Genomic DNA, 144179 nt, shown 5'->3' with positions numbered 1-144179 from the left:
TCTAGATTTTGTGGACGAGCATAGTAAAATACGTTAGGCCTTCACCATAAGTGTAGAAGAGATCTGATAGCTGCAAATCCTGCTATCTCAATTCTATTTACAAGTGCCAGATTTCAATTCTAGCCTTTGGGTCGAAGCCGGGGTGAGTTGCGTTTGGTAAGTGCCATTGGGACGACATGGATAATAAATTTCTAGGAGTCTACTGAGCCCGTGGTCCACGATGGACCACAAGCCCAGCGAGATCTGAGGTTTCCCCAAATTTAGATTTTTCTGACCTTCCTCAGCTATTGTACGACCCGTGCAGGCTGTTGCCAAGCATAAACAACTTATCTGGCTTGATGGCCCGCACACAGTCTGATTATAACCAGACTGGTCCACCTTAATGGGCTAATCCTAGGTTAATTTATTTGTGATACCCCACCTACGAGTAGTTTAAACGAACGATCCTGCGGTAAATCCTACGTGGACAATGTGTGGTCCATTGTTCTAGTTGGACAAGACGTTACACTCTGACAAGATTGTCCATCTCTAGCTAGGTCCTAGTGTGAGTATTACCCAATCTGAGGTACATTCAAGGTTTAAATGGACCACACCATAGGAAGTTGTGGTGGTGATGACACTCAGCCTTGAAACCCCCTTAGGGCCCACCATTACGTTTATTTGCCATCCAACCCATCAACAAGGTCACACAAACATGAAAAAAGAATAGACACAAATGTCAGCAAACTTACACAAACCTTAAAAAGTTTTTACCAGTAGGCATTCAATCTACAATGTGTGGTCCACTTGAGTCTTGGATCCACCTTATTTTTGGGCTCATACACTAAAATGATATGGAAAATGGATGACTGCGGTGGATAAAATCCATACATCATGGTGGCCCCACGGAGCCCTGACTGAACCGATTGGGTGGAGGGCTCACCCTAGACAGTTCGGCCCTTACTGGCCCACCTAATATATTTATTCTGTATCCATACCGTCCATCCGTTTTTTCATATCATTTTAAGGCAATATACAAAAAATGAAGTAGATCACAGTGTCACAGAAACCGTGTTGATTAACCATTAATGTACAACAAAAGTTTTGGATCAAACTCATATTTGTATTTTTCCTTCATCCAACATTATGTGTAGAGCGGGGCATCGGACCAAGTCGGATCTGATTGGGTCCAACTCGACTCGGTCTGAAATCTACATGGCATGACACGAACTCGATCCAATTCGGGATCGAGTCCGGGTCATCTGACTCGAACTGACCTGAACCACCGCTAGCCTGATCCGATCCGATTCCGACTCGGTTAGGAAAACTGAGTCGGATCGAATTTGGCAAGGTTCAGATTTATTTTTGGTGAAAATCATTATCCTCACTGCTATTTTCGGTGTGGTCCATTTGAGCTTTCGATATGATTCTTTTTTTTCTTTTTTCTTTTTTTTCAAATGCTCTAAAATGATCACAAAAAATGGATAAATGATATGGATATAATAAATACATCATTGTGAGGTCCATGTAATCTTGATCTCATTTGAGTCGTTCGTACAACTCGGAGCTCGAGGCGCATCTCCAATCGTCTTTACACAACACGTTACTCTGTTGACGTGCTATGCACGAAACTACATTGCGTGTGGGTGCGAATTAGATACTGACAAGGTCAGTACCAAATTGCTAATGTCACCAAGCTCTGTGAACCCCACCATGATGCATGTGTTGTATCCATACCGTCCAACCATTTGTAGAGTTTGTAGAGATGGTTTTATGGCATGAGAAAAAAAATGAGATAGATCTAAAGTTCAAGTGGACCCACTACAGAAAACCGTGGGATCAGTCACACCCACTGTTGAAACATTTATAGGGCCCACCATGATGTATTTTTTAGATCCAACTTATTCATAAGTTAACATAGAGATAGATGAAGTGAAAACAACAATAAAAGCTTGATCGGAAACTTTTGTGGCACCTAAGAAGTTTTGAACGGTGGATGTCATTGTCCCCACTGTTTTCTATGGTGGGCTCCACTTGAACTTGAGATCTATCCAATTATTTTTCTCATGCCATGAACGGTATGGATACAACACACGCATCATGGTGGGGTCCACAAAACTTGGTGACATCACTGCTGACTTTGTCAATATCTAATCCGCACGACACATACCTACAGGCTAAGGCTATAGGCTATAACGTCAATGGCAGTGAGGGAAATCATAGAAAGCAGGAAAAAAACTAATGAGATGCTTGATATTTATAGCTCAGATTAGACCCATGTTAGTTTTACACCATTAAGAAAACGGTGGTGATTATCTAGAGCTTAGCCAAGTGAACACGCTTGTGCAACAAAGCTCACCCCATATGTGCTAGCATAGCATGATAACTCCAAGATCTAACCATTCATTAGAAAGGTACTGCTATATGCACTGGTCTAAGAATCAGCTTGATCCAATCATCAAGTGGGCCATGGTACACGTGTGGCATCTAGCACATGCCTGTACACCTAGCAAAACTAGACTACCCACCTGTACACATGGCGCCGATGTGAGGTAATCTAGACCATCCAAATGAAACTGCCGTGGATGGAGCATAATTGAATATTTGAGATGAATGTAATGTCAACCATCAATTTGATAGATGTTAATTGGATGGTTAGGATAACTTGATCGGTGTGACTTCGTAAATATGATGAGACCCACAATTTAGACGATGGGGATAACTGTGTATCAGTGCCACATGATATGAGATGAGTTATCATTACTTTTTAAATAGTGCAAAACTAGCATCGGAGTATTTCAAAACTAGTAGAAGCATGCGAATTGTCTTTCACTAGTGTCCGACACTGATAGAATGGGATGAGACTGGGAGGACTCGGTGTTCGTCTTCGCATGACACGTACCTACAGGCTACAACAGCTATATTATATAGCTGGTGCGTGGTACACCAGCCAATTCATATGGAGTAAAATCTATTGGGGCCCACGTGAATGCATGTGGTTTATCCACGCCGTCCATTCGTTTTTCTTGATCATTTTAGTGGTTGAACTCAAAATCAATGCATATATAAAGCTCAAGTGGACCATACCACAAGAAAAAGTAGTACTAATAAAAATCACTTTGGATCAGATCGGTTCGGATCCATTCGAATCGGGTTTTCGGATCAGATCGGTCTGGATTGACCACGACCCGATCTCGATCTGAAAAACTGTTGGATCTAAATGATCCTACTTGATTCGCACCGATCTAGGCCGTCGGTTCGGTTAAGAACGGGTCAGATCAGGTCTGATCGGGTCAGACTCACCGGATCGGGTCAGACATGCCCAGCTCTAATTATGTGACTTTATCAAAAGATTGGACGTCAAATAACCACCACAGAAACATTAATGTTGCTCTAAAAAATTGTAATGGCAGGGCATTCAATCACCACTATAGGTATGGTAAACCTGATAATTGGATTACTTTGTTTTTAAGATACTGCCCTAAAATGATTTGGAAAAATGGATGCAGCATACATGCATTAAGGTGGGCCCCACTGTAAGGGCCGCACCGTCTTGGGTGAGACGGGGTCTCCCCATCCGTTTTGTGAGCATTTCAGGACATGGGGCTAAAAATGATCTCCATCCAGTACTCATGTGGGCCGAAAACGTGACGATTGAACGTCCACAGTTGAAATATTCGTGGGGCTACAGAAGTTTTGAATCAGGCTTGTATATGTGTTTTCAGTTCATCCAAGTAGTAATGACGTCATAGGCTGTATGGATGGCATGTAAAGATCACTGTCGACCTAGGGAGGTCTCAACGGTAAGAATTTTCCTACCCACCTTTTCCCTTAGTGCGGCCCACTTGAGTATTCGATTCTGCTCCCTTTTGATCTCAATTACTAAAATGAACTCACAAAACAGATGGACTGGGTGGATTTCTCACAAATATCACGGTGGGCCCAAACAGATGAACTGAGTGGATTTCTGACAAACATCACGGTGGGCCCACCTAAGTTTCCAGGGCCTTTCGCAGGAAATCCGCATCCGTTATTAATGCTCTTTATAGACCACAATTTACAACAATACTCAGTTTAATTATGAAATACCTGAACAAGTTGTTCCCCGAGTTTATAATACATACGTGGTATACTTGTTTGATGATCGGAACCGTTAATTCATCTTGAGGCTCAACAGATGGACCGTAATTCGAAAATCACAGTTTTTAAGGGTAAGGATTATCAGATATTGTGGTTTTGGTTTTAACACATGTCCATGGTTACTGCATGTACGGTCGGATCACTGTGCAAATACACCATATCTACAGTATAGAAGACACGTGGATTGCCTATGGCCCGGAGTTCTTCCGTCCATCCATTTTACCAGATCATTTTGCAGTAATTGACCCGTGTCCAAAGCTCAAGGGGGCCACACCACAGGAAATGGTGGGTATTCTTCATAGGCCCATGACCTTTTCAACGGTTGATGTCATTATCCCCACTGTTTCCTGTGGCGTGGCCCACCTGAGCTTTTGATATACTTCTATTTTGAGTTCATGACCTAAAATGAGCTGGTAAAACGGATGGACGGCGTGGATAAGACACACCACATATGCTAGCATGGCATACGTGTGAAATATCCAACCCATCCATCATGTGAAAATCACTGTGGACACTTTGCCGAAAGATAATGGTGGCCTCCTCAGTAGGTGTGCCATGATATTTAGAAATAAATGGACGGCTTAGAAACTTTGGCTAATTTCTTCGCAACCGTATTTTTTCATTTAATGTGGCCAACAACGAACCTGATTTTTTGGAACGTTAATCTACCCTTATAATGGATGGATTGGATATTGCACGTGTGTGTCTTGCTGGCACATGTGGTGGCATGTGCATTAGCTAACTTGTACACGCTTATAAGCTGAAATTGTCCATTAGGTCTACCCCACATGTGGTTGTATTGGGACACTTGGACAGTCCAATCAATCAATCAGAACTGTCCATTAGGTCTACCCCACATTTCAAAGGCTATCATGTAAATATCACACCCCATATAGCAATTCTAACCATCCAATCAATAGTCTAAATCAAAAGTCAATTTCATTTATACAAAACTACTAATCAACAATCCGATCCGTCTATTTGTTGAGGCCAACCATAGATTGCATATGGATCGAAAGAATCATGCTTATCAGGAAATCATAACCATCCCATCTGCAGTTTTTGAAGCAAAAGAAGGCCAACCTACAGACCAATCAGACCATCCGATCGGCATAAATTTTTTTAAAATTGTAGCCATGAACTATGTTCCGAACATGAAGGACAGTCCGGATCAATCAATGAAACTGTCCTAAGTCACAGAATGCAATTCGGAGCATGTAGCTTATAGTCATTTGAGAGCACCGGATAACTCCTCACGGAAATTATCCAATGGTCCAATTTGAATGCTACAGCTATATAGGCCAAATAAAGGAAATCCAAACCCTATATAAGTAGGAGTGTGTTGAAGGAAGTAGCATCGATAGCTATAGAGTCCCATATCAACCAAAAGTCCTTCCAAAATGAAGTTTTCTTCAATCCATGGAATCCTTTTCTTAGTGATGTTATTGGGTTCAAGTAATTTTCAATCTATATATTTTGTAATCTGTTGTTCTTTCTTATGTACTAGTGACTTTATTTTCGTAAGCACGTGCTTATGCGGTGCACACTTGCCGAATATCTGGACCATTGATCAGGTGGACCGGACTGACAGTGTGATCTCATCGGGTGGATCCCACTTGTATGAGAAAATTACTAATGGTCTGTATACAACATATACATGTGGGGGAGCAGATCAGGCGTACCCAGGTAACATTCTAATTAGTGTTTCGCTGACTGTGGGGCCCACCTTGATGTATTTGTTGTATATCCATGCCGTCCATCAGTTTTACCAGTTCATTTGACATTAAGGTCTCCAAATTTAACCAGATCCAACTCTCAAGTGGGCCACACCACAAGAAAGAGTGGCCACTAAATGCTCATCATTAAAAACTTCCTAGGGCTCACCATAATGTTTATTTACCATCCAACCCATTGAAAAGGTCACACATACCGTAATGTTTATTTACCATCCAACCCATTGAAAAGGTCACACATACCCTAATGTTTATTTACCATCCAACCCATTGAAAAGGTCACACATACATGAATGAAGAGCAGAAAAATACCAGCTTGATCCAAAACCTTTATGGCCCACGTTTTTAGTGGTCAATCACCACTCACTCCTATGGTGTGGTCCACTTTAGATTTGGGCCTGCTTTACTTTCTGTATCATGACCCTAAAATGAGCTGGAAAAACTGATGGACGACATGGATACACATGCATACATCAAGGTGGGCCCCACGGTTAGGGAAACACCTACTACCTGAAGATCAACATGGCCCGATTCTTCCCCTAGCTGGGTTTATGCTGGGCTGCACCTGTTACCTAGTGGCATATATGCACTCAGTGCTTGTGTTTTTGTAGCTTTCATGGTTTTAAGACTCGGACGAGTCTAATACGACTCGTCCGAGTCAACTCAGTCTTGGTTGAGTAGTCAGCAAAACTCCATCTTAAAATCTATATTTTTGAAAAATCAAAATAAATATAATTAGTTAAACATTAAAACTTCTTATTTTAAAAAATATAGGTAAAAAGACTCTTATTTTAGTGAGTCAATGTGTCAAGTAGCCGAGTCAACTATTTCCCTGCTCTTATGTGAATCCTGGTGAAGTTTCAGTGGCCTCAGGCACAATTGATACCGATTGCACAGTGGATTTGTGCACGTCCGAGATCTGCCAATCAAATTGTGAGACAGCCCTGCCGGCCCGCCTGATCGTGGGGACATGCCTTGAGAATATGGTATGTCAATGCCGTTACCCTTGTGCTTAGATGAACGGTCCTCATCATCGAATAAAATGTAATAAGCATGTGGGCCAGATGATGTTTTGCTTTGGCTTGTGGAGGTTGGTTTTTTATGAGATGTCTCATCTTTCAGTTTTGTATGGGAACAGCAGTTCAGATGAATAAAAAGATTGCCTTTTTTAGTAGAAGCTTAGATGGTCCTAGCCCATCTCAGATTGGGGTGACAATGGGCTGGTTTTAGCCGAGCTACGCTAGTCCTGGCCAAAAACTTAAGTTAGAAGGTCCGAAATGGACCAAGTCTGAGCATTAAAATTTTTGGCCTGGGCCTGACGTAAGTCCTCCAATGCATTCAATGTAAGAATTCTATAAGGTGGGCATTATTGATCAACGGTCTGATTGTCTTAAGGGTTGGATAATGTGATCGGGTATACCAGTGGGCCCCACTTAGTTGTGATACATTCAGAAATTCGCGTAAAGGATGGAGTGCTACATATGTGATGCGCACATAGTGTTTTAAAGAAACTAGGATTGTCAAATTCGTGCGGAGCTATAGGGAGAGGAGTTTTATGGATTTCAAACTCCTCTGCCCTCTCCATTATAAAACAGGGTTGGTCCCCAATCCAACACCACCGATGGAAGTTTTAGCTCCATTATAGCTTCTCTAAGGGTGTAAGGAGGGGAAGACTTCGACATCCTATCTACAGCAACGGCGTCCTAATAAGGTAAGCCATTAATCTCTTCCGATTTCCATATCCAATGCATAACATGGTTCTTGCAATTTCGCATAAAGTATTACATTCAAAGCAATAATTTGAAATAATAGAAAAATGCTATGATTCAAAACTCATTATCCAGTTGAAATCTTTCTAACAGTTGGAGAAATAGTCTTCACACGTGGTAATTTTTTGGCATGTGTGAGCAGCATAGAAAGGCCACACCATGACGTTTATGTGAAATTCATTTGGATTGTCAAATGTTTACCCCATGTTAGGCTCAGGGCTCAAAAATCAGGTCCATTCATGATTTAGGAGGACTATAAAATTGGAAATAATGTACAGGCACGGTGGACCCTCCAAAATGTTTATGTTGATGTGGTCCACCTCAACCATCGATGGGCCTGATTCTTGGGACGAAATTTAATTTTTTGCTTGCCATCTAATAGTCAGAGTGGATTTCATATAATCATCACGATGGGTGGTAAAAATTAAGGGTGGGCAAATCTCTTCCATTATTTCCTTTGGTATGTATCATCTCAAAACTGAGTGATTTCAAAACACACTAAAAAAGAACTTTTCACTTACCACCAATGCTCGCCAATTACGCACGGTGCCAAAGGCATTTAAAAATAAAATAAAATCATTTGCACCGACTTACCTCTAAATACACCCAATACAAAGTGCAAGACAATACCTTACAGAGTTTAACAGAAAGAAATGCAACGAAAAACAACTTTTTTACGTGCCGGAGTGTGACGGTTTACACGCATTCGCTAATAAAATGTACATGTGATGTACACGTACCTCATCTAATTGTGGGACCCATATCACATGGGGCATCATCTAAAAAAATTAAACTGAAATGGAACTAACTGCCTGATTGATGGACACCCCAACCTGATATGTGTACGGGACATATAAGCCGTCCATCATGCGACCCCACCATTTACACCTTGCAAGATCATCTCTGTTATGAAGATAACAGTCATTGGCACTTCCTGTGCTGCAAAGCCTCGTAAACAGTCGAGTATTTTGGTGAAGACACCGTTACTGCATGTTAAGGGTCACAGATTCGGTAATTACCCCTCCATACCGAGGTCAGTGTTGTAAAAGTTATGTGGGCCCCACCATGATGTATGTGTTTTATCCATGCCGTCTATCAAAATTTTCAGATCATTTTAGTGAAAGAGACCAAAAATTAGGTCGATCCAAATTTCAGGTGGACCACACCACAAAAAACAGTGGTGATTGAACATGCACCATTAAAAACTTTCCCAGGACTACTAAAGTTATGGATCAAGCTGATTTTTGTGTTGTCTATGTGAACTAATCAAACGGTTGGATGGAAAATAAACATTATATTAGGCTCTAAGAAGTTTGTATTGGTAGCCGTTGGATCACCACTACGTGTCGTCCACCTAAGATTTTGATCTGCCTCATTTTTGGGCTCATACCCTAAAGTAAGCTGGAAAATTGGATATATTGTCACATCCCGTGATTTAAATAGTACGCACCCTCATAATCGAGTTAACTTCCGTGACTCATCACCAAGTATACTTAAATAAATCATTTGTACAGCTTCCCAAGAGGTATAGCCTAATGCATTCTAATTTATTCTAAATTCTAACATCCACACGTATCCATTGATCATAATAATCACATTTGCCAATCACATTGTAAATCCAATACTCAACTTAGTCTATTCATTTGGAACTTTACTCAATCAAAATTATTAACAATCATCTTTAAAAAATGTCCATTAATAAGTGCCCTGATAATGTTCAATCATATGGGTAATGTAAAGAAAGTACTATACCTTCAAAATCAGCAATTCTTGTTAGACAATCCATTCAATCATTTTATCATAGCAAGTTCATTTCTAGACAAGTATGGCCACTAAGCTTGTGGGCCATTCACCATCTTGACCTCGTTCTCGGGCATTTGATTCAAATTTCTTATCTCGATCACTTTTATATGATTGTCATTCAATAACGTCGTCTACCTAGGCCCAATGAGTGAGCCCATTATGGTTCATGCACAACACAACTATGATAACTTATAACTAAAATTAAAGTACATAAATACAAGAATGAGTATAAATGCAGGAATGACATGAAATAAATGCATCAAGTGGGATGGTTGTCCACTCGCTTTATTATTATTTTATTTTTTTTTGTTAGCTTGTTAGTACAACCATTGTCAGTTCACACTTTATTGTTAGCTACCCCCAACTAGGGAATTAATACCAAGACCTCAGTGTTGAAATGAGGTTTCTTTCACTCAGTCTACCACTTGAGCTATGGATCAGGGTATCCACTTGCTTCAGTTGAATATCCTTCAACCCGCATGCATATGCACCAGCAAGCTTCCACAGCATTAGGTAGGCATTGCAAGGCACGCATCTACTCCTTGAGTAGGCTTTCGATAGTAGTGGGCATTTGGTAATGATTCTACTAAGAAACCATATAGGGAAAGCTCCCAGGAACAAAGGCACAAGGTGTGCATGCAAATCATTTAGAGTGGACCTCTATGAATCAGCACATGAGCGATATGCAATGCATCAAGTGGGATAATTGCCCAGTTACTTCAATTCGATATGCGTCAATCCGCATCTACAGCTAGAAAGCTTTTACCACATTAGGTATGCATAAACAAAGCACACATTTACTCTTTGAGTAGGCTTTTATTAGTAGTGAGCATCCAGTGACAATTCTATCAGGAAACCATACAAGGAGATCCTCCATGAACCCAAACACGAGGTGTGCATGCAAGTCTTTTAGAGTGGGCCTCTAGGAATCAACATAGGGGCGTTATACAATGCATTTGATGCATGATCAATGCTCGATACATCGACATACGCACATTGTCTTATACAACTCTTTAGATGAGAAGAAACACTGATTTCATAAATGTAATGATACGTAACTTTAAATATAAGCAATTCATAGTAATAGCCATTTTCCACTATCATTTGTATCTCAACCTTTCAACTTAATATACAATCATTCATTCATCAATAAATCAACTTAGCATCACAATACATAGTGAGACATGTTGGGATTCACTCACCTGTACTTGGTAGAGATAAATCCGTAAAACAGTCATACATGTTTGAATCTAAGATTCCTAATAAAAAATGTGAAGAAAATCATGAATTGATCTATTTATTCCATCCAATGGGGCTCACCTTTGATCAAATCAAGATGACCCATTATTCTTTATCAATTTGGTAATTAACACAAGGTAATATATACATATTATAGCTCAATCATCTAATTATCACATTTCAGAATTTGATAGATCAACATAAGGATCCATTGATAGAACCTGTCAATCGATTGAGCTAGATCGAAGGCCCTTGGTCGATTAAACATAGATAATAAAAAAAAAAATCTAAATTTGGTAGATTAAGTCTCCAGACACTTTTTGTATCTTTCGATCGATTGACAGTTGCTGATTTTCAAGTAATTAGATAATCCAATTTTGGAAAAAAAAAAAATTTAAAAATCAAGGTTTTTATTATTTTTAAGTTATTATAGATTTTCCACGCACATTATTTGAATCCAAACCATCCATTGATTTTCACAACACCACTTTTGAGGAAAGCCAAAGGATTGCTCAGATCTTCAATCATCATAAGACATGATTTATCATATCATCCTTGATCGTTGTTGACAATCCAATGGGCTGGTCTATCTAAAATTATGGGTAACAACCTAGATCTAACCCATAGTAGACATGAATAATACGTAGCTCGATATGAAATATCGTAAATCCATTGAATCAACAAATATGCAAAACAATGATTAAGGTTTGTTCTAATCGGTATGGCCCCTGGATCATTCTAGAATTTGGAGCCTTGATGTGTTTCGGCTTTAGGATTCACATGATCTAAACAGATCTAAGTTGACACCACTAGACGGTTACATGCCAATTTCTATGACAAGAGATCTCACTAAAAGCCTTTGTCTATTCTCCAAAACTTCCCATGGATTAAAGAGATGAACAATAGGCCGGTCTGCCCCATTTATGGAGTAGATCTTTGGATTTTAATCAAAAGTACAAGAAAAATAAATAAAAAGGATATGGAAACCTACCGGGGAAAACTTTCCTCCACAAGCCTCCCTCTCACTCTCTCTTTTCTCCTCAGAATTTTCCTCGGAGAATTCTCTAGGATTCATTCTTACAGTGAGTGAAGTCTAACCCTCCAGCCTCTCCTTTTTTCAAAAGTTTCAGAAAAGGCCCGGTCGACGACAGAAGTAATCCAGACCATCGAACCTTAAATCGGGCGTATCTTGAAATCCGGAATGAGTTATCCGACGTAAAATATATGATTTTGGGGTAGAACGAGCTACTGAAGCCAACCAACCTCGCTACGCCGGGTTGCGCAGCCCGGAATTGCAAAAAACCCCTGGATCGACGATCGTTTCCCTGTTTTAATTTCTTTTTTACTATAAATAATAAGTTTTAGTTTGATTATAACTCTTCATCTGTCAGGCTTTAGGAGTTGCGCCCAATGTGAAAAGAGCTTAGAATAATTAAGAAAACGATTTGGTGAAGCCAAATAGGACACTTACTATTTTTGGCCAAAAACCTTGCACACTAGTAGACATCACAACTGTCTATAAATAGTAAGTTTACTATTTATAGTAAGTCATGAATTCTAGGAGTTTTAGTTGTAGTTTAATTCTGATTTCTTTCCCATTGCTTGGTACCTCTATTTAAAGGGTTGTGAACTTGTTTTTATCGATTCATTAATCAATTTCGAATTTATTAAAATTTATTTCTATTTTCTGCTTTCTTTCCTCGTGGATTTGAAAAGTCTCTGGGAGGAGTCGAAAGAAGTTCCGTGGATTCGGAATAGTTATTCATTCTTACAGTGAGTGAAGTCTAACCCTCCAGCCTCTCCTTTTTTCAAAAGTTCTATCAACATATTAATTGATTTATTTGATTATTAAATACAAAATTTTAATTTTAATTTGATAAATTCAAAAGTTTATATGGCTCAAAATTCAGGGACATCCATGTTAAGTTACATGGACGATGTGGATAAAACACATAAACCATTGTGGGTCCCATAGAGCGCTGACCAACACCGACATGGGTACTGGCTGGGTCAGTACGCAATCTGCTTCCCATGTTAAGGCATTTTCTTGGACCCACTGCCTTGAAGGTATAACCTACCTTACCATGATAGATACATTGTCCAGAGTAAGCTCGATAGCTCGCGCGACTCAACTTGGATCGAAGTTGAGTTCGAACTGAGTCGAGCTGTTTTTTGGTGCTCGAAACGTATTCGAGCCGAGCTCGAGCTTGCCCCTGCTCGACTCGACTTGACTTGAACTCGACTCGAACTTGGCTCGACTCGATTTTGTGTGTGTGTGTGTACCCTTAAAAATAAAAAATAAAAATAAAAATAAACCTAATTTACTTTACCCCCTTCAAAAAAAATTACCCTACCCACACGCCGCACACCCCATTTCCCTTCCCCTTCAAAAAATACCCTAACCCTACCCCATTTCCCCATTTCCTTCCCTCTCTCTCAGTCCGGCGTTCCCTGCCCTGCCCGGTCGCCCTTTCCGTCTTCTTCCCTCTCTCTCTCAGTCCGGCGGACACCTCGCCCTGTCCGGCATGCCACATCGACTGTCCGGCGTGCCAAACTCGACTCGAATACTCTGCTCGAACTCGACTCGAAATCTGCTCGAACTTGGCTTGAACTCGGACGAGCCGAGCACGAGCTGCTGTTCTGAGCTCGAGAGACGAGCCGAACCAAGCACGAGCTGGGACTCGAGCAGTCCGAGTCGAGCACGAGCTGGGCAAAGCTCGGCTCGGCTCGACTCGTGTACACCTCTAATGGCAATAATGGCCATATTATAGGGTTCCCACCATCTACTTGGCTCGAAACTCCATACATGGCCTGAGGACCATGAATTAACCGTACACATCAAATTTCAACCGTTCGATCCCTGTAAAAGTGACCCAGTGGATAGATCAGCCTATAAACCACTGATTTTGGGCCCGCCTAATATCTGGATATGCTTCAATATTGGTATCAATAGTTTAAATGAGATGAGAAAGAGGATGTACGGATCAGATCTCTCAAAAGCAGCGTAGTGGATCCCACCTTGAGTGGAGTGTGCATAGTGCACATGTGCATTAGCTATGCGCTGCAACCCAAAGTCGGGTCAAACCGACTTTGACTTCTTCTACGTGAAACAGGGGCGCCATTTGAAAGTTGGTGGGCCACCATCATGGCCCACATAGATAATCCAATCCGTCCATCATGCAGATGAGCTCAAGCAGGTCAAACCCAAGTTGGCCATGTGCAACTATGCACACGCACACGCCCGCTACAGCAGTCACAAGAAGGCCATTCCGCCGCATTCAAAGCAGTACAGCAGATGTGATTATTTGGGCTACACCAATTTCGGATCAAAAACTGGGTTTTTCGAGCCAAGATTCCACGAGGCAACTAATGGACGGAGTGGATTTCTCTGTCAACATTAATCATGTGTTCACCACCCATCAGCGTAAGAGGAATTACGCAGACTGCGCACGTCCAAGGAAACCACCCGATCCGGTATGATGGGCCACTAAATAAGGGATTAAACTGATGATCCAGACCGTCCAAATTGAGAAGATGGCGATTTCGACCGTACCTGTGAGGTCGGAATTCACGGAATGAACGACCCTTCGTCCCGGATTCAGTTCAAACGCAAGATGTTTGTGTGTTCTTGCTGCGTAAAACAGAGATTGCACAGTTTATTTTTTGGCAAATTGCAATGCGTAAGAGAAGTCGGTTCTCTGACTCCAACAAACCTACGGTCATCAATCCTATAAAGAGGAGAAAAATGGAGGAGAAAAGCATCTTTGAAGCTGGGACGTGGAGCAGAGAGAGAGAGATCACATGTTTATTTTTATTTTTTATGAATATTTGGAGATTAGCCTAATCATGTCAGGCTAACCTCTTAGCTAGGGCTAAGAGGTGAAGCTTGTGGAGTGATGGAACTGATTCTAGGGTTTTGATTATTATTTTTTAATTGATTTTAATTATAGTTTGATTAAGGAATGCCTTTAGTTTTTAATGGTTTGTTGTAATTAAATTACGATAGATCTGTAATGGCTTTGAATATTTCCTTTTCTTTATTATGATTATGAAATTTGGAAGCCCTATTGTTCACTATCACCCCTTAAACATGGTTGGATGACAAAACTCTTCCTAACATTCATACATCACTCAGATTGGTTGTGAATTGGTTATTCTGTATTTCACCTTGTTGGCCTTTTTTAATAAATCCGTTCTAATTTACATCCTTCTTATCTCTTGAAAATTAGATCAAAAGAAGTTGATTTGATTTTCATGGTTATATCTTCCAACTGGATGAAGATGAGACTCAAGTCCAGTTGAGTTCTTGAATCAAGTATAGATCTCTCGATCTCTACAAGTGGATCCTTGGCACCATAGTTTTCCACATTTGATTTTATAAATTTTAATTAATTTAATTCATAATTATTCCATTATTTTCTTCTGATTGGATTACATCTTTACCTAGTTCTAGTTCGAGTTATGTTTGAGAATACGTACAGGTTTCAGTTCCTGTGGATTCAACCTCGATCTTACCCGATTTATTACTACATCACAACCCTATACTAGGAGAGTAAACACACTTGTGGTGGGATGCAACTCGCCAGTCTGAGTCCGACCGACGGTAAGCCGCATACTCGAAATCTACTCGAACTCGGCTCGAACTTGACTCGGCTCGGCCTGGGCATTCGAGCTCGAAGGCCGAGCCGAGTACGCCGAGCACGAGCCGGGACTCGAGCAGACCGAGTCGAGCACGAGCCGGGCAAAGCTTGGCTCGGCTCGGCTCGGCTCGTGTACACCTCTAGTAACGTGAAGTGTCAACTGACGGTGGGGGTGTACTAACAAGCTAACAAAAAACAAAGGAGTATAACCTACCTTACCATGATAGATACATTGTCATATGATAAATACCTCTATATGGATGGCCATATCCTCCAAACCTCCATCAGATGATCCTAACCGTCCAATTTATAGCATGCAAGCCCACATTCATTTAGCAAACGAGTAATAATTTTCTGATGAGGTGAGATCTCAAGTATGACCCATTCATGAAGGGAAGTACGTCCAGAGCTTTCCAATCCTTTCATATATGCGTGTGGGCACATCTATGCCAGAACAAACAGCAAGCTTATAAACTAAACAATGAGAAGTACTCCGGTGGTCTCATAGCACCATAAGTTATAATACTCATCCTTGCTGTAGGACGCTTGGTGCAATCAATTGATATAAACTCTTCACTAGGTCCAACACACATTTCGTAATCTACCATACGAAAATTACACAAATCTAACAAATATTAACATTTGACCAATGGATTCTAATTTCAACGGTCAAGATCATTTACACAACAGGTCCAATCACCATTTTGATCCATCTATTTTTTAGTCCTTACAATTCCAAGGGTCGGATCCATTTCTTGGAAAGGGGATGGCTATACAAAATAAGGTCAAATTAAAGATAGATTGGATCATCCTATTGATGCAATGCTTGCATGATAACCCATGGCATATGTTTTGAACTTGATGGAGGGTTCGGATTGATCAATTGGACTGTCCAAGTGAATTTATGCAACTGGGAGTATTTTAACTTATATGCTCTCTAAGTGTATTGGAGCATTTCTGGTAATCGAATATTCTTTGACTATTATTTTTTTAAAAAAAATAAGTTAAATACTTAATAAAAATAATACAAATACATAAAGTTAGAAAAACTTGCCAACTTTGACAAATGATAAAGCCCATTAATGACAATGGTAAGTAAATCAACCTTTTCATCCATATCAATGTCAGTCAACACTGTAGAATTTAATGTACCATACATTAATATTAAATATTTTAATTAAAAATATTATTACATGAGTCAATTATGAAAATGCCCTTAGATAATCAAATAAGTGGATACAAATATGGTAACATACATGCCCAACCCAAATAAAATAAATTTTAATCAGGTAATATTTTCCTTATCCAATCCAGATTTCTAGGATCAGACATATCCGGTAATCAGGTAAACAGATATCCACTGACAGCCCTAATTGTATGATAAATATGTAGTTTATTTTACAAGTTTGTATAAGTGTGGGCCCATGGTTCAGTCATTCATGCCCTTGGTCCCCCAGGCCTCGCCATGGATGACACATTTATATATAGAGGAATTATTGCTATCCTGGATTCAAGGACGTTGTTTGGGCGTAAGAAATCAATAAATGTACATCCAAACCGTTCATCATGTCCAGTTCACCCTTTGTCAAAGCATGGTCAGTTGCAAGCAATAGTGTGACACAGAATAGCCATTGGAATTCTTTTTTTCTTTTTCTTTTTTTTTTGAAATTTTCAGTTGTAATCAATGTCATTAATCTTTAGGAGTTTGCCACCCAATTCAGTTATCGATATGTTTATCAAATCCAAGTAATTCCGTTGTAAGTATATCTCTGACTATTGCTGGAATAGCCAATTAGGAAATGACAAGTGCCATTCCTCCGGAAAGAAATATCATGTGAAAGGTCTTTAGAGATATTTGGAACGTTTTTTTACAAAAGTCCAGCTGGCGCTGAGCTAGATGATACACGTCATCTAATGACAAGGCGCGACTGAGAAGTTCAAGAGGCGGAAAGCGATAGAGCGGAAAAACAGAGTTAGAAGACCACATAGATAGAAGGATCTGAAAGACGGCGTGGCAACGATTCAACTGGCATAACTGTTGAAATAAAAAATAAAAAATAAAATAGAGAAATGACTGAAAAGACACAGCAACAAGGATCTATAAATAACAATAAAAATATGAATTTTTCCTTTTCTAAGTCCATACTTATACGCTGGAATATATCCATCCTTAATACAAGTTCATCTTTAAGAAAGTCTTCTTATAGTTGCTCATTGCAACTGACTCTTAAGTACTTACTTTTTTGTTTGATTACACTGATATATTAAAATCCTTACATATAGAAGATAAGAAACAACCCATCATCAAAGGAAGAACCCCACCATCTGAATATTGCATGATCATCTTACTATTCTATCACGAGTGGTTAAATAGGCGATCGATCTTCTCAGATTCTCAGATCTTGGTCATAGACACTCACATTCAATGTATTTGTCTATCATAACACCTGGGGTCAAATTGTTTGGTTTGAATCGAGTCGCACCATTGATTATGACATGCCCACACACACCACACATGACTAAAACCAAATCGAGTGCCAACAAATTCAATTTTCAGCCACAAAACGGACATTACATAAAGGTATTGAAGTAATTTGAATATTTTTACATGAAGATACGAGGGAGAGTTGGGACAATGAGAGATGAGAGAAGATCGACAGATCTCTCTCTCTCTCAAATTTTAATTGAGATTTTTTTATTTTTTTTTTATAAAAAAAAAGGCTTTACAAATATGATTTGCCATGGATAATTTTATTCATAGAGCTAATCACGGGGTATTTGTGAACTTTGGATTTTAAAACATAAATGTATTGAAAGAATTTGAGTATTTTTACATCATTATCAACGTATAGTTTAAATTTTATCTATTATGTTTCTTAAATATTGTTGCTGTAAGACTATTTCTACCATTTTAGTTATATATATATATATATATATATATATATATATATATATATATATATATATATATATATATATCAGTGTGTGTGTGTGTGTGTATAAGACTTAGGCTTACCCTTTTCCTCATCTCTCTGTATAACAAGTACACACCCCATCTCTACTATGTAACTTGTACCTATCTTTCTGGTAGTGTAGGCGTCACTCATCCTTTTTGAGTGTAACTAACGCCTATAAGCCTAAGTTGCAGAACAATGGATTAACTTATGTATTAAATTATGAAGATTAAAAGAATTATTTACACATCTAAATGAGAAGACATCTTTATTGCTCGCTGATGAGAATGAATACTAATAAATGTTGATCTTCTGCACTTTATACGCCTTTTTAGACATATCGAATGGAAACAAAATTCTTTTTTTTTTCCTCTTTTATTTTAACATACAGGCAGGGATCAAGGCTTGTGTGTTTTCAAAATATTAAAGTTGTAGTAGTTTAAAGAATCAGAATCACTATATCTACTAGGAAATTGAAACCATCACCATCCTTAAATATTTGAAGTAATTACAACTGGATAAGGCCTGCCGATATACTTAAATCCACATAATCTAAATGCCAAACTAGTTTACTCAATGTAAGCCATTAATCATGTAACGCCCTATTAATAAAAATTTAACAATACCTTCTCATTATTCATTATATACTTAGGAGGTTTGCTAGAGCACATGGACCAATTACAAGGCCATTGAAACCACCCAAATAGCTGACACAACAGTGGATGGAACCTAATTTAAAATTTACACTTGGAATATATGATCATCTTTTCTTTTTCTTTTTTCTTTTTGATTCAAATTTGGGCCACTCACTATTTCACTTTTACCGGTTCATTTACTTAGCTTTTATTTGATGTGGGGAGGGTTAGCTATTATTGGATGCTAGACTGTACGTGGAGTGTGATTTTAAAGATATGCTCCATCCAAAAAGTCAAGGGCAATCGGAGTGGAAGTTGATTTTGTTCTGCCCCCGTCGAGACAGAAATTGGTCCAAATAAGAGCCTGTACCATGATTCATCCATTTTTCATAATTTAGGATATAAACTGAAAAATGAGGACTTGTATTGGGTACTACCCCACAAGGACTTGGGTAGAGACGGATGGTCCTATCAAGGGCCCTGTGGAGCTCACCATGATGTAAATGTTTAATCCACGTTGTCCATCCATTTTTACATATCATTTTAGAGCATGGCCCAAAAGGGAAGCAGATCGCAGTCTCAAATGGACCACACCACAAGAAGTAGTGAAGATTGAAAGCCTACTGTTGAAATTTACTTAGAGGCCCAAGAAGTTTTGAATCAAGCTAATATGTACATTTTCCCTTCATCCAGGTCTATATATGTCACCTTATGAACAGATTAGATGGCAAATAAACATCACGGTGGGCCCTAGGAAGTATTCAATGGTATGAGTTCAATCCCCCACTGCTTCATGTGGCGTGGTCCACTTGAGCCTTCGATATGCCTCCTTTTTAGACTCATGCCTTAAAATGATATGTCAAAATAGATGGACAGCATGGATAAAACATATACATCATAGTGGACCCCAAAGATCCCATGACAAGATCATCCATCTCTAGTTATGTTCCAGTGAGAGTAGTACCCAATCCGAGTCCCAAAACTGAGGCACATCCAAGACTTATCGACCACACCATAGGAATCCCTGGTGATGATGACAACCAGCCTTGAAAACTACTTAGGGCCCATCATTATGTTTATTTGCCATCCAACCTGTTGATAAGGTCACACAAGCCTCAAAAAACACAGATGTCAGCAAACTTACATAAACCTCAAAAAGTTTTTACCAGTAGGCATTCAATCTCCACTGTGTGGTCCACTTGAGCCTTGGGTTCACTTCATTTTTGGGCTCATACACTAAAATGATATGGAAAATGGATGAATGTGATGGATAAAACCCATACATCGTGGTGGGCACCCCCGAGCTCTCTGCCTGAACTGATTAGGTAGGGGCTCACCCTAGACAATGCGGCCCTTACTGGCCCACCTTAATGTATTTATTATGTATCCATATGGTCCATCCATTTTTTCAGATCATTTTTAGGCAATATACAAAAAATTGAAGTAGATCCAATTATCAGGTGTACCATACCATAGGAAACAGTGTTGATTGACCATTAATGTACCACAAAAGTTTTGGATCAAGCTGATAATTATTTTTTTACTTTATCCAAGCTAACGTGACCTTATCAATACACTGGATGTCAAATAACCGCTGTGGAAACATTAATGGTGCTCTAAGAATTTTTTGAATGGTAGGGTGTTCAATCGCCACTGTATACCATGGGTATGGTTCACCTGATGATTGGATCTACTTCATTTTTTGATAATTCCCTAAAATGATATGTTAAAATGGATGGAAGGTGTGGATGCAGCATACGTGGATCAAGGTGGGCCCATGATAAGCCAGAATGAGTTACTTGACGTAAAATATATGATTTTGGGGTAGAACGAGCTACTTTAGCCAACCAACTCTTCTATGCCGGGTTATGCAGCCCGGAATTGCGAAAAACCCCTGGATCGACGGTCATTTCCTGTTTTAATTTCGTTTTTACTATAAATAGTAAGTTTTAGTTTGATTATAACTCTTCATCAGTCGGGCTTTAGGAGTTGCGCCCGACGTGAAAAGAGCTTAGAATAATTAGGAGAACGGTTTGGTGAAGCCAAATAGGACACTTACTATTTTTGGCCGGAAACCTTGCGCACTAGTAGACATCATGACCGTCTATAAATAGTAAATTTACTATTTATAGTAAGTCGCGGATTCTAGCAGTTTTGAGTTGTAGTTTGATTCTGATTTCTTTCCCATTGCTTGGTACCCCTATTTAAATGGTTGTGAACTCTTTTTTATTCATCAATTAATCAATTTCGAATTTATTAGAATTTATTTCTATTTTCTGCTTTCTTTCCTCATGGATTCGAGAAGTCTCTGTGAGGAGTCCAGAGAAGGGTGTTCAATCGCCACTGTATACCATGGGTATGGTTCACCTGATGATTGGATCTACTTCATTTTTTGATAATTCCCTAAAATGATATGTTAAAATGGATGGAAGGTGTGGATGCAGCATACGTGGATCAAGGTGGGCCCATGATAAGGGCCGCACCAGATTAGGTAAGACTGGTTCTCAACCATCCATTTCATGAGCGCATTTTAGGACATTTGGCCAACAATGAGCCGATCTAATACTCAAGTGGGCCAAAAACGTTAAAATTGAACATCCACGGTTTGAATATTTGTTGGGCCACATAAGTTTTGAATCGGGCTAATATTTGTGTTTTCAGTTCATCCAAGTAGGAATGACGTACGAGGTTTCAACGGTAGGAATTTTTCTACCCACCTTGTCCTTAATCCCGCTCACTTTTGGTCTCAAGTACTAAAATGAGCTCACAAAACGGATGGAGTGGGTGGATTTCTCACAAAAGTCACAGTGGGCCCACCTAAGTTTCCAGCACATGAACTTCTTGCCCAAGGCTTTGCAGGAAATCCGCATCCATGATTAATGCTCTTTTGCTCTTTCTATAGCACAATTTACACAGATAGTGAGTTTAATTATGAACAGGGGTGTACATCGAGTCGAACCGAGCTAGTCAAGCTGGGCCTCAATTCTGCTCGACTCAGCCACTGGCTGACCTTAGCTCGAACTCGGCTTGGCTCAGTCATCGAGCCTGACTGGCCAGCTCGGGCTGAGTTCGAGCCAAGATCAAGCCGAGTTTGCCATTGAGGCATTTCTACAAACACCTGGACTGCACCTTCAAAATTCCTCTGTATGTGAAACAGAAGTAATAGTTTTATAGGTATTTTATTAAACACCTTCTAAGCAACATAAAAACTAAGAAAAACCAAGAGAAAAAAGGGTATTTATTTTATGTACATACCTTCCTTGCCACCAGCCACACTTCGTTGAGTCATTTTATCAAACACTTGGTGAGCAACATCGATGGCAAAGTAACCAATCACCGAACTAGTTCGATCCGAGTTCGATTCGAGTCGAGTCAAACTAGGGCCTGCTCGAACTCATTTTTGAGTTCAAAAAATCAGCTCGACTCGGCTCAAACTCAGCTTCAAACCGACTCGGTTAGAGCTTTTTTTGAGTCGAGTCGAGCGAGCTAACCGAGCTAGCTCGGTTCGTGTACACCCCTAATTATGAAATACTTGAACAAGTTGTTCCCCCATTTATAGTACACATGTGGTATCCAAGTTTGACGATCGGAACTGTTAATTCATCGTGAGGCGCAACAGATGGACCGTAATTCGAAAATCACAATTTTTAAGGGCGAGGATTATCAGAATTTGTGATTTTGGTTTTAACACATGTCCATGGTTGCCGGGTGACCGATCGGAGCACTGCGCAAATACACCATATGTACAGTATAGAAGACACGTGGATTGCCTATGGCCCGGAGTTCTTCCGTCCATCCATTTTACAAGTTCATTTTGCAGCATTAGCCCAAAATGCATGTCCAAAGCTCAAGGGTCCACACCACAGGAAATGGTGGGTATTCTTCTCAGGGCCCACAGATGACTGCATGACCCTTTGAAAAAGTTGGATGGCAAATAATCCTTTTTCTGCGTCCTAAAAATATTTCAATGGTGGGTGTCATTATCATACTGTTTCCTGTGGTGTGGCCCACCTGAGTTTTGCATATGATTCCATTTTGAGATCATGCATTAAAATGAGCTGGCAAAACGGATGGACGGCGTGGATAAGACACAGACATCACGGTGAACTCCCACAAAGTTTACTCAGTACGCAGTCTGCGTCCAAAATATACGGCGCATCCCCTTTTTAAATTCAAAGAGAGCCGTTTTGTGTAGCAACATACACGTGTACAAGCCAGCTAATGCACACGCTCACTACATATGCTAGCATGGCATACGTGTGAAATATCCAAGCCATCTATCATGTGAAAATCACTGTGTGGACACTTTGCCGAAAGATAATGGTGGCCTCCTCAGTAGGCGTGCCATGATCTTAGAAATAAATGGACGGCTTAGAAACTTCGGCTAATTTCTTCGCAACCGTATTTTTCATTTAATGTGGCCCACGACGCACCTGATTTTTTAGGATGCAAATCTACCCTTGTAATGGATGGATTGGATATTTCGCGGGTGTGTCTCGCTGGCAGGCATTTGCATTACCCAACTTGTACACGCGTGTAGGCTTAGCGAAGCTCGCGGAGAAATTATTTCCCCCACAGCAGTGTAAACTGTAATGTTAGGTACACCCTGGTCAATACCTCAGGTGGTAGACTGAGTGAAAGATACCTCGTTTCAACACTGAGGTCTTAGCATCAATCCCTAGTATGGGTGGCTAACAGTGAAGTGTGAACTGACAGTGTTGTGTGCTAACAAAGCTAACAGAAAAAAAAAAAAAAAAAACGATTTGTTGAGGCCAGCCATAGATTGCATATGGATCGAAAGAGTCATGCTTATCATGAAATCATAACCATCCCATCTTCAGTTTTCTAAACAAAAGAAGGCCAACCTAAAGACCAATCCGACCATCCAATCGGTGTGATTTTTTTCATGGTATCCATGAGCTATGTCTGAACACGATGGACAGTCCGGATCAATCAATGAAACTGTCCTAAGTCACGTAATGCAATTACGCGCATGTAGCTTATAATCATCTGAGAACACCGGATAACCCCCCACATAAAGTATCCAATGGTCCAATTTCAATGCTACAGCTAGATATGCCAAATAAAGTAAATCCAAACCCTATATAAGTAGGAATGTGTTGAAGGAAGTAGCATCGATAGCTATAGAGTACCGTATCAACCAAAAGTCTTTCCAAAATGAAGTTTTCTTCAATCCATGGAATCCTTTTCACAGTGATGTTAGTAGCTTCAAGTAATTTTCAATCCCTGTATTTTGTCATCTGTTGTTCTTTCTTACGTACTGGTGATTTGATTTTCGTAAGCACGTGCTGATGCCGTGCACACTTGCCAAATATCTGGACCATTGATCAGGTGGGCCGGACTGACAGTGTGTTCTCATCATGTGGATCACACTTGTAGGAGAAAATGACTAATGGTCTGTATACAACATATACATAGAGCTGGGCATCGAGTCGAGGTGGACCTAGTTAGGGCTGACTTGACTCGATCCTGTTTTGAAATAGGCCTGACCCAAACTTGATCCGACTCGATACCGAGTCCAGTATACCTGACTCGATTTGAGTCCGGTCTGGCTTGGATTGGTTCGGACCGAGTCTGATCCAGTTAGAAGTATAGAGTTGGGTCGTTAGCACCGAGTCAGATTGAGAGATGAGGGAGGGAGAGAGAGATTTTGGGATCAGGTCGGGGTAGGGTGTAGTGGGTAGAGTTAGAGAGTTGGGTCTAACCAGATCGAGTTTCAGGTCGAATCAGGTCTTCGAGTTCAGATTGGGCGAAGCCTACTCGGTTCGGACTGACTCACCCATTCGGTTCGCGTCAAGTTGGATCTGAACGAGTCAGACAAGTCAAGTTAGCCGGATCGAGTCATCCCGTGCCCACCTCTAGTGGGGAGCAGATCAAGTGCTAACCGGGTAACATTCTAGTTGGTGTTTCGCTAACTATGGGGCCCACCTTGATGTATGTGTTGTATATCCATGCCGTCTATCAATTTTTCCAGTTCATTTTACATTATGGTCACAAAAATGAACCAGATTCAAATCTAGAGTGGGCTATAGGAAACTATGGTCATTAAACCCCACTATTAAAAACTTCCTAGGGCTCACCATAATGTTTATTTACCATCCAACCCATTGAAAAGGTCACACATATATGGATGAAAAGAAAAGAAAATACCAGCTTGATCCAAAACCCTCATCGCCCACATGAAGTTTTTAGTGGTCAATCACCACTCATTCCTGTGGTGTGGTCCACTTTAGATTTGCATCTTCTTTACTTTCTGGATCGTGACCCTAAAATGAGCTGGAATATAACTGATGGACGACGTGGATATACATGCATACATCAAGGTGGGCCCCACGGTCAGGGTAACACGCAATCCGCTCCCATACATGTGGACCACCTGAAGAGCAGCATGGCCTGGTTCTTCCCCTAGCTGGGTTTACGGTGGCCTGCACCTGTTACCCGGTGTTATATATCCACTCGATCCTTGAGTTTTTGTAGCGTTCATGGTTTTAAGACTCGGAGGAGTCGTCCGATCCGACTCAGTCTTACTTGGGTAGTCATAAAAACTCCATCTTAAAATCTATATTTTTTGAAAAATAAAAATAAGTATGATTAGTTAAACATTAAAAACACCCTATTTTAAAAAATATAGGTAAAAAGACTCATATTTTTTTTAGCGAGTCAACTCAGCCGAACCAGTTGTGTCGAGTTGCCGAGTCATTTTAACTAACTATTTCCCTGCTCTTATGTGGATCCAGGTGAAGTTTCAGTGGCCTCAGGCATCATTAATGCCGATTGCACATTGGATTTGTGCACGACCGAGTTCTGCCAATTAAGTTGTGAGACAGCCCTGCCGGTCCGCCCGATCTCAGGGACATGCCTTCAGAATATGGCATGTCAATGCCGTTTCCCTTGTTATTAGATGAACGGTCCTCGGCATCTAATAAAATGTAATAAGCATGTGGGCTAGATGATGTTGTGCTTTGGTTTGTGGAGGTTGGTTTTTTATGAGATGTCTCATCCTTCAGTTTTGTATAGGAACAGCAGTTCAGATGAATAAAAAGATTGGTTTTGTGTGCAACATGTAAGGTGTTTTAGTAGAAGCTCAAATGGTCCTAGCCCATCCCAGATAAGGGTGGCAATGGGCTGGTTTTAGCTCAGCTAGGCTAGGCCTGGCCTAAAACTTAAGCCAGAAGGTCTGAAATGGCTCGAGTCCAAGCACTAAAGTATTTGGCCCGGGCCTGACCTAAGCCCTCCTAGCCCACTCGAAAATTGATAAAATCCCTATTTTTCCACTTAGATGTTCCTAATCCATCTGTTGTTTAAGCGGATCAAACATGCACAAAGAAATAGACATTTTAGAAAATGAAGCCAATAGTATATTAAAGATGGATGGGCTACTTATCCCAAATGACATATTTGTAGGATCTAATACATCCATGTATATTTGTAGGATCTAATTGAGGCTGGGCGAGGTTGGGTCAGGCTAAAATGACTTGAGCTCATGCCGGCCAAATGGCCAACGTCTATAAATGTAAGGATCACAAATGAGTGACTGGCCAACAATTTTTTTAACTGTCCATTTAGATTACTAACCTTCAGATAGTTTGGATTATTTTATTGGTTTGATTTTAGTGATGCAACTAATATGAGAATTGACTCTAGGTATTATCAGTGTGACATGTGTATGGTATAATAGTAGCCTTGTGTCACATTTGGTGATTGGTAGCTCGTATGACTCTCCCGCATTTAAAAAAGAGAGTTTTTAAATTTTTTTTAAAATTATTATTTTTTTAATAATAAATAAATAAACAAACATTTCACTCAATTACTATAATATATAACACTTTTGTTTGGCTACAAAATGGTCATGTAGCATATGCATTCCAATGCATTCCAACCACCTAAAAAGTGATAATTCGAAATAATAGAAAATTTCTATGATTCGGAACTCATTATCCACATACCAATCTTTCTAACTTGATGTCTTAAATCTAATCAAATTCTACGCTAATTTTTTCGCAAAACTACGAAATTGCGGGATTTGTTTCTGATTTCATTATAATTCTTTCCAAGGCTATATATATGGGTGTAAACGAGATTGGGATGCATTTCAAGGGTTTCTAAATAGTTCTAGGGGTGGAGCAAGGGGTGGAGCAAGGGTGAGATTTAAGGTTGTTCAAATTGGGTAAGTCTTCTCTCTTTGTACTTTTTTCTTTCATAGTAAATTTTTGTCACTTTGTGCCATGGTTTTTTCCTGAAATGATTTTCCACATTAAATCGTTGTGTTCTCTTTCCTTTTGCTTTGTGATTTTTGGATTGTTATCCTAGATTTATCCTTGTGTGATTCCATCGTTTCCCTAACAAGTGGTATCAGAGCAATCGTTGGGGCACAAGCCTAAATCTGAAGGATTAATATTAATGGGAAACACTAGGTATGACATTTAGAAGACTCAGATAAAAATAACTTTGAGTTATGGAAGATCAAGATAATCAGTTCCTTAACCAAGCAAAGTGATGATGGTGCTCTTAAAGAGCAAAAGCTGACTATGAGTGATAATGATTAGAATACTCTTGATAAAAAAGCCTTATCCTTGATCCGTTTGTGTTTCACGGATGAAGTTCTTTATAATATTTTGAGGGAGAAAACTGCAGCTGGTTTATGGGCGAAGTTAGAGGATATTTATGTGAAAAAATCTATTAAGAATCACCTACACTTGAAGCTATAGTTATTCACCTTTAAGATGGCAAAGGGTGAGATGTGGAGGCCCACATCAGTTATTTTAATAAATTGATTTGCAAGTTGTTAGATATGGAGGAATGGTCAAAGATGAAGATCAGGCATGCATGTTGTTGAATTCTCTTCCGACATTGTATGAGTCATTCAAGGAGTCATTGTGCACCGCAAATAAATCCCTTAGTGTGGATACCATTATCTCATCCCTTCAAGGGAAGGCCATGAGAAAGATAAACGGTGGCGTAGGGACATCTTCTGATGCACTATTTATGAGAGGCATGAATACTGATCGAGATATAGAATCTTCAAGACCTAAATCCAAATCCAATGGCATGGGCAAAGAAAAATTGAAGTGTTGGAACTGTGGGATGACTGGACACATGAAGAAGGATTGTACAAATCCTAAAGTAAAGAAAGAAAATTCTGAGGCTTCTTGCAGGGAAGCCAAGTTGTCACATCTGATGAAGAGATAAGTGGAGGTGATGTTCTGTCTGTGTCCATGATCTGACACTTGCATGAAAATATAGAGATAAGTGGATCATTGACACAGGAGCGTCATATCACATGACTCCTCATCGGAGTTGGTTCACCAGTTACAGAGAATGCGATGGTGGACAGGTCTTTATGGGCAATGACAATGCCTGTAATGTTGTGGCTATTGGTATGGTGAGCATCAAGATGTTTGATGGGATGGAGCATACCTTGACTGACATCAGGCACGTTCCTGATATAAAGAAGAATCTGATTTCTCTCGGTGCACTCGAGGCTATAGGATGCAAGTTCACTGGTCTTAATGGTGTCCTTAAAGTTTCAAAAAGGGCAATCATTGTTATGAGAGCGCAAAGGCATAAAAACCTTTGCAGGTTGATCGGGAGCACTTCAGTAGGTGGAGCGGCAACGGTTGTTGTAGATTTCACATCTGCACGTATATGGCATGAGCGAGTGGGGCATGAAAGTAATATCTGATTGTTGCTTGATTCCAACTTTTAAGAATTCTGATTTAAATATATGTGAGCATTGTATATATGGTAAACAATCTCGATTATCTTTTAAATCTGAAAAACATGTATATAAGGGAGTGCTTGATTATATGCACTCTGACGTATGGGGGCCATCGCCAGAGGTTTCCATTGGGGGTTATCATGGATTGTTTTATTTAATTATGATTACTCCCGGAAAGTTTGGGTTTACTTCATGAAACGTAAATCCAAAGTTTTTACCACATTCAAATAATGGAAGGTAATGGTGGAAAAATAATTAGGGTAAAAAATAAAGGTTTTAAGGACTGATAATTGTGGAGAATATACTTTCACTGAGTTTAATGAATATCGCAAGGATGAAGGGATCATTAAGCACAACACAGTGCGCCATACGCCGAAACAAAACGGCATAGCTGAGCAGATGAATCGAACTCTCTTGGAGAGGGCCCGATGCATGTGAAGTAATGTTGCGTTGGGCAAGGACATATAGACAAAAGCTGTCAACACGGCTTGTTATTTGGTGAACCAGTCTCCTTTTACGGTAATAGAATATAAAATCTCAGAGGAAGCATAGAGTTATCATAAGATAGACTACTTAAATTTACGAATATTTAGTTGTGAGGCTTACTCTCATGTACCGTCAGTTGAGAGAGATAAGCTAAACCATAGAACCAAAAAGTACATCTTTGTTGGATATGGTGTTAGTGTGAAAGATTACAGGTGATTCGACAAGGTCATACGTAAGGTCATCACTAGCCGTGACGTCAGATTTGATGAAAGCTCCCTATTCCACAAGAATGATCAAGAGGAGTAAAATGAACCAGAAAGGTTGATCGTAAACGTTTAGATTGACACAGATGATACTCAGGCAGAGGCAGATGCTTAAATAGAGGTACAGGAGCAGGTCGAGCAGCCATCTATGAGAAGAAACTCACCGCGTGATCACAGGTTACCGGCAAGATACAGGGATGACCTAATATTGTATATACCCTCATTACAGATGGGGGAGGGACCCGTCTACTATTCAGGAGGCTCTTAATGAGCCTGATGTAGAAAAGTGGAAGGCGTTTATGGATGATGAGATAGACTCGTTACACAAAAACAACACATGAGAGCTGGTGGAGCTTCTAATGGGCCGAAAAGTGATCGGATGCAAGTGGTTATTTAAAAGAAAACAGGACAGATACAAAGCGAGGCTGATAGCGAAGGGATATACTCAGATAGAAGGAATTGACTTCACAGAGATATTCGTGCCGGTGGTTAAGCAAATATCTAGTAGATCCGTGTTGACGTTGGTTGTCTAATACAATCTCAAGCTGGAACAGATGGATGTTAAGACTGCATTCCTATACGGGGAGTTAGAATAGCAGATTTATATGAAGTAACTAAAGGGCTACGAAGTTAAAAGGGCAAAGAAAAAATTTTGCAGGTTAATGAGGTTGTTGTACAGCCTGAAACAGTCGCCTAGGTAGTGGTATGAAAATTTTGATTATTTCATGATGAGTCAGAAATTTATTCGAAGTGAATATGATCACTATGTCTATTACAAGACATTAAGTGATGACAAATTCATTATCCTAATATTGTATGTAGATGATGTTTTGATCGTTAGTCATAATATGTCTGAAATCAACATACTAAAGACTCAATTATCATGGACATTCGAGATGAAAGATCTGGGGGCTGAAAAGAGGGTGCTCAGTATAGATATTCATAGAGACAAGAAAAAGAGCAGGCTTCAGTTATCACAGGCAGAATACCTTGAAAAGTTGCTGATCAAGTATGAGATGGACCAGGCAAAGTCGGTGAGCGTTCTTATTGAGATTCAAATATTGCATAATTTTCTCCATTTATATCTTGGTTTTATGAACACGAATTAGCTTAATGTTCTATTTTACTCATGTATGTATTGCAAGGTGAATTTAAAAGCTTGGATTGAAAACGGGTGCTAAAAGCATGGATTTGATGCTCAAGAATTACCAAGGCAAGGGATAGATCTTAGGAGACAAAGATTGAAGAATTCACATGCCAAAGATCCAAGAAAACCAAGTGAAGAATAAAGAGAATTGAAGATTTGAAGTGAAAAATCCTAAAATTATCCTGAAAAAGTGTATTCTGAAGCTCTGAAGTCTATTTTGAAAAATTGCACAGAGTGAAGTCTATTTTAACAAACTGTACAGTGAGAATTCTATTTTGAAAAACTGCATAAATTTGAGGTGGTTTCTAAAGTTTTCCAATTTTGTACGAAAATTGGAGTTCCCCACTTATAAATAGGGCTTCTCAGGGCATTTCTAAGCATCATTCAAAGCATTCAAGAGCAAGATTTAGGGTTTTTAGAGGGTTTTCAATTTTATTTAAGTTTTATGAGTTATTTTTTATTATTTTAGATCGTTTCTATTTGCATTTATTTCTTTCTTGTTGCTTTTTATTTCTGCAATTTAATTATGTTTTTTTAAGTTCCCTTTAACCGAAGCTAAAAGGGAAACACATGGGTTTAATAATTCTTTAAGTTATGATGACTGATGGTTTTAATGATGAGAAGAATGGTGTATGCATGTTATCTATTGTTTAAGTTTTGTTTTTGATCCTCTTGTGAAATCCATATGTTTCTATCATATGAGATCTACATTGATGGATAGGCTTACCCTAGATCAATCAGATTTCCTAAATAAGAGAGGTTCTCAACCTGCTATATTTCTTTGATACTCATTATCTCATTAATATTGAATTCTTAAAATCATTGGCGCTTAAGAATATATATCAATGGTGCAAATCCATATTTTTCTAATCTTTTAAATCATTTATTAAAATATTTAAACTGTTTTATTTTCCGATTAGGCTGACCATAGTGCTCAAATCCTAGTTGTGTTATCCAAGTCATTATAATTTTGGAACATTAACCTATGTGTGGAACTTTAAAGCTTGGGTGTTATTTTAATTCAGTTGAATTACATTCATTCAAAAATTCCAAAATCAAATCATTAATTTAGTTTTTATTACTTAGTTTATTTTGCATTTGATTTTCTCCTTTTCGCAATTCATCTCCCTATGGGATCGACCCTGTGTTTACAGGATACTACTTACGAACCTCTACACTTGGAGGCAAACAATCAAGTTTTTGGCGTTGTTGCCGGAGAGAGACTGAGATATATCAGATCTGTGCAAGATAGCTAAGGTAAGTTCTCTTCTAAACCCTCCAAATTTTTTATAGATTTTCTTCTTTTTTTTTCTTTGGAAGTAAATTCAGTTGGGTCTTTCAAGCACTAACTATGACATAAGGTTGCTCTGCTTTGGATTTTATCACCCAAGTGTTATGGTTGTCCTACAATTGTTGTTTGATCACAAAGATCATCCGCTGAATCTATTTTCTAGATTAGCATAGTTTAATTTCTGCATTAGTTTTACTTTTTTTAATTTATTTTTTATTTCTATTTTATAGTTTGAACCCTCATGGTCGGCCCTATCACCTGGCTTGTTGATTTATTTTGCTTTGTAGATTGAACCCTCATAGTAGGCCCTACAGCTTGAGTTGTTGATTTATTTTTGCTTTGTGGATTGAACTCTCATGGTCAGCCCTGCCGCCTGGGTTGTTGATTTATTTTGCTTTGTGGATTGAACCCTCATGGTCGGCCTTGCTGCCTGGGTTGTTGGTTAAGTTTTTATTTTTATTTTAAGTATCATACTTGCTATTTGAATTAGTGGCATTTGTTGTGTGGTGTGGATGGTTTATGTCCCGTTGGAGTAGGGATCAAAACAATCGACTCCTCTTCGAAGGCGGACTAGTTCTAGGCTTTGATCAGTCATTTAGAAGAGGCACTCAACATCACTTGGATTCCACGGCAGACCCAGTTGATAATTCAAATCCAAATTTGCCAGATCCAACTATAAATTAAAATAGAGAAAATCAACATAATCCTCCTCTTGAGGATGAAAATGAAGTTCATAAGTGTCATGCCCCAAACTCGGAAACCAGGCTCACAAAATTTCCGATCGCCGAATCCAGCGCCGACAGCCTCCGTAGAACCCCATTCTCGGCTCCCAGGGCCCATTCGCCAGGTTCCGATCCTAGGATGCTACAAGGAGGATTTTCAACATCAGTTTGATTCGTAATAAGCATAACCAAAGGCATAACCCACAAACAACAACCAAAAACTCCATCACATTTTCACTATGATCAAAAACTTTACAAGTACAATGAGCCTAAAGGAAAATACAATGATGATAGACCAAAAGCTCCAAAATGATCTGCTAAGTGCTCCTGCCTCAGCGCTACTGCGATCCAACGTCACCTGCACGCAACGGTCGTGCATAAGCTTATAGAAAGCTTAGAGGGTAGTGAAAGTGTATGCTCAAGGTGGAAATGCAATTATGCAGTATCAGAGTAATGCAGAACATGCTAATGAATGCCAAGAATGCCAAGGCCATGCGGTGCAAGGAATGATGTCGGCCATACCAAGGCCATACAATGCGAAATGCAACTCAAGCATACAAATCATCATCTAAGTCCACATATCGATACAGCTCAAAATCTGAAATATCACCGGGGTTTAATACACTCCAAGCCAGATTGCCGCCCCATCGCTCGCAATAAGGTGAGTGGAAAATACCTCACTATCCGCCTGCCAATATCGGGCTCGGCTCGTCAATAGCAGACCCATTCCTCGAGCTAGTCAGACTCAGCCTAGCATTGCTCCCTACTCTCCGGTGGGTAAGGTCGCACCCCCTTCCAACTGACCACGACACAGTGGAAAGCGCAACCGTCTGGTAATCGGCACTCGGCGCTCATACACCCACTCGGTCTAGACGTTGGAGCAACCTCTTGGTACCATAAGGGTTTAGGGACTTTCACCCAGGGATATCTATAGCACCCCATATAGAACAGTATTTTCGGTATCCAATCCTGCCAACCACGATACGTCTGTGGAGGCTACGGCCCTGATGTTGCTAGGGCGTATAGTAACCATATCACACAATGCGAATGCATAAATCACACTATCCAGTCATACAATAATCCTGCGCGTATCATGCGCTCATGTGGGGCAACACCCCCTGTACGGGAACCCTTAAACAATCTGCCCGAAGGCATATGCTATGATCAGTCATTTCTCATATCAAGCATACGTATGATGCATATGATCATGAATCATGGAACTAAACATGTTATATGGGATGGATGATGTTCATAACGAAGATGGGCCTAGACAGCCTACACATTACACGTACGAGCCTAACAATAGGCCCTAGGAAAAGTCATAATGCGGACATTTAACCAACATTATACTTGCAATGTAGACGTCAAACCACCATTGCTCCCAAGGCATAGCCCGACGTAAACATCATTACATAACCCATGTTGGGATCGTACATTGCAATAGACCTTAGGTACATCCCATTAGGCCTTAAATACATCAAATGGGCCATATCATATGGGCCTTATATTCATCAAGTGGGCCACATCATTGGGCCGCACCAATGGGCCTTATGTGCATTGCAATGGGCCATAACCCGTGGGCTTTAGAATGCATCAAATGGGCCTAATCTTTTGGGCCTTATGTGTATCAAATGGGCCTCGCCAATTGGGCCCCACATGTACATCAAATGGGCCTCAACCCATAGGCCTCAATACATTTTAATGGGCCTTATATGCATGCCAAGGTGGGGTCCACTTGGACTATGGATCTGGCCCATTCTCTAAGCCCATGCCATAAAATAACCCTTTTCAAAATGGATGGACAGATTGGATGCAACACCTGCCTCGGGGGGGGGGGGGGGTCCACATGAAGGCCCACCACCCAATATAATATATATTTTATATATAGTATATATAATATTATATATAATATAATATTTTCTACACACACACACACACACACACACACACACACACACATATATATATATATATATATATATATATATATATATATCTACACACACACATACGGCCACACACACACGCACACGAACATCACAGTGGGCTCCACCGTCCGCTTGGACGGTGGCAGCACAACACATAAAAGGCTGTGGGCTCCACGTGGGGCCCACCATAATGTTTACGCTCCATCCAACCCGTTGATAAGGCCACGTGGGCCTAGATGAAGGGTGAAAACAAATTCCCCCCTGATCCAAAACTTCTGTGGACCAAAAAAGGGTTTCAAAGGTAGAGGTTCAATCCCACTGTTTCCTACGGTGTGGGCCACCCGAGTGCCGTATAGAGCTGAAATTTTAAGGGGGCCCACTGCTGGGAGTGGCCCACCTCATGAACGGATTGGATGACAAATAAACATCAAGGTGGGGCCCACGGCTAGAGCCGTGGGTGGCTGCCTGTCCGCCCGTCCGCCCGGACGCTGGTGCGCAGGCAGCGCTGCTGCTTTTCTGACACAGCAGCAGTAGCTGCTGTTATGTATTTTTATTTTCTTTTTTGATTTTCAGTTTTTCTGTGGTTTTCGCAGGTAGGGTCCACATCTAGACAATCCACTCCGTCCAATGGCCCTCCATAGCTCCAGACAAGCAAAACAAGCCCAATATTGGGCATATTTCACCGTATAAAGCAATAGGGAAGGTTTTAATGGTGAAAACCACCATTTGCTACGGTATGGCCCGCCAGGACCTCGGGTTGACACCATTTTTTGGTTCAACACCTAAAATGAGGTTGAGAGGGGAATGGACGGCGTGGATTGAAGATATACATCAAGGTGGGGCCAAAATGAGTGGGCCTCCCCCATTGGCTTGGAACCAAGCCAATATTTGTTTTTCCTTCCAACAAACGTCCAGCGTCCCTGGACGCTGGACTTAGCATAAACATTAGAGGTGGGCCCTGCTTAGGTGGGCCACCAAGTGGGGTATGGTGTGGGTACAATACACACAAAGTGGGCCCCACTTGAACATGGTTTGGATAAAATACATGTCTCATGGTGGGGTCCATTCAAGTGGGCCACACAATCATATCAAGATTTAAAAAAAAGAAATGAAAAAGATAGGGAGAGAGAGAGAGATAGAGAGTGGGACACGCGTGATGGAGGGACCCCGGCACTATGGGCCCTCCCTTCAATGATCTACAACATAAATCAAGTGAGCCATTACATGTGGGCCCCTTTAAATCAAAATTCAACGGTGGAGATCCATTCTCCACTAAAATAGACGGTCTAGATGACCCTAAGTATGCAAGAAAAATAAACATCATGATGGGGTCCATGGAGAATGGCCCCATTATGGAATGATCATGATGATCCAAGTGGGTCATCGGCCACATCTTAGGGCCAAAGTGAGATCCAAACCATTGATCGGTTGGCCTCACTTGGTCCATCTTAAAAACATTAAAAACTACCCTATCAAAGCACCCACCGCTTGATCTTCTTTCTCCCTTAGCTTCCTTAGCTCCTTGTGCTTCTCTTTGATGGAGGAAGATGAGAAATGGATGGTTAGGATGGGAGATCTAGGGATGGAAAGGTGGGCCACACTTGTATTTTCTCACCATGGGAGGGCTTGGACGTGAGGCTCTCTTGCTTGGATTGGATTTTTTGAAAAAAATGAAAGAGAGAGAGAGTTGTAAAGGGAGAGAGAGAGAGAGAGGGAGTGATGGGTGATGGATGGGAGAGAGAGGGATGGGTGTAAGAGCTTCTTTTTTACTTTTGTAGCAAAAGTTGTAAGAAAGGTAAGGCTTGTGTAAGAACTTTTTGACTTTGGGGCTTGCTTAGGAAAGGGTGAAAGGTGATGTGTACTTGACATGATGGGATTGATGGGTTGATTGATTGATGTGACACCTTGTAGAGATTCTTTCGGAATTCGCATGTGCGGCATTTTCCTCGCACCGAACGTTGGCCCACATCTCCCGACCAGGGTATCGCCTCGGCGCCCGAGTCGCGGTATCGGAATTGCGGTGACGACGCGGTCGCTAAGGTATAAGTCCTGGGTTGAGTCGACTCGGGTTGACGACATGAGAATTAGGATCGCGCGCAAACACCGGTTAAGGGTCGAAGGTTGGTGAAATTCGACTGGGAAGACCGCAGAAGCCTGTGGAACGGTACGGTCTAGGATATGGGGCTTACAATAAGAATGTGTTATACCAACCACGGACTTTACGTGAACATTTATACCTTAAGAGATCAACTTTACCATCTTGCATAGTGTTCCCTGCTCACACAGGGAACATTGATTTTAAGCCAGGTGTGATTCAATTGATTCTTAAATTTCATGACTTAGATTCTGAAAGCCTCTGCTTGTACCTCAAGGACTTGGAGGAAGTAATTGCAACATTACAAGTAAATAATGGCAAAAGGGATACACTTAAGCTTAGGTTATTCTCATTTTCTCTAAAGGATCGGGCCAAAGCATGGCTCAACTCTCTAAGACCTAATATCATCACTACATGGCAAGCCTTAAGTAGAGAGTTTTTGAAAAAATTCTTTCTCGAGGACAAAACAAATGCACTTAAAAAGGAGATCATGTCGTTCTCCCAAAAGGGGAATGAACTGTTTTTCCAAGCTTGAGAGTGCTTCAAAGACCTTCTACTTACTTGTCCACATCATGGTTATGAACCATGGCACGTGATTGATGCGTTCCGAAAGGAGCTCACCATGGATACCCGTCAGTTCACAGAGATGATGTGTAGTGGAACTTTTCTTGACAAATATTATAATGAGGCTTAGGATTTTCTAGATATGTTAGCAAAGAATACACAAACATGGGATGTTTCTGGTAAACCAAACTAAACTAGACCCATTCCTAGAGAGAAAGCGGAAATGTATGTCCTAAGAGAGGAAGACGACCTTAGTGCAAAATTCGCTACATTGGCTAGAAAGGTCGAAGCCTTGAAAATTAGGAAGGTTGATATGGTTAAAGCAAACACTTCCTTAGGTAATTTTTGTAGCATTTGTGGTGGTACAAACCATGACACAAAGGATTATCCAATAATCTCAGTTGTACAAAATATCACGCATGAGCATGAGCAAGCAAATGCTATAAATAACTACCAAAGTTCAGTTATGCAACCAATGGGAAACACGTATAATCCAAATTGGCGTAACCATCCTAATCTTAGTTGGAGGATTGGATCACAAATTAATGCGCCCAATGCACCTCAAATGCCTCCATAAAACAACTTTTTTGGGGCATCTAACAATGCACCATATGTGCCCCCACCAAAGCGATCATCTGTGGAGGATGCATTAACCGCATTCATGAACTTTCAAGCTCAAATGAATTAGTCTCTAATCCAATCAAATTAAGAATTAAAGACGGCCATAGCTAGGATTGAGACTCAACTAAATACTAGAGAAAAAGACACTCTTCCTTCTCAACTTGTGTCAAACCCTAGAAACACACATTTCATTGGAGACTCAAATCCAAGTGAGCTACATCATGAATAAGCTAAGGTAATCATTACCTTGAGAAGTGGAAAAGAGATCGATAATAAGATAATGCAACAGGTAGAAATATCGGAGGATGAGCCACTATCTCAAGAGAATGATGAATCGGCTATGATTCAAGAGCCGCAACAACAAAAAGATAAAGAGACTAAGTCATATGAGCCTCCAGTTCTGTTCCCGTGTAGAGTTCGAAATCCGACTGTCCCCATGAAATATCAAAAGGTATTGGATGTGCTCCAAAAGGTTACTATCAATATTCTTCTGCTTGATGTCATTAGACAAATTCCATCATATGCTAAATATCTAAAGGACTTATGCACTGTAAAGAGGAAATTAAATGTGCACAAAAAATCATTCCTTACTGAGAAAGTGAGCGCTATCATTTAACAAAAGGCCGTACCCAAATACAAAAACCCAGGAAGTCCCACTATTCCTTGTATTATTGGAAATTTTCAAATTGAGCATTCTTTGCTAGATTCGAGTGCAAGTGTCAACTTAGTACCTTATTCAGTCTACAAATAAATGGGATTAGGCGAGCTTAAACCAACCATGATTATACTCCAACTCACTGACTACTCCATTAGAAAAAGTGCTTGCTAAAATTTGTGATAATAATGAGAGCACAACCACCCAGGATATTGGTATGTACCAATGGAGACCGCGCACTCAAATCCTTCTATCGAGGACTCCCGACCTCTGCCATCACCAACCAATGTTCTAAAGCTTAATTTAAAATCACTATCAAATGAGCTTAAATATGTATACTTAGGTGAAAATAAAACTTATCCTTTGGTGATCTCTTCATTTTTAGACAAAGATCAAAAGATTAAATTGTTGAATGCTCTAAGGGACAACAAAGGAGCCATGGGCTGGACCATTTCTGACATCAAGGGTATAAGCCCTTCCATATGCACCCATCGGATCCACCTCAATGAGGATGTCAAACCAATTAGACAATCTTAAAGGCGTCTCAATCCAAACATGATGGAAGTTGTAAAAAATGAGGTGATCAAATTGTTGGATGTGGGAATCATCTACCCAATATCCGATAGTGTTTGGGTGAGTCCAACTCAAGTAGTCGCAAAGAAATCTGGAATAACTATCGTGCAAAATTCTAATAATGAACTCATACCAACACGTGTCACCACAGGTTGGCGTGTTTGCATTGACTATAGAAAATTAAACCAGGTCACAAAGAATGATCATTTCCCTCTACCATTCATTGATCAAGTTTTAGAGAGAGTAGCAGGTCACTCCTTTTATAGTTTTCTTAATGGATATTTTGGATATAACCAAATAGAGATGGCCCTGAAAGACCAAGAGAAAACCACATTCACTTGTTCATTTGGCATATTTACTTTCAAATGGATGTCATTTGAATTGTGTAACGCCCCAACAACTTTCCAACGGTGCATGTTAAGTATTTTTTCAAATATGATTGGGAAGTTTTTTGAGGTTTTTATGGACGACTTCTCTGTATTTGGGAGTAGTTTTGAGGAATGCCTCAACAATTTATCTCTTGTCTTATCTAGGTGTGAAGAGAAGCACATTATCTTAAATTGGGAGAAATGTCATTTCATGGTTCAAAAGGGAATTGTTTTGGGCCATGTTATCTTTAAAAATAGAATCGAGGTAGATCACTCAAAACTGGACATTATAGCTAATTTACTTATCCCCCGAATTGTTAGAGATATTAGATCACTTCTAGAGCACGCTGGTTTCTATAGAAGATTCATCAAGGACTTTAGTGTCATTACTAGACCCTTAACTAATCTTCTTGAAAAGGATATTCCATTTAAGTGGACAGATACGTGTGCAAGTGCCTTTAATAAAATTAAATCATCCCTTACCACTGTACCCATCATGTGTCCACCAAATTGAACACTTCCTTTTGAACTAATGTACGATGCAAGTGATTATACCATATGGGTTGTTTTGGGTCAAAGGACAGATAAATGGCCCTACGTTATTCACTATACAAGTAGAACTCTAAACTCGGCTTAGGTGACTACTCAACAACTGAAAAAAAGTTACTTGGAGTAGTTTTTACTTTGGATAAGTTTAGGTCTTACTTGCTTGGATCCAAAGTGGTCATTTTCACGGACCACTCGGCTTTGAAATATTTGCTATTTAAGAAGGATGCAAAACTGAAACTTTTGAGATGGATCCTTATACTCCAAGAATTTGACTTATAGATAAAAAATAAGAAATGAGTAGAAAACATAGTAGCCGATCACCTTTCCAAATTGGTGTTAGATGATTCCACTAAAGAGATGCATATCCAGGACACTTTCCCTGATAAATGATTATTTATGATCTCCAAATTGCCTTGGTATGCGGATATAGTAAACTATCTTTTAACAAGAAAAATGTCATATCATTGAAAGTCACAAGATAGGAAGCGTTTTGAAACCGAGGTTAGAAACTTCTTCTGGGATGTATCCCAAAATGCATAAAATATGGGACCGATCAGATTTTTAGACTGATTTTGGGACTGATTAGATTTTTAGACGTTGTGTCCTAGAGGATGAAGTTCAAAGTGTTATTTCCTTTTACCATATGGAAGCGTGTGGTGGCCATTTTTCTACTAAGAAAACCACTGCAAAAATCCTTCAGTGTGGTTTTTACTGGCCCACCATGTTTAAAGACACCCATACTTTTTGTGTTGCTTATAATAAATGTCAAAGGTTGGGAAGAGTGTCGGCATAAATAAATAAGTTTTTGGCAATGGAACCACCCGTGAATACAAGGTCGATCCCACAAGGAGATGAATTGCGAGAAGGAGAAAATCAAATGCAAAACAAACTAAGTAATAAAAACTAAACTGATAATTTGATTTTGAAATTTTTGAATGGATGTAATTCAACTGAATTAAAATAACACCCAAGCTTTAAAGTTTCACACATAGGTTAATGTTCCAAAATCATGATGACTTAGATAACACAACTAGGATCTGAGCACTATGGTCAGCCTAATCAGAAAATAAAGCAGTTTAAATATTTTAATAAATAATATAAAAGATTAGAAAATCATGGATTTGCACCATTGATATATATTCTCAAGCGCTAGTGATTTTAAGAATTCAATATCAATGAGATAATGAGTATCAAAGAAATATAACAAGTTGAGAACCTCTCCTATCTAGGAAATCTGATTGATCTAGGGTAAGCCTATCCATCAATGTAGATCTCATATGATGGAAACATATGGATCTTACAAGAGGATAAAAAATAAAACTTAAATAATAGATAACATACATACACTATTCTTCTCATCATTAAAACAATCAATCATCATAACTTAAAGAATTATTAAACTTATGTGCTTCCCTTCTAACTTGGGGTAGAGGAAAATCAGAAAAACATAATTAAATTGCATAAATAAAAAGCAACAAGAAAGAAATAAATGCAAATAGAAAAAATCTAAAATAAAATTTTAAAAAAATAACTTATAAAACTTAAATAAAATTAAAAACCCTCTACAAACCCTAAATCGTGCTCTTGAATGCTTTCAATGATGCTTAGGAATACAATGGGAAGCCTTATTTATAAGTGGAGAACTCCAACTCTAGAAACTGCCTCAAATTTATGCAATTTATTAAAATAGACTTCTCGTTGCACAGTTTATTAAAACAAACTTCACTTTGCACAGTTTTTCAAAATAGACTTAGAGCTTCAGAATACACTTTTCAGGACGATTTCAGGATTCTTCACTTCAAATCTTCGATTCTTTTCATTCCTCACTTGGTTTTCTTGAATCTTTGGCATGTGAATTCTTCAATCTTGGTCTCCTAAGATCTATCCCTTGCTTTGGTAATTCTTGATCATCAAATCTATACTTTTAGCACCATTTTTCAATCCAAGCTCTTAAATTCACCCTGCAACACATACATGAGTAAAATAGAACATTAAGCTGATTCATGCTCATAAAACTAAGATATAAAAGTAAGAAATTATGCAATATTTGAGTCTCAACACACCATCTAACAAGTATTTTGCTAGTCCCGAGTAAAATAAGCGAAGAAAAATAAAAAAAAGAATAAAATTTAATTCTAGAAACAAAATTAAAACAAAAAACTCTAACTATACCACTTTCGCAGATAATCTCGATTGCATTTAGCATGTGCAATAAGCCTTTAAACTCCTAGGTTTCCCCTAGTGGGCAAGTTATAGTCTCGTAAGGGTTTTCAGAAATATTACCCAAAAACATTGAAAACATAAAAAATAGTTCAACACTCAGAAATTTATACAATTATGACTTCATTCATCATATGAATTCCAAAACAAAATAATACTAACCCTAAGTCTGAAGTTAGTTAGAATCTCAATTTTTTAATTCATTACATCCTTGAGTTCAAAGACGTAATCAAAATTTATAATAGTTATGATCCAATATACTTAGGTGCTCCATAACACTAGTCTAACTTTGAGAAATATACATATTCCCTATACTAACTCTTTTCAATCATCCCAAGAATATGAAATCTCTAGTTATCTCATTTTCTTCATGTCATTTCTTCTTTTATCATTATATCCTTATTATCATAGACCACCCTTAGATGAAGATTCTCCCCGGGTTTGCTTCATAACCTAAAGTATTGTACTTGTAATGGTAACAATAATGGATACTTAGGTATCCTTACTCCGGATTACTGACACAATTGTTATGGTCATTGCATTTATACTCTATAATAAATAAATAAATAAATAAATCCATCGCTTTTTTTTTTCTTCAATATTCTCTCTTTTAAGCATATATCAATGGTACTAGTTCATTCAACCTTGTTTGAATCAAAATTTGTTATTCTAGTTCATATATCACATTTCTCACTTAGTTAGCTAGGGTGTATTGTGAATTCAGTACATCAAATTACAACTCACTTTAAACTAGCGATTAGATAATTGAACTCAAGTTTATAATTTTCAATTATCAGAATTCTTATTACTATCAACCTAGACTAAGTATTAACTTTGCCTTTGAAATTCGTATAATATCATGTTCACATTCTTGTAAATAAAAATATTATTTTGAAAATATTGAAAAAGATTCCCCATAAACCTAAAAATAAATAAACTTAAACCTAACTAAAACTTAAAAAATAAATAAATAAATAAACTGAAACCTAAAAAAAAAAAAACTCACATGGATGACTATCCACACCCCCAACCTAAAATCTACATTGTCCCCAATGTAATGATAATGTAATGCAGAGAACAATAAAAATAAAAGAAATGGTGGATAGTACCTACCATGAAGAACTCACCTGCTAGGTGACACTAAAAAAATTGAATATGATACAAATCCTATACAAATGCTCCGTCAGACTAGGAGCATCAATTTGAATATTCTGTCTCATGAAGATGGACAAACTCCTCTTCCAAATAAAAGTTTTCCACATAAGGCTTCAATCTCTAACCATTGACCTTGTACACATTGTCATTATGTGGATTCTTAATTTCAACGGCCCCATGAGAATAAACATTCTTCACAATGAAGGGGTCTGTCTATCTTATTCTTAACTTTTCCGGAAAGAACTGTAGACGAGAATTGTACAATAGGACCATTTGCTGATATTCAAATTTTTTTCTCAAAATATTTTTCTCATGAAAAGCTTTGGTCCTCCCTTTAGAGATTTTAGAATTTTCATAGGAGTCTCTCATCAGCTCCTCTAATTCATTCAACTTTAATTTTCTTTATCTACTTGCTTGGTCTATATCAAAATTTAATTTCTTTATTGCCTAGTAGGCTCTTTGTTTCAATTCCACAGGCAAGTGACAAGTCTTCTCATACATCAATCTGTATGAGGACATTCCAATCGGGGTCTTATAAGCAGTCCTATAAGCCCATAAAGCGTCGGATAGTCTGAGAGACCAATCCTTCCTATCTGGCCTTATAATTTTCTCTAAAATGTGTTTTATTTCCCGATTAGAAATCTCAGCTTACCCAGTCGTTTGTGGGTGGTATGGGGTGCTCACTTTATGCTCGATGCCATATTTCTTCATCAAAGCCTCAAATGTCCTGTTACAAAAGTGAGACCCGCCATCACTAATGATGGCCTTTGGATTTTCAAATTAATATAAAAAAAATATTTTCCTTTAGGAATCATGTGATCATTTTGTTGTTATTGGTCCTACTTGAAACTGCCTCAATTCACTTGAAAACATAGTCTACATCAACCAATATATAAAGAAATCCAAAAGAAGATGGAAATGGGCCCATAAAATCAATACCTCAACAGTTCCCTACGCAACTCACTTCAAGCTTTCCTCATAACAATCTGCTAAATCAAATGAAGAAAAGAAGGTCATGTCTCATGTGCCTTATTTGAATACGATTGACAGTTTAATGTATATCATGGTCTGCACAAGACTAAACATTTCACAGGCAGTCGGTGTTATGAGTAGATACATGTCAAACCCCGACAAGCAACATTGGGAAGCGGTAAAATTGCTACTTTGATACATTCGATGTAAAAAAAACTACGTCTTAACTTTTGAGTAGAGATGGGTAAAGTTGGTAGGCTATGTGGATTCAGACTATGTAGGCAGTGTGGATTCCAGAAAGTCAACTTCAGGATACTCGTTTGTTCTAGCGGGTGGAGCAATTAATTGGATCTCGAAGCTTCAGTTTGTGGTGACTCTTCCCACGACGGAAGCAGAGTATATGGCAGTGATAAAAGCATTTAAGGAAGGTGTGTGGTTGAGAGGCATGATAAATCAATTGAGGCTTTAGCAGGAAGCCGTGCCAGTTAATTGTAACAGCGAAAGTACTAAAATTTTGGCTAAATTTTTTTTTTATCACTCTTGTACGAAATACATTGATGTTTGTCACCACTTTTCCAATAGGTGCTTGAAAAAGGAAGCGTAACTCTTGAGAAGATTCACACTAGCGTGAATCCGGCAGACATGCTCACCAATGTTGTTCCTACAGAGAAATTCAAGTTTTGTGCAACTTCTCTGGGCTTGGTGATGGCGTAAAAGGAAGACGGAGTGTGCACAAGAAGCATTGATGAAGCTATGATGTAAGGCAGAGATGAAAAAAGAGGACAAGGAGCTACACGTTTGAAGATTGAAGACATGTTGGATATTATTGTATTTGATATCTTAACTCTAATTAGATTCTGCGCAGATTCTTTCGCAAAACTATGAAATTATAGGATTTGTTTCTAATTTCGTTTAGGATTCTTTCCAAATCTATATAGATGGGTGTAAACGGAATTGGGATGCATTCCGAGGGTTTTTAAATAGTTCTAGGATTTCAAATGGGTAGAGCAAGGGTGAGATTAAAGGTTGTTCGAATCGGGTAAGCCTTCTCTCTTTATAATTTATGCTTTCATGGTGAATTTTTGTCGCTTTGTGCTGTAGTTTTTTTCCAAAAGAGTTTTCCACGTTAAATCGTTGTGTTCTCTTTCCTTTTGCTCGGTGTTTTTTGAATTGCTATCCTAGATTCATCACTGTGTGATTCCACCGTTCTCCCAACAGTAATTTATTGGCATGTGTGAGTAGCATAGAAAGGCTCCACCATGATGTTTATATGAAATTCATTATGTTAGGCTCAGGGCTCAAAAATCAGCTCCATTCATGATTTAGAAAGACCATACAAATGGAAATAGCGTACAGGCAATGTGGACTCTCCAAAATATTTTGGTCGATGTGGCCCACCTTAATCATTAATAGGCTTCTAATTTTTGCATGGCATCTAATGGTTGGAGTGGATTTCACATCATTATTACGATGGGCCGTAAAAATCAAGGGTGACCATTTCTCTTCCATTGTTTCCTTTGGTATGTCACACCTCAAAACATACAAAAAAAACAACCAATGCCATACGGTGCCAGAAGTGTTAAAAAATGCATTTGTAACCACTTACCACCAAATACACCATAGAAAGTGCACAGCAATACCTTACAGAGTTTAACAGAAAGAAATGCAAATGCAATGAAAGAGAACTTTTTACGTGCTGGAAGTGTGACGGTTTACATACATTCACTAAGAGAGTGTACGTGTGTGACGTATACGTACCTTAACTTAAACCGACGTAATTGTGGGACCCATATCACATGGGGCATCATCTAAAAAAAAAAACTGAAATGGAGCCTGATTGATGGACACCCCAACCTGATATGTGCATGGGACATATAAGCCATCCATCATGGGACCCCACCATTTACACCTTGCAATATCATCTCTGTTCTGAAAAAAACAGTAATTGGCACCTCCTGTGCTGTACAGGCTAGTAAACAGCGAGCTTTTAGGTGAAGACACCGTTACTGCATGTTAAGGGACTCGGATTCGGTAGTTACCCCTCCAGTACCGAGGTCAGTGCTGTAAAAGTTATGTGGGCATCCTCATGATGAATCTGTTTTGTCCACGCTGTTAATCAAAATTTTCATATTATTTTAGGGCGAGAGCCCAAAAATGAGGCTGATCCAAACATCAGGTGGATCACACCACAAGAAACTGTGGTGATTGAACAGTGCACCATTAAAAACTTACAAAAGTTATGGATCAAACTGATTTTTGTGTTGTCTGTGTAAACTAATGAACCGGTTGGATGGAAAATAAACTTTATATTAGGCCGTAGGAAGTTTGTAATGGTAGCAGTTGAACCACTACTATTTCTTGTAGTGCAGTACACTTGAGATTTTGATCATACCTTATTTTTGGGCTCATGCACTAAAGTAAGGAGGAAAATTAGATGAGCTGTCTCGCACCCTCGTACTAGAGTTAGGATCCAGACTCCTCACCAAGTGTACTATCCATTCATTCTATATTCTAGCATCCACACATACACACGTATCCATTAATCATGATCATCACATATGTCAATCACATCACAAATCCAATAATCAACTAAGTCTACCCATCTGAGACTTTATTCAATCGAAAATATCAACAATCATCCAGCGAAAAGGTCTATTAGCAGTTCTTGTTAAATAATCCATTCAATCAGTTTAGTAAGTTCATCTTTAGACAAGTATGGCCACTGATCCTGTGGGTCATCTGCCATCCTGGTCTCATTCTATGGCATTGATTTAGATTTCTTGTCTCGATCATTTTTGCACGATTGTCATTCATCAACGTCAGCTAGCCAGGCATAATGAGTAAACCTATCATGATTCATGCATGGCACAATTAAGATAGCATATAACCATAATTAAAGTACAAGAATGCAAGAATGGGTATGAATGCAGGAATGACATAAAATGAATGCATCAAGTGGGATAATCATCCACTTGCTTAGTTGAATATCCTTCAACCCGCATATGCACCTAGCAAGCTTTTACCACATTAGGTAGGCATGGGCAAAGCTAACATCTACCTTTGAGTAGGTTTTCACTAGTATTGGGTATTCGGTAACCATATGAGGGAAGCCCCTAGCAACCCATGCACGAAGTGTGCATGTAAATCATCTAGAGTGAGCCTCTATGAAACAACACAAGAGTGCTATGCAATACATCAAGTGAGATACTCGTCCACTTACTTCAGTTGTAAATCCATCAACCAGCATCTGCACTTGGCAAACTTTTACCACATTAGGTAGGCATGTACAAAGCCCGCATCTACTCCTTGAGTAGGATTTCACTAGAAGTGAGCATCCAGTAACAATTCTATCAGGAAACTATACAAAAAGTTCCCCAGGGAATGCAGACACGAGGTGTGCATGCAAATCATCTAAAGCGGGCCTTTAAGAATCAACACGGGAGCGTTATATATGCAATGCATGTAATGCATGCTCAATGCTCAATACATCAACATACATACATTATCTTATATGACTCTTTAGATGAGAGGAAACACTGATATCATAAATGTAATGATACATAACTTTAAATATAAGCAATTCTTAGTAGTATCCATTCTCCACTGTCATTCATATCTCAACCATTTAATTTAATATGCAATTTTTTATACATCAATATATCAACTTAGCATCATAATACAACGAACATAACAATCAAATCCATCTTAATCATACATAGACGAGATATGTTGGGATTCACTCATTTGTACTTGGTAGAGATAAATATGCAGAACAGTCATACATGTTTGAATCTAAGATCCCTAATAAATAATGTAAACAAAATCATGAATTGATCCAATTATTCCATCCAATAAGGCCCACCTTTGATCAAATCAAGATAACCCGTTATCCTTTATCAATTTGGTAATTAACCCAATGTAATATATGCATATTTCAGAATATGATAGATTAACACATGGATCTGTCAATTGAACTTGTCGATCTATCGAGCCAGATCAAAGGCCCTCGATCGATCCTTTCCATCGATCAAACATGAATAATAAAAAATCTAAATTTTGCGGATTAAGTCTCTGGACACTTTTTGCATCTTTCAATTGATCAAAACCAATCATTGATCGATCGAGATAAAACCCAAAAATTAACTTTTTGGTTGTTGGATGATTTTCGACTTTGTCGATTGATCTACAGTTGTTGATTTCTAGGCGATTGGATAATCCAATTTCACAAAAAAACTTAGGATTTTTATTATTTTTAAGTTATTATAGATTTTCCACATACATGGTTTGAGTCCAAACCATCCATTGATTTTCATAATATTAATTTTGAGGAAAGCCAAAGGATTGCTCATATCTACACCATCCAAGATCTTCAATCGTCATACGTCATGATTTATTATATCATCATGGATCATCATTGACAATCCAACGGTCAGATCCATCTAAAATTTTACGTAATATACTAGATCTAACCCACAGTAGACATGAATAGTGTAGATCGATCTAAATATCAAAAATCCATCAAATCAACAAATATGCAAAATAATGACCAAGGTTTATTCTGATCGGTATGGCTTGCCTCGGTCACTCCAGAATTTGGAAGCCTAATGTGTTTTGGCCTTAGGATTCACATGATCCAAATGGATCTAAGCCGACACCACTAGATGGTTCCAACCCGATTTCTACAACAGGAGATCTCACTCAAAGCCTTTGTCTATTCTCCAAAACTTCCCATGTATTAAAGCAATAAACAAGAGGTTGATATGCGCCATTCATGGCGCGGATCTTTGGGTTTTAATCGAAAGTGTAAAGAAAAATAGATAAAAAGGGTAAGGAAACCTACCGCCTAGAGCTTTCTTCCACATGCCTCCCCTCTGTCTCTTTCTCTCTTTTCTCTTTTCTTTAGAGTTTTCGTATGAGAATTCTCTATGGTTCATTTTCATAGACAGTGAAGTCAATCCTCCGACCTCTCCTTCATCCAAAAGTGCCACCAACATTCTAATTGATTTGTTTGGTTACTAAATACAAAATTTTAATTTTAATTCGATAAATTCAGAATTTTATATGGCTCAAAATACAGGAACATCCATGTTAAGTTACATGGACGATGTAGATAAAACACATAATTCATTGTGGGTCCCATAGAGTGCTGACCAGTACGAACCTGAGTACTGGCTGGTCAGTACGCAATCCGCTTCCCTTGTTAAGGCATTTCTCGGACCCACTACCTTGAAGGTAGGACCTGTCTTTCCATGATAGATACCTTATCATATGATAAATACTGCTATGGATGGTCATACCCCCAAAACCTCCATCTGATGATCCTAACCGTCCAATTTATAGCATGCAAGCCCACATTCATTTAGCAAACGAGTAATAATTTTCTGATGAGGTGAGATCTCAAGTATGACCCATTCATGAAGAGAAGTGTCCATAGCTTTCCAATCCTTTTAGATATGCGTGTGGGGACATCTATGCCAGAACAAACAGCATGCTTATAAACTAAATAATGAGAAGTGCTCTGGTGGTCTCATACCACCATAAGTTATAATACTCCTACTTGTTGTAGGACACTTAGTGCAAACAATTGATCTAAACTCTTCATAGGTCCAACACACATTTCGTCATCTACCATACGAAAAACACAATTCTAATAGTATTAACCATTTGAGCAATGGCTTCTAATTTCAACGGTCAAGATCATTTATACAACAAGTCCAATCACTAATCTGATCCATCTATTTATTACAACCCACATCGAATCCTTACAATTCCAAGGGTCGGATCCATTTCTTGGAAAGGGGATGTCTATATAAACGAAGGTCAAATTAAAGATAGATTGGATCATCCAAGTAATGCAATGCTTGCATGGGAGGGTTCGGATTGATCAATTGGACTGTCCAAGTGAATATATTCAACTGGGAGTACTATAACTTATACGCGCTCTAAGAGTATTGGAATATTCTCCTAATTATATATAGGGCTATGAGAAGAAGTTTGGATACAAGTCAGGTAGTCGGGTAATCGAATATTCTTCTACTATTAAAATTTTTTAAAATAAGTTAAATAAAATTAATAAAAATACATAAAATTAGAAAAACTTGCCAACTCTGACAAATGATAAAGCCCATTAATGCCCAAGAATAAGCCCATTAGGTAATTTTATGAAAATGTTCAAGAATAATTAGATAAGTGGATACAAATATGGTAACATACATGCCCAACCCAAATAAAATAAATTTTAATCGGCTAATATTTTCCTTATCCATATCCAGATTTCTAGGAAAAGATATATCTGGTAATCAGGGAAACAGATATCCACTGTCAGCCTAATCGGACGATAAATATGTAGTTTATTTTGCATGTTTAAATGATGGGCCCATGGTTCAGTTATCCAGGCCATTGGTCCCTCAAGCCTCGCCATGGATGGCTCATTTACAAACAGAGGAATTATAGCTATCCTGGATCCAAGGACGTTGTTTGGGCGTAAGAAATTAATAAATGTACATCCAAACCGTTCATCAGGTCCAGTTCACCCTTTGTCACATCATGGTCAGCTGCGAGCAATAGTGTGAGGCGGTAGACGGTTATAACCTCCTCAAGGACATGGGATTATACAAGCCGGGCCTATGATTGGCTTTGGTTCGGATTTTGAACTACTTAAGCGGGGCAACGGTTTATCATTCTCTACGAGTTTCAAAGTTGTAATCAATGCCATTAATATATAGGAGACTCCTGCCCAAATAAGTTATCCATATGTTTATGGAATCTGAGCAAGTAATTCTGTTGTAGTATATTTCTGACCGTTCCTGGAATAGCTAGTTAGGGAATGACGTGTGCTATTACACAGGAAAAAAATAGCATGAAAAGTCTTTAGAAATATTTGGGGCACTTTTTCAGGAGAGTATAATTGGTGATGAGTTGGATGATACTCATCATCTGACAACGAGGCATGGGCAAGAAGTTCAACGGGTGGAAAGCGGTCGAGCGGAAAAAGACAGAAGAATACGAAGCGACAGAAATATCTAGAAGACTGACATGCCAGCTATTCAGCTATTGTAACTGTTGAAATAAAAAAGAGAAACCCTTCAAAGGATACTGCAACAAGGATCTATAAATAATAATAAATTTGATAAAGCAACGTATCTCATACCAATCCAACAATCAAATCAAATTATCTTTCTTTATCATATCTTAGATCTATCCTAAGAGTAGCGTTAATTTTTAATCATAATTTAGTAATGACAGCAGTAATCTTTAGTCATAATCCAGTAGTGATAATCATTGGTTATAATTCAAGTCTACATTCATACACTAGATTATATCTATTCTCAATACAAGTTCATCTTTTAAAAAGGCTTTTTGCAATTGCTTCTTGTGGTCGATAATAATTACTTCAATTTTTTTTTTGATTGGACTGGTATATTAAAACCCTTTTATATGAAAAACAAGAAGCAACCCATCATCAGAAGAACTTCACCCTCTGAATATCATTTGATCATCTTACTATTCCATCATGAGTAGCTGAATAGGCAACCAATCTTCTCCTATCTTGGTTATATACGCTCACATTCAATGTATCTGCATATGCCGCTTGGGGTCAAGTTGTTCAATTTGAATCAAGCCACATAATTGATTCTAGCACACCTGCACACACCACACATGACCAAAACCAAACCAAGTGCTAACAAATTGAATCTTCGGTCACAGAGAACACGGAACAAAATGGGTTGTTGTGGTGTCTAAATTTCTTCTCTTTTCAAGAATGGTAGCCCTCATTCAACGGTCCAAAATGTACAGCTTGATTCTTATCGTGCATGCATTGTGTACATAGAGAGGAAATGAGGAAATGGCATGCAAGTCTTTATAGGTTTACCAAGCTCACACGAATGTACGGCGCCCCTCGTCTGCAGAGGGGCACACATGTCGATACAGCACGTTCTAGATCCAGTACTCAGAGAGATTTGGTCACATAGTTTAGATCATCGTGCCCGGAAAGTCAGACAGATACACACAAATTTTTTTCTTTTTTCCTTTTTTTAAAAAACAAAAAAATAAGGTAAATAATCATTGAAAGAGCGCTGAAAGCAAAAACAAGAAACAAGGGAGAGAAGAAATATTACAGCTTATTCAGCAACCTCTTACCTCCCACCCACTCATTCAACAACGTTATCCCAGATATGAGAGACTACCCCCTTGACACTTAGGGCATGTTAATAACTTTTTTAACTTAAGCTAATAAGTTGCTTTTTTTAAATAAGTTAGTTTGATTATTAAACTTAAAACAAATGGCTTTTTAGAAAAAGTGATTTATCTTTTAAAGTTATTTTTTATTGCTTTTCAACTTCTAAAAGTAACTTATTTTCTTCATTTATATTAGTGTCACTACCTTAGAAAATTATTTAAGTTCTTGAGATTGGAAAATCATCCAATGAATGTACGGATGATCTAGTGGGCCCCAAATCATGATGGCCCATATCGAGGTGGCCCCACATGATGGAGGATCCTCATCAAAGGTCCACCCCTAATGATGAATGGACACATCCAAGGTAACCCCGCATGATGGGCGATCCAAATCAAAGGTAAGCTCCACAAGATAAGCAATTAATAATGGTGGCCCCTGTCCAAGTCTGGTCCCACATGATTGATAGTCCACATCAAAGGTCAACCTAATGATGAGTGACCCCTATCCAAGGCAGGTCCCACATGATGGACAACCCACATCAGAGGTGGCCCACATGATGGACGGTCCACATCAAAGGTGGGCTCCACATGATGGGCAGTGGATATTGAAGATGTGCCCCATGTGACATATGACTAACATCAAAAGTGGGCCCTACTTAATGAACCGTGCAGATTAAAGGTCGGCACCTATTAATGAATGGTCTACAACCAAGGTGGCCCCTGAATGAAGATGGCCCACATCAATGGTGGGGCCATACAATGAACAATCCACATCAAAAGTTAGCAGCAAATGATGGACGGTGGATGCAAGGAACCAAAAAGACTCTCTGAATCATTACTTGTAATGTTGGAAACCAAATATGTCTTTCTACTTCTTGGATGATAAGTATCTTGTTTGCCAAATATGCTTATCTACTAGAAACCAAGATAAGCTACTTATGGCATAAGTAACTTATCTTGCTCTTGCTCCGGTGGTAGACTCTCAAGGAGTTTCAACACCCGGTCAAGGGTTGAGTGTCCATAGGTGGTGAAATCCCACTACAGCGTGAGTGAACTTATCTAAAGTAACTTATGATCCAAACGCCCCCTTAGGACACATTGAGAAAGCAACTACCTCAAGGGGTAAAGTAGGCAGGAGGGTACAAATCATGCGGACAGCCTAAATGATATCCTCACGCCCGTTCATTTTTTGTCGTGACCATGGTCCACCTTTTGAGTGATTGGACTGATTTTGGGCCAGATAATCAAATAAATACGATCAACATCATGGGAGGCTCAGATCTTGCAAACCCGCCATACCGGTGTCTTGGCATGTAGATGAGTGGGGATATGGAGTGTCTTTTACAAGAGAGGTTTGCTAGAACACATCCCAAATATCGCTATAGGATTCAATAGAAACTACAGCCATTGGATATGGGGTCATGTTCGGTGATTCAAACTGCTGATCGAAGGAGATAAACTGATGAAAGTGGTGCGTTCAAAATCTTCAAAATTGAAAGATCCTAAACTTTCAGTGGCACACAAAACAGCAGGTAAGGTGATAATAGTCCATACTCAAAAGGAAATGAGTTAAATTATCAAAGTGTTAAGATGTTTAAATATGAGAGTTTCAATATTGGGTGTAACCCATCCATGGTAACACCCATTATGTAAACAGCTTGGATCACAGAAAATGACCTCAGATTGCAATACATCAGGATATATTCTAGCGAACAACTTAGGCTTCACCTTGTAAATTTACCTAAATGCTCTTCATTTTGCTTTAGAACCCATCCCATGTCCTTTAATAATGCATGGTTTAGCATTTCGAGAAACTAACAGTGTGCGAATTTTTGCCCCTGGCTACTCTCGTATGTATGGTAGGGCATAATTTATAGACGTTGTAGCCCTTGGTGAGTTGAGCCATGTTTTGGCAAGTTTTTTGGTTCTACCATACCGGGTCAAGTCATCTGAGCATTCACCAAATCATGTTTTCTTGAGTAGACAAGGGATGAAGAGAATCAACATTTACTTTTTTTTCATTTTCCTTTGATTGGAAAGAGACTAAGAGAATTACAGGATAGACAAGAGGTAGAAAAACAAAAAACTCAAAAGCAGCTGAGATTAAAGTGCAACAAAATAAAGAAGACGAGCCCATAGCAGAACAAATCCTGAAATCTCAGGAAGCTGAACACTATCACAGCCTTCAGTTGTCGAAATCTCTTATTGTAGCCCAGAAGATAGTGCATCGTCCGAGTCCACCTTTAACTGTAAACAGGAGAGAACAAAGGAGGAAAAAAAAAAAACATGGAGATTTTACAGCTGCATCACATGCAATCAGATAACCAAGAAGCAGCCTTGAGAAATAATAACAATGAAAAAAACAAAAACAAAAAAAAACACCTACTTGTTTCAGGTGGTTCAGCAAAGCTCCATGTATCAGCTTCTTGAGTTTGTCACACTGATCGACCATGTGACCACAACTCCTCAACTCCTCAAGTTGGCACCATAGGCGCTCTATGGCTGTGTACGGGAACCAAACAGCAGACATCTTTTTCCGATTAATGATGTCAGCCGGTCTCTGTAATAGGAAGATAGAGGTAGGTTATATTGAGAGCAACACTATAACAGTAGTTCAAATAAGAAAGGAAAACAAGATAGAAAGAAAAACATATAAAAAGACATTATAATGGTAAAAATTAGTCATGCATTCCCATCTAAGGGGTTCAGAGTTCAGATCATGAAATCCAATTTCAAATTTCATTATTAAGTTTCTAATGTTGGACAGACAACTTCCAAAGATCTTAATTTTCATAAGATATAAGATGGGCCGCATGCCTGCGACATCAAGCATCATTTAGTGGGGAGAGAATAGAAACCCATGCAACACAGTGCTTCGGATGCTTTAATTGGCAAGGTGTGGCAACTAAAGGAAAGTTCCACCTCATTGATTGGAAGTGGGTAAGCCAGTTGGGGAGGGAGGAATGGGTATTAAACGCCTGGATGATTTTAATTCAGCTCTGTTGGGAAAATGGGTGTGGAGATTTGGAAGAGAAGATGATAGCCTGTGGAGTTGTATTATTGCCAGTAAATACGGAACGTCACCAATGGGCTGGTGGACCAAATCTTCTTCCCTTTATATGGCTTCGCATATTTGGAAAGGCATTGCCAATATCTCAAATAAAGTGTTTGAAGGGATAGGGTTTGCTGTCAGGAATGGCGGGCACACCAAATTTTGGGACGATATTTGGTTGGGAGATTCCCCGCTTAGAGTGGAATTCCCAAGTCTAGCTGTTATAGTGTCCATGACGAACCATACTGTTCAGCAATGCTTCTCCTGCGAGGGTCCAACCAGTGCTTGGATCCCACTGCGTAGACGCCACCAGGCCAACCATGAAGTGTCCAAGCTCCTTCACCTGCTCGACCATCTTCAAGGAGTGCAGGCAGATTCAGGGTCAAAGGATCATCTGATTTGGAGACAGCAAATCTGGTCTATTTACAGTGAAATCTTTCTTCGCTCTTATTCAGAATTCACCTCGGAATTTAAGCCAAGTGGTGATGGTTCCCATTTGGGCTTATGGAGCCCAGCCCCAGCTTACGCGTTTGGTTGGCTCATTGGTTGCAAGAAAGTTCTCACCGTCAATAATCTATGTAAGAGAGCAATGGTTCTCCCAAATGTCTGCATTCTTTGCAAGTCGGACACCAAATCAGTGGACCATATCTTCATTCACTGCCCTTTTGCGTGGTGCATCTGGTCTTCTATCCTGGAGACCTTTAAAATCCCGTGGGTAATGCCTGAATCTATTGAGGTTCTCTTTCCGATGTAGCACAAGGGTGAGCCTACTATTAGCAGCAAACCGAAATGACGCCTGGCCCTTCTAGCAACCCTTTAGGTCATTTGGGCAGGAGAGAGAACTGCATGTTTAGGAAAATTTCCAACTCTGGCCCTGTTGTAAGTAGCAGAGCTCTATTAGGGAGCGCGCCAGTTACTGTGAGCTTCTTGGGGAGGGTTTTTTTTTTCTGTTTTGTTTTTGTGGCTTCCCGCTTATATTCTTTGCCTTTAGGCTATCTTCTAATAAAATCATTATCTTTCAAAAAACAAAAATGAAAAAAATAAAATAAAATGCAAGAGTCTAATTTGGCAGAGGTGGGTCATCAAAACTTTAATTTATGAAAACTGAGATCTTCAAAAGTTTTAAATGCAAATATGGTCTATGATTTTCTATACATGGTTCTCTAGCTGACTAAAGGTTACAGCTTCTCCATCAGACTGCTTATATTGAAAGGAAATACAGTGTTCACAGGATAATTAATCCTAAAATGAAGAGGAGACATTGATTTCCAGGACAGAAAAAGACGTTTTCTACTGAAATCACCGTAAGGACAAAATATGGCAACAGCAACAAATATCTAATAAGATGCTTGATGCACGAAATGTGGATTTTGCGACCATAATGCTTAATGCATTGACCACGAAGAGAAAAGGATGACCAGTTACCAGAGATGCAAAGGATTCTATGTACTCAAGCAACAAATTTGTAGCTTCTGTATATCGACCATAATCTACATAAAGACGGAATAGAGCTGCAGCGTCCGGTTCTTGGCCAGTCATTCCCCAGGATGTTGCCCCCTTTCTTCCACCCTGTTACATCCATGCACATGTCAGTAAGAGGCAACAAAATACCCATGATACTTCTGTACATACAGTTCTCACTCTGAAAATTTTGTAAATCCAGCTTTATTTTTTAAAAATAGTGAATTTAGCGGGTCAGATGAGAAATTTCAAGTTTTTTTTTTCAGGGAAAACCACGAAGGGGCAGTGCCTAACTGCTGTGTCAGCATGGGACTGACCAAATTTGCATTTTTTTTAATTTTTTATTGGTCCAAATTGATGATTTTTTAAGAAAATAATTTTCAAAAAATTTGAGTCCAGCTGGCATGTAAATTGTTACCAAGTCAAAACACAGAGAGGAAAAAAAAAAAAAAAAAACGACAGACCACCTGAATCCAAAATCTCTAGGATGCAACTAAAATGCTAGTACCCATGAAAAAAGCTATGAAATTTTCCTATATGAAAGCTATATTCTTCGTTTCAAGGGATTTTATCCAATTTTCATATCAAAGAAAGCTCCCCTCATGTTTCTGGAAGTTGTTATTAAATTGCTAATCAATTCAAACAAGAGAAATTACCTTGAACATATGAACCAGCCAAAGAGGCAATTCAATCTGGGGATCAGTGTGCAGAAGAGTTTCAGCAACCGTTACTGGCAACCTCGGGTGCAACTTTCTATATTTCTCCTGTGATTAATCACCACATCAGGAAACATACATGGGTAAAGAAATGTAGAAATTGAGAGTGATAGGATTTCATAACATTCTTTTTGAGAAAATGAAATCTGGATCCATTTGATTACGGATTCTATACATAAATACATGCATGCACATTTTTTCATAATATAAATAGAAACCCTTTCCACTGTGCACATTACCAGGGGTGTGAATCAGGACAGTCCAACTACTGGATCCTACCACCTTGGTTTCAGAAACCAAAGCAACTGGACAATCCTAGCCATCACTTTTCCACACTTCTCCCAACTGAATGTAGATTGTTCACCAATTGTGTTTTCGTACAATCAATTTGAAGGCCACCAATCCAAAGCATCATCCAATTCACAAAGTGGTACCAATATGATTTTCATTTCATCCTTCAAGATTGAACAAGTATTTTTCCTCACCAATTGCACAATCGTAGAACAAGATGGCATCCATGGGAATAACAGTAAACCACATTTTAACACAATTTGTTCCCCTAGTTTAAAAAACAAGCTTTGTTCTGTCACTTTCAACTGATTTTCCCTTCTTTTTTACTCAAATGTCAATGACCGCATGGTGATTGAGTAGTGACGCCTGTACCTAGCACCACCTTTAGCTTCATCATTCCTACCCTCCAAACATCACTCTTTCAGTGCCTATAAAAGTATAAATGCATTCCTCTGAATGGTTGCCTTTCCTCTATGCATTTTCCACATACGATACATTCTTGAATGTTGGATCTGAGAGGAAATCATACCCGCAACCTAGATCCAATTAGTCAATATGCACTTAAACCACTGAGGGGGGAAAAGTAAGAGGAAAAATGATGTAAGTGAAAATAATTGAAAATGTAAAAACAAATGTATGGAACTTCGAGGAAAATACCAAGTTATTGGTGCTTGATTATTCAAAAAATGTGGCATATAATATCACAATCTTCCTCCAACTTCAGTTTGAATGTAAAACAAGTTTCCAGAATTAATTACTGAGAAGAGAAGAAATCCCCAGACTTCAAAAAAAATCCAACATCAACCATCTAGAAAAGTATCAACCAGTACAGATCCAATTTCATTTCATTCAGTTGATGATAGAGTAACCAAAATTTAACTCAGTTTCCATGTTTTAGCACAGCAATAGGCTCCCATACACATGCAGAAGAAAAACCCTATTGACTCAAAAGCAGTCATTGTTGCCTGTGTCATCTAGAAATCTATCTTCACAGGATCTCCATCATGTTCAGAAGGTTGGATTTATAGAATGGAACCTATGGCTTCTCGTTTTCAACATTTCAACCCCTTAGAAGAATAAAAGGAAAGTTTGTAGTTTCGCTCGCAATCAGCCATTACTTCTTTCAATATTTTGACCATTCAGAATGCTAAATTTACAGTGGCTTCACATTTTTAAATGTTTTGGTGTTACTACTATCAGCACATCAATAGGAACTCTATGTGAATATCCATTCAAGAACTAACAGAAATTCACATTCTCGAATTAAAAAGAAATGTCAACAGCCAGCCCTCACTACAGCCAATTCCATAACCAAATACTTGTAAAGATCAAATTTGAGGAAGCAATGAAGTAGCCACATACAAGATAATGTTCAAGTGTTTCCCACTGATTAATTCCCTTGGATTGATAAGCTGTTGGGTTCATATCAATTGCGCCATGAACACTTGTTTCATCCTCAGATGATGTCAACAGAAGACCATGTGCACTCCTATAATTCCTGAAATAAGTAAACATATGTGTTTTAGATCAATCACCCATGATACATTAACATAACGCCATCTAACTAAAAGAGAAATGAAAAAAAACAGAATGAAACATAACAATTTAGCTTACCCAGAAAGTACAGAGCCTACTCTATTTGGACAGCACTTTTGTGAGATAGAAATGAAGACTCGCTCCAGTTCTCTGCAACAAAATCTCTTTATATTTTTCATGCATAAGGAAAAAAAATGGATTGATCTTATGACACTTAGCATGAAAGATCCAAATTGCACCTTTTCAATCCTGAATCCTTCCAGAACTTCAGAAGAACAGTAAATGCCATATCATAATAGTCTGCCTGGACCAATAGATCTACTGAATCTGCTACAAGCGTTTGACTACCTGAATCAAAGAAAAGGAATGTTCCAGTAAGGCAGTAACGACTGCTTCCAAATGTACCATGCAGAGATTCAGATGTTTGAAAAAAGTTTCCAAAGGTTTAGCAATCTTGTTGTTGATGATGGGAAAAGCTAATATCACATGAGAAATAGCAAACATGCCTCTACAGGAAACATGACACACGTGATTGACATTCAGATCGCTGATTGGCAAGCCCCATTGTCGATGGGCCATGGCCAATATCATCCTGAATCCTGACCTGATGATCCCGACAGCTTAAGTGGAGACTTTGTCCATTGAATGTGAAACATTAGCCTACCATTTACTGATTGATCTCATATTCGATTTTGGGAAGAAATTTCAGGCTCTGATCAATCTCTTAGCTCCCTCTTCCCAAGACTGGCATTAAGCAGTAGGGATCACGAAATAAGCATCTCTCAATGTTTTTCTGCTTTGAGTAATCAAGTGTTTGGGTGCCTCATTATTGAGGGAACCTCAATGAAGATAAAATAGAGGATATTGTTCATTGTTAGCCCCTCTACAATGCTGGACTCCTATGGTGACAGAGGTGGATGGTGTCGAAACTTTTAAAGTCAAGGTGCTTTTCAATCTAATCATTCTACAACATTCTACAAGCTAGTTCTCAGCTCAAGGAACAGTTTCCGACTGGGTTCATTTGGTTGTATCATGTCCTGACAAGTCTCCGCAACAGTTGGTTAGTTGGAAGGAATAAAATGTTAACCATAGTTCACCTCAGGAATTGGTGTATGATCATCCCCAGTGCTTGCATCATTTGCCTTGGAGAGACATAGTCGTTGAATCATGTATTCATCCATTTCGACTTTGTGAGGGCCTTTTGGGGGATAATCTCAGCATATCTCAGATAACCTGGGTTATGCACCTCTTGATCGACTCCTTGTTTCTTGCTTGGCATGAGGACTACTGTGGCGTTGTGAGGGCCTTTTGGGGGATAATCTCAGCTTATCTCAGATATCCTGGGTTATGCCCCTCTCACTCAACTCCTTGTTTCTTGCTAGGAATGAGGGCTGCTGTGGGCCAATAAGGAAGGTTCCATGGAGATTAGCACTTCTACGTGGCATATGGCCGATTTGGGCAGAATGGAAAGACATTTGACATCTTTTCACGATTTGGCTACTAGATCAGAGGATGTTTTCAGGAAAGACAATAAAAAATAATGTGTTGGGCTAGATCCAGAAAGTCATTCATAAATCGTTCCTTTGACTTTTCATCCTTCTGTGAGGTGTAATCTTGCTTTGCGAGATGATTCCTCACATCACCCTTTTCTCTTTCTCTGGTTAATAAGATCTTCATTCTTGGAATATATATATATATATATATATATATATATATATATATATATATATATATATATATATATATATATATATATAGTCTCTTATGATTTCAAAAGTCCAAATCAAATGATTAGGACTGTCCACCGATCATTTTCTGGGCAATGGTCAATCCTCAATAGGACCAACTATGTAAGTAATCAGGATTCCGTATGTGTACCATATGTCCTCATGAAGGTGCATGTGTCAATTGCATCCGATGCTGTGTGTATAATAGCATTCCTCCATTGATAATCTCCCGCTACAATGAAGTTGAGATTGTAAACTTTTTTACCACTTTACCTGTAAATGCCGGCTTAACATTTGCTAGTGCAAGTAAATATTGTGCTGATGTTAGCACATACTCATTTTCAAGCTTCTCAATATCAATATGGTGTTGTGGCCTCAAAGCCTCCAGATCATCACCAGCTGCCGCTGCAAAATAGAACTTCAAGTAAGCTAGTATCGAAGTGTAAACACATGCACTATCAGAATAAATAAAAATATTTACAGTTCTCTTCAATGATAGTCCGAGCCTTCTTGTTTGGTGATCGTTGTTCAGGACAAGTGTAGTTTTCATGCTGAGCATCAATCCAAGCATATGAAGGATGAACAAGATGCAGAGTATTGATAGCAGAGGACAGAGCAAAGAGTCTCTCTTGCAGCGCAGAGGAAAGCTGCAGCTGTTCTTTTGAGGTCAGCTCATTTCTCAAGCGAACAGAATATTGATACATGTAACTAGCTGCCCTTCGCCAGTTTTGTCGGTACATTTCAAAAGCATAAAGTATCTTGTACGGATTCGTCTTTGCTGTAATATCCGAGCGCTCAGCCTGCATAGTTCAACATAAAGATCTCTATGAATTTAATTTACGAAATGGTTTAAATTTACTGGGAAAGAACAGCTGTTGGCGCATGTTTATGGAACTCTGAAACTAGGTCAAACCTTCCAAACTAGCTCCTGCTCCACTTTGTCCATTAATCCAACAAAGGGCAGCTCACCATCGCAAAGGACCTGCAACAAAAAGAAAGCAAACCTTTTCATGATCCTGAAATTGGAAAACCAAACATAAGATAACTCTCACATGCATCAAAACACACAAGGAATAATTTGCATGACTTCAACAAGTATGATGCCACATTGTCTTTCATCCATACACTGCAAAACAGCAGCAGATAACAAACTCTTCCGAGTGAAAAACTGGTATCAGGTGGAACGGCACAGAAGAACGATGGTAGTTAATAGAAAGGTATTTGAGGTAACATGAAGTAAGAATCATCACTATGTTTGATCAAACTTCTTCCATGAAAAGACAAGACAAGTATTGTCTTTTTCAAGCAGCCAAATTTTTCTCTATTGCTTGGTCATGTGAAGTAAAGGAGGAGGAATACCATGCAGGTAATCCTTCCATGAAAACACAAGTATTTTCTTTTCTGAGCAAACAATCTTCTCTCAATTGTTTGAGTGCGAGAGCGATTCCATGAGGAAAGTGATTTCTCCATCAAGGGCGAGATAGACAAATCAATCAAGATATCCATCTCCATCCCACTCGAGGGCTAATGCTCTCAAGTGGGGAAGGTCGAGAGATGCAAGAGCCGAAGGAACGAACACCTTACCCAGAGCAAGAAGCCTTTCAAGAGGAAGGGGTTTCAAGAGGTGTGGGATACAGTCTACCATCAATGGTGGACGTGGTGACAAAAGAGTGAAGAGGGTGAATCTCGATCTTCAAGCAGGGCGCGGACGTGGTGACAAAAGAGTGAAGAGGGTGAATCTCGACTTTCAAACGGGGCGATGGCCATTTGGGGGAAGTGTCTCGGGGGGGGGGGGGAATACAACTTGCATAAAGTCCATCAGTCCCAAAACCACCAAGCCCACTAAAGCCAAAGGAAGGGACAGAAGAAATCCTACTGAAATTTACCACCAGCAAAAGTACTACATATCACCAAGTTTGGGTAATCGTAGAGTTATCATAGTTTGATGATTGAACCCATGCAATTGGGCATCCTCACTCAGCCGACCAAGCTAAGATGTGGTAGTTAGTAGAACCTTGTTTTCGAACTTCGGCGTAAACTGACATTTATCGCGAGGTTAGCAATCTTACCTCGAACCAGGAGCGGATCAAGAGAACATACGAGAACCCAACCAAGCTATACTAGAGCATCATCAGGGAATCACAGATTGCATGGGTGGCTCCAAGATTTTCTATGGGCACATGCATCTTATGTAATTCAGTCTTATGGTCATTTTGTTACGCTTTCAGTTTAATGTTTCTATTCGGCGGTCACGGTTATTGGCAAGAACTCATTGAATCCATCGTTTGGGCTGATGAAAAATTCAAAGTTGCTCTTGCTCCTTAGCCAAGAGCCTTGAGCCGTGGAAAACTTCCTAGAGGGGTGGACAAAACTTAACTTTAGGAGGGTTTTTTGGAAGGGTGGGGGAGATCCAGGAGGTGGTGATACCATGGGCTAGAGCCTAGGGGTTCTACGAAGATTAGAGATTTTGCTTCGTTTGATTGCTGAAGGCAAATGACGTCTCGAAGGTGGTGGCAGCACTCCACTAAAAAAAAAAAAAAAAACATTCAAAGGGAGCTGCTAGTTCAACGGGCCAGATATGGTCCAGAAAGGGGAAATCACCAGATTGCGAAGGTGGAGAGCCAAGTTGCCGGAAAGGCTACCAGGGGGGCGCAGGGCTAAAGGTTTTAAGGGAGCAAAGGCTAACGATCAAGGGGTGAGTTCTTCTTATTTCTTTAGGGATTCAATGATTTAAGGTGTACTTAGGAGAGATTATGATTCAGGGCAATTACCCACTTGCTCTAAAAGCTCGAACTAATAGAGCACGGCGAATTAATCCATTTATCTAATAGCCCAGGCCCCACATCCCATGGGTTTAGGACCTCGGCCGAACCCCCCTCGTGGGCCCCAAATCACATGGGTACCGCCCCATACAAGCCACCCGCCTGTGCCCCTGCATTCTACCGGCAACCCCACTCGAGTCCAGTATGAAAATGCCACTGCATTAATCACCCCCGGTGAGGAGTCTTGAACACGAAACGTCCCACTCTGATACCAATTTGATGCAGGACAATTAACTACTTGCTCTAAAAGCTAAAAGCTCGAACTAATAGAGCATGGCGAATTAATCCTTTTATCTCTTAGCTCAGGCCCCACATCCCATGGGTTTAGGACCTCAACCGAACCCCCCTCGTGGGCCCCAAATCACATGGGTACTGCCTCACACGAGCCACCCGCCTCACATGGGCCGCCCACCCCAATTGTGCCCCCGCATCCCACAGGCAACCTGATGCAGGATAATTAACCACTTTGCTCTAAAAGCTCGAACTGTTAGAGCATGGCGAATCAATCCCTTTATCTCATAACCCAGGCCCCACATTTCATAAGTTAGGACCTCGGCCGAACCCCCCTTGTGGGCCCCAAATCACATGGGTACCACCTCACACAAGTCACCCGCCTCACACAGGTGGGGCCCGCCTCTCATGAGTCACCCGCCTCCCACAGGCCGCCCATCCTGAGCGTGACCCCGCATCCCATAGGCTACCCCACTGAAGCCCGATGTGAAAATGCCCCTGCAGTAATCACCCCCGGTGAGGAGTCTCGAACCCGAGACCTCCCGCTCTGATACTAATTTGATGCAGAACATTTAACCACTTGCTCTAAAAGCTCGAACTATTAGAGCATGGCGAATCAATCCCTTTAGCTCATAGCCCAGGCCCCACATCTCATGGGTTAGGACCTCAGCCGAACCCCCCTCATGGGCCCCAAATCAAATGGGTACCGCCTCACGCGAGCCACCCACCTCACATGGGTGGGGCCCGCCTCTCACGAGCCACCCACCTCACACGGGCCACCCACCCCGAGTGTGTCCCTGCATCCCACAAGCTACCCCACTCAAGCCCAGTGTGAAAATGCCCCTGCATTACAACCCCACTTGAACCCGATGTGAAAATGCCCTTGCATTAGATTAGGGCTGAGGGGAAGCGTTGGGGAGTCCTAGAGGAGTTGTGTAGGGAGGAGAAGTGGTTGTGGAAGGAGTAGTTTGAAGTGAGGCCAATGGTGCAGGTCCACTCAAAGGTGGTCGATAATGCTTGGGGAGTTATACAATGGAGCCTAGTGCCGAAGGTGAAGGCCGACACCACCTTAAAGGAGGTGAAGCAGTGGATGATGGAGACCAAGGGCATGGAGGACAACTTCAACCTCAAATTTCTCTTTGAAACTGAAGTATGGGTTTCTTTCAAGCTCCAATCGGAGCTTGACTGAGTGTTAATAGCTAGTGCCATTTTCAACTAGGGATCGATGGCTTGTCTCTGATGGTGGGAGGATGTCTTGATGTTTGGCTAGGAGGGGGTTGGTACCAGATTTGGGGCATCCCTCTAGAGTAGTGGTTCTCGATAACTTTTGCCTTGATCGATTCATACATCGACAAGACAATACTAGTGGATTTGGCTACGAAGGTAGAAGCCGACGGTGTTGTCAAAATCGTACGATACTATATGAATCGTATGATTTGTATCGTATCGTTTGTCCGTACGATTCAAATTGTATGGATGAATCATAAATGGGATCAAATCGTATGATTCGATATTCAAACCCCAAAACCGACAGCGTCTGATGAAAAATCTACTTTTTTTCTTTCTTTTTTTAGCCTTTTGGTTTAAAACCTATTTAGGCCCCACCCTCATTAGAAAAACATATCTTTTACAACTTTTGAGAGATTTTGGAGACTTTTGAAGCTTGTGGGCCCTAGGAAACCTAGAGAAAGAAATCAAGATATCTTTTTCGTCGCTCAACGGAATTGAATGCTGCTTGTTGCATTCGATTTCAATATTGAAATAGGTAAGAGTACATGTAAAATATTCAGTTATTCCTTTCTATTTCATTTCTTTCATATATTGGTGAAAATATGGATTTTTCGAAAAAGAAGATAGAATATTTTGATTTTTTTCCATTTTTCAGTTTTTTGCAATTCCTTTTTACGGCTTTGTGTTTAACAGTTATTTACACCCTACATACATTATAATATCACTTCTTTTGTTTCTTTTGAGAGATAGTGATGAGATTTGGTGTTTATGTGGGCCTAAATAGTTTTTTTTTTTTTTTTAAGTTTTCTCATTTATTTCGAATTTAAACTAGTTTTCTCATTTTTAAAATTTTAATCAATTTATAATCTTCTATGTTTGTGTGGGGCGTAAATAGTTTTTTTCTTAATGTGTATGTAGGCCTCGCTTGTCACTTGTGTGTTGCCGACTTGTTGTGTTGGTTCATTTTAAGCATTGAAGATGGGAAAGAAATCAAAGAAGGACAATGATCTTCCATGGGAGTATTGTTCAAAGATGGATGAGAACAATAATATCTACCTAAGATGCAATTTTTGTGGGAAGGCATATTGGGGAGGTGTGTTTCAAATGAAACATCACCTAGCCCGAACGAAGAAGAATGTTGCAGCATGTCTCCATGTAGGTGATGGGGTAACAGAAAAATTCAAGAATTTATTGGATGGTAATGTTAGCGAGAAGAAGCAGCAAGAAGAGATGGCCTATGATGTTGGAAGGGTTCCTATAATTCATAGTGTCGATGAAATTGGTGGTGGAAAAAGATTTTTTTTTTTTTTTTTAAAAAAACAATGAATGATTTTATGAGAAAGAGTAAGCCAAAAGAAAAACAACAAGCCACTCTAAACAAAATCTAGAAGAAGGGAGATAGAGACAGTATGTGCCTATCTATTTCGTGTTTCTTATATGTGAATGCTATACCATTCAACCTTGTAAAGAGTACATTCTCCGCATCAATGATGGAAGCGGTTGATGCATGTGGGTTGGGATTGAAGCTTTCATCTTATCATTGAGGAATAAATTTTTGAAGATGGAGGTTGACTCGATAGAGAAATCTATTGATGTTTATAAGAATTAATGGGGGAAGACCCGAATCACGATTATGTCATATGAGTGGACCGATGGAGTGAATTGGTCGATTACAAATTTTTTGGTTAATAGTCCAAGTGGTATGGTATTTTTAAGATCTGTTGATATATCCAATATTTCAAAAAATACAGACAATTTGTTAGGATGGCTTGAGTCAATGATTGATGAAGTGGGTGAAGAGAACGTTGTGTAGGCAGTTACAGATAGTGCATCTACCTATATGAAGGCGGGTTAGATGTTAATGGAGAAGAGGAAGACATTGTTTTGGTCTCCATGTGTGGCCCATTGCATAGACATAATGCTTGCAGACATTAGAAAGCTGCAAATTCATTCAGAGACCATGGAGAAAGCAAGGGCCATAATAGTCTATATTTACAAACATTGTTGGGTCTTGAATTTGACGAGGAAGCACGCAAAGGGAGAGTTGACTCAACCGGTTGTAACACAGTTTGCTACATGTTACTTAACTTTAAAAAGCATTCATGAAAATAGAATTGGCTTGAGGTCGATGTTTACCTCAAAACAATGGGAAGGTAGCAGCTTCTCCAAGACCGTAAAGGGGAAGCATGTTCAAGACGTAGTTTTGTCCAATGTAGATTTTTGGCCATCTATCAAGTTTTGCTTGAAGACTACTCTCCTATTGGTCAAGGTGCTACGGCTAGTCGATTCAGATGAGAGGCCGAGCATGTGATATATTTATGAAGCGATGGATCGAGCGAAAGAGGCTATATCAAAAAACTTGGGAGGTGAATAAGCGATATTTGGCTATATGGGAAATAATAAACCAATGGTAGAATCTTCGGTTGCAAAAGCCCTTACATGCGACAGCTTATTTCTTAAATCCTAGATTTCAATATGATGACAATGTTCATCCAAATTTAGATATTAAAACTGGCCTATATGATTGTATTGAAAGAATGGTCCCTAATTCAAGGCAGAGGGTCGTCATTGATACGCAAATTGACAAGTTCAAAAAGGCATATGGTTTATTTGGAAGAGAGACGACAAAATTAACTAGAACGACAAAGCAACTAGGTAATGTTACTTACAATTATTTTGCTTCTTTGAGTTTGATTGTGTGCCTATTGTTTATATAAATTATATATGATTATGCTTTAGGTATATGATGGGAGAGTAACGAAGACGAGTGTCCAGAATTGCAAAAGCTAGTTATTCGTATTTTAAATTTAACATATAGTGCTACTGGTTGTGAGTGCAACTGGAGCGCTTTTGAGCGGGTGAGACATTTATTGAATTCATTAATCAACTTATGAATTCACCATGTAAACTGTAGTGACCAATAGCCTGATATTATTACGTTCATAGGCTTGCAGATACATTCAAAGAAGAGGAATAGACTTGAGCAACAAAGATTGAATGCGCTTGTCTTCATAAAATATAATTTCTAGCTCGAAGTTTGTCATGCAAAGAGAGAGAAACGCCAAGGGCTTGATCCTATATGCTTATCAGATATGGAATCTGATGATGAATGGTTCACGGAGAAAGAGGATCCCGCACTTCCTACAGATAACACCTAGATGGACATAGGTGAATGCTTTGTTGAAGGCTTAGAGGATGTGCAAGGTGCAGGACCGCAGGTGGATCTACATCAAAACTAGATGGGCGACGTGGTATGACTTGCATTATTATTGTTTAGTCTTATACTCTTGTAGTCCTATAATTATTAATTAATAGTCTTATATTATAATTTATAATGAATTTTGCAACAACTATTTGTAGGTCCTAGAAAACTTCCTATTCGAAACAAGGCAAAGGAAAAAGGCGAAAGTGGTAGAAGTAGAGGAAGATGAGTTTATTTTGACATCAAATTTTGAAGATGAAAATGATGTTGATAATGTTGACCTCATTGGTCATGAGGAGGATGGCGTTTTGACTTTTTATTTACTTTTTGAATTATAGAAACAAGTGAATAGAGCATTACACATGTAAACGAGAACGGGGAAAATGTTATTTTTTTTAATCATATAGAAAACTTACATGTACATGGGGTGGGAAAAGGGATTATTGTTTGAACTTGATTATGACATGATGATATATACATGATACATCCTTTTGTTTTTTGCATATTTATGACGAAATGGATAATTGATGTGTTTTTCTATTTTTTTATTTATATACAATCTTTACATTTTTTATGACATTTTATGAAATTTTGAAAAAATCTTATGATTTATGATACGATACGATTCAAACCCCTTTACGATTTACGATACGATAACAATTATGACAACATTGGGAGGTTAGGGTGGCAAGGATCTTCATTAAGAAGGAAAAAAAGAAAAAAAAAATCAATTACAGTGCCTGAGAGGATCCCAATCTTGATCGAGGAGGAGATGGTGGTTGTAAGGGTGGAGAAGGAGATTCTGGGGGCAACAGGGGAGGCGCCAAAGAGAATGGTTAGTGTCAAAGTTGGTGGGAGCTCAACCCAGGGGCAACTCAAGGTCAGCAACGGACGACAGTGCACAGCTCTAGTGCTCCTGCAATGCACCATTTGTTGTGAGGGAAACATGGCACTCTACAAATATGTCATGCAGGATAGCTAGCCCATGCAAGACACGTGTCCCAACACGTAGCGCATCGGGAGCTTTAGCTGCAATGACGATGGTAGGTAATAGCTCAAAAGACGACCGAGTCAATTCGAGGACGACGTGTGTCCTAGCTAATGTCAGGCTCAAATGAGAAGTTGATTTGGGTGAGTTGACTCAGCAGGAGATCCAGACGACATCTCTAACCTTGAGCTTAAGTTCCATGGAGGTCAACTCGTTCAAGTCCTTGGAATTCGATCTGCCTCTTTGATCAACCCTTCAGCTCAAGTTCCATGGAGGTTGCCTCAACTCTCAAAGATTGAGATGGGAATTAGAATCGAAAGCAAGGGGTGTGATGGGGGTGTGTTAAGGGAGGTTCTCAATGTTACACATCTCCATATGGCTCTTGGCATTTATGGGGGTTTTGGTTTTGCAGTCTCTCCCGATGATGATCAACAACCTGTTACAGGAGATCCGATTGCAATTCGAGTGGAATTGGCTTAACAAAAGAAGTGGCTAAAAGTCGCAATGCACCATGTGAGTAGACCGATGGGGGTCACTTTCGGCAATGGCATCGAAGACCACCATGCCCTTTTTCAATTTGTGAAAGACTGAGGCACCTTGATTTCTAAGTCAAAAAAAAAAAAACCCCTCAGAGATCCGGCAAAGGCCATTGGGAACTGGTTAGCCTGACACCTGACTTGAGCCTGTTGACCATGCAATTGGTCTAAGGAGATGGAGGGGCAAATCAGTTCCAAAATGAAGATCTTATGCTGGAACATGAGAGGTTTAGGATGCCCTCCAAAAAGGGAAAAGGTAAAAGACATACGCCACAAGTGGAATGCCCAGGTAATTTCATTTCAAGAGTCTAAGCTTTAAACTATTGACAGGAGGATAATGGATATTTTGTGGGATTCAAAGTCTAAAGATTGGATGGTAGCTAGTTTTGTGGGTTCAACTGGGGGGGGGTAGCGTGGGATACCAATTTTTGTTCCAAGTAAGACTGGTAGGTGGGCTCTTTCTCAGTCTTAGTGGTTCTTCGGGACGCCACAACTAGCCTCCGATGGTGCTTTACAGCAATCTACAGTCCTACTCAAGCAACAAGAAGGGAACATTTCTAGATTGACTTTAACGTTACTCAATTCTCTTTCAAAAAGTCAAGCGGGGGGGGGTGGGGGTGTTCTCGTCAAGCGGGAGGGGGGGGGGTGTTCTCTCACAGTATGAAAGATCTTTCCGATTGGATAAGCAAGCACGAGCTGATCAATCTGCCAATGAATGAGGGGAAACTCACTTGGTCCAATGGGCAAGACAATCCGATCATGTCCAGATTAGATAGCTTCCTCATTTTGTCGGCATGAAAGGAGGAGTTTCCACACGCTTCTTCTCGTACCTTGTTAATACTAGTATCTAACCATTGCCCTATTCTTCTTAATGTTGAGTTGGAGAATTGGGGCGCCAAACTGTTCAATTTTGAACTTGCTTGGTTAGAGGTGGAGGGGTTTTCCCATCTTGTCAAAGACTGGTGGAGCTCGTCGAGGGGTTTGTTGGATTAAGGTTGACTTGGAAACTCAAGCTTGAAAAGGAATATTTTGGATTGGAAAAAGGAAGTTTTGGGAGGCGGGGAAAGAGAGATGGATAAGTTCTTGAAGGGTGTTCAGGCCCTTGAGTTAAAGGTGCGAGTTTTTGGAGCTTTCAAAAGAAGGAAAAGCTCAAACGTTGACGTTATCCCAAGATTACTCTGGCAATCTCAAGGAACATGAAATTGAATGCAGGAAGCGTTCTAGGGTCACACAATTAAAGGGGGCAAAAATGCAAGATTCTTTCACAATGTTGTGAGTGCGAGAGCAAGGACTAACAAGATTGGATGTGTGGTGGTGGAGGGTAGAAGAACATAGAAGAAAGAGCAAGTGTGCCACGAGGTAGTTAATTTTTACAAAACCCTTCTTACTGATGATGCGTGGTCGAGACACCGTTTAGATAATCTGGCCTTTAGGAGATTCTCGAAGGAAAAGGCACTTCCCTTGGAGAGGCCTTTCACTGAGTTTGAAGTCAAAATTGTTGTGGAGTCGTTGAGAAGGGGCAAGGCCTTGGGTTCAAATGGATTCCCATTGGCCTTTTTCCAAGTGTTCTAAGACGTGGTAAAAGGTGATTTGATGCACTTCATGGCAAAGATTTTTTAGAGAGGCCATTTGTCAACTAAGCTAGGTGCGTCCTTTATAGCCATTTTATCCCTAGGGTGTCTGGGGTGGAACGCTTGAAAGGATTTCAGTTCGATATTTTTAATTTGGGGGGTAAACAAGATTCTTACTAAGATATTGGCAACCAGATTCAAAACAGTGCTTGTCAGCGTCGTATCCAAGAATCAAGGGGTGTTTTACCTAGGAAGACAAATATTAGATCTAATAGCCTACGAATGTATCGATTCGCGATTCAAGGAAGAAGCAAAAGGTTTGGTTTATAAGCTGGATATAGAAAAAGGCGTACGATCACGTCAATTGGAACTTTATGCACTATTAATTGGGGCGTATGGGGTGCAAGCTTAAGTGTAAGGGTTGGATAAGAATATGAATATGGATGGCGAGATTCTCAGTTTTGAATTTTAATTAACGAATCCCCTAAAGGATTTTTCAACTCCTCAAGGGGGATTCAACAAGTTGATCCCCTCTCCCCCTTCCTATTCGTATAGTGGCTGAAGCTTTGAGTGGAATGCTTGTAAAAGTTCAAGAAGCATGAGTTATCAACAGCTTCCGAGTGGAGAACAAGAACCCTCCAATTTTACACCTCCAGTTTGCAACGACACAATTCTGTTTTGCATTGGAGATGGTACGGTAAATAACCTTGGAATGGTGATTTTATGCCTTAAAGTGGTATCGGATCTTCAAGTCAACATCGCAAAGAGTGAGATGCTAGGGGTGTGTGTCCAAGGAGGAAGTTCAGTAGATGGCAGTAATCTTTGGTTGTCACACACGAGCATTCTCATCTTTCTATCTTAGGCTTCCTCTCTACATCAGAAAGTCGGCAAGGCAGTTATGGGATGTAGTAGTAGAGAGATTCAAAAGAAAATTATCTAAATGGAAAAGTCAATACCTCTTTCTCGGTGGCTGGATTGCTCTAATAAAAGCAGCACTGTCAAATCTACCATTATACTTTGTCCTTATTCAGATGCCTGAAGTTAGTGTTGGCTAAGTTGGAAAGGTTGAGATGCAATTTTCTATGGCAAGGATCGGAGGACATGGAAGAGGTAACAAGTCGTATAAGGAGGGGGCAGGTATAGGCAGTGTTTTAAATATCAACGATATCAGCCGATATATCCCACGATATATCTTGTATCCCACCAATGCGATACGAAACGCGCAAGTAGTGTGATACATCCCACATGTTCGATCTGGTGAGCATTTTCGAATTTCGATCCTTTTATTTTCTGTAAATCATGTTAAATTAGTGTCAAATTGTTACAAATCCATGAAAATCATGGATTGGGAGCTTTGATTTCAAGATTTGGAGGAGATGCGTCGAGTTGCAGAAATTTGAAAAAATCAAAATTTTCCAATTTCTCGCAAATCGTTTGCAATGTGTCCAAACATCAAATCAAACATGTATGAAACCTAATCTAGTGATTATTCTTTTGCTTTTAAATGTATTGCTTATGATTCCACACGTCTTCTTACATTTATAAATTATATAAATCGATATTGAATATACTTGCATCAATTCAGTTAGACAACACATAGATTAGGACCCCATACAAAGAAAACCTATTATGTGTACTTGTTTTTTTGTAATGTTTTGATTTATAAGTGTGTATTGATGTCTTTTTTAACAATCATCGAGTTTCATTGAAAAATTCAACTAATTTCCCAATATTTCCCCATGTTTCCAACAGCAGCGATACATTACATGATACAACCGATATATCCTATGCAATAACCAATACGTATCTATATCCCAAGAATGCGATACGTAACGTGATACCGATATTTCGAACACTAGGTATAGGGACTTGAAGAAGATGAACTCCACTCTCTCAGGGAAGTGGTTGGGGTGATTCGGAATAGAGGACTCCTTTTGGGAAGGAATCGTAGAGGGAAAGTATGGAAGTCAAGTTGGCGGCTTGGGTGTCAAAAACTCATCTCATTATAAAGCATCATGGATTTGGAAGGGTATATCTAGGTTTAAGTCTAACTTTAGTGCAAATATTGGCTTCTCTACTAGAAATGGGAGAGAATTCAAATTTGGAAAGATGTGTGGGTTGGGGAAACTTCTCTCTAAGAAGAATTCCCAAGAGTTGCATGCATAGCTTTGGAAAAGGACATGGTTTCCAAGTGCTATTCTTATGTTGAGTCTAAAGTAGTGTGAACCCGCCATGCTGAAGGAATATGTTAGATGAAGAAATTGAAGTTGTGAGGCTTCTTAATTGTATTCACTTCCATGTGTCGATTAAGAAGAAGGGGATAAAGTGGTGTGGTTAAAGGATAAATCGGGATGCCTCTCGGTTTAGTCCTTTTATGAGTCTCTTCAGAGGTATGTTGCTTTTGAGCACACGGCAAATTGTAGGCACTATGGGGCTCCTTTGAAAGTTGCAACCTTTGGGTGGCTTGCAGGGGAGCCTATAAATCACATTTTCATCCATTGTTTGTTCATGAGAAAAGTATGGAGCTGCTTCATATGCCTTTTTTATATTGCTTGGGTGAATGTCAAAGTCCATTGGGAAGCTATTCTTGCTTAGGCACGGAGTTTGACTAGATAGGAAGGTTCAAGATATTTGAAGGTTGACTTTGTTGGCTTCATTATGGTCTATCTAGGGAGAAACGAATGGAATGTGCTTCCGGAAAGAGTCCTTCAAGGCGGAGGAGTTCGCCTCCAAAGCAAAGCTTCTTGTAGTGGAATGGGCTGGAATGTGCTTCCAGAAAGAGTCCGTGAAGGCGGAGGAGTTCGCCTCCAAAGTAAAGCTTCTTGTAGTGGAATGGGCTTCTCGTATCAAATCCCTAAGGGGGCGTTTGGAGCATGGGTTTAAATGGGATTTGGCGGAAGTCGGTGTTAAGATCTCATGGATCATTGCAAGGTGTGTTTGGGAATCACACAACGCATGGGTTGTGAAGCCCTTATTGGAATCAACGCCAGGGCAAGGGTTTCTACAATCCTACTTTGGGTTTCATGTAGCTAGTGGTTGGTGCTATGTGGACCCCACCATGATGTATGTGTTTTATCCATGCCGTCCATTCATTTTGAAATATAATTTTTGGGCTTCGTCCCAAAAATGAGGTAGATATAAATCTAAGGTGGACCACACCATGGGAAAACAGTAGTGATTTAATAACACCATTAAAAACCTCCTAGGGCCAACTATGCGGTCCACTTGAGATTTGGATCAAACTCATTTTTGAGCTTATACCATAAAATGGCATGGAAGAATGGGTGGACGGCACGGATGAAATACATACATGATGGGGCCTATAGAGCACCGACCAGTAGTTGCAAGATGAGTAGCCAATCCGTTTCCCAAACATGGAGTGGGATGGCCTCAATCCATGGGATTAGGAGACAATCCCTTACACAGTGTAATCATTACATTTTGGCAATACCATCCCACTTAAACCCATCTAATCCCATGCTCCAAACACCCCCTAAGAGATTGTAATTTTTCTTTCTTGCATAGGCTGTATTTGGTTCTTGCACCAGCTCGGTGATCTATCAATAACTCGTTTCGTTACTCATATAAAAAATAAATAAATAAATAAAGGTCATCACTGAATTGTTCCAATACAATTTTCAAATTCTTAAACATCTATGGAGTGAAAAATATCCATAAAAAAAATTGTTATAAAATGCATATTGCCCATGTAGTTAGAAATAACTTGTCAATTCTCCAATTAATCAAAAAGGGCACACATGACCCATGTTTTTTTCTTTAGATGAATCTGATAGAATTGTTCCCAAGATCAAGCGCTTAACTACCTTTCACTTGTAAAGAATTAAATATTGCAAAATATTACAGGAGGGTATTGTTTCTAGGATTGAGCAATTGATTTGCTTCAGACAGCATAGTCAATTACGACTATTCATTCAAAAAAAAAACAGAGAGAGCTTTACAGCAGTAGCCAATTGCCCCGATAGTGTAAAGGAAATGTGTCGTCATTATGATTTAACCACCGTCAAACCAAACACGAGAATAGTCGGTCAAATTTAGATGTATTCGGGAAACAAGGAATTTGTAATCATTGCACTTTTTCATGGCATTACCATGAAAATCTCAAATCCAAACAGTGACATCATGTATTTTGGTGATGATTTGACATTAATGTAAAAATGTCATCATTACGATTTTACCATTGATAAACCCAACACGGGAATCATCGGTCAAATGCATATGTTGTTAAGAATTAGGTAAAGTAATTTATAATCATTGCACATTTCCTTTACATTACTGTGGTAATTGGTGAAACAAACAGGCCCTCAGTTTTTCTTTGAAGCAAAAAGCAACCGACGCAACCAAATCTTGAGTGAAATCTCATCCATGTCAAGTTTTACTTGTCCAAGTTGCGGGTGGTTGTGCCAAAATCCTCAAACCTAAAAGGAAGATTAAGACCATACCCCCGACATGCACTCTTAAAACATCATTGCTGGCATGATAATGTTGACCGAACACTGGAATCTGTAAGTTCCTATGAATCACATACTTGCAAAGGGGAAGACCTCTTAACATTAATAACAAACCATTACCCACTATTAAATCTTTCGACAGCATAAGACATTGTCAATTACTCTTCCCTTGGTCCTTGGGCATGCTCCATACCCACTAGTCCAGAGAAAAATTAGCACCAAGAAGGCCACAAATGAAATACGTCTCTCGCTCATAAATAGTAACATACACATGGCACATGGATTAAATTTTTTTTATTCTATGGTGTATATAAAAATGCAATGCCCTATCATCCAGACATGGAATGTGGAAGAGGAGAAAAGACAAATTAGCAGACAAGGATGAGACAGTAGATAACCTTAGTTGCACCTCGCTCACAAAGAACAATAATGAAACGCCTCAGGCAGATATGTTTGCTATCTTGGTCTGGATTGGTAATGATAGCACAATACGCATCCCTATAATGGTTAAGATCCAAAGTGAACTTGAAAACGTTTGCCCAGAGCCGTCCTCTAATAGTAATAGCTGGTTCAAGAAGAAGATCACCACCATGGTTTTCATCTTCCAACCCAATAACTTCATCCACTTGCTCTAATGCAGCTAGGGCAAATTGGCAAGCACCTTCACTCATATTATATTGCTCAAAAATCTGCATGGCCCATTGATAATAATGGAACTTCCATGCTTCTGCAGAGCCAATATCAACTGAAAAGAGGTAACCAAAAAATTGTTAGAAACTTCCACAGGCATTGAAACAGAAAGAACGCCGTTCTCCAAAACACTCACTGTACCAGGATATGGCAAGCCTGTCTGGGAGAACAACCTTTGCAAAGCTTGGGACGCTTCTTGTCCAGATGCAGCTCTGAATGCCAAAAAAAAAAAAAATGATGGAAGCTGAGAATGGAAATAAAATATGCTGTAATACTCATTTGCATGCGTGTACTTAAGCGTAAGTAGGATAACCAAATGAGCATCGTAACCTATGACAAATTGTCTGCACAAAAAAAAAAAAAGGGGAAAAACTTTATATTGAAATACAGATCACAGTAGCCATCTTCGCATTAGATCAATGAGAAGTGAGAACAATGAGCAAAAGAACAACATGAACACAACCCAAAAGGAAGGCAGAGGCAACACCGTGATTCTAATCAACAATAACATCAAATCATCATTAAATATTGTTCAGAATGTATGTATCATCGCAGGTGTTGTAGAGCCTATGAGGTCAATTTCGCCCATTTCTTTTGTATGGATGACTAGAACCCTTGTTGGTTTCTCAAAATCCAAGAGAGTAATCTTCTAGATTTGGAGGAGTTGACTCCCACTAGGTCTCCAAACCACTCTTCCCGGTAAGGACCACGCTTATGGAGTAGAAGGGGTAAAGCACCCTACTCCACCCACAAAGATATGGTCTCTACTTGAGGAGATGGAAATTCCAACAATCGAAATTTTGACAAACGGTCAATTTGTGCCCCAAGGGTAAAAGAAAAGAAAGAAGAAAGAGTTTGAATAAAGAAAAACAAGGAAAGAAGAGGAAGGCTTGAGAAAGTAGCAAGTTGATCGCTTGCTCATCTTCTCGTGGCGTGGATGAGACTTTGATCTTCAGAATTCTTGTGCTTGAGGCTTGAATGTGTACTTCTTGGATTGAAATTCCACTTCTTGTTGGAGGGACTTGCCTTGTATGGTCTTCTAAGAGAAGTGAGTCAGGTGAAGAACAAGTGAATTTCTCTACCCTTCAAGGTTGCCAAAGCCTTGGCTCACCACTCCTAAGAGTAAAGTAGTACTCCATGGCCTCAGAGAAGATTGAATTCCCAAGCTGTTTGGCCCCCTGCTCATCTTCTCTTGTGTCTCCATAGGATTTGCAGAATTTTTCTAACTGTTGGGAGGGGGCTCCTAGAGATAGGTTATGGGGACTAAGGAATTTTGCAGTAAAGAACCTTCTCTTTTAGCAAGAGGCCTCTATTTATAGAGAGGGGTGGCAATGTGGACAATTGAAGGCTGAGGGTGCTCCAAGGGGTAAGCTACTTATAGATGATTGACAACCGGTAAGATCTCCGAGGTTAATTGGGCAGCTTGGGTGTAAATTATAGAGAATTGAAGGGAAATTGGGTTTAGGGAAGGTTCTAGGCGGTTTCTAGAGGCTAGGAAATGAATGGTTGGGATTAAGACACTTGGGAGAATCTCATGGTTTGAAAGAGGGGATTTCATTGCCTAAGTTACTTAGAGAGGTAGGTTTGTGAAAAGGTGATAGATTAGGGTCAAACTAAGGCTCATAAGGTATTTTGGTAAAAAGTTGGGTCAAAAGGTCAAATGAATTTTTTGGATTTTCATGCAAGGACAAATTGGTAATTTCATACATTGTTTTCCTATACATAGTCTAGCACGAACCTTTCAGTTTTCTGATCGTATCTTGGGGCCCGAGTGTTAGATTTAGGTGATCTATATATCTTGTTGGAAAAGATACTTGATCGACTAACTAACGGTTTTGATTTGGGAGAAAAAATCCTATGGGTTAAGGAGATGTGGCCATTTAGGTGTTAGGTTTTTCGGAACACAATAGAATAAAAACTTTCAAAAATTCTAATCATAAGATTAAACTCTATGGATTCCTGTTTAGATATATGAATCTCTCTCTATGGATTCCTGTTTAGATATATGAATCTCTCTCTCTCTCTCTCTCTCTCTCTCTCTCTCTCTCTCTCTCTCTCTCTCTCTCTCTCTCTCTCTCTCTCTCTCTCTCTCTCTCTCTCTCTCTCTCTCTCTCTCTCTCTCTCTCTCTCTCTCTCTCTCTCTCTCTCTCTCTCTCTCTCTCTCTCTCTCTCTCTCTCTCTCTAGGATAAGATCGTTTAATAAGGAGGCCAATTATGATACTCTACCACCCCATAGTATTCAATATGCCCTACTGCATGGTATTTTGTGATCTTGCTTTATCCCATGCATCTGCATATGATCCAAGCCTCCACTAAAGACCCAATGCCCAAGCAGATCAAGTAGTAGGGGCCCTCAAACATAAACCATCATATCATCATCAAATGCAATCAAAACATTTTTATGGTTAAAACAAAAGTTTAACAATTGAAAACATTTGCAAAACCTTTTTGGTGTTGGGCCCAACAGAAAAACTGCTTGGTGAACATTTAAACTCCTAGATCTATGCCATAAGTTCATGGGAAACCGGTGGATCCCTTATTAGCCAATGTGAGTCTCAACGATCCTTGATGGATGCGCCTGGCTACACCCACTTTAATTGGCCACATGTTGACCTCGTAAAGCAAGCCAAAACACATAATCTAGACTTTGAACCCCCCACATGGCCTCAAGTCTAAGGATTAATCAGATCTAGTGCATCCTCAAGTCGATCACAGTCCACGCATGATGGGCCTCCTAGTCTAGAGACTTGCCATGGATCCACCAATGCAGGAACCCAATAGATCCAACACAGGGAGCCAGTATCCATGGCACATTCACACTCCTATGTGGGGTAAACGAAGGCACACCAACTCATCGTCATGCTTGATGGTGGAGATCTTCCATCCTGACTCGTCATCAATCGCCTCACGCAAGAGGACCACATCCATCATCATAATGATGACAATAAACACAGGTCTGTCCTACAACCTGCTAGGTGGTTATGCTACAACAGAGTTTTGAGATCCATGGACACAACTCTCCCTTAATCCATGATCATTGTGCCTGCTCTCAAATTCCCAAGAATACCAAAGGAATCCCTCTCCTTTAACCCACATTCATGTATGTTTTAAGATACACCCGCATATTAACTATAGTCTATAAATAATCACAAGTCCACCTAGGACCCATGGTCGCCATGATCTATGGCTACGATCATCAATATCAAAACCACATCGACAATGGAAAAGGTTCCCATTGGTTTTCTAGGGCACAACTCCAACAGTAGGGTCCCCAAGTTAGGTTAAATTCAAGCTCTGCAACTGTCAATTGATCTTGTGAGTTGCTCAGAATTTTGACCTTAACTTTGTGCCAGTTGGATTGATTTGAAATTTTGCTCATCGGAAGGGAAATTTGCCCAAGGTTTGTCTTGCTCATCAGAAGGGAAATTTTGCTCATCGGAAGGGAAATTCAACCTGTTATTTTTATATTATTTTTTAGGTATTTTATGTAATTAGGTTATGTTGGTCTATAAAGAGAATATGGGTTGGATGTCCAACCGTAGTAGTTTCTCTTTTTCCAAAAGCTGTTTGACTTTACAAATGTCAAAAGAATTAAGAAATTGGGACTCGAAGTTGGCCCAAAAATTGGCCTTGGACATGAAAAAGCTTTCCACCATTCAATGCCACTTTTTTGTGGTTGTAGCCCTAGGACGCGAAAAAACTTTTTCCGCATCGTATGACTTTTTCCAAAATAAAAAAAAGGTGCAAGGGACCCACCTTTGGGTTAGGATCAGTCCCACACCATTTTGGTTTGTCTTCGGTCTCGATTTCTTTAAAAAAATAATAATTAATAAATAAATAAATAAAAATATTGGCTTGGATGTGATTTTTTAGGCTATAGGTGGGGCTTAGGCTTGCTATGGACAATCTTGGGCTTGGGCTTTAAGCCAAGTACTCAGAAATTCTGTAATATGTTTTCCTTCATACAATGCAAGAGCCTCTTTTCCATGATGAATGGGTTAATTAGCTTAAGCACTCTTTCGAGTGGGGTGTCAACAATATGTAGTAACCAAGGTGTTCGGTATTGGTATCGGTGGGCATAACGGTGCCCACTGTTACTGATACGAATACAGCCCGTATCGGCCGATACGGAGGCGTAACAGGGTCCCGTAATGGTGCAAAAAAAAATTTTGCCAAAAAAATCTGAAAAAATATGGATTAAATCCGGAATATTCCAAATATGCATTCATTTATAATTTGGAACATGTTTATGATGGTGTAACGGTCCACTCTTTGGTGAGAAGTTGTATCAAATTGCCTGATGAATTTATGAACCTGACAACCTAGTATTGGCTATAAATCTTTTATATTTAATTATCAACTATATAATATCAATATGAATTCATTAGAATGAATCCAATACCAAAATATCTCATATTTGTAGGTATTGGTATATTACATACCGTGTGACTTGTGTACATTTTATTTCAACATACAATCTAGGGACTTTTAGGTCCAATTATGTAATTCATATATCTAACAAATTAATATAATTTTTCACAATAAATCTTAAGAAAAAATTTGAAATTATATTCAAGTAAATAGTGATGTCGATTTAGAGCTGATTTGGTGGACCATTTGATGCCACAAATCAACGTTAAATTCATGCAATCTATTGGCGCTTATCTCACTAATGGATTGGTGGATGTTTATTGAATAGTGAAGAATGAAAAATATCAAATGATCCTATTTCAGAAAAACAAGTGTTTGCAAATTAACAGTGAAAATCATTTAAACAATTTAATTTTGGAATTGTGACTTGGCAACAATAGTGCCATAATTTAATTTATTAATTTTGGGATAATGTATGCCTCATGGACAATTTTTACGGCCATGTACATAGGGCCCACCATGATGTATGTATTGTATATCAATGATATCCATCCGTTTTATCAAATCATTTTAAGGCATAGTCCAAAAATGAGGTAGATCCAGATCTAAGGTGGACCACTAGTGGGTGAGACCTTGAAATTGGGGTCCACCTTAATGTATTTGTAGATCTGTGCCGTCAATCGATTTTGCCAACTCATTTTAAAGCATGATCCAAAAAATCAGGCAGATTTAAATCTTAGGTGGACCACTAGTGAATGACGCCCTGAACATAGGACCCACCTTGATGCATTTGTTGTATATCCATGTTGCCCATCCCAACTCATTTTAGGGCATGGTCCAAAAAATGAGGCAAAATCTTTGGTGGACCACACAGTAGAGATTGAATTCCCACAATTAAAACTTACATTATTATTTTTTTTTTAATATTATTTTTTAAGTTGTGACTTGTGTTTTCCTTGATCCAAGTCCATGCAACCTTATCAACAGTTTCGATGGTAAATAAACATTACAGTGGGCCATAATAAGTTTTTAACGGTGGGCATTCAATCCTACTGTGCAGTCCACTTAAAGATCCAGATCTACTTCATTTTAGGGACCATGTCTTGAAATGATCAAGAAAAACTGATGGGTGGCATGGATATATAATACAACACATAAATCAAGGTGGGCCGCATGCACTAAAACAATGCAAGTGCACAATGGCCATTCATTCCTACTGTGCGGTCCACTTGAGATCTGGATCTGCTTCATTTTAGGAACCATGCCTTGAAATGATCAGGAAAAACTAATGGGTGGCATGGATATATAATACAACACATAAATCAAGGTGGGCCGCACCCACTAAAACCGTGCAAGTGCACTAAGCGGCATGCGCAGCAGACTACTGGATAAAATAAGGTGTGGGGCTGTTTTACAGTCATGCCCCCCATTCATTTTTTTCGAGACTGCGAGAGAGGTAGAGAGAAATGAGATGGAAAAAGAAAAAAATGAGAGGGAAAGAAAGGGAAAAAGAGAGGAGAAAACGAGAGGGAACAAGAGAGGGTGGGGAGGGAGCCGCACCAGAGGGGAAAGAAGAAGAAGAAGCAGGAGGAGCTATAGCGCGCCGCGAAGAGCTGCAGCAGCGCCACAATGAGTTGCAGCAATGCCGCAGAGAAAAATAAGAATAAGAAGAAGAAGAAGAGGAAGCAAGAATCAGGTTAGTTCTTTTTTTTTCATTTTTTCTTTCCTTTTCTTTTCCTTTTTTCGTTTTTTTCTTTTAGGGTTACTGCAACTCATTGTGGCCGTTACGCCTTGCAACGGCTGTTATGGCCCCTGTAACGGCCGTTTCGGTTCCATTTTCTGAACCTCTCCGTTTCAGCCCCGTATCATGTAACAGTAACCGTCGTTACCATTATGTATCGGCCATTACGGCAGATACGTAACCAATTTGAGACACCTTGGTCGTAACGGCCATTACAGGGCCATAAAGGCCGTTAAGTAAAGGTAACATGGCAACCATTAAACGTTATAGGGTCGTAAAGGTCATAACAGCTGTTATAGAGAAAAATGACCCGTAAGGTTCAACCCTCGTAATGGCCCATTACGCCACCCATTAAGGATGTAACGACCCTATAACGGTCCATGATGGGGCCAATACAGGTTTTTCGAGTTTTGTTTCTCAATACGAGAGAGAAAGAGAGAGACCGTAATTGCAGTTACAGGCCGTATCCCAAAGGTTATGGTGATAGTTGTTATAGCCACCGTTACCGTTATGGAATACCTTGATTGTAATCCCATGGAGCTTGTAAGGGTTATACACCAATCCACTACTCTTCCGGTACACTATATATTGTTCTTATTATGCTTTATCTTACGTCTTTTGTTTGTTTTCCCAATAATCTCTTGTAAGAGTTTTTATCATAAATAAAGGAATATGAGGAAGGAGACGTACAGCTGTGAGCTCTCCCTCTCATCTTCTTCCTTCTTCCATTTTATCCTTCTGAATACCATTTCTACATGTTTTGGAGAAAACCCTGGGATAATGCTTTTTCTTTCTCCTCAAAATTCCCTTTCCTCTACTTTCTTCTTCTTCCATAGGCATCCATCCTTTTTTCTTGTCTAGGGCCTATGGTGCCACCAAATGGCTCCGTAGGACACCATTCATGACAACATGCTCCAGCATCCACACCATTCATGGAGATTGGTCTTCCATTGATTGACTCCACTTTCCAGTGAGTTGCTTTTTTGAAAGATCTAATCTCTTTCTCTACAATGTCACCATCTACTCCATCTTGTGTTTGCCTCATTTGCCATCATTGTGCATCACCATTGACACTAGTCATCGTCTCCAAAGAGTGTTTGCTTCCTTCCTTTCCAACAATTTGCTTTTTGCAATACTTTAAACAAACAACTAAATTGTTCTATTGCACTCTTTCTTTTTTATTGTGTCATGCAAGACCTCACAATGAGGAAGAAGAGTGATGGTGGAAGCAACACAGGCAACATTTCTCTAGCTCTTATTTCTAAATCGATTGAGAGGAATAGAGAAACAATATTTGTGGCATTCCCGTTTAGGAACTGTCTTTTAAATCTCCTTAGTTATTGTTTCCTATTAAATTTGTAAATGACTTTCAGTTTTCACGTGACGTTTTTCAACTGTTTAAACACTAGAGAACCTCTTTTCCTTTAAGCAATTTTTTTTTAAAAAAAGTACTACTCCTTTCAACTTAATTCACTCTGATATGTGGGTGACTGCCCCAATTTGGTTTAAGTTTGGATACGAATATTTCATCTCCTTATGACTATTCTACATTTACATGGATTTATCTCATGAAAAGCATAGATGAAGTAGTTTCCACTATTAAAATCTTAAAAATGGTCCAAACTCCAAACTTCATTTAAAATAAACATAAAACCCTTTGCCTTTAACAATGCAAAGGAATACCACCATAAGATTTTGTGGATCATGGAATGGAATGTCAAACCTCGTGTGTCTATACACCCTAAGAAAATTGGGATGCAGAACAGAATAATAATAATAATAATAATAATAATAATAATTTACTGTAGGTAGCAGGATCCATCTTGATTGGAATGTCTATTCCTAAACAATATTGGGATGAAGGCGTACCTACTGCAGCCTACATGGTTAATAGGATATTGACGCTTATTCTAGATGGCAATTATCCTCTTCAGATTTTCTTTCTTTCTTTCTTTTTTTCGTTTTTTTTTCTTTTTTTTTCTTTTTCTTTTTTTTTTTTTTTTGGAGAGAGAGAGAGATATCCTCTTTAGCTTTTGAAACCTGAGTCCCTTTATTCTTCATCGTAAAGGTTTTTGAATATGTGTCATTCATGTTCTTAGACCATCATGCAACAAATTAGGCCCTCAAGCTACAAAGTGCACTTTCTTAAGGTATTCAAAATCTTAGGAGGGATAGAAAAGTTATTATTCACTAGCAAAAAGAAGATATCCAAGGACGTCATTTTCTTTGAGAATGTTCATACTTTACTTCAAAGGGCAATACTAGTACACCATTGAAGAACTTGTTCCTCTTCCACTCATCGTTGATAAGTCAACTCCCAGTTCAAAATCAGTCCAAGCCTAATAAAAAGTAACTGAAAGTGTACACTCAAAGAAGAGATAAGGGCAAGCCCTCCCAGACTATTTTTCGATCATCAATTTTCTTTAGATTCGATGCCTGTCCTTGCCAACCAAATTACCAATTACTCTTTAGAAAGAAAAACGGATCTCATCCATCAGTAACTCCAGGTCATATAAATCTCTTTCTCCTTCATTTCAAGCATATATTTATTCTATCTATTCTATATTCCAATTCCTTCCAGAGTTGCAAAAGTTGAACCACAATGGAAAGCAACTATACTAGAGGAGATCACTTCGAAAAACAAGGCACTAGGAATCTAGTAAAGTTTCCAAAAGGAAAGCATGTAGCGGACTACAAGTGGGAATTCATGGAAACATAAACCTAATGTGTCAATGGAATGGTATAAAGCTTGTCTTGTTGCTAAGTGATTCACTCAACAGTAGAGTTAATTATCAAGAGACATCTGTTCTTGTTGTAAAGCCAATCTCTGTGCGATTTTTTCTCTCAGTTGATGATAACTAGAAATGACCCTTACATCAATTAGATATAAAGCATGCCTTCCATGGAAATTTACAAAAGTATACATCGCTATTGTTGGATTTTAACCTGGAAAACAAAGCGGATAGTAAAGGTTTTTCAAAAAATCCCAATTGATTACTTTTAATCCCAGGAGCCCGTGGCGATAATCTCAGATTTTTACAATCATAAACCTAAAGGATGGTTTAGATTTTACTTCAATGCAATCACGATTACGATGATGATTTTTCCATGAAAGTGTTGCCAATGGCAATCCTCCAACGGAAGAGGTCTCTCCCTGATTTACCACAGATGGAAGGAGATGAGAGAAGCCACCAGGTAGATTGCACATGTTGTAAGTGTAACAACTCAATTCATGCATGCTCCATATTCTTATCATCTAGAGGCAGTCAACTGGATACTTCACTACTAAAACCTGCTCCTGAAAAGGTTATATTATATTCCTATCAAGGCAATCTAGACTTAAGCAAGTACTATGAAGCAAATTGGGTTGGGTCTTCAAATGACAAGGTCTACAAGTCCCTTTGTGGGAGGTAACCCGGTCACTTAGAAGAGCAAGAAAGAGACTAAGGTTGCACAATCATCTGTTGAAGCAGAACACCCTACAATGGCTCATGCTACATGTGATATATTTACCTTCGATATCTCCTTCTGGAAATGGGCTTTAGTGTTTTTCGTCATCACACCATCAATATCTAAACCTCGGGCCAATTTATTGGGGACTTTACTCACTCCATTACGTTGCGCAAATCAAGCAGCCACCCATATTGCTTCCAATCGGTTTTTCATAAGATGACCAAACACATCGAAGTCAACTGTCACTTCATTTGAGAAAAGATCGCATCAAAATAACTATGTACTCTCTTTGTTCAATAGGATAATCAGCTTGCAGATATTCTCACCAAGGCCTCTAGTTCATCTCATTTTCATTGCATGTTGGGCAAGCTAGGCATGAGTGATATATATGCTCTAGCTTGAGTTACATATGTGTACTCCTATAGAGCACCTATGTAACATTAAAGTGCCCCTATTGTATACCATATACAGTTCTTATCCTTTGTTATATCTTATCTCTAGTTTTTTTTTCCTCCAGAATCTCTTGTAACAGTTTTTAATTAAATAAAGGAATCTGGGAAAGAGTAATTGTTTGAGCTCTCTCTCTCTCTCTCTCATCTTCTTCCATCTTCCATTTTGTCCTTAGAATACCATTTCCACAAATAGAAGAAAGCAACTTTAAGAAGGAAACATAGACCTATGGAAATAGCATGAAGAGATCACTGGTGCACTTAAACCACCATTCACATAAAACATAGGCTACAAAAATAAATCCAAAATCAAGTAGTCCAGAGATAAATTTGAACGAAGAATGTGTACTTGGACAAGTTGAGTCCCATGAAACATGTCTTGAATTTGAGGCCAGGATCATATAGTGCATTGCACTTCCATCTCAAATTGTGTGCAAATCTGAAGAAAATATAAGTTGCTTTCGAAATTGTATGGTGCGAGCAAAAACCTGAATTTGGGAAATGAATCTAGGGTGTAGCAGGTTCTAGTAGCAAATTCTTCTCTCTGTGTAATTTTTTGCTACTTTGATTGATGATTCTGTTTTTCCTTTCTTTGTTTCAGAATCATAGGGTGGCTCATTCTACATTCCTCGTCAATGTTGTTGCGGTGTATGTTCAATTTTTTTATATTTGGCCAGAACATTAAGCATGCCATGTACACATACAGATTGAAAGAAAGGAATTTTCTATGTAGATTTATATTTAAGAAGTTAGCAGCAATTTAGATTTATTTTTTTTAATTTTCAATTTTTCCATGATTGTTATTTAATTTCTATGCTTTTTCTCATATTTCTCTTGATATATAATATCTTTAATAATTTTGATCATTTATTAATTGTCAATCTTGATATTGAAGACCTAACCAAATACTGAAAGCTTGACCAAAGCCTTCAAGTGGACTTGACAGACTTTCAGGCGGAGTCGAGTTTTCAGGAATTGCAACCACAGGCCATGGCATGGACCCCTACTTACAGCAAATACAGGGAACAAAGCAATGATCAGAACCAACAGATGCATTAAATGATATGCATGATAACGATGCAAGTCAACTAATGCAAAATGAGAAAATTGAGAAAAAGATTTTAAAAAAAAAAAAAAAAAGATAACCTGAAGAAGCAGCGAACCGCTTCACGAATTTTGCTTTCTTTTAAGATTCCGTGTGACCCATTGTGTGCCCGAACAAGAAGGCAAAATCCCAGAAGATGAAGACAAGCACACCATACACCATCGCTACTCTGAATACTCTGGGATGCCTTCTCCTTGCATGAATGTGCATCGATAATAACAAGCAGGTTCTTGAAGAAAGAGCACAAAAGAATTTCAGTACATAACACTGGAATACAATAATTGGATATGATAGAAAAGGTAATACCAAGAGACAAACCTCAACAGCTTCATATTGGCCGTGCTTAAATAAGACCGTTGCAAGTTCAATTGTGTGGTGAAAGAAATCTGGAGATTCTCCAGTCCTTCCTGAAATAATCCAGCTGCTGAAATTCCGTACAGAGCTAATAATGTTGTTTGGGTTAGCAAATCTACTTGAGGAAAGGCAGCCTTGGTCTTCAGTGGAGCCAGGGAAACTAAGTAAAAGTATACAGGCCAGTGTGAAATCTTTTGTGCCAAGCCTTTCAACCCATGATGTTTTATTCATTTTGTTATCTGGAAACATAAATGGAGAAATTATCAAAACTAGACCAGAACCCTGTAATGAATGAAAATTTGACTAGTAAAAAATAAGATAAAATTTGTGTTATGAATTAGAAGCAGGTAAGCAAGTTATGTTACTTGCAACCAAAACTCTTGCAATCTTTCTGTTCACCTTGAGAGAGAGAGAGAGAGAGAGAGAGAGAGATCATTGCGTACAAAGTATGAAAGATTTTATTCAACACAATAGCTCATAAACTAGTCACATGTGCGAAATCTAAGATTTAAGTACTATGTAAATGCATTAACATAACTGATTGCAATGAATAATTTGAAGTGCATTATGAAGCATAAATTCACAAGCCTGCCAGAGTTCCACATGCTGCAGTAATTAATATCATTGAAATACAGTATACTATTGACAGCTGCACAGAGTGAGACAACAAAGTCTTCGGTTCTGTTTTGCTACAAAAATGAATGAATGGCCTGCCCACAAAACATGAAAAGAGTAACTCCCTTTTAGAAACACAATTCATGTTATTTACTTTCCCAGCATTTAAGATTCAACTAGAATATCAAATTCCAAGGTGCCATACAAATCATAAGTGTCTAAATGAGTTTCTGCATTATGTAGAAAAGGAGTTGAATCTGAATTTAATATACAGTTATCTCCATCGTCATCTAACCTTACAGCCCTTACCCCAGTGCATGAACCATGTTCCACCATTCCACTCTATCACGGATCACATTCTCAGTTAAACCATAGGTCCTCAAGTCTTTTCTCACTACCTCCATCCACATCCTTTTAGACCTTCCCTTGCCATTGTAGTGCCTTCAACTTGAACCAACTCACTCCTAACTGGTGCAATTATTGGACTCGGTTAGGCATGGCCAAACCACCTAAATCTACTTTCCTTCATCTTAGTACCTATTGATGCTACTCCTAAGTTCCCTTGGATAAATCCATTTTTAATTCTATCCTTTCTTGTCTAGTTGTCTTGCCACTCATCCATCTCAACATCACATCCTCATTTCAGCTATGCTCATCCTATAAGCATGTTGTTCCTTAACTGCCCAATGCTCCATCCCTTAAAGCATGGCGGGTCTCATAGCTATCCAGTAAAACTTCTCCTTCAGTTTGATTGGTACGTGACAATCACATAAACTTTAGAGGCACATCTCCACTTCTTCCACCTAGCCTGAATCTCTTTTCAATCTCTCATAAATTATCAACCCAAGATATATATGCTCATTTTGGGGTACTTCTTGCTCAGAATCTTAACTAATTCCTCATTTCCAGTACTACTGTTGCCAAATTTGCATTCTTTATACTCTGTTTCAGTCCTGACTAATTTTAACATCCTTGGCATCCCTCCATAGTTCTAGCATTGTGTTTACACCCATCCCATCAATCAAAACTATGTCATCTACAAACAACAAACACCTTAGGACCTCTTCCTGTAAATGCCTTGTTAACTGGTTCATAACCAAAGCAAAAAGATATGGGCTCAATGCTGACCCCTGGTGTAAGCCTACAGCAATTGAAAACACAGTTGTCTCTCCACCAGTGGTCCTCACATTTCTCCCTCATATATATGCTTGATCACATCGATATCATAGTTCAAATACCCAAAAACAAGACTTGACTCGATGTCCAGCAGGGTCAAGTTGATTCTCGACTCAACTCAACTTGACTCCATATTTAAATATTAAAATATTAAGGATATTTAAGTAATAATAGCTATTTAATAGGTTATGCATTTAAGTAATAATAGCGATTTAATAGGTTATGCATATCAAATTGTTAACTTCTACCTCACTTTGGCACATGTGATGATTAAAAGTTCGCTTAACTTTTGAACAATACCATATGCAGAAATATGCCACAACACTTCAAATTCTGAAGTTGAACCCAAGTTTTGTCTAGTTTTGTCCATATGTACTGCAATAAAGGTTCCAGACCCAACCCAATTTGACCCCCACTTCAGCAAGAAGAAGGATACATTTTGTGCATTGTATAAAGGCAAAAGAAGTTTCTTATGGTACCTCATAAGGAAAAAGAGATCTTCCTCCTCAAGCAAATAACTGATAAAGCAGAACGCAGCATCCAAGAAAGTCCATTTACACCACAAATCAAAATTTTATTAATGCAACAAGCAAACCTGAAAAAAGAACCTAAAAAAATAACAAGGCTAATAGGTACTTGCATAGAAATTGTCTCAGCCAACTATGCCCTAGTAATTTCAAATTGTCTATTAGGTGATTTAAGTTTTGGAGGAATGAGGAAACTGAGAACTAAGAGAAAAATTCTCCATCTGTACGACAAGCACAAAATAAAATAAATAAAATAATCATAAAATTTTAACTAAATACAAAGAAAATGGGACATATATAAACACCCTATAGAGGTATGGTAATCTTCATTTTAGAACTTCCAGTAATGTAGGATAAGGTCATGGGGTAGTGCCATATGGACAACTCAATATTAAAAAAAAAAAAAAAGCATAACATGCAGTTACCAATGCGCAATGACGAAAGGCGAGAGCTAAAATCCTCCAAAAGTGGCGACTCAGACAGTGACTCAGATGGTGTTGTTCCCACCAAGTGGAGAATAATCCATTGAGTAAGTATTTCCTGAATCATGGGAATCAATTCAAGCTGTACACGGGAGATGTCTTCATGAACCATAAGGACCTACAAACAAGTAAGAAATTCAATAGAGAAAAGAGAGATTTAGGTGAGATTCTCAAAGCATGGCCATAATTGTTGAAAGGTTTGCATTTAACATGATTACATAAAAGTTTAACTAGAAAATGCATAACGACAGATGAGACTGCCTGGAAGAACTTAGAAGAAAACAAACTCAGTGCAGCCCAAAGTTGACAAACAGTGAACAAATTCAAGGCAAAGATGGCACTTCTTTAAAAACATCTAAAAGATGAACCTGCAAAAGTTTGGTTCTTAGGGGAACTATAAGACTTGCTACATCTAGAAAATTGCTAGTACTTACAATGAGGAGGTGGGACCTCAAACAGAGAGTTACAGAAAGGGGTTCTCAGAAGAATAACAATACAGAAAACATTACAAACTTCTTCTTTTTTTAAGAGAGAGAACAAAATTTATTAAAAAACCTGCCAAAAGACGGAAAGAATACAATGCCCTTAGGAAACAGAAACAAAGGAGACAGCCGAAGCTGCTACATCATGAGGGACCCAAGACCTAACAACATGAACAATGGAAGCAATCACTCCACAAGCAGATGAGCTCTCATTTTGAAAACACTGCCTATTCCTTTCTTTCCAAACTATCCAAAACACCGCCATAGCAGTGAGCTGCCACAAAACTTTTCCAAACTTCCCACTTCCTCCCCCATGCCAAGCCCAAAGAAGGTCGTCAACCGAATTTGGCATAACACATGCCATATTAAAAGACGTGAGGAAGAAATTCCACACTTCCCGGACAAAGGCGCAATGGATAAAAATGTGGTTGATAGACTCGGCATCATTCATACTCATCAAACATATATTCAAAAGAACAAGGTATCACCACTGCAAATTGTCAATTGTGAGAATTTGCTTGCACCCAACAAGCCACACAAAGGCCGCAACGCGAGGAGGGGAGCCATAGAGCCAATGAAGATAAGGGTATGAAGGGCCTCGGTGAGTAGAGGAGCTAGAAATGTACTGGAATAATGTCGCAACAGTGAAGATACTAGACTTGCGCCTTTTCCAGCACAGCAAGTCCTCAAGAGCCAAAGGCAAAACATTCTTAAGAACATCTAGCAAACCAATCAGCTCCCCAATTTCACCATCAGATAAGTTTCTACAACATGGAGGGCACCACACAACCCCAGAAAAATCGTAGCATTGGGAGACAAGGATGAAACAATCAGGGGCTACATTTGCAATACTTAGGAATAGGTCTTGAAATGCCCAATCTCCGCACCAAACGTCCACCCAAAAGTGAATGCGATCCCCTTTGCTCAAGACAAATTTGATACCCTCCCGCACTAAGTGTTCTGATGACATAATTGTCTTCCAAATGCTCGAAGCACGACACAGAGACGATCTCTTCATATACCAACCACCATCTTGGACACCATACTTACTCGCTATAACCTCTCTCCATAGACTCCCTGCCTCCGATGCAAAACGCCAAATCCATTTCCCAAGAAGAGCAGTATTCATCATCCACAAGTCCCTAATCCCTGCCCTTCCTTCCGATTTCAGCTTACAAACCTCCTTCTAATTCAAAAGGTGAAACTTCTAACTAACTTGCACCCCTTTCCACAAGAAATCCCTTCTAATTTTTTCCAGACAAGCGAGCAGCTTGGACGAGCATTTAAACATGGATAAAAAGTACATTGGTAGGCTTGAGAGCACCAAGTTGATGAGAGTTAATATCCCCCCAAAGACATGTTTGCATTGCCACCTAGCTAGCTTTCTTTCAAATCTTTCTATGACCTTGTCCCATACGTGGATAGCAAGCTTACTGATACAAAGGGGGAGCCCAAGATACGTGGATGAAAAAGAGTCAATCTTGCACCCCAACATATTTGCATACCACATCATCCAATACTCAGGGACATGGATACCTAACAATTCACTTTTCGCCACATAACCTTCAGACCGGAGACCGCTTCGAAGCAAACAAGAATTTTACACAAATTATCCACTACAATCTCCTCAACCTCACAGAAAAATGAAAAAAAAAATCGTATCATTCATATACTGGAGATGACTAATGGTAGGGCCTGCCATCCGCAACCCAGAAGCCCCCGACTATACTTTGTTCTTCCCCTCTAGCCAACATATCCCTGTCTAAGCCCTTGAGACGTCTTGAAGAAACCTTTAGGTGATCCGTTCACCAAGATAGAAAAAGGCGTGGAGCTAACACAAGACCTAATCCAACTTCTCCATTTCTGGCCACAACCTAATATGCTTAACATATAATCTAGAAAGTCCCAATCCATATGGTCGTAAGCCTTATGAAGATCAATCTTGCACACCAAACCACTTTTCTTCTGCCTAAACCTGGACTCAATGCATTCATGAGCTATGAGTGTTGAGTCCAGAATCTGCCTGCCCCTCAAAAAAGCCCCCTAATTTGTCAAAATAACTTTAAAGATCACACCTTGGAAAAGAGTAGCAAGGGCCTTCGCAAGAATTTTGTAAGGACCTCCTAACAAGCTTATTGGGTGGAAATCAGGAACCTGTTCTCCTCCAATTTTGGGAATGAGAGCTATGAAAGAAGCACCCAATTCAACTAACAATCCGCTATGCTGGAAAAATTCAACAATGAAATCCATCGCGTCTTTTTGAACCACATGCCAAAGATTTTAAAGAATGCAATCGAAAAGCCACCGGGGCCTGGGGCTTTGTCAGATGACTCAGATCCAAGTGAATCAATAGTCGACTTCACTTCCTCCACAAAACAATCAGCCCCAAGAGAGGTGGCATCCTCTTCAAAAAGTATCTCAAACGGAAGGAAATCAAGACGCGGCCTGTTCCAACTATCACTAGAAAGGAGGTTATTGAAGGAGACAATGGTGTCACACACCTTGTTCTTATCTAACACTCTCTCCCCATCAACAACAATAGAGGAAATACAGTTACCTCTGGCTCAGGCAATTGCGAAATTATGAAAGAAACGAGTATTTTTATCGCCCGCTTTCAACCAAACAGCCTTGGACCATTGTCTCCACTTCATTTCATCTTCCTTAGCCCAATCTGCATACTTAGCTTGCAAAACAACCCTCTTCTCCCACCCTTCTTCTGAGAGGTTCCCCGCTTCCTCCCGAATGTCTAATTCCTGGATTTCCGTAGCCATCTCGTCAAAATCAGCTTCACAAGATCCAAGGATCTCTTTCTTCTAGATTTGGAGCTTTTCTTTAAGAGACTTTAGCTTTCCTATGGAGACAAAACCCCGCATATCCTTCAACTGACAACGAACTCCACCAACCCGCAATGAGATCCTTAAAGCCATCAATCTCAAGCCAGGCCAACTCACACCTAAAAGATTTGGGTCCCCAATTATCGGAAGGAACATCCAGCACAATCAAACGATGATCAGAAAGAATCCTAAGCAAACCACATTGGCACAGTAAAGGGATATGATCAATGAAATCTGGAGAAACCCGAAACCTATCCAATCTCAACAAAACAGCACTGTGTTGACCATTTGCCCAGGTAAATTTGGCACCCAGTGAGGGGAGATCCACCAACTCGTGCCTTCCCACCCAATCTGAAAACCTTTTCATACTGTTGATGATACGACCCTCCGAAGATTTCTCATGCATGAAGTGAATGACGTTGAATTCTCCACCTAAGCACCACAAGGAGTCCCATTTTTGTCTAATAGAATCCAGTTCAATCCAAAGGTACTTCCTCAGGCTGTTAGAACAGGGACCATAAACCGTAGTAACAACGCAATGAAAACCAAAGGAAACCTCTACTAGAAGTACTGAAGCAGAAAAAAAGCCCACCAAACAATCAGACTTCCTCCAACTATCTTCATTCCAGGCCAACAATATCCCCCCAGCAAAGCCAGCAGCGTCCACAGCAACCCAACCCTTATTCTTTATTCCCCATAGAGAATCAAACGTACCTCTATCGAAAGTTTGAAGCTTTGTTTCCTACAACGCAATGATATCAACCTTCGACTTCCTACAAAATTTCTTAATACGAGTCCTTTTCGACTTGTCCCCCAAATCATGCACATTCCAAGAAAGAAAATTCATTAATCACCTACTTCCCCAATCTTGCCCTCTTCACTCCAAATGTAGTCGTGGAGTCGCAGTTGATAGAACATTCGAGGCTCAACAGTTCCCCCCACCCTCCGGGATTTTTCTTGACTTTGGATTGCCAATCTTCCTAGAAATAGAGAGTTGCTCTAGCTTTAACAAAAATAAAGAATGCATGCACATCTTCATCTGTGACCCCAAACGACATCCCCACCAGTACCCCCACTTGTTCCAAGACATCTTTAGCCCAGCGCTGCTGTTCTGCCGAGATAGTTCCAAACCCTTCTAGAGAAAATTGTATCGACTGAGCAAAAGAAGAGTGGTGGGCCAATTTCTCTACGCAGAGAGGGGTGACATCTACCACCTCCTCAAACATCTTAGTTTACAAACTTAAAAACATGAAAATTAAAATGAAGTCGAAGGCAAAGGCAAAACTTAAAAAGGCAAAGGCAAAACTCACAAACTTTAAAACATGAAAATGAAGTTAAAGGCAAAACTCTGGAATGAGATAGATTTTAAAACAATAAAATAGTCCATACAATCACAAAAATTAGGGAAGAGGTAATAATGTAAACATACCTTGGCTAGAGGATTTACAGTGAAGAAATATAGCTAAAAAGATAGTTGACAAAAACACTAAATATGATTTTAACAACCGTAGCCATCAATTCATGTATGTAAATTACCTTGACTCCCTTGAAAATTCAAATATAATTATTTTTGAAATTTCGGATATATCATTTCTTTTGCCAAAATTCAAATAAACCATTTCTTTTGCCAATATAATCAAAAGATGGGAGACCTAGAAATTGAACAGGTGCATTCTGAATAAAAGAGGGTGCAAGCAACACCACACATGACAAGTTCTAAGACAGGTAGAGAAGTATACTATCTAGTCACAATCTAGTGAAACACAAAATATCTACTCAGCATCCAACTCAAGTAAGCCAACATGCTTTACGACAATCATGAATATTCATATGATCTGTGACTGATTATATCAGCCGATTCTATCAGTATCGAGGTTGGCCGATGTGAAACAACCTAGAAGTCCATGGACTTCCGAATATCACACGAAATATCGTCAAATATCACATTGTATCAACAATATGTCTATACAATGTGATATTTTGAAAATATCACCTGCTATATACTACTAGGTATCAACGATACATTCAATAGTATCGTCAATACTTTTCCAACCAACAGCCTCCTTTTGTTGCTGTTCTCAAAAAAAAAAAAACAAAAAACAAAAAAAACAAAAAAAAAACAAAAAACAAAAGCCCTAAAAATTTCCACTTTTCCTCAAATCTTTTGCTTGTAATCCATTCTTGAGGTAATTCCGACCAACCTTTTCCATTTTTGGAAAAAGAAATAGATTTTTGTGCAGAAATCGAGATTGAATGGCGGGTGAGGTTGATTTTGAACTTTGAGAAAATTTTCAATTGTAGACCTTTTTTTGTTGTAAACCACTTGGAATCACTAGAACTAAGATGTAAATCCATGATTTCGCATGTTTTGCATACTCAATCATGGATTTCAACCTACAATTTGGGATTTGGGGAAATTGGAGGAAATTAGGAAAAATCCAAAATTTTCCCCATTTCACCCTTTTACATTGCAATTAGAGTATTAAATAAACACATTAGACATGTAACAGGTTGATTTACAGATTGACAGACAGTTTTTTTTATATATTTTTAATTAAAAATATCAAAAAATAATTAAAAAATCAAAAAATCCATATTGATCAACGGTTATTTTGCCTTCATTAACAAGTGTTTGTGAATGTCAACTGATCTTAATACCAATTACGCTCTAATTTGCGAATCTAGGGGAATTGGGGAAAATTAGGGGAAATCTGAAATTTCCCCACCCATTTAAATGGCAATTAGAGTATGGAAAAATGATATTGGACATGTTGGAGGCCAATCTACAAACTTGCAAAGGTTTTTGGATTTTTTGAAAAACAAATTAATTAAAATAATATCACATGTATATTTCTACTTCTTCTTTAGCTTTTGAATGTATTGCTTGTGTTTTCATACACATCTTCTTAAATTTATAAATGACATAAATTGATTTTGGAAATAATTGCATGACTTTTGTCAAACAACGCATAGTTTAGGACCCTATACAAGGGAAACATATTACATGCACTTGTTTTTTGTAATCTTTTGATTCCTAAGTGTGCAATGTTGTCTTTTTTAACATCCCCCTACGCTTCACTGAAAATTTTGACCAATTTTTCCAATGTTTCCCAAAAATTGCGATACATCCAATATTTCCGATGTGATACCCGATATGTTTCCAAATCCCAAGGGTGTGATCCATTCGTCAATACTGATACCGAAAATATTGTTCCCAATATCTGTATCCTAGTCATAAGATGCCCGTGCCGCTAGAGGGGTATGGCATTTTTTCTGAAGTCTTTGGACCATATCCAGATGTAGCATATGGCATTGGCGAGCATTATAGACGTGATGACAATGCTGATAACAATTGTGTTAAGACAACATGAAACTCCATGTGGATGTGATTCGATTTTAGGTCACTTATTTCATTTTTCATCCTGGTCCACGATATGCATTTGATACTTGATCTTGGTGTCTACTTTGTTACTTGCTAGGTGCTACACTTGATATAGTTGATAGGTGTTTACTTGTAACTCATTTCATCATCGTTAAATCTGAATTCAAATTGCATATGATTTTATTGTGGAGTGTAGTTTACCTTGCATGTGGTCTTTAAATTGCATATGAATTGTTATTTTTTATATGGTTTTTTATTTTTGAATTGGTATATTTTCTTCAGATTTTTTGTAGGGGTAATGAAAATTTTATTAAAAACCCGCAAGCAAAAGTAAAACAGCAAAAGAATACAAAGAGGGGGACCCTTAGAAAGTACAACATAAAAAGGAGATTACAATCAAGCACATCTTTTAAAAGAGAAGCCCAATCTATCACTACCACCTTGACCATGCCCACCACCCAGTATCGTTATCGTGTAATGTATCGCACCCTTGGGATATGGATACATATCAGTTATCGCATGGGATATATCAGTTGTATCACGTAAATGTATCGTTGTTGGAAGACATGGGGAAACATTGGGAATAAGGTCGAATTTTTTAATGAAACTTCAGGGATTGTTAAAAATGACATCGATACAAACTTAGAAGTCAAAACATTACAAAAAACAAGTGCACGTAATAGGTTTCTTTTTATAGGGTCCAAATCTATGCGTTGTCTAACCGAACTGATGCAAGTATATTCAAAGTCTATTCATATAATTTATAAATGTAAGAAGACATGTATGGAAACACAAGCAATACATTCAAAAGAAAACGAAGAATCACTAGACCACATTACATACATGTTTGATTTTGTGCTTGGACACAGATTGCAACCGATTTGCGAGAAATTGGAAATTTTCATTTTTCTCAGTTTTCCATAACTGGGCCCACTCCCCCAAACCTCCAAATCCATGATTTTTCATGCAAAATATGAAAAATCATGGATTTGTAACCATTTGACATTGATTTACAACGAAAAAAAAAAAAAAATCGAAAATCGAAAATGGTCACCAAATCGAACAGGTGGGATATATTGGCACTGCCAATGTGTTTCATATCGCATAGGTGTGATACAGGATATATCGTGAGATATATCGATATATCGATATATCGGCCAATATCGTCGATATTGAAAACATTGCCACCACCAACTCCTCTGATCCGAATCTATTCCAAAAACACTGGCTATTTCTCTCCTCAAATAACCCACCACAAAGCTAGAAGGATAAGATCCCAAATTACCCTCTTTCTTTCCCACTCCTCTGTGCCAAGTCCATAAAAGCTCCCTCCCATTGTGCGGCATATAACCTAGGGCACATTGAATATAGTGAGAAAGTGCCCCCAGACCTTGTGAGTAAAGGGGCAGAGGATAAATAAATTGTCAACAAACTCCGCCGCTCGTATGAAGGAGTAGATATTGGAGTTGATCACAGACCTCTTTTGGAGGTTGTCAATCGTCAACCTTGTTCCTGCCCACTAACCAGGTTAAGGCAACAACCTTAGGAGAGGCGTCATAGAACTAAAAATGTAAAGCATGATCGTGACCATCAGCCGTCTCACTCGTTCAAAGAATCCTATAGAAGGACATGACCGAGAACCAACCCAAACTGTGAACACGCCACATAATCAAGTCTTTCCCTTGTTGAGGATGGACGGCCTGCAGCCAACCCAATAAACTAATGAACTCTTCCAACTAACTATCTGACAGGTCCCTCCTACATAGAGGCAACGATATTGCTATGAAATCGTAAGAAGAGAAGCAATCCGCCATTCTACATCTTTGGTAAGCACCAGACAAGCAAGCCTTGGAAAGGATTGTTGCAATAGAATGTCACCACACCATGTAATCCCAAAATCTGAGTCAAGAATTGTCTCCTACAATGAAGGATATGCCTTTTTTCTGGACTTCAACTTCAACAACACTATTGTCTTCCAAGCGTTAGACGCCCTATAGAGATAAGACTCTTTCCCATCCCAAAGGCCTTACTCATAATAATCTCTCGTCAAAAGCTCCCTTCTTTAATACTAATACACCATAACCACTTGCCTAAAAGGGCAAGGTTCATACTACATAATTCCATTAAGCCCACACCACCTTGATGGACCGGCATACACACCTCCTATTTCATGTGGATTTGTGACTTTCTTCTAACCCCCTCAATAGGAAACCCCTCCTTGGCTCCTCTAACCTTTCCAACACAGATTGCAGGCACTTGAATTTAGGTACATCAAGTATATCGGCATATTAGAGCTAACCTTCAGAATTTTTGAAGTTGAATATTAAAAAATTTAGGGCATATTGGCAATTCATATTAAAGATTAATGTAGTATAGGGTCAAATATTAACTAAATTTGCATGTGAAATATCAATTCTAGGATTTTCCTTTTTTAGATTTATTGAACATTTTTCCTAACTTTTTTCCCGTTAAAAAATTGAGGAGTATCAATTGATACGGGCAATACGTCACAATACCAGTAGTGACCAATATGATACACCAAGACCGATTTTGAAACCCTGATCCCTATAGCCCATCTCCATAAAATGTTAATCAGACAAGCACCGTCCAAGCCATCTAATGTCTAGTTGCTTTGGTAAACATATCTCGAAGGAACGTACATACTAGTGTGCAAGATTTTCATGCACATAAAATACGCATCATCATCATTATCATCATAATTATCATTTAAGCCTCATCCACCTAATTGGCATTAGCACAAGAATTTTGTTCCACCATTCCACTCAATGAAGGATCATACCCTTAGTTAAACCATAGGTCATCAAGTAGTTTCTAACTATCTCCACCCACGCCCTTTGGGGCATCCCCTTACCCTTTTAAAGCCTTCAAATTGAACCAACTCACTCCTAACTGGTGCACTTCTTGGTCTCCATTGCACATGGCCTACGTGTATTCCCCTCATCTTATTACCTATTGGTGTTACTCCTAAGTTCCCTCTAATGTATTTGTTTCTAATTCTATCCTTGTTCATCTTGCCAATCATCCATCTCAACATCATCATTTCAGCTACACTCATCCTAAGAACATGTTTTTCCTTAATTGCTCAACATTCAACCCTATGAAGAGTGTCAAGAATACAGCACCCAAATGATCATCCAAGTATAAATGTACTCTAGCAAGTGCCAAGGGCTCTCATAGGACAAGTTAGAAAGACTCAAATAATTTTTTTTCAGAAATAGGGAGGCAAGGACCTAGCAGCTCCATTATTATAAGTAGGCAAAGGTGTGCAAACCAAATAAAGAAATGTTTTTTTTTCCTTTTTTTTCTTTTTTTCTTTTTTTTGCCTTTTTCTTGGAAGAAAACACAGAATTTTACTAGAAGAGAAAGGTGCAAGTACAACACCCAAAGAGAATTTCCAAATACAAGTAACTCAAGCAGGAACCCTTGCCTATCCAAGGCATCATCCTGAGCATTACCAACCCTAAGAATTTAATGAAAAGAAAAGGAATGAGAGCTATTGATATTTTGCCATAAGAGACGTTGGAGATACAGTAATGGGAACATTCAGTATGATTCTGTAACTCTATTAGGTCCGTCCATCTTCATTCAATTGTATCATCCAACTTAATGTTCAAAATATTCAGTTACATAGATCTATAATTCAGTGAAAATCCATCAGTAAACAACAGTTCCCATGTGGAAGCTATCAAAGGAGATGCATTGAAAAGAATGGGACCAATGAAGGACCATCCCCTTTGGGACCACTTCAACCTCCTAATGCAACAAGGACAAAATTTTCATTGCGCGTCCAGTCAACCAGGTGACACGTAAATGCATACATGAAGAAGAAAATAGCACGCAAAGGAAAGGAAATTATTAGAAACATGAAGAGAGTAGGATATCATGCACGACACTGAATTGTAATAGATACTGATAAGGAACACCTAATCACAAAAGATCTACTTCAGCTATCTTATCTTGGAAAACCGGAATTGTTTACAGATCCTGTACAGAAACTACATGCAAGGCAATGGAAGATTCGAAAATGTAAGGCCAAATCAAATTTTAAAAACTATCAAGAGCATTCTCCTTTAACTATCATTCAAAATGATAGTCAAAGCACAAATTTCAATCAACTCTGAATGGGAAGTCAAAAAATATCAAGATAGATTATCATTAGTCGAACAGATTCTCTTTATGCTCAATCTTATGAACATGCTGCAGAAATGCTCACTATAAAGGTAGATAAATTTTCTGAGAAGCTTTGAATGCACTGATCATGCATCTAACCTCAAAGAGTGTTGGAGAAATAATGTGAACTAAAGGACCTTATATCTTACCGTTGAGGGTGTTCATGGAAAAATTAGGATATTCACCATATATTTCAATATTTAAGTTGAAATTTTTTTTTTCAGATGAACAGAACTATTAAGAATCAGTTTAACAGATGTATCTGTGCAGCATCACAAGTCTCTTGTAAGCAGATCATGTTGTGTATGCACATTCACAACTATCAAGTTATCATCGACTACCCTGTATGGACTGAATTGATGAGTTTCATACTCCAAAGCATATGACTACTCTATCCGATGACCAAAAAGACTACCTGCCCACTGATATTCACAAGATAGCTTAGGAACATAAGTATGTCGAAGGCGGACTCCACCATTACTCTTGCAACTTGAGAAGTAGCCTGAACCAATAATGAAGTGTTGATATTGAAGAGTTCTCTTGGATCCGAACTTTGTAAGCATTTATTTGGAATGAGATAATTCAGATACTTCTCTACGACATTCAAAACTCTATTCCAACTCATAGCTTTATTGCGCAAAGCATGAAGTGATAGCAACATGTCGACTGAGAACTTCCTTTGGCTTTTGTGATCAGCTAGTTCCTTCTCCCAAGCAGCATCAGCTCCAAATTGTGATATGTTGGATGCGATTGCAGATGATTTGTATCCAGTTTCCAAAATCTTCAGTAACTGAGGGATGACATCTTCAGATGGTATGAGCGATGGACTGACAATTGATTCATAGAAAACAGATGCAGCAGCTTTGCTGAGTTGACAATTGATACTACTAATGCATCTTAGCACTTCATAAAGAAGTTCACGATCAACATCATCATCTAGCAAAACTAACCCCGTGCTCACAAATTCATCACAAGAACCTGACAAGATTAGTACAAAACTAAAGGTCAACATAAAATTAAATAAATAAATAAATAAAAACATAGAATTTTATGCCAGCAATGAGGGCCAGGTTATTGTGGCAATAAGGGTCCATGTCTAAAATAATAAACAGAGCAAAAACCAAGGACCTAGCTAGCACCTACCATAGATAAGCAGCTCAATGCCTTCCAGACAACGGAATATAGAAATTGAGTTCTTTCGGATTAAACCAACTGCTCCTGTTGAGGGATCAAGAAGCAAACCATATGGTGAACTGTTCTGACACCAATGATGGAAATACTGCGTGCAGAAATTTTTCCAGTAATAGATTATGGAAACTGGATCAACAACTCCCTGACACAGTTGAACATTATAGTTATCAAAAAATAATTACAACCATCAACAGAAAATTAAAATGGAGAGAAATTAAAAGAGCATCATTACCTCATTCTCCATAATTGACAAGATTTGTTTTTTTAATACGTCAACCGATACCGATAGAGATTGGAACTCCGATTCAGTCAGGTGTTTATTGTGATCGTGTATCGTTGCATGCAAAGCAGCATTTTGATGAATCCCAGGAAGGAGCAGCTTACGTAAGAAAATAGAAGATACAAATTGGCCAAAGTGGTCCTGCAAATTTTTTAAATTGTTCAAACATCATATACCAACAGAAATAAATAAAATAAAATAAAAATTACTTTTTTTTTTTTTTGAGAATCAGCAAGATTTTATTAAAGAAGCACACCAAGGCAGCGCAACGCAACAACCCAAGCAAAGGCGGCATAAAAACTGGATGTTTTGTCAACAAACAATAAAAAATATAACTCATAGACATAAGAAAGAGAAAAGAAAGGACAAAAAAAAAAAAATGGAGAGAGTTCCGAAGTGATTACTGTCCTTCAGAAACTTTAACCATATGGAGTTGGCACATCTTCATAAGTGAAGCAAAAGCACATTAGCTTTGAATATTACAAAAGCAATCCACAAACTACTCCACTTAGAAGGAAATGATCTGGTCATGATTTGAGAGACCAAACAGCAGTCTTAAGTGTGACAACCTCTTCCAAGGCAGATAAACCCGTACCGTATACCCAGAAACCCTCAGCACGCCAAGCATAACACTTACATACTAGCCACATCATTTTTTGGTTTTCTGGCCATCTACCCATATTGAAGTTAGCAGCCACAACCAAGGGCCACTAAAATTACCCAGAAGTTGTAGCAAAGTGGGCCTCCTCCCAATGTGGACTATTGCTCTCCTAATGTAATTATATATTTTTAACACTATATCTGTACCAAGATACAGCAGTTCAGATTTGTCAAGACTACCATAACCAGAACTCCACTCAAAACCAACAAAGAAGAGAAAATGAAGCTACAAAAAACCTGAGTGAGCAATAAATGATTGTTAGGGCACCATTCCATACCTTCATTGAGGAAACTGCTGAACAGCTGGCCCAAATCAAATCATCTGATGCATGTTCAGACGTCTGAAATAGATGTTCAGCAACAAAGGGCTCTTGCAAACCGTAACTACTTGTATTTTTCCTGACAATTGATTTAGATTAAATAGAAAAATAAGAAAATATGTGTCAAAATAGTAGGAACGTTCCAGAGAAAAATCTGCACACCTCAAGAAAGAGATCAAGAGAAATATGTGCCAAAACTATGGAAATAAAAAAATTGTCATGGTAAAATGTTAGAATATCTCGAGTAAATAATTCACAAGAGTGGAGAGATTGAGAAGGATATTGCCCATAGAATCCAAGCATGGTGGAAGAAAAGGAGATGTGCCTCTGGAGTTTTATGCGGTCGTCTTGTACCACTCGAACCGAGAGAGAAATTTTATAGAATGGCTATAAGACTAGACATGCTTTATGGGACAGAATGTTGGCCGGATAAGGAACTATGAAATGGATGAGTGGCAAGACAAGGATAGAATTAGAGGGAATTTCGGAGTAGCACCAAAAGGTAATAAGATGAGGGAAAGTAGACTAAGATGATTTGGTCACGTGCAACAGAGACAAAGAACTGCACTGATTAGGAGTGAGTAAGTAGAAGTTGAAGGCTCTAAAGGGCAAGGGAAAGCCCAAAAGGATGTGGGTGGAGGTAGTAAGAAAATACTTGATGACCTATGGCGGAAAAGGTTTCATGTAGCCGACCCAATTAGTTGGGCTAAGAATTAGATGATGATGATCAATCAGGCAGGGAGTTTTAATGTGATGAACAACATAACAGGGTATTAGAAAAGAAAACTGTCACCAATTACCAAGTTTGTCTTTGAATATGATCAATATGGCATAGCACATCTAAATTAATGCATACATAAACAAAAATGAGTTAAATGTGGACTGGACATATTAAAAGTCAAAACTTCAGTCTTGCTTAAATGGAACCAAACAAAACTAAGGCATCAGTTTCAATTTTTATATTATGTGACAATAAATTTGAAATAGCTAAACAAGTATGAGGAAACCACTGATTCAAAAGAAGATAATAATAAATTAAAGAGGAAAGAAATTGGCAGTCCTGTGGAAAGAGCATTTACTTACATATTAACATCAGTTTGGAATAAATCATACAGCATTGATCCATCTTCTTTAAGTATCCAAAGCTTGCCAGAAGTAATTTTCAGATCAATTAGTCTCCCCTGATGGAAATGAAGTATTAGTATACTGTTGTTTTCACCATACAATGAAGAGAACTTATCCCAATATCCCAAAAATGGCAGAGGGGCAAATGAGGCAACTGGGACAAAGTAATGCATGAACAGTATACTTACCTCCTCCAAATGGATACATTGCATTGATGGTTCCACCGAAAAAGTGATTTTCTCCCCCAAACTAAAACAAAGGCTATAGACACCAATCATCTCCCCATCTGCTTCCTTCACAGTTGCACTACCAGGTCAGATATTATTACCATAAACCATACAACCAGAATTTCAAGAAAAGAGAACACACACATTAGGGAATAAATTGCTTTAGCATTCTATATCAAGAGAAGACCAAAACAAATTCAATGAGTTAACAACCCATAACAATTTCCTCCTGCAAGGAACTGAAAAAAGCAGATAATACCAACTCCCTTCACTGCTTCACACAGTACCATAACCAAGGGCCGGTTTGGATTGGTGGAAACCAATAGGTAAATGAGGAAAGGAAAAATACGGAAAAGGAAATCCGTGGAAAATAATCCCCACATAACCTGTTTGTTTTAGCATTCATGATTTCAATGGAAATGAGAAATGGTCAACGGTGTCGAAATCTCCATTTCTTAGGTTTTAGAGAGGAAAGGGAAATGGCCCTTTTTCTAAGGAAATGACAACCGATTTCCTCATCCCTCTTGGCTTTCACAAATAAGAGGAACTGTCACATCAGAGGAAATTAGTTTTCTTTCCTCCGTTGAATCCTGTTTTCCACCAATCCAAACAGTCCCTAAAGATTGTTACTAAAGTTCCTTTAGGGTGTGATAAAAAGAAAAAGAACAAAATATTAATAAAAATACCAAAATCGGCAACATATTTAAGAGCAATTCTTAATGCTAACCTCTATGGCTCTATCTAGGATGGACTACAAAACACAACGAAGGAAAAAAAAACGACAACAAAAAGTAGGCTAGAACGCTTTTCTAGAATAGTTGTTCTTTCTGGAAACATACCGATGTACTTCTATATAAAATTACTAGAGGTATCGGACTTGTGTCATAGTTAGCATCAGCGACCCATAACCTTGAACGCACAGAACCTGAAAATGATGAGAGACAGAGAGAGGAAAACAGTCATAATTTTTTACAAGAACAACCACAAAAACCGCAAAAAAAATTCTACTCTATCTACGTATTAATGATTATAAACCACAGTTTAAAGACATACAGCATGAATAACAAGGTAAAGAGGAACTTGATTCCACAAAATTTCTAGTAAACATGCATCATTGCACTCCTGGTATCTGCACCATTTTCTTGATGAAACTTTACGCAACTTTGTTATCTGTTTCCAGCATCTACCATGGCACTATAGGCCTTATAGGTTTGGTACCAAACTCCCTTGGCATCCATTTTCATTATGCTCATAGGTATCTACTTTTTTTTTATCAAAAAACATTTCATTGTTAAACAATGAGGGCTTGGAACATATCCTTGCCAATTGTTGGGTACAGATCGTGCACATTATTCCCCAAAATTACAACCTTACAAAAAAAATGAATAACACATGAAGATTAGGAAAAAAGAATAAGCACACACAGCATAACTCATTTATCTAATAAAAGCAACAAACTAGAATTATCATGATTGAATAAATCCGAAGGGCGTAAAGTGGCATATCAACCATAAGGGAGATGAACAGTAAGTGGGGCGGTGCCTTCTAACAAATAAAGAAAACAACAAGAGAATGGACAATGAAATCTTCAAGCATCCCTAAATCCAAAGATTCACATTAGTGGCCTCCGCATGGGCCTTTGATAATGCGGTCCTCTATGGGAATTTTAGGCCCTGTTTGGTTCATGGACTACAACAGTATTGTAGTGTAAAACTCACATTATTACATCTTACTTGTGATTGGATATTGCAAACTGTCAAATTACTGTAATCCTTCAGAATCACAGCAAGACATGGATGAGTGAAAGTGTGTTTACGTGGCATAGTTTCGTTGGCCCCACCATGATGTATGTGTTATATCCACACCGTCCATCCATCTTGCATGATCATTTTATGGAATGAGACAAAAAATGAGGTAGATCCAAAGCAGAAATGGACCACACCACAGCCAGCAGTGGGGATTGAACACTAGCAGTGTAGTTCACTTGAGCTTTTGATCTTCTTCATTTTTTGGGACATGCACTGAAATGATATTGCAAAATGGATGGATGGTGTTGATATAACACATATTGACAAAATATGTGTATCTAATTCGGGAAAATACTTTACATTTTGGAAGCGGAATGAGAGAGGAGGATTGCGTACAGCCACAACCAGGCTTTATTTTTGACTATTTTAGTAATAATGATCATTACTCATTTACCATACATTACAACACATTACTGATGTAATTAGTAAACCAAACAGGCCCTTAGGTGCTACAAAGTCTTTGAAATTGTCGAGATCGATTGTTGATGCAGTCTAAGGGTACACAATAGACACCATGATACGTTCAATAAAAGAATTGGTTCCACAATCTATTTGATCCAAGGTCACAGCCCCATAACAAGTTTATAAATATAATCCCAAACCGAGTGGACTGGGCTAAGTTGGATCGATATGATGGTATCAATGAGGGAAGAAATGAGTTCTTAAGGAGTCACAATCCAAGGATTGAAGAGGAAATCATACCAACTTTGGTTTATGATGAGGACGTTGGACCTTTATATCGGTCTACCAGAGGAGGGTCCCGACTACAGCCCCAGCTTCACTTTGGATGGATAACATCTACATGGAACCCGTCGAGCCAACTTTAAAGACCCCACATGCATAGCTTTGCATCAGGAAGACCCCGCACTGGGAGGATGCATGTGGGCCACTTTGATACAAGTATTGGACCATTGGATCGCGCCCGTTAGCCCATCTTATCGTCAGATCACGCCCGTTAGCCCATCTTATCGTCAGATCATCAACTGTGGGTCATCAGACCATTAATCTACTTCAATTTTTCCGTTGGCCCATCTGATCGTCAGATCATCATATGCGGGCCATCGAACCACTGATCTACTTAGATTTTGGACCACATTGGTCCCTAGTAGTTGGCATTTATGTTTTTTGGACTTGATTATTGGTTTGGATTAAGATTTGGTAAGTTTACAGCTTTTATTTTTTTGTATACACTTAATTTTTAAGAGACCCTGTATTTTTTGTAATTTTCAGCTTCTGAGTGGATAAATAGAGTGGGGGAGGGGGGGTAACATCCACACCCCATGCCCTATCTTTTGAGAGAGAGAAGGAAAAAAAAAAAAAAAAGCCCTCTTCTTCTTCCTTGCTTGCATGTGATTTGCAGGTAGTGATTTTGGGTCCAAGGATTGAAGAGGAGGTATAACGCCTCGAGGGTGATCAAGGTATTCCGTATCAGTAACGGTGGCCGTAACAGTTACCACCATTACCGATATCGGTATCGGTCGGTCGTAACGGTCGATATGGGGGTGTAACGACCATTACAACTTCTGTAACGGTTGAAAATTTTCTTTTGCCTGAAAAATTCAAAAATAAATAAATAAATCCATAATGATGTAAATATTCCCAATATGTTTTTTTTTAAACATGTTTATGGTAGCATAACGGTCCACTCTTTGGTGAGAGTGTTGTAACGGGCTGTCTGATGAATTTATAAACATGATTATATGTCTCTAATGTTTACACATCACAATCAAGCATTAGTACTAGAAATATAAAAAAAAAATTTAAAAGGCATAAATACTACATTTATTTTTATTTTTTTTTAAAAGGCCCTCGGAGCTTTTTTTATGATAATAGGGTATCCCCATCCCTTTTTAAGTCAAGACTATTCCCTATGGATGCACGTAATCACCCGCCAACCACGTGCATCGAGTAATCCACGAGGCCTCGAAGCTTTTATTCGCTCAAATCACTTCAATCTACAATTTTAATCTTAAAAACTATAGTAAGAGTGGTCGAAATCTTTTGTAAAATGATCTAGGAGAGTTTTCGGAATGAAAAAGGTGAAAAAATGAGGAGAAAAATATATTTAAATAGAAGAAAAAAAGTGAGCGATTTTCAACGGTTACAGGGGTAACGGTTGTTATGCCTCATAATGGCCTTTACGGCGACCATAACGGCCCATACGATCCAAAAAAACCAACTGCCACATTTCACCTCCATATATCCGTATCGCATAACGGTCATAACCATTACCTATACGGATCAGGCTATACGGGCGTATCATAACAGATACGGAGCACCTTGGGGTTGATCCTCACCTATCTTCTTTCTTTTCCTTCCAAAAGGTATTTTTCCATCTCTTCCTCCTTTTTCATTCAAAACTAAAATCCCTATTCTTTCTTCCATTTTTCCTTCTTTTTTCCCTTCCTCAACCTAAACCACCAAAACCCAACCCATCTTCCTTTCTCCATCAACCCACACACACGCACGCCCATGCGTCCTAATGGGCTGACACATGCAGCCCCTCTTTCCCTCGTTTCCTCTTTGTTTCTCTCATCCAACCCTAAATCCCTAACCATATTTCTTCCATTTCCAAAGCTCTAACCCTAATTTCCCTAAACCTAGCCTTAATTGTTCAATTCTTGATTCCCCTAGCCCCTATTGTGTCCTAAGCATGAATCATGAATCTACTTGATTATTGGGATTAACCTACGCTAGAACGAGATTTCCATATCTCGTAGGGGCCGCTCTTTCTTTATTTTCTAGTGAACATACTTGCGGGATGTTATTTTTGGGTTGAATCTGAATAGTTTAAATCTGGATTTTCTGTTTCTGTGGTAGAATACTTGATTTATTTGTGTGAATCTGAACTTTTGATCTCTTCTAGTAAATCAACTTCATAAAGCATTAATCCTGCATCAGTTTACGGGCAAGTCACACTCCAAACTGCCATTTAAAACCACGACCCACAATCTGTCCGGACAAGTTTGTGACGCTCTTGATGGTGGTCTAATCACTCTGTGGGGCCACATGAGTGGTGGATCAGTCCATGGGCCCACATGAGTGGTCTAATAAGGCTGTAGGTCCAGAAGTCCATGCAGTTGAGGCTGTTTTTACAGCAGCAGTTGCTCAGTCAGGGAATTGTTGAGCAAGTTTCCCTTAGTAGCAAATAGAAAGCATTTTTGCCACTTATTCCGTGGGCCACTTTTTGGCAGCCAGATAATGTCAAAGTGACATGAAATTGGCCCGTTTGAAAACCTTCAGTCAGTGGACCAAAAATCCACAGAGCTGGGGCCATTTTTACAGCAGCAATTAGTAATTTGTTTAGCATGTTTCCCTATAGCAGCAATTAGTAAGCATTTTCTTCATTTATTTTGTGGGTCACTTTTTGGGTGTCAAACAATACCAAAATGACATGAAATTGGTCCATTTGAAAGCCTACACAATCTGCCCAATCAAAAAGTGAGCCCCACGATCTGTTAGATCAGTGATCTAGGCCCCTTAATCTGTCTGGACAGTATGGTCCACTTGAGCTTCAAATCTGCCTCATTTTTGGGCTCATGCCCTATAATGAGATGGTAAAATGGAAGGACGGTGTAGATCACTGTGGGACCCACAATTTTGATAGTACCGAAAGCTGTTAGATTTCATGCTTTATGGCGCTGTTTTCAAGGTGTAATTACTGAGGTATTTCCCTCTTAAACAAACACCCTTCAAAAGTGATTATTAGCTATTTACCCGTATTTACATATGTAATTGAAAAAACAAATACCCTTAAGGATTTTGATCAAAGAAAAGAAATGAAGAACCATGGAGATTGCCTGCTGACTCTGGCAAGCTTATGTTATGAGTAAGAAGCCTGGTACGAGCACGAAGATCCCAAACTCGTAAGCTCCCATCAACATGGAGCACAAACAGTAACTTCCTTCCATGCACCTCTGAGATTATCAAGCCTTGCACAGCACCAATAATCCTTCCCCTACATATATTGAAATCATTGACATATATTAATAAAATTGAAAGGCAGAACAAGGCATAAAAGAGAATATGAATTATATGATAAGCTGCCACAATATATTAAAATTAATGGCATCTTACACCTAATACATGAGGAACATGGTAAACATCTGTAAACTGAATATGACAATGTAAGTGTAAACCATGAAAAGATGCAAGTAAATGACAAAGAAGAGTTCAGTGTATTTGTAGTGATGATTGGTGCTCACATTAGAAACAAGATTAAATTGATGAAAGGAATAGGGTAAACATGATGATTAGTTATGTGGTTCAAGGGCATCATTTCTGATGCACGAAGTAGGATGATCTTCAAGTTTGGTGGACCAACTAGCTACTAAATGCAATTGAAGCCAAAAATTGACGTAGGACAGCCCTAATTATGATGCATGCTCATGGAAATAATTAAACAGCGGAAATAAAAGGAATAAATGATCTAAAATTCTAACAATAATCATCATAACTGAGAAAATCATAAAGGAAACATGCAATGGAGCGGGCCATCACTACAACCATGGAGTATGGAATTCAATTACTACTTAGGTTGGATCCGGCGAGGATGAGACCTCCCGATCTTGCATGGTCACACCCAATCGATCAATGAAGATCACTAGTCCGAAGAACCAAGAAGTTTCTCGGATTAGGGATTTGAGAATTTGGGGATTTAGGGTTTAGATCGGTTCTCAAGATTTTGATCGAAGAGGACTTAGCCAAAACAAAAAATAGAAGAAAGAAAGTTATTACCTTGAGGAAGTTGGAGGGGCACAAGAAGAAATTAGAAGAAGAAGATCAAGGGGAGAGAAGAAGCACCATTAGAGAGAAGAGAGGAAGGAGGCAACCAAAGGGTTTGCTTTTCATTCATCAATAGTTGAAATTCGTGTTTAGGGCTTTACCCCACTTAAATAAGCAAATAAAGACATAAAATTACTAAAATACCCCTAGAATAAGCAAATAAAGATATAAGATTACTAAAAGACCCCTAACTAAGTCAAAAAATGCACAAATAACATAAGTATGGGAAATTTTGTGCGCTCGGTCTTCTTTCTCCAATCTTCCTTCACATGTGTCTTCCCTAAGTGGGGTCTTCTATATGTCCAATCACATGTGAAAGGTCTTCAACTCCTCAATATTCGTCTATCCACAAGGACGGCACTTGTGGTTGGCGCTTTCTTCGTTGGTACACCTTGAATGCACCTGTGTCTGCATCAATTCCCCTCAGGTGAGAAAAACTCGACCCCGACGAGTTGAAACTTTTGTAGCGCTCAAGTAGATCTGGATCAATACCCTGCAATGCGTCGCCCGACAGCCACGTAGATTCAGACGATGGTTTGTTTTTCCACCTGACAAGATACCTTTGGAAACCCCCATCTCTCGTGGATACTATCTCGTCATCCAAGATTTCCTCAATTGCTTCTTTATAGGTAATGGGTGGAGGAGGTGGTGGAAGGGGTTGGGTAGCAAACTCAGAAAAAGGCCATGAAAGGGACGATGTATCAATAATGGGAGTATGGGCACGGACTAGATCTTCCACATTAAAAGTTGGATTAATGCTCATTTCAGGTGGAAGGTCAACCCGATACGCGTTGGACCCAACCTTTTGTAATATCTTGAATGGTCCAGCACTACGCGCTTGTAATTTCTTTGCAGATCCTTGAGAGAATCGCTCTGGCCTTATTCGCACCATTACATAGTCTCCTTCTTGAAATTCTTGCACTTTACGATGAGAATCAGCTGAAACTTTATAATCATCATTGCTCTTATTTAACCGCTGTCTAATATGTGTATGCAAATCATGAATATGGCGTGCGAATGCATCGGCTGACTCAGAAGACCTGTGGGTAACAGACATAGGTAAGAGATCTATGGGCATTCTAGGTTTATAACCACTTACAATTTCAAAAGGATTCAACCCTGTAGATCTATTAACTGACCCATTATAAGCAAGTTCAGTAGTTGGTAAAATTAGGTCTCAAGTCTTAACATGTTCACCCACTAGACAACGTAGAAGATTTCCAAGGCTACGGTTTACCACTTCAGTTTGACCATCTGTTTGTGGATGGTAAGCAGTAGAAAATTGTAAACGAGTTCCCATAATGTGCCATAGTGTCTTCCAAAAATAGCTAGTAAATCGAACATCACGATCAGACACTATGGTTTTAGGTAACCCATGAAGACGCACCACACCAAAAAAAAAAAGACGAGCAATATGAGACGCATCTGACGTCTTCGAACATGGGAGGAAATGCGCCATTTTAGAAAAACGGTCCACAACGACAAAAACGGAATCGTGCTTTTTTATAGTCTTGGGAAGCCCGAGCACGAAGTCCATACTAATGTCCTGCAACGGAGCATGTGGCACTGGCAATGGCGTGTATAGCCCAGTATTTTGCTTTCTTTGCTTTGCCAGCTGACATGTTCGACGTTCCCCTAAAACTTTGGCTACGTCTCGCTTGAGGCTTGACCAATAGAAACGATCTTCCACGAGGGCAATGGTCTTATCACGACCAAAATGGCCAGCTATCCCTCCTGAATGAAGCTCCCAGATGAGGAATTCACGAAGGGACATACGGGGAATACAAAGTCTCTCCCTTGAAAAGAAAGCCATCTTTAAGAACATATTCACCCATAATATGCTGGTCGCTAGAGAGCGACGCGTGAGTACTCCCAAAATCAGGACATATGGGGTATTCATCTTTCGGTTGCTCAAATCCGACTACCTCTACACTCAAGGAGTTGAGCAACGCCACTCTCCTACTAAGGGCATCCGCTGGTTTGTTTTTAACCCCGGCCTTGTGTTTCAAAACAAACGAATATTCCTGAAGAACGCTACCCACTTGGCATGCCTTGGGTTGAGTTTCTTCTGAGAATGCAAATATCTCAAAGCCTCATGGTCAGAAAACAAAACGAATTCTTGCGGTAGGAGGTAGTGTCGCCAATGTCTCAGGGATTGCACTACCGCATAAAATTCTTTATCGTAAGTGGAGTATTTTTGTTTTGCCTCATTCAGGTTTCTCACTGAAATAGGCCACTGGGTGTCCTTCTTGACTCAACACTCCACCTATACCGACACCAGACGCATCGCACGCTACTACAAAGACTGTAGAAAAGTCAAGTAGACGCATGACAGGAGCTTCCACCATCTTGCCCTTAATTTCTTTAAAAGCCTTGACGGCGGCTTTAGACCACACGAACTCTCCCTTTTTCATGCACTCGGTAATGGGAGCCATGATCGTGCTAAAACTCCTAATGAACCGACGATAAAAAGTTGCTAGGCCGTGAAAACTTCGCACCTCATGAATGTTCCTTGGTTCTGGCCACTCAACTATGGCCCTGACTTTTTCAGGGTCTGCTTGCATCCCTTCAGATGACACTATAAATCCTAAGAACACAACTTGGTTAGACATGAATGCACATTTCTTAAGATTAGCGTACAACTTTTCCTTCCTAAGGACACTACAGACCTTCTTTAAATGTTCAAGGTGTGATTCCTTAATGGTACTATAAATAAGAATATCGTCAAAGTACACCACTAGGAATTTTTCCATGAACGGCCTCAAAGTTTGTGTCATCACCCGCATGAAAGTACTAGGTGTGTTAGTCAAGCCGAAGGGCATGACCAACCACTCATACAACCCATCTTTCGTCTTAAACGCCGTCTTCCACTCATCTCCGGGGCGTATACGAATTTGGTGATATCCACTCTTGAGGTCTATCTTAGAGAATATAGTGGACTTGGCCAACATGTTAAGCATATCATCAAGTATAGGTATAGGGAACCTATACTTGACAGTAATTTTGTTTATGGCACGGCTGTCCACACACATGCGCCACGTGCCGTCTTTCTTTGGCGTCAACAATGCAGGCACGGCACACGGGCTCATACTCTCTTGGATGAAACCCTTTTGCAGAAGCTCATCAACTTGCTTCTTCAACTCTGCATGCGCTGCAGGGTTCATTCTGTAGTGAGGAAGGTTCGGTAGAGTAGACCATGGGACAAGTCAATGGCATTCTGTATGTCCCTCATAGGTGGCAACTCATTCGGTAAGTCTTCGGGAAATACATCACTGTATTCCTTCAGAACCGAGGTCACCTCACGGACACTGATGGAACCTCAGGTGTAATTTCTCTAGCCACAAGGGCATACACCATAGAATCCTCCTTAGCCTCTTTTTCAAACTATCTTGCTCTGATTATATTTAAAGACTTAGGTTTGGATTTCCCCATTTCTCTAGGCTCACTTGCCTTCTCATCCTTCTTCTTCCCTAGTGTATTCTCAGGTGGCATGGGATTAAGTTTGATCTTTTTACCATTATACATAAAAGTACACGCATTCGAACGGCCAAAGATCATGACATCATTATCGAATAGCCACGGTCTACCTAGGATAACACGTACCACATCCATAGGTAAAACATCACACCACAGGGGGACTCTTTGTATGACCCAAACTCAATGAGGACTAGACATTACTGGGTGATAGGTAGGGATGTCTTGTCAACCCAAGAAACTTTATACGGGTCTGGATGAGGTGTGGATTTCAGTTTTAAGCGATCTAAGGTGCTAGTGGAAATCACATTCTGACAACTTCCACTGTCTACTATCACCTAACAATTCTTTTCACCACACTTGGCAATAGTATAGAAGATAGTACTTCGACGCCAGTCAGCACTACTTCTAGACTGAGCTAACACACGCCTAACTACTGCAAGCGTTGCTTCTCCATCCACTTCTTCTTCATCAGTAAGTCCTCCTTCAGGGTAATACTCTTCAACTTCATAATCACCTTGGTCATCTCCACCCTCGTGGGACTCGCCTATAACTAAGGCTCTCCCATGGCTCTTCGTAGGACACTGATTAGACATGTGGTCAAGGTTGCCACACTCATATCACCTCACTTAGCTCATGTTACTAGGACCGGCACTAAGAACCCCTTTGCCCTTGTCTTCCCTAAACCTAGGCGGAATGGTCGCCTGTGCCCTAGGTTGACTACCAATATTAGATCTAGTTCCTTGGGAACTAGATCTAGCACTGGAGTCTCGAGACTCAAAATGACGAACGACGGGAGCCTTCAGATATTGCTCTAACTCCTGCACAACTTGATATGCTTCATCTAAGTCCGTTAAGGGCCAAGTAATAAGCTCGCGCTGAAGATCCGCACAAAGGCCTGTTTTAAAACGCGAGTGCGTTACTAGAGGGTCTTCTCGGATATCACATCGCATCACATACTCTTCAAATTTAGTGATGTAGTCAGCGGCAGGCATTAACCCTTGGCGTAAGGATTGCCATTGGTCAAGGAGTTTCTGACAGTATGAGAGAGGAATGTACTTCTCCTTCAACTTCTCTTTCATCTCATACCAATGTGTGATAGGGGCTCTACCAACTCTCTCTATCCTACGCTCGGTGTTGGTTCAGAAGAGCTTGGCTTGACCCACAAGCTTCATCTTAGCAAACCGCATTTGACGGTTTTTCGACATGCCATACCACTCAAAGTAGTGGTCCATATCAACAACCCAGTCAAGGAACGCCTTGGGATCCAAGCGCCCATCAAAACTCAGGGCCTCAACTCTCACACTCTTCATCGCACACTCATCTGGATCATAGCGGTCTTGATGACCACATGTGGCTCGTGCCTCTCGCACCACACCACGACCGTTACCACGATCTCTATCCTCACTACCACCACGTGTGGCAGCACGTTCTTCAATGATTCCTTCCACTTGGGAGTGCGCATCTTCCCCTACAGCGGGGTTTTCCTTTTGGGACGCCTCTAGTTGCTCCACCTTAGTCATGGTGGTGGTAATTTGGTTCTCAAGGCGGGCAAACTCACGCCTTTGACCCGCTTCTAGGGCGGTTATCTTTTGTATCAATTGAGCAAGTTGCTCAGATAACTGCTCGTTATTCATGGTAGGTTGAAGTCCGAAACCTCTACCTCTTCTCGTGGGCATACAATGAAGACTTGAACCAAACTCTACCTAACTAGACTACTAGGTGTTATGACTTTCAAGATGAATGCGATGAATGCAAAACTACTATGAACTGACACAATTAAGTTGAAACAGGAAACAACTCAAATCTGAAAATTTTCCAGATTAGGAACTTTCTAAAATTGGAAAGTTTCTAAAATTGAAAACTTTCTAAACCTGAAACTTTCCTAAGTTAAACCTAAAAATCAAAACCCTAATTTGATAACTCGATCTAGACAAAAACCATGCAAAACTTGGCTCTGATACCAAATTTGACGCAGGACAGCCCTAATTATGATGCATGCTCATGGAGATAATTAAACAGCGGAAATAAAAGGAATAAATGATTTAAAATTCTAACAATAATCATCATAACTGAGAAAATCATAAAGGAAACATGCAATGGAGCGGGCCATCACTACAACCATGGAGTATGGAATTCAATTACTACTTAGGTTGGATCCGGCGAGGGATGAGACCTCCCGATCTTGCATGGTCACACCCAATCGATCAATGAAGATCACTAGTGCGAAGAACCAAGAAGTTTCTCGGATTAGGGATTTGAGAATTTGGGGATTTAGGGTTTAGATCGGTTCTCAAGATTTTGATCGAAGAGGAATTAGCCAAAACAAAAAAATAGAAGAAAGAAAGTTATTACCTTGAGGAAGTTGGAGGGGCACAAGAAGAAATTAGAAGAAGAAGATCAAGGGGAGAGAAGAAGCACCATTAGAGAGAAGAGAGGAAGGAGGCAACCAAAGGGTTTGCTTTTCATTCATCAATAGTTGAAATTCGTGTTTAGGGCTTTACCCCACTTAAATAAGCAAATAAAGACATAAAATTACTAAAATACCCTAGAATAAGCAAATAAAGATATAAGATTACTAAAAGACCCCTAACTAAGTCAAAAATGCACAAATAACATAAGTATGAGAAATTTTGTGCGCTCGGTCTTCTTTCTCCAATCTTCCTTGACATGTGTCTTCCCTAAGTGGGGTCTTCTATATGTCCAATCACCTGTGAAAGGTCTTCATCTCCTCAATATTCGCCTATCCACACGGACGGCACTTGTGGTTGGCGCTTTCTTCGTTGCTACTAAATGCAATTGAAGCCAAAAATCCATTGGGAAGCCTTAGATACCTTCAATTGGAAGATTCACTCATCGCACCTCGACGGTCACAACATCATTTCCTACAGTAAAGAATGTAGGTTTGTGCATTGCTTATCTTTTGTAATCCTCTACAGCACTTTATTGTGTCTTTATTTTTCTTTTAGAAGATTACAAAACTTTATTAAAAAAGAGAAAGCAAAACAAACTAAAACCAAAAGAACCTACAAAAGAGACGCCGAGCAAGCAGCCCAATTACAGCCCAAGAAAAACCAAATTACATCCCTTCAATTGTGCTTAGGATTAAGATAATATAAATAAGAGTTTTAGGTATGTGGGAGGATAACTCTCACAAATCTTTCTTCCCTTTCTTCTCTCTTTGATTTTGTTCTTTCGTCATTACCATGGATTTGAACATGGTATCCAAGCATGGAATAGGATGCATCTGAATCTTCCTCCCTCTCTCTCATACCCTTCTTCCTTACCCCTTATTCTCCATTTCTTTCATCTTCTTCTCTTTCTTTTGTTCTCCCAATGGACAGCCCTTGCAAGGCCCCCACAACAATTGGCGACCCATCCAACACTACCAGACCATCGGCACTCTTCCAGCCACTCGTGGCCTCTCCTGCACAATTTGTAGTCCCCTTCAGGACCCTCTAGCCTTGTTTGACCACTCAAGACTGCGATCTGTGTTGCCTAGTAAGTTCTAGCAAATTTTAAAGGTATATGAACTCTTCTCCGGTCTGGTCAATGTCTTAACCAGTCCGGGATAAATGACGAATGGTATAATAGGCAAAGTTTTTGTTGTCGGCAAGAAATCGATAATACAACCGATATTATCGATGTCACCGAAACAGTGATAAAAAAAACCCTGAATATTCGTTTCTCTTCCTAATTAATGGATTGCCTTTCAGTTTCTTTAAAGCTTCTTGTGGTCTCCGACAGAGTGACCCGCTTTCCCCACTCCTTTTCATTCTTGTGTCGGAAGCCCTCAGTCGTATGCTTTCCAAGGGTCGGGAGGTTGGTCTCTTTACGGAATTTAAGGTGGAAAAATTCCCCCAACCCATCTGCCACCTCCAATTTGTTGATGAAACCTTTATTTTTTGTGAAGCTGATAATTAACGATAGATTTATTATGCATGGCTATATGTTGGTATGAGGTGGTTTCAGGTTTGAAGGTAAATCTGTCTAAGAGTTAGTTCTTCCGTATCAACCTTCCAATGGAGGAGACTCTTCGTTTGACCGAGTTGTTTGGGTGTGGACTGTGGAGTGGGAACTCTTCCAACCACACACCTTGGTCTTCCCCTCTGTGTGGGGAAGCTTGCCCCGTATTTGTGGGATGAGATCCTTGAGCGCATGGAGAGGAAAATATCCCCTTGGAAAAGCAAGCTCCTCTTATTGGGTGGCATGATTACTTTCCGTAGGGAGTTCTTTTGGCAGGGAGGATCTTCTCATAAAACATTTCCTCTTCTTAATTGGAAAGTCTGCACACCCTCTTTTCATATGGGGGAGCAGGTATCAAGAGATCGGAGTTGGTTAATGAGGTAATGCTAGGTAAATGGGCTTGGAGGTTTAACAAGGAAGATCCTAATCTCTAGAGATCGATTATTGTTGCCAAATATGGCGTGGATCCAAGTGGTAGATGGACCAAACCATCCTCACTCTATTGCCCCTCTGTTTCAAAAGGGACTACCAGAGTTGCTCCCAAAGTTTTGAACGGTTTGAGACTTGTTGCGGGCAATGTGGAATCGGTTAGATTCTGGTCTGACAAATGGTGTGGGGATTCCTCCCTCAGTTCATACTTCCCTGCATTGGCTGCTCTCCGTCCAAACATTAACATCTCTGTAGCAAATTGTTTTTCAAGCAAGGGTGCGAATGGGGTCTGGATCCCCCCCATTTAGGAGAAACCTTTTAGATCCCAAAATAGCGGAGTTAACTACCCTCTTGTCTTATCTCATCTACAAGGGCTTGCTCCCTCCCCCAGGTCGGCAAATTCTTTGATCTAGAGCTTAACCAGTTCGGAGACTTTCGGTATGGTCTTTTTACAAGGCCCTTGCTTCTCTCTTTTTTTTCTTTTTCTTTTTTTTTCTTTTTTTGTGAAGATTGAATTTTATTAAAGGGAGCATAAGCAACCCAAAGAAAACAGAACAAAAACAAAAAAGGAAACAAAACAACTCAACCAAACACGACTATACAACTCGAGAAAATCCAGAAACAAAAAACCCAAGGACACATGCAGGCCACCAAAACAAGAGACGCACAAAGGAAACTAGACTAGAGCCGAAGGAAAACCCGAAGATAGCCCAGCTAACGAGGGTAGGGAGTCAAACACAAAGGAATCTGCCAAGCTGAAGGAGGACCAGAACTTCACATCCCTGATGACTTGCGTTCAGGCGTGGTAGGGGGAGGAGGTAGAATCTCTAAAACACCTAGAGTTTCTCTTTCCAGCTGGCCCGTAGAGTTGCCATCAGTGCAAGCCGCCATAGCTAGGTGAAGTCCTTCCTAGACCGGTAATTGTGCCACGCAGGGAGCAAAGATTACAACCTTAGCCTGGTTGATTAAAAAGAACTGCATTCTCACAATCAACAACCTCCGGAAGAGAGGAATGCCTTTGACCAATGTGTGTCTGTTGTGTTTCCAAAATGCCAAATCAGTGGATCGTCTCTTCCTCCTTGGTTCCTTCGCCTAAGATATCCAGTCAAGATTGCTGGATCGAGCGGGAGTCTCTTGGGTGATGCCCTCGTCCATTGAGGCCTAAGGGTCTCTTCAACTCGTGTCATGCAAGAGACGAAGGTTCTTTTGGTAGGAAACTTAGCCTCCTCACGGTCATATGGGCAATTTGATTCGAGAGGAACAACCATTGCTTTCGAAATTCTTGAGTTTCTTCAGCCGGGATTTTCCGTAGGGTGTTAATTTTATTCAAAGATTGAGCTCCTTAGTTCAAGTTCGGGTGGTTCCAGCCTTGGGGTTAGGTTAAAGTATTTTAGTTTTTGCTTTGTTTTCCCTGTTTTTGGCTTTGCTTTGTTTGTCTGTCTTGTTTTTGTTTCCTTTTTGGCTCTACCTAATAAAGTGATTCATCTTTCAAAAAAAAAAGGTTACGTATTCACATTGTATCCCTATCTAATACTACAAAATACTTTAGTGCAGATATCATACTCACATTGCATTCCCACACATCCTTACCATGTGTGCTGTATTTGGTCGTAATAAATCAAAGCTCCTCTTAACAACTTGAAGCTGGTTAAAAAGATCCAAACTAGAAAGTTTAGGAAAGTTGATGACTGAATTTTGACCTTCTCGTGTTAGTTCTTACTTCATCCAAAGTGATCGGGCCAATATTTCCTTGTTTTTTTTGTAGAAAAAAATCTCCATAAATCACTGGGAAACAAACTTTCAGCCAATGAATTTGCAAATTTTGATGTCAATTGTTCTATATTGATGATGTGTATTCCCTTTTCTTTTCATTTTGTTTGATAACTTAGTTTATGACGATGCATTTATTTACAATCGATCAGAAACATTCAGATGAAATAATCTTGGGCAATCTATTTCCAACACTATCGTGTGTAATGTTCCAAACCACTTCCCATTCCAACTTTTGTTAGCTTTTGCATCACAACAATTGAAAAACATTGGATCCTTTAATGGGCCCAAACATACCTTTATGGAGTTCATAATTAATCTATCTAAATCATACAAATGTGAAAGAAATGCACATACCTTGACATCAGACCCCATAAACGACCCCTTCCCACATCATCCCGCAGCTCATAAATGAAACCTACACATAATAAAGAAATTGGTATAGATGATGCACAGTTCCATAACAAAGAAATATAATAAATAAAAAATTAAATAAGCAATATGTACTATCGAGCAACAAAAATACACTGGGCCATTTGGCTGAAGAAAAAAAGTGCACTTAACGGAGAAGAAATAACAAGCAACCTTTTGAAACAAGATCACAAGGGACATATACTTGAAGATTACAGCAGGCTCTCTTAATCACATAGTATGTGGAAATAATAAGAAAAATATCACTTCATTGGAGAGTTAGTGGGTTGCCTGGAAACTGCACTTCTATGGCCCTTATTTGCTTGCTCGCCCTTTGGAACTTAATGTTGGGCTGGGGGTCAATATTAGGTGGTACTGTGCTGGCATACAAGTGATATAAATGTGTGAGTTTCTACCATGGGCAGTTTCCAAGATCCAAGGTAAAAGAGGAAGGTTGATGTCTGGTGGGACTTGGGAGCCATCCTAAACTTATGCTAATGTACCACTGAAAAGCCAACCACAAATTGCTAGGAGAAAGGTTAAGATGATAATGATGAAGATCATGGCTTCACCATTCTGCCAAGCACATGCATTGCATCTTAGCCACCCACAGCTCTTGGGTGATGCCCTCGTCCATTGAGGCCTAAGGGTCTCTTCAACCAGAGGGCTAGAATGTTATCACCTTCGTCATCATCAAGAAAAGGTAATTAATAGGTGATACTAAGGTGGTTTGCTGCAGCAGCAAATCTCCTATGGAGAACAGGTGTCAACCTTGCCATTGAAGCATGAGGCAAGACCCGCTTGTGTCTAGAGGGGCGCTCAAAAATCAACGTTGATATCTATCTCAAGTTCAATACCCTCGCTGTAATACAATAGTTCAAGGCCCTCCATCCACAGTCAGTCGTGTTGGCAGTGTTTCCAAACATGTTGTGTTGGGGGTTTTTTATGTTTGAGATTTTGAAGTGGCTTTTTATTTTCTACTTTTTCAATGAATTGGGTATGTAGGAAATCAGGAAGTGATGTAGCAACAAAAAGAAATTAAACTCCAATTAAAATGATTATGATGGTGCAAATTTTGATGATCAATTCCTCCAAGAGATACAGTAAATAATGTCTTCATTGGTTTGTCTCGAGTTGCAGGATCCTTCTAACTAGGTGCCGCTCCCGCTTCGAATCGTGGTTCAGACACTCACTCCTGTTCCTGCTTCCCTGCCTATTTATACTTATTTACATTCTGAAACAGATGCTTCCCTGCTCCCGCACCCAAATCTAATGCAGCTTCACTTCCCACTCCGTGCAACTATAAGTGAAACGCTGCTGGAATTCTATGTTTCAGTGAGGATGTGGCTTTCCAACTTTGCAGAAGCTGCGGCATCTGCACAAAGGGGTGAAGCTAGCTACTCAATTCTTGTTTTCACATGTAATCACTGAGGATGACTCTCAAGTGTCATACTGAGTTGGGTGAAGAGAGGGTGATGCCCTCGGGATGTTGTGAACCTGCTCCGGAAAGCGATTAATATTTGCTTGTCCTTATTGATGTCCTTTGTTCATGTGCACCACTCTGCAAACGCCATGCAGATCATTTGGCGTAAGTCAGAGCATCAAGATCAGATTTAAACATCTCTATTATATTGATATATAACACGAGAAGCCAAGGATATTTTTGCCCGTGCTTTTAAGAGTTGAGATTTTACAGAACATTAAATGAGATTTTCAATATAGATCAGTGGTATTTCTGAAATTTCAATAATCCGCGTGTATATAAACAGAAGGCTGGATTTTACCCACTCCTCCCCTCTCCTGTTTCATGCATGAGTAACCCGCTCTCAGCTCTCTGTGTTCGTGTGTAGCCCGCAAAACAAGCCCATCCAACAAAGGCTACGTGGAGCCCACCGTGATGAATTTGTAACATCCATCTATACAGCAGTTGCAAGTTGCGACGCCTCATGGTAGGACGTAGCACAAATAAGAGGCAGATCTAAAACTCGAGTGGGCCACATAACAAGAAAAAATGTGGATGGATTGCCCAACGTTGGTGACCTTCTCTCTCTCTATGCATGTAGCTGCAACCTTTCCTTTTGTTTTTCTCTCCCCCTCTGAAAGTATCTCCCCCATTTCTCTCTCCCTTCCTCTCTCCACATGTGTTGCACGTGCCAATTCCCCTAGTTTCCATACAGGGTTAGTCTAGACAGTGGGATTTGAGGATTTTCGCTCCTGATTGTTTTGTTGCGGGCTTTAGGCATTTGTGCCTGCTGTTTTTGCATTTAATTTTGTTTTTCTTTTTCTTTTTTTCTTTTTTTGAATAAAATGATTGGCATGCGTCAAAAAAGAAAATCCTTTATGGATGCTTCAAAACTTATCAATAATCACTAATCACAACGAAATTAAGAAAGACAACTATATGGAGCTTCACTGCACAAACATAAGGGTATCTACTGTAAGGTTTCCATGGAAGAAACTCACCACTAGAAAAGAGTTTGTACTTTGTAGTTCCATTGTCTCAAGAAATAAGAACAAAGTAACTTAATTCAGTTTTTTCTTTTGAAAAGGAAAAAAAAAAAGATGACTTAAATTTTTTTCCCTTTTTAGGGTTTGTTTGGATTCATGAAAAGGAAAGACAGGAAGCAGCCCTGGCAACCTAGGACTGAAATAGAGAAATATCCAAAGAGAGGAAACAATCAAACTATCAATCAGGTTAATGCCCAATATAGACCAGTCCTTGAAGTCTCTGAGGAGATCTGTCACCCTAGCAGAAGAGGAAGAAATGTTCCGAAAACACCGGCTATTTCTCTCCAAAGAGCCCAAAGGGTCCATCATTGACAAGCACCAAACAGCAGAAAAGTCACTGCTAGCTCTTCTGCCATACCAGGTGAATAGAAACCTACGAATCAAGGTTGGCATCACCCAAGGTTGATGAAACTATGAATGGACGACCTTTTGCATCAAGCTTGTCTTTGTGGGAATTTTTGGGAAACATCCCACTTTCTATTTTTGATGGAAAATAAACAAAATATGTTCCCACCTCCACCCCTAAGAAAGGCATTTTCTCACGATGAAAGGAAAATGAGTTTATCAAGGGTTAAGCCCTAATGTGTAACCATCAATCTTCAACTGCCTCATATGTGCCACATGTGCCAACGTGCCAAATGAGCCATTGTCCATCTTTGGTTATACCCCACACATGCCACTATGCCACATGTGCCAATGTGCCCCGTGTCACCATCTATCTTTTCTTGCATCTCACATGTGTGAAGTGTCCCACATGTGTTAATGTGTCACATGTGACACCATCCGTCTTCTCTTGCAACCCACATGTGCTAATGTGCCACATGTACCACCATTCATCTTCCCCTGCACCCAACATGTGCAAAGCACTCCACATGCGCCGATGTGACATGTGCCATCATCCATCTTCAATCACTCCAAAGATGCCACATGGCAATGGTGCCAATGTGCACAGGTGCAGCCATCTAGCATCAAGTGCCCATATGTCAAATGTGCCAATGAGTATCTTGTGCCACATGCCATCCTATAGCTACATCATCTTCAAGCATTCTACATGTGTCACATGTGCTGATCTAGCACATACTACGACTACCTATATTTTTTTTCCAAGAAATTTTTTTGTTTTGCCAAACAACAAATTTAAAAATAGATCCTAAATTTCCAAAAAAAAAAAAAAAAAAATCTTGTTGAAAAAACAATATTTCCTTTTCCACAGTTTCCTGAAAATAAGGTTTCCCAAGAAACACCATTTCCTTTCCTACGCTTTTCGTGAATCCAAACAGGACCTTATTCACAACACCCAAGAATACAAAGGTGGGGCGGGGACTCTCTCTTCACCTCTCAACTAATTTCCAGTGAGTCACTCTCATCACCTCTCAACTAATTTCCAGTGAGTCAAAAGCTAAAGAATACAAATAAACAAACATAATCAGCCCAGGATGAACTATGCCCACTAAAATCACACTTCCAATCGCCCATCGGACCCTCCAACAACCAACCCTTGAATTGCCACAACACGAGCCCAGATGATGGTCATGGAGGACATATTCCTAGAAAGGACTGTGACAGAGGATTCTTTGTTTTTAAAAAACCCTGTTGTTTCATTCCCTCCAAATTCCCCAGATGATCCCAAAGAATATCAGCCCCCAAATGGTTTTCTTTTCTTTCCTTTTGCACCCTTTCGAAGGACCATGGATCCATTTGCCAATCACCTCTAATGCCAACTCATTGAACAACCAATTGATCCCAAACCTTACTAAAAAGAAATCCCAATATCACACCAAAATGAAAGAAAATGCGGTCCAGTGTCTCGAGCCCCAACTTGCACATGACGCGTCAATTCAGTTGAATGACCAAAAAATCCATAGAAATGCATATGCATGGCTTTATAAAGCGTTTTACAATTTCATACTCAAAGCTAAAGAAAAAAAGGCTAGCCAATTGGTCCATAATAGATCTTTCCTAATCTTGTCAAATATATCCTAATTAGCTTACAATAAAAATAAAAAGGGAAACAATACTTCAAGAGTCCAAGAACTACTAAAATGGTATGTAGACCACCATATGGACTGTGGAGAATTCCATACTTAGGCCCCCAAATACACTCTTAAGGTCTGTGTATAGGTCCATAAAGTATCTATAGTGGTACACATGGGCCCCACAATACAACCAATCAGCAATAAAGGCATTTGATTGGATCTGTGGGTCCCACAGTCTAATCAGACCATTGATCTGTTCCAAAACATCCATCAAGACAGTTCATAGGGTACTAATATTTCATCAGCTCAATTCAGAACCCTAATTTGGCCCAGATCTTCAATTTGGGTATGATTAAGGGTTGTGGAGGTATGAAATGGACTGCAAAAGCACTCTCGGATCTGAGATCATGTTTTAATTACTGAAACCATTTATACGATGGGATACAGCACTGGGCTCAAATGGTTTTCTGCTAAGGTTCTTTCAGGTGTTCTGGGACATAGCGAAAGATGATATCATGGGATTTATGTCAGAATTTTATGAGAGGGTCAGCTGTCGGCTGACATTGGGGCATCTTTTATTGCAACTATCCCGAAGGTGACTAGCAATTTGGGAATTTTTGGGGAAAGATTGTGTATGTAGTTGGGAATCAAGGTTCGGGGTTTGGATTTACGGTTTTAGCCTTAGGGGTAAGTTTTAGAGGGAAGACTAAAAGAAAGAAGAAATGGAACCACAGTTCTCGAGAGGGGACTTGCTCTAATACCAAAACTGATGTGGCAACAAGAAGAAATTGAACTCACATCAAAAAGACTGAGACACATGCTTCTTTTGATAATCAATTACTCCAATAGATGCTCAAAGCTGCTCAATGGTCACCAATTTCATCCACACAAAAAAAAAAATTTGAATTAAAAATGATAACCATGTGGATGCTCACCACACAAAAACTGGAGGAAATCTCTCCGCTGGGAGTTTTCTAGAAAAGTCTCAAGTCTAAAAAAGAGTTTCTGGTCTTAAGAATAAAAAACATAAAACAATCATATTCAATTGAATTATCAAAATCATGTCCCTGGAATTATAGAATTCCATACATATGGCTTCATGTAGCAAGCTTAAAACCTATTGGTCTGTAATAAATCTTTCTCAGCCTAATCAAGTCCCTCCAAATTAGCTTGCAATAAATTAGAATTGCAATAAGCCAAATAAGGTAACAATATTTAGAGTCCAAAACCTACTAAAAGTATCTATTCATAACTGTGACTGTGGGAATCAAGGTCTTCAGGTTTGTTTAAGGGCCCCAAATGCATTATGGTTTTGTACAGATGCCCATAATGTAAGGGTGAACCTGTGGCCCACATGATCCAACCAATCATCAACAAGGGCCATCTGCTGTGAGTCCCACGATTCATAAGATTGATCTGGTCAGAACAGCTACTGGGACAATTGATAGGAGTCTTGGTCTTTCATCAGCTCTACTTGGATCCCTTATGTGGCCCATATCTCCAATTCAGACAGTTGGATGGTCCAATCTTCAATATGGCCAGTGGCATAGACCTGATTTATATTTTGTACTGCTGGTTACCTCCTGTCTGGAGGCTTCAATTGTGGGAATACTCAATCAGCCATCAACAGGGACCAATATGGGCCTCGATCAGATTATAGGATGGCTTGGTTGCATCAGTGAGTAATTCAAGTCTTCTTTTTATTTTGATCCATAGCAAAACTTCCCTTGTCTATAATTCCTTCTTTCCTTTGATGGAGCAGTGCTTTTGCAGGATTGGATCGCTCGACAGCTTGCCAAATTGGGGAGCAAAGCTTGTTGTGGTTATCCCTTTGAAATTGAATTCCTTTGGCTCTATCATGGCTTCCTAATAAGCAATTTTGCAAACAGCATTCTCATTCTAGCCTTATTTATATGACATGGTCTGATCAATTCCACATTGATGGAAATGATAGAAAATGTCAAGGAAAATTGCCAATCTAAAATCTATGTACAGTTTCCAACATTCCATCATTCAAGAATGCATCGGCTTGGCAAATGAAATCAAATAACTATGCAATCACGCTGTCCGTACACAAGCTGATTCTCAAGACTTCTCTTTATCTGAACAATGATAGCATGTATTACATTGCAATGAATTTTAAAATAGGAGAAATGCTAAATATTAGGCTAAATGAAGTGAAAAGGGAACACAATAAGCTTGAATCACACATATCCAAATGCTATTTAACCGCCACCGTTGAAAGACATTGACCCTAGGAAACTATTGTTCATCACTAGCAAAATATGGGTCATTGTTTCCTCAATAAACGTTTCTTTTGCTGTGTTGTGCAAGAGACAAGTAACATTTGTGCCTTCAGATAACGTTGTATAAACACAGAATAAAGAAGAAGAAGAAAAGTAAACACATTCATGCATATATAATCTTCCCATTAAAAGAATACCTAGTGCACTCTGGTCAAGTAAGCCAAGTTGGAAGCAGAAAATTGACCCATCATGCTGCCCAATCACTAGGCATCCCGATGTAGCTGTAACACATGTTATTTTTCCAATTTGCAGATGTGTGTGCACATCAATTTCTACAAGCTCACTTTGAGGGAAGATCGAACCAGACACATAAGTACCAATTGCTCTCAGCCTAAAAAGATAAGCAACTCCAGAAACTGTCAATGCATAGAGCAGATACTTGCTGTCAGCAGTACTCGGAACCTGCCAAAAAAAAAAAGGACCTTTGGTTCCCCTGAGAATCTAAGAAATCACCAAATAAAAGAAATGCTCATAATCTCATTCTAAGAGTAGCAGAAAAAATAACTGCCTCTTTGGCAACATAATAGGTTAAGGCCTGTTCACACAACTCCCAAAAGGGGTTCTCCCGCAACTTCCATATCATCAGAATCAACTAATTCACCGAAAACCAATCTATTTGATTTTCAGTGAGTGACCTATTTAGTGCCTTTTTGACAAGTGAGGGGGGTTGCGAAAGTACATCCAAATCCACAACGTGAAATGGGGTTTGGCTCAAAAACGGCATTTAGGCTTCAAACACCCCTTTTGAGGGTGTCCCTAACCACTCTTGTTTTCTATACTAGTCATCTTATGCATTACTTGATGGATACTCTGCAATCTTTATCTCTCTCTTGATAAAATTTAGTTGCCAATTGAAAAAATTTACTTATAATCCAACATTGCAAGAATATCAGTACTTAAACAGTGAAGTTATAGTCTTTGATCAACCTCATTTCTGCATATAAAAGCAAATGGGCATAGTGCATTCTGAAATGTTAGACGAAGTCCACCCTTTGGAAATTCTTTACTAGCAGAGAGCTCCACCAATTCAAGTGCATTTGGGAGGTTCTTGTGAATTCGCCTGTGGCATGGGAGTTAAGGATAGCATTAGGTTCCAGAAAGTGGAGCCAGCAGACAGTTCAAACAATGATCAGCTTAAATTTTCATGCAGCAAAATGGACATTAAAAAATAATCAGCAAACATATCGAACAGAGCCTAAAATAGCATTCAAGCAAGACAGATGAAGAAAACACATGTAAGGCTGATCAAAAGATTAAAAATAGTAGTGGTAGTAGTAGTAGTAGTAATAGTAGTAGTAATGTTTTGGGTTTCAGAACTTGAAATGTTACTTAAAAAAAAAAAAAACTCAAGAGCAACATATCCAAGTTTGGCACCTATACCCACAATCCCAACTTTTTAACATCAATCATCGGAGCATTGTCCAGCTCAAATATCAATCCCAAAATGTGTACTATCAACGAGCCAGTGTTTAGGATGCCACTCAAAATGGTATTTGGGCCAAAAACCCTTTTTTTTTCTTTTTTTTTTCTTTTTTGAGCAAGAACCCATGATGATTTTTCCAGATTAGTTTGTGCCATTTGGGAAATTTTTTAAATTTTTAAATGTAATTTCCAGATGGAATCAATGTCATCCACCCTTCCAAAATTGTAGCCCACTGAACTTCTAGTGCTGCTAGAAGCATAACTGCTACAGTTACGCACTCCCCTGGAAATCAAACCAAATACACTGTCTTAAACACGACTATCAACTATCCAACTACAAACGGTCTTGAACGAGCAGGAGATGTATTCTCTATCCTAACCAAATTCCACTATAAATAACAATCTGTGGTTCCAGCTCCCAAGCAAGAAAAGCCAGGTGCAGCTGTTTCATTGGACAACAGACTTCCTGACCGTCCAATCTGCCGCATTTGAATTGATGGTAGGAAACAGAAATGGTTAACAGTCGATAGCCAATGGGGAAATGCGATTGCTGGGACTATCCGGTTGCTGTGGTTTCTGAAATTTGTCCATCCGCATTAGGGCCCACTAGAAGGACGGTGGTGATCCGCCTTCGAATCTACCACATTAGAGGAGGGTTGTGCATATAGCAATCAAATCGACTCAGGAGAGTCCCATTTCAGTTCATGGAGCAGACAATGGTGAGAAAATGCAAGGTAGGAGAGAATTACCAGATGAGATAGGTCGAAGGATCACCGATGACATGGCAGGAAGCGGCGTTTTCTGTGAGGGGGGCGCAGGGTTCGGAAAGAGGACATGAAGAAGTAACAGTAACCTCTGCCCACTGTATAGAATCGCTGCCTGTGATGGGAACCTCCATCGCTCCCAGAGGCCGAGTCGCCATGGATCGGATCTCAGGGACCGAGTTAGTTCAAAGGGCGGGAATCGGAAAGAGAGAGCTTTTGGAGGGGCGAGGGGTTTTGCAGGGTCTTGTTGCGGGAGAAAGTTAATTGATACTCCGGCAGAGTACGATGGTTGATACACGAGCAATTGGAATTTTGAACATATTTCATACGTTGCTCGTATTAAACCGGTAAATTGTCAAACCTATTGTCGTCAAGTCAGTAGGTCCCAATATTTTATTGGTTGACGTATTTGTTGTACCCTAGTTACGACCGTTGCTTAAACAAGGGATGAGGTAGGAGCACTTGTCATTGCACCTAAAGAAGCAGCCTGTGAAAGATATATGAAGCAATTTCATGGATGCATAGCTGAGGTGAATTGAATAGTACACGTCATCTGGGCGTACCATAGCTTTAGCCCTGTGGTAGGCGTAGTAGAAATCTTTAGCTGTAATCTGAGTATGGATGAAGAATTGATAGTCTTCTGATTATCTTGAAACAGTCTTAAGCAAATTATTGAATAAGCTTTCGATCTTCTCAAGTTTGGGTCATATACAATCGCATTCAGTGCATCTACCTATTTCAACGCTTGTGGATGAGAGTTCTCTGATTTGAATCAAACTGCATAATCAATTCTGGCATGCTCGCATAAACCACTGGTGATAAAAAACAAACAATTTTTTGCACGCCTGGTGGAACTAAAAACTATTTGGTTGCCATAAGTATTTATTGTGCGCCGGCCATGCAATAAATTTTGGCATGCCCAGGAATATTAAAAAACTATTGAGATGTCGTAAATATTTTGTGCACCACTGCAATATGAACCGAATAGGTTGTAATGCTTCTAGCACCACTAAACTTCTTGCACGAGAAGAGAAAACCCAGGTGCATGCAATACTTGAGTTGTTGCCGATCCCAATAACTAATTTTCCAAATCAGGACATTGCATCTTTATCTCGGATGGATCCTCTTAATATAATGTCAGCTAATCTACATGGTATGGAAATGGGGATTCAGCATATTGCGGAACGGTTATAATGTTAGGCCGAGCAGTCTCAAATTCATACTTAAACATTCAACAGGTGAATAGTCAATCATACTAAGAACTTGAATCGGATAATGACTATTTTTTGCTAAAAGGGCACCCACTGTGCCTAAACAATCTGTCGAGACTATTTATGTCGAAAATATAGCATCAGTACAATCAACACTGTCAATACTTATTTCACAGCAGAACACACACCCCACTCTAGTATAGAAAGTGTGGAATGTTCATCCACTTACTGAGTTCGGATGATTTGAATGGGAGGTCATGAACGTCATTCCTGAATAAACAAACTAAGGTATACATGAGGGACAATCCTTACAATGAAATTCACTGTATAATGGAAGACAAAATGATAAGGGCAGCATGTCACAAACACTCTTACGTATGTATCATATGAGGAGGTGGGCCGCACCGATTTCTCCGTAGCTAGGCAAGTACCCGTGATCGTGCTGAAGACCCCATGTGCATGTGCGAGCATCTGAAAGACCCCACACTTAGAAGATGCACATGGGTTGCTTTATGGAGTGATGCAAACCGTTAGATCAAAGGGACACGACAATCGAGTCATTGGATCGTATGGATCACATGATTATGCCATTGATTGTTATTCGTCCACATCAACTTTAGACTTTTATCATATTTTAAGATTTAGTTTTTTTTTTATTTTATATTTTAACACATTATGAGTGTTTTTTATTTTATTTTATTTTATTTACACTGTAGCTATTTTCATTAAAATTCACAAGACAAGGGGATTATTGTAATTTTTGAAATTTCTTGGAATTATAAAAAGTGAGGGGCGTGTGACCTCTCTCCCGTTAGATTTTGTGATTAGAGAGAGAGAGAGAGAGAGAGAGAGGGTACTTTTGCTTTATTCTCTCATCTTCATGCGATTTGAAATGAAGATTGGTGTGAGGCTAATTTTCATCAACATAGGCGCGAGGTCTCCATCTATTTCCTCACCATTTTCTTTTTCTTTTTTTCTCTCATCCAGGTATTTTCTTTAGGTTCTTAATTCTCCCATCATAGATATTTGTCTTCTCTCAAACACAACTTTCTCATACACATCCATAATCTAAATCCTAACCGACATAAACATACCCTCACATGCCACACGTGTGATCGTATGACTACACGTGTGAATCCCTCCTACTCCCTTTGGTTTCCCACCATCATTATCAAAACTCCTCTCTTCCATCCCCAAAACCTTAACCCTAAACCTAAAATTCATAATTTTTCTACTTTCCCAATTTACCTGAACCCTAATTTTCACAATATGTTATATTAGGTTTCTTATTTTGAAATAGACTATATCATATGCTAATTGGATGTTCCTACAATCATTAGATCTTAGTTTCTTTTTATTTAATGATATTGCGTTATGGTGTTGATAGCCTAGGTTAGGATTATGCATGATTCTCTTTTTTATTTTCATGATATTTGTTATGAATATAGTGATGTTTGTGTTTTTTTTATTATTAAATATCTTAATGCGGTTATTTGATCTCATATGTTACTTAGTTCATACATCACAAAACGAAATAGGTCTAGGACCGCCACTAGTGGTTGAACCATACCATATAGATCACGACTGAATCATGCAACTTCTTTAAAAAGTAGCAGGGCAAGTTTTTTACCGTCTTATTGCTCTAGTTTACCATAAGCTTTATTTGAAATAGATTGATCCACAGCCTCCATTGTCGTAGCCGACTTTGATGTTTTTTTTACCAAGATGGTCAGCTTTGATATTTTTCAACCAATACAGTTGAATTCGACCAAGATGAATGACTTTGACGTGTTTTGTCACGTCCCAAACTCGGAAACCGGGCTCACAAAATTTCCGATTGCCGAATCCGGCACCGATAACATCCGTAGTACCTCATTCTCGGCTTTCAACGCCCATACACAAAAATCCGATCATGGGATCCTTAAAGGAGGATTTTTCAACGTACATTTATCTCGTAAGAAGCATAACTACAAGTTTACTCAAATCATAAAGGCAACATCGTCATCACATATTCATTAATATAAACAGTTGAATACAGTGCTGAAAAATAAATACACATATCAATAATCAAGCTCCAGAAGACAGCTGCACGCTCCAAGCTTAACGTTGTTGTGACCTAATGCCACCTGCATGCATCTATCGTGCATAAGTTCATAGAAAGCTTAGAGGATGGTGTAAATGTGTGCGCAAGGTAAGTGCTAAGTATACTATACAAATCCATAAATCATATAATATCAGAAACACTAGCCAGTCCAAGAGTCATATAATATCGGAGTATGCAATATTAGAGTAATACGGAAACACGTTACCAAGTCCATAAATACCATCAGCCTTATCCAGGCTATGCGATGCAAAAACATAATAAGTCAAATATCATATACTGAGGATGCAATGCAATATGCAAATATTGACAAGTTCACGAGTACCGTCAACCTTATCTAGTTCATATAAATGCAGAAACATAGTAACCAAAAATGTCATATGTCACGGATATAATGCAATATACGAGTACAAATGAAATGACCAATCTGGAGTGTGAAGTTGGGACGATAGTACGTAATATCGCAAGCTATGGGGTCCATGACAATGGACTTTTATCCAAACCAGTCCCATACCTAAATTTAGATAAATAGACTCAATGTGGTAAACTCCTGATCTCAGGTTGGTCACGTACCTAACTAAAACCATGGCCATTGCGAATGTGCACGTAATGATCTGGTTACGCACCATCAGCCCAAGTGGATGATGAATGAATGAATGAATAAGTCAAATGGTGGATATGTAACCCCATACTCAGTACATCCAAATGTCAGTATGGCTCATCTCTGGGATATCACTAGGGTCTAGTACACTCCACAATGACTGTCACCTTCCTAGCCGCACAACCAATGAGTGGAAAAGACCTTACTATCCGCCTAGCCAGTAGTATGCCAATACTCACCTGGCTCATCGATAACGGGCCCATTTGGGAGCTGGTCAAACTCATCATAGCTTACAGCCCCCTCACTCGGGCGGATAACGTCACACCCCCTCTTAACCGACCACGACACAGTGGGAGACGCCGCCTACTGGTATTCGGCACCTAGGCGCTCATGTATCCACTCGGTTTAGACGTTGAGGTCTCCTCTGGTACCAAAGGATTCTGGGACTCTCACCCAAGGACATCTTATATGCCCACAATGCTAGAACTAAATATTTTCGATATCCCATCTGACCATCCACGATGACCCTGTGAAGGTCACAACCCTGATATTGCTAGGGCGCCAAGTGATCATGTTACACAAATGCGAGACGATGAGTCATACTATCCAGTCATGCATCAAACTTGCGCATATTGCGCGATCATGTGGGGCAACTCTGTCTCTTAAGGAGCCTCCTAAATAACTCAGTCCAATGGCAATGCTATATATGATCAACCATTCCTCGCAACAGGCATACAAATGATGCGTATGGACATGTAGCATGATGTAATAAAGTACACAATCATGATTATCTGATAAGACGAACAACAATAATCCACAGTCGGCCTTCACGGGCATATTACATACCCAAAGTATAAACTAAACAACATGCTCCTTCTACAACTATGCATGTCCCACGTTATACTGCATTAGCTTTCCAAGGCACTGATATATCATATATTCCAAGACGTGGTCCACTGAAAGGACGGTGGATCTTGCCCATGCATCGAAATAGACTCTATATGGTAGATATACTAAATCTGATGCTACATAATCTTCTATCTACGGTAAGGGGTGATGATGCGCTAAGCGACGGATAGCTTAGATGATACACTAATGTCCAAGATGGACCTCACGCTTGTCTCAACAATGAGACGGATAGTGTGGATGATATATTCATGTCACGAGGTCCTAGTAAATGGGTACAATAGTAGAATACACCTCTCGTGGTGAGTCAAGTGGGTATATGACAAGGTGAGTTAACGGGGTGAACAATTATGCTTCCTAAATCTCTATATCATGTAATAAATTGGGCTTTCCTATGGGAAGCCCAATACATTCACCAAGTGGTTTCGTGGAGTTCATACATTTAGGACCTTTAACGGATTGGGTAATCCGCTCAACACCTAAGTGGACCTTTGGTACGGTCACTAAGCTCAGGCAAAACATGAATCTGGATGGGTCGCATTCCTATGAAATGCCTATTATGAACATAACGTGGGCTCCAAGGTTTGGACAACCCTACAGGGCATGGTAGGAAGGTACTAGCATCAATGGGGCCCAATGGTTTGGATTAGCCCAATAAAAGAGACGGGTAGTACTAACATCAATGGGGCCCAACAGTTTGGGATAGCCTATTAAGGGAAGATGGGATTAGACTTAGCAATAAGCCCTAGGTAGATTTACAACGGTGGACCTTTAACCATCATTGTTCCTACAATGTGGCCCACTAGGGGATTGGGATCTAACTCACGATGGGGCCCATGACCCTTATACGAATTTGGAAAAAAAAAAAGAAAGGGAATGGAGAGCATGCGTATACCATACATACAGCTAGGTGAATCTCACAAGGCAGCCTCACGAAAAAAATGGGTATTACTGTCATCGGTGGGGGCCCAACAGTTTGGGTTAGCCCACTAGGGTATCAATGGAAATGGGCTTAACAATGGGCCCTATGAAAGTTTACAACGGTGGACATTTAACCACCACTGTCCTATGGTGCGATCCGTATAGAAATCGGAATTGGAATCGTAACGAGATTCTCGGCCCTCCGACTATTTAGGAAATGGATGGACAGCACGTGCCTATTATTCATACATGGTGGGCTTGCATAAGGCGGTGGACCCACGGCCTAAAAATGGGTAAACAGTGTATATATAGCATGTACATCACGGTGGCCTCACACATTCAATGGGCCTCATAAACAGTCACAGAAGGGCCTCATCTCATGGGCTTAATATACATTACAATGAGCCTCTCACATGGGCCTAAATATACATCACAATGGGCCTCATTACATGGATCATAACAAAGGGCCTCATATACATTAAGTGGGCCCTACATCACATGGGCCTCCTATACATCAAGATGGGCCTAATACACATCATGGTGGACCACACGCCTCATGGATGGTGTGGATATACTTCAAGGTAGGGTCGACGTCCAGTAACAGATGAATGACTAGTTATAGAATACATGCATCAAGAGGCCCACAGTCCCCAGCAAATAGTCGGTGCATATATAGAATATATACATGAAGGTGGGCCCTACCTATCCTTGCCTATGTACGGTGTGGAATACAATACATACATCAGTGGACCACCGCCCACGTCCAGGGACTGGACGGTGTGAATGAAACGCATACATTATATGGGTCCCTCGTGTGGAGCCACGTGCCACCAGGGCAGGCCCCATGGATGGACCGACTAGATAAAACACTTACATCGGCGGGACCCACCGTCCTTTACTGGACGGTGTGGATTTCACACATTCCACATGGAGGCGTCCACAGACTGACAGAGTGGATAAAATACTACATCATGGTGGCGTTCCACCGTCTAGCAACAGATGGACAGCAGAGATATGACACAAACATCATAGTGGGGCCCATACGTGCCATCAAGGCAGGCCCCACACCTTGTTGATGTCGATTTCAATACAGCAGCTATATAGCTGTCGTCAAGTACACCAGCCGATCCAACCTCCCATCGTCCAGAGGTTGGACGGTGAGGATGCAACACATCGATCGTGGCGGGGCTACACGTGTGGCCCACCATAACGTTTATTTTCCATCCCATCCATTCTTAAGGTCACAAGACCTGAATAAAGAGGAAAAAAACAAATTTCATATAGATCCAAAACTTCTATGACCCAAAAAAAAGGTTTCAATGGTGGACGTTCAATCCCCCGCTGCTTCTTGTAGTGTGGACCACCCGAGTTCCATGTACGGCTAATTTTTGGTGCACCCCATTTTTAAGAGGGGACCCATCAAATGCACGGTGTTGATGTGCAACATACATCATGGTAAGGCCTGTGTTGGGGCCCACCTTCCTACCAGTGTTCAAGCAGCAGGACGCTGCAAGCAAGTAGTGTGCAACCAGCCACGTAGGGCTCACCCTTATATATATATATATATATATATATATATATATATATATATATATATATATATATATATATGTTTTTCTTAGGTTTTTCGTGGGTAAGGCCCACATTTAGAGGATCTAATCTGCCAGTCGGGTTCCTGGGCTCGTGACGGGTCTAACAAGCCCAATATTTGATATGTTTTGATGTACCTGCTAGAGGTTCAGATTAGCTTCATTTTTCGGCTCAACGCCTAAAATGAGTTGAGAGATTGAATGGACGATGTGGATTAAATACATGCATCATGGGTGGGGCCTGTTGTGGGTCCCACACTTCTCCCTTCAAAGAAAGCTGTTGCAGGACGCTGACAGCAACGTCCCTTACACACTCCGCACTCACACTATAGTGGAATTTCACCATCCATGTGGGCCCACTTAGTGGACAGCATGGGTAAAATACATACTTCATGGTGGGGTCCATCCAGGTGGGCCACAAGGCCTCATCATCACAAAAAAAAAATGAAAGAGAGGGAGAGAGAGAGAAAGATGTGAGTGATGGAGGGACCCCGACACTATGGGCCCTTCCTTCCATGCATACAACATACATCAAGTGGGTCCCATTACATGTGGGCCCACCAAATCAAAATCAACGGTGGAGATCTCTTCTCCGCTAAATTGCAAGGTCTAGATTACTCTTTTTAAACTAGGAAAGTAAGCATCATGATGGGGTCCATGGAGAATGGCCCTATCATGGGATGATCATGAGAATCATGGTGGGCCATCGACCACACCTAGGGTCCAAAGTGAGATCCATACCATCAATCGTTAGGCCCCACTTGGCCCATCATCAAAATAAAATCTAAGCTTATAAAAGCACCCACCGTTCGATCTTCTTGGTCCGATGGAATGTCAAACTCCTTGACTCTTTCTTTGAAGAAGGATGATGAGGATTGAAGGGCTAGGTTGAGGGATCTTGGGGTGGGAAGTGGGCCACACACAAGCACTTTTCTCTCCTTGGAATGCTTGGATGGCCAACCTCCTGATTGCTTGGAAAAGTGAGTAGATAAAGAGAGAGAGAGGGTGGTTGTAAGAGAGAAGTGATGGGTGTGAGTGATGGATGGAGTGATGGATGGAGTGATGTAAGGGTTGACTTTGGGGTAGCTTGTGTAAGAGGGGTATGGGTTGTTTAAGAGAGGTGACATGTGAGATATGGGTGTGATAGGTTGAGTACATCGAGTCGAGTAGGACTGCATTAGGGCCGATCCAACTCGATTCTGTTTTAAAATAGGCCTCACTCGAGCACGACCCGACTTAGTACCGAGTCCAGCATGCCTAACCTGATCCGAGTCTGGGTCTAGCCTGGACTAGTATGGACTGAGTCTGACCCGGTCACAAGTACCGAGTCGGGTCGGGTGCAATGGGTATCCACGGCTGAAATCACAACTCAAAACCTATATACACTTGCCGAATGGCAATCTCTCAATCAGCTACACGGCATCTCAAATCTGAAACATCATATTTGAGTTATATATATATATATATATATATATATATATATATATATATATATATATATATATAACACCAAGGTTGTCGAGTTCCATTGAGATGGCCGAGTTTAATATTTTTGTCCGATCGAGTGGTCACATTTATTGCATTGAACAACGTACCAATGTCGTTCTCACCTTTTCAACCAAAGGTGAGGCGATGTGGGGCCAATGTTGTATCATATTTCTAGTCGTTCCTGAAAATAGTTAGTGAGGGAAGGACACGTATCATTGTGCAAGAAATAAACAACATGAGAAAAGATCTTTAGAGATACTTGGAGCAATTTTCATGGATGTACAACTGGCGTCGAGCATGGATGATACCGTCATCTGATGACATGGCACAATTTTGATGGTAATTAAATTACACAATTTTGATGATTCTGAAATCTCACTTTTTACCATGATTTCAACCTACTTGAGTGAAATGCGGTGAATCCTGAGGTCATTTTATTTAGGGGTCATTTGGCACCATGGATTTAGAGGGATTTGAAATCCCTCGGTTGTTTGGCACCATAAAATAACCCCCATATTTTAAATCTAGGGGGTTTCAAACCTCCTAAAGAGGAGGTTTGAAATCCACAGTAAGAACTGCGATTACATCTAAAATCCTTCAAATTGTTGCATGTGTAATATGTGTGTCACTAGAACATTAAACTATTGGACATATGGCCCACTAATGATATTCCAAAACAACTAGACTATCAATTGCATCACTATAATTGCTTTAATATGATTATCAGCGCCGTCCAAACATTATCCATTTAAATCAACAGTTAAAAATCATTGGTTAGTCACTTGGACATGATCTTGTGCTTATGGCGCATCCGGGACTTAGAATTTCATCATTTTCGGATAAAGTATATATCTTAGTGGGGCTTATTACTACCATTGTGTTAAACATTACATACGTTCACTAATTAGAGATATTAAAGTTGATTTAGTAATTAAATTCAAACCCCTGTAAATACACCACGCATAACTACTTTTTGATTAAAGTTAATTCTCAATACAGGGTGCCAAACGCAATCAGAGGATTTCAAATCCAGGGGTTCTGAATTCATGCTCCCAAACGGGCCATTTTATAAACCCATGCACCGTTATGGGGCAGAAACCGTTCCAAACCGAGAAGAATAACGGGAAACAGCCAGGATCCTCTCCGCTGCCAACGGGGAGAGCCCATTCCACGATGGATGTGGGTGGGGCCCACATAGGTGTATATGTGGCATGGAAACTGTCGGAAGAGTTCCCTAACAATGAAATGGGATGCCCAAAATCAGACCAATCCACAAGGTTCGTTCATCTTTTATTTTTATTTTTTGCCTGCGTGGCCCACTTGACAATTGCATGGGCCTGATGTTTTGGAAATCCCATCATCATATTTGTGTTGCTCTTTTATTTTTATTTTTTGCGTGCGTGGCCCACTTGACTATCGCATGGGCCTGATGATTTGGAAATCCCATCATCATATTTGTGTTGCTCATTTGATGATCAGTTGGATGGTATAAAAACAACATAGTGGACCACCCCATAGAAAAAAAATAAAAATAGACCACTGCCCAAGAACCTCCCATTTATGTCGTGGCCCACATGATGATCAGATCAGCCTGATTTACAAGGTATCACAAAAGCGACCGCTGTAGAGGGGTTGGATGTCGTGAAAATATCATGGTGAGTCCCACATGCAAGAGTCCTAAAATAAGTCATACTCTACCAAGCTGCGTAGGATCCAACCTCCTATATTAATCATGTCTTAAAGTTGCCCGCACGTGGGAGCTCTATCTTTCCACAGAAGAACATCTGTTGATTGAACATGTGTGCAAGATCTTTCCATTTAGGTGCTACATCTTTTAGATATTTTCCAGTGAAAAATGAGACAATCTCACGCCTCTGGTGGACAATAGTTTACATAAATATATAAATGGAATATGGCTACATTTATTCTTGTACTTTTTGGCCCACCTAAGGGGTGGAATTACCTAATTATTCATCATAAGATTGAAACATTATTTCAAAGTAGATGGAACACCCACATCTCTCATTTGTGTTTCAGATGCGGTATGTGCATTAATGAATCCTAGGATTGCTTAGAGACGAAGTAACAAGGGGAAAGAAACAAAAAGAAGTTCGATTTTGAATTTCATATGTTTTTTCTTGGGTTGATTAAGAAAAAAATGGAGAATAGGGTGGAAAAGAATAAGATAAAAATGCAATGGAATATTTATTCTCTTTAACATGGAAGGTTTTAAGGAGCATTTTTTAAAAGCAAGAATTTATTGGAATCAAACTATAAGGAGTGGGGCATGTGATCCCGAAAGCACCAGGGGGGAATGTGATGAGGTCGATCACTGTCTTCCGAGGATAACTACTTTGAATCCATGAAGCTTCTTTGGACTCCACACAGATATTTCTCGAATCTACGAGGAAAGAAAATAAGAAAATAGAAAATAAATTCTAATAAATTCAAAATTTAATTGATTTATGAATTAAATAAACAAGCACACAACCCTTTAAATATAGATACCAAGCAATAAGAGAAAAATTAGAAGCAAACTATAACTAAAACTCCTAAAAATTCATAACTTACTATAAATAGTAAATTTACTTTTTATAGAAAGTTTGGCTTAACCATGTTATTCTCCTAATTATTTTAAGCACTTTTCATGTTGGACACAACTCCTAAAGCTCAACAGATGTAGAGTTATAATCAAACTAAAACTTACTATTTACAGTAAAAATGGAATTGAATATGAAATTCGACCGTCGATATGATGGAATCTTGCAAATTCTGTAGGTGGGCAACTCGGCTTATGCCGTGTTGGTTGGCTAAAGTAGCTTTTCTTACTCCAAAATCATATATTTTACGCCCGTTAACTCATTCTGGATTGTGAGATACGCCCAATCTAAGGTCTGACGGTCTGGATCTCCTGTCGTCGACCGGGCCTTTTCTGATCCATCTTGGCCATGAAACTTTCCACGGCCCGTGTTGAGGGTCAAATATTGCATATTAGACTCCAGTTATTGCTTAAATTTATAAACATGGTACTGTTTAACAGTCCGATTTAATCGTGTTTGTGTTGTAAGGTGTGTTTGGGAGCTTGGACGAAAAATGGGTACTAAAAGTATATAATTAACGCTCTAAAGTTACCAAGGCAAGGGACAAACTCCAAGGGACCGAGATCAAAGGATTTACATGCCAGATATCCGAGAAAATCAAGCCGCTCACATTAAACGGGACTGAAAACCGTCCAGAACGCAAGATCACAAGGTTTTCACCATCCGTTCGGCTCAAAACTTTATATATGGCCTGAGGACCATAAATTAACCATACACGTCGAAAATCAGCCATTGGATCTTTGTGAAAATGGCCCAACGGACAGATCATCCCACAAATTGTCAATCTGGGGCCCGCTTGATATCTTGAAATACTTCAATTTTGGTGTCAACCATTTAAATTATATGGCAACCAAGTTGGACGGAGCTGATCTCTCATATACATCACCGTGGGACCCACATGTGCATTGCACATGTACAGCGTGGGTGCTCAAGCCGTGCACCAGACTAAAAATTTTGGTCAAAGTCGGCTGACCCGACCTTCTTCCTCACTCCATCCAACGCTGTCTGACCATTTTTTAGCCAGTGGGCCCCACACATCATCCAAATGGATGATCTGAACCGTCCATTCACTCAGGGGGGTGGCCATAACTTTCGTCAAGCTTACCTTTTTCTTCCATGTACGTGGACATGCATAGATTACCGTTAAACGCAGGATGGATGGCGGAAGCAAAACATCAGTGGCCCACATAGAATCTAATTCAAAATCAGTCATTTCTTACTAGTTTTTAGAGGGG

The 144179-nt window shown here is 39.5% G+C and overlaps 1 protein-coding gene across 5 annotated transcripts; it reads right to left on the bottom strand.

Moving 5' to 3' along the window:
- Nucleotides 1–54377: 54377 nt before the first annotated feature.
- On the bottom strand, nt 54378–131790 carry LOC131233789 (nuclear pore complex protein NUP160). 5 transcript variants are annotated; one of them, XM_058230582.1, is made up of 27 exons: nt 131513–131790; nt 130269–130401; nt 129479–129743; nt 122498–122558; nt 111505–111674; nt 106748–106833; nt 105870–105974; nt 105640–105737; nt 104515–104635; nt 103529–103717; nt 103249–103438; nt 102521–103083; nt 91160–91334; nt 88381–88655; nt 88104–88291; nt 77085–77155; nt 76652–76998; nt 62118–62186; nt 61686–62004; nt 61478–61603; nt 59717–59825; nt 59556–59627; nt 59304–59439; nt 57591–57698; nt 56899–57042; nt 54808–54981; nt 54378–54668 (listed from the first exon to the last, which is right to left on the bottom strand). In XM_058230582.1, the coding sequence occupies exons 1-27, from the start codon at nt 131683–131685 to the stop codon at nt 54624–54626; spliced, it is 4512 nt and encodes a 1503-aa protein (XP_058086565.1). In that variant the 5' UTR covers nt 131686–131790; the 3' UTR covers nt 54378–54623. The 5 variants fall into 5 exon arrangements, with proteins under 5 accessions (XP_058086565.1, XP_058086564.1, XP_058086566.1 ...); XM_058230581.1 differs by having other exon boundaries at nt 61478–61609; nt 131513–131789; XM_058230583.1 differs by having other exon boundaries at nt 61478–61609; nt 111517–111674; nt 131513–131789.
- Between the last annotated feature and the right edge of the window lie 12389 nt (nt 131791–144179).

The sequence above is a fragment of the Magnolia sinica genome, chromosome 18, assembly GCF_029962835.1.
Source record: "Magnolia sinica isolate HGM2019 chromosome 18, MsV1, whole genome shotgun sequence".
Classification (NCBI taxonomy): domain Eukaryota; kingdom Viridiplantae; phylum Streptophyta; class Magnoliopsida; order Magnoliales; family Magnoliaceae; genus Magnolia; species Magnolia sinica.
Note: the sequence above shows the minus strand (reverse complement) of the source record. Positions and strands in the feature narration are given on the sequence as shown.

Excerpts from the sequence above, each read along its gene's own strand:
- LOC131233789 (XM_058230581.1), bottom strand. The coding sequence starts at position 131,685 with ATGGCGACTCGGCCTCTGGGAGCGATGGAGGTTCCCATCACAGGCAGC. Across the intron at positions 77,156-88,103 it reads GCGGTTCGCTGCTTCTTCAG|AGCTGCATCTGGACAAGAAG; the intron begins GTTATCTTTTTT and ends TTTGGCATTCAG. Across the intron at positions 61,610-61,685 it reads GACTATCATTGAAGAGAACT|CGGCAGCTGGTGATGATCTG; the intron begins GTAAATATTTTT and ends TCTATTTTGCAG.